Below are 144,179 nucleotides of genomic sequence, written 5' to 3' on the forward strand. Positions count from 1 at the left end.
CAGAGGAGGCTGGTGAGAGGAGCTATAGGAGGATAGGCTCATTGTGATGGCTGGAATGGAATAAAATGGCGGTTTCCGTGGAATAAAATGGTTTCCATATGTTTGATGTGTTTATACTATTCCATTTATTCCATTCCAGCCATTACAATGAGCCCATCCTCCTATAGCTCTTCCCACCAGCCTCCGCTGGATTCCATATTTGTGTTGTACATACTGTACTGTACTTCAAATGCATCAAAGACAGTAGCCACTCAATGAACCATTATTATCCAAAGATATTGACAGAGCTGCGGTTCAACAAGGCCATTCAAAACTACAAAAATATAGTCGGTTAACTTCTTATGGCTGCAGGGTCAGTATTGAGTAGCTTGGATGAAAGGTGCACAGAGGTGCCCATAGTAAACTGCCTGCTCCTCAGTCCCAGTTGCTAATATATGCATATTATTATTTGTATTGGATAGAAAACACTATGAAGTTTCTAAAACTGTTTGAATGATGTCTGTGAGTATAACAGAACTCATATGGCAGGCAAAAACCTGAGAAAAAATCCAAACAGGAAGTGGGAATTCTGAGGTTGGTAGATTTTCAACACAGCCCCTATTGAACAAACAGTGGGATATGGATGAGTTTGCACTTCCTACGGCTTCTACTAGATGTCAACAGTCTGTAGAACCTTGTCTGATGCCTCTACTGTGAAGTGGGGCCGAAGGAGACAGGAAATAGTCAGGTTTACCATGACCTGGCCATGATCTGACCATGCGCGTTCACATGAGGGAGCTCTGTTCCATCGCATATCTGAAGTCAATGTAATTCTCAGGTTGGACCGTTACTGAAGATTTATGTTAAAAACATTCTAAAGAGTGATTCAATACATCGTTTGACATGTTTCTACTGACTGTTACGGAACTTTTTGACATTGTCAGCTTTTAGTGAACGCGCTTTCTGACTTTGGACTTGTTTACCAAACACGCTAACAGAAATAGGTATTTGGACATAAATGATGGACATTACCGAAACAAAACAAACATTTCTTGTGGAAGTGGGAGTCCTGGGAGTGCATTCCGATGAAGATTAGCAAAGGTAAGTGAAGATTTATAATGCTTTTTATGAGTTTTGTTGACTGCACAATTTGGCGGGTAACTGTATGGCTTCCTTTTGTGGCTGAACGCTGTTCTCAGATTATTGAATATTGTGCTTTTGCCGTAAAGCTTTTTGAAATCTGACACAGCGGTTGCATTAAGAACAAGTGTATCTTTAATTCTATGTAAAACATGTATCTTTCATCAAAGTTTATGATGAGTATTTATGTTATTTGACGTGGCTCTCTGCAATTTCTCCGGATACTTTGGAGGCATTTCTGAACATGGCGCCAATGTAAACTGAGATTTTTGGATATAAATATGAGCTTTATCGAACAAAACATATATGTATTGTGTAACATGAAGTCCTATAAGTGTCATCTGATGAAGATCATCAAAGGTTAGTGATTCATTTTATCTCTATTTCTGCTTTTTGTGACTCCTGTCTTTGGCTGGAAAAATGACTGTTTTTCTGTGATTTTGCGGTGACCTACCATAATCGTTTGTGGTGCTTTCGCTGTAACGCCTATTTGAAATCGGACACTTTGGTGTGATTAACAACAAGATTACCTTTAAAATGGTATAAGATACATGTATGTTTGAGGAATTTTAATTATGAGATTTCTGTTGTTTGAGTTTGGCGCCCTGCACTTTCACTGGCTGTTGTCATATCATCCCGTTAACGGGATTGCAGCCATAAGATGTTTTAAGGATAAAATGTATTATTACAATAATTGTATGTTCCTGACTCCACTGGAGATCCTTATTTTTTGACCAATTAGGATCACCCATTTCTCTGTCGGTTACAAAGCAGAGCGCTGTTAAAGTGGAGCTTAATTTCATGTGGGGCAGCTGTTGGTTTGTGCTGTGACTCAGGCCTGTGGCGGCCAAGGAGCCGATGACCATCTGGCCAAGAGGGTCCTCATTGGTCATGTTTATTTATCCTCCATATTTTGACCAGTGGAGGCTGCTTTGGGAAGGACAGCTCACAATAATGGCTGGAATGGCGCGAATGGGATGGCATGAAACATGGAAACCATGTGTTTGATACTATTCCACTCCAGCCATTACCACAAACCCATCCTCCCCAATTAAGGTGCCACCAACCTCCTGTGATTTTGACCCATAGCGAACACATTTTTTAAATTATCTTTGACACTTGATCATGCTGTTGCATAAATAATTTCAGCTACACTATGCAGCACAGTGGAATAATATAGGCCTGATCACAAGTGTTTCAATTCACCTGGGACCAGATTGATTCTGGTAACACTGTGGATCAAACAGACAAGGTGACAGTGTAAAACGAGGAAGGAGTCATCATAAAGACATAAAAAGGTTTAACAGAGGAGTGGAGGAATCATAGGAACCTTCCCTCTCATCATCTAATTACATGCTCCATCACAGCTCACAAATCCAACACCAGGGATCATTAACAGTCTCTTTGGCCCTGATTAAAAAAGGAATCACCCTCCCCGCTAACTGCATTAGAGTTCACTAACGATGAGAGACAGATGCCGTGACCATTATAGACAGACCACAGGACTCCTATTGGTACACTGCTCCAGCAATCTGACACACCAACAGGGTAGCTGCTGATAAGCTGCCAGGAGAGACCAGGCTGAGGAGGACTCCATTTGGGCCATACAGGAGGATGTGCTGCTTTGTATGGAGTAAATGACACCTGCAACAAACCCTGCCATTACCTAAGGGTGATTGTTATGTCTGCAACCTCCAATTCACTGTCCTCTTAAAATGGTGCCGTGGTGAGAGCCCATGGACAGCCACGTGGAATATTACAGGTCGCAGTGCAAACGTGATTTTCCTAGAGAAGGATAATGCAGCCAAAGTGGAGGGGCCGCTGGACTGAGTCAGGAGTCCTCACTGTGAGGAAGATGATTTTATTCTGCCGCCACTATTCAATACGTTGCCTCATTGGTGTTGATTACTGATAGCTACTGGTTTCTGGGCTTTGTCATTCCCCACTGTGCCAAAGAATCCTCCTGTCAGTGTGATTTCCTTTAAAGCACCTGACAATTTTGTTATTTTAACAAACGACCAATAAAAAGAGATTGGTAAAAAATAACCCATCTCAATTTATCTATTCCCATGTACGAAAATAAATTGCATTTTTCAAAACTCCAAATTCATAAATGGACTTTGGTGAAGCCTTAACCAACATACTTTTTCCAATAGCCATACTGTGCTTACAAGCTAGAGCACATCTAACCTCAGGCCTGGAGAATTTACTGATGAGGAAAAACTCCTGGCCCCAAATCCTATAGTAATGTCTGTGCCCTGTGTAAATTACATTACAGACTGAGCACAAGTTATTCCTCTAGCTCTGGGACTTCTCAGCCTGTCCAGTATGTTGATCATTATTATATGAGCAGAGTGATGTGGAATTCAGTCCATTCATACAGTCCACTAGGGAGTCGGTGACCTGTCCAGGGTATCTACTCTCCTGAGACGAGACCATACTACCTCAGGTTACTATGTCATCGATCATTATTATATGAGCAGAGTGATGTGGAATTCAGTCCATTCATACAGTCCACTGGGGAGTCGGTGACCGGTCCAGGGTATCTACTCTCCTGAGACGAGACCATACTACCTCAGGTTACTATGTCATCGATCATTATTATATGAGCAGAGTGATGTGGAATTCAGTCCATTCATACAGTCCACTGGGGAGTCGGTGACCGGTCCAGGGTATCTACTCTCCTGAGACGAGACCATACTACCTCAGGTTACTATGTCATCGATCATTATTATATGAGCAGAGTGATGTGGAATTCAGTCCATTCATACAGTCCACTAGGGAGTCGGTGACCGGTCCAGGGTATCTACTCTCCTGAGACGAGACCATACTACCTCAGGTTACTATGTCATCGATCATTATTATATGAGCAGAGTGATGTGGAATTCAGTCCATTCATACAGTCCACTAGGGAGTCGGTGACCGGTCCAGGGTATCTAATCTCCTGAGACGAGACCATACTACCTCAGGTTACTATGTCATCGATCATTATTATATGAGCAGAGTGATGTGGAATTCAGTCCATTCATACAGTCCACTGGGGAGTCGGTGACCGGTCCAGGGTATCTACTCTCCTGAGACGAGACCATACTACCTCAGGTTACTATGTCATCTGACAATGCAGAGGGGTGCATTCTATTACAGGTGAGAATAAAATAGATTATTTTGAGAACAGACTGAGTCAGAGGGTGGATATTTATGGTTGGGTTCAAGGCATTAGCTATGCATTCTCAGGAGGGGGAGGACTTCATAAATACTATTTTAATTTAATATTTTAAAAAAGTCAGCAAAATGCAGCAGAAGCCCCCCCTACAGTAGCTGTGCTCCCCGGCTCCGCTTCAATGTCTGTCTCCTCCCACAGCCCCTGCGTCATTCACAAAAATAATTCAAATGGCTTTGACCTCAAAGCCTTTTTCATTGAGAAATCTTTTTATAGCAGGAGCAGCAGAGACAGGCGGGAGTGAGTGAGAGCAGGAGGGTGGGAGTTGTGTGGGGAGGGGGTTCGCAGACTGTGCTGTCCTTACCTGAGCCACTGCTTCTGCTCCTCTGCATCTCTCAGAGGGGGAGCCATTGGCCGGCACATGTGTCTGTTACATCTCGTGTGACGAGCTATTGGCCAAGATACATATCTCTTCTGGTTTGGATAGTGAAAAATTGTCTGGAGCAAGCATCAGTCAGACCGTGCAACTATTGAACAGTAAACCATTGGCTGGAATAGCCTTCTGGTTAGGGATTGGCTAGAGAAGGCTTTTGGCTTAAGCTACAGCAGTGCAGACAGGTTGAGTGAAACAGTGAGCTTGTCTTGGGAACAGGCAAAAATACTTCAGCTCCTTTGTTCATCTACCAGTTTAGCAAGAATGCACACAGCCTACACACTCATGTACTGTAGAGCTCCGATTCCATTGGTTGGGTCATGGACATGTCTTCAATCATTGACGTTTTCCCAATTTCAAGAGGATGTCATTTTTTCAGCCATACTCATTGAATCTTAACATGATTCTACCCGCTTTTCTCATTAAATGCATATTTCATATATTATCTTTCTTTTATTTTCTTCATTCTATGCTCCCTTTTTCAAAGCTATGGATAGTGTTCCAAGACTTGTTATCATAAATAAAATTTCCCTTTTCCAAGGTGACTCGACAGCGGGGATCCAGCGTGCACGCCCAACCTCCACAAATAGCCCACCCCCCACCACCATACCATCTCCACTCAGCCCACTCAGGATTTCACATAATGGACAAAAGGTGTCTAATTATGGCCAATTAGAATGAATGCAAGCAGGTATCTCATTACTTGCCCAGATATTCTGTTGACTCACATTTTTAATTGGTACATTAAAAGAAACAGCACGCAAAGTCAGGGTGGAGTTAGGCGATGAATGTATTCATTTTGGTCTAGAATGAGCAGCCCAAAGCTAATGCACAGAGCAGGTAACAGCATTCTTTCATTGCCCCTCCCATTGTAAATACAGCCAAATTTGTGGAAACATCTGGAAAAGTGTCAAATCGTTGTTAATGTAGAAAGCAGATCCATTCATAGCCTTATCCTTTGTCTCCTGACAGAAAGGCTTATTCCAATATGGTCAAGGCTGTCAAATCTATTCCTTTTTGAGACATATAATAAACAACCGAAGCATACACAGAGAAAAGGACTGGATTTCATTTTTTATTTGCATTCAGTTACAATTTTCCTCTGTAAATCCTCTCTCAGAAAACTGAGGTGAGTTAAGAAATAGGTTTTGTGAGTTTGTTCCTATGGCAACTGACCCAATACACACCTTTTGTTAGTACATGGGGACGGACGTGTGTAACTCTTGTCTGCACACTGAAAGACTTAGCCAGAAACGGGCTTCTGAGAACTGATTAACATCTTCCTGGTAGGTATTACTTATTACTTGGTAGTAATTCAATCCATGGATTGATACATGGCTGTTAATAATAGAGCAAGTTATCCCAACGACTGTTCACTTAAGCCACTGTTTCCATGGTAATTGAGAACATACAAGCACAGGTCAGTCTCATTTACAACCACTGACATATCTGCTTTATGCTCATCCCCCTCTACACAAGATTAACTCAATTGATGTTCACAATGTACAGTCGTGGCCAAAAGTTGAGAATGACAAATATTAATTTTCAAAGTATGCTGCCTCAGTTTGTATGATGGCAATTTGCATATACTCCAGAATGTTATGAAGAGTGATCAGATGAATTGCAATTAATTGCAAAGTCCCTCTTTGCCATGCAAATTAACTGAATCCCCCAAAACATTTCCACTGCATTTCAGCCCTGCTACAAAAGGACCAGCTGACATGTCAGTGATTCTCTCGTTAACACAGGTGTAAGTGTTGACGAGGACAAAGCTGGAGATCACTCTGTCATGCTGATTGAATTTGAATAACAGACTGGAAGCTTGAAAAGGAGGGTGGTGCTTGGAATCATTGTTCTTCCTCTGTCAACCATGGTTACCTGCAAGGAAACACGTGCCGTCATCCTTGCTTTGCACAAAAAGGGCTTCACAGGCAAGGATATTGTTGCCAGTAAGATTGCACCTAAATCAACCATTTATTGGATCATCAAGAAGTTCAAGGAGAGAGGTTCAATTGTTGTGAAGAAGGCTTCAGGGCGCCCAAGAAAGTCCAGCAAGCGCCAGGACCGTCTCCTAAAGTTGATTCAGCTGCGGGATCGGGGCACCACCAGTACAACAGCTTGCTCAGGAATGGCAGCAGGTAGGTGTGAGTGCATCTGCACGCACAGTGAGCCAAAGACTTTTGGAGGATGGCCTGGTGTCAAGAAGGGCAGCAATGAAGCCACTTCTCTCCAGGAAAAACATCAGGACAGACTGATATTCTGCAAAAGGTACAGGGATTGGACTGCTGAGGACTGGAGTAAAGTTATTTTCTCTGATGAATCCCCTTTCCAATTGTTTGGGGCATCCGGAAAAAAGCTTGTCCGGAGAAGACAAGGTGAGCGCTACCATCAGTCCTGTGTCATGCCAACAGTAAAGCATCCTGAGACCATTCATGTGTGGGGTTGCTTCTCAGCCAAGGGAGTGGGCTCACTCACAATTTTGCCTAAGAACACAGCCATGAATAAAGAATGGTACCAACACATCCTCCGAGAGCAACTTCTCCCAACCATCCAGGAACAGTTTTGTGACGAACAATGCCTTTTCCAGCATGATGGAGCACCTTGCCATAAGGCAAAAGTGATAACTATGTGGCTCGGAGAGCAAAACATCAATATTTTGGGTCCATGGCCAGGAAACTCCCCAGACCTTTAATCCCATTGAGAACGTGTGGTCAATCCTCAAGAGGCGGGTGGACAAACAAAAACCCACAAATTCTGACAAACTCCAAGCATTGATTATGCAAGAATGGGCTGCCATCAGTCAGGATGTGGCCCAGAAGTTAATTGACAGCATGCCAGGGCGGATTGCATAGGTCTTGAAAAAGAAGGGTCAACACTGCAAATATTGACTCCTTGCATCAATTTATGTAATTGTCAATAAAAGCCTTTGACACTTATGAAATGCTTGTAATTATACTTCAGTATTCCATAGTAACATCTGACAAAAATACCTAAAGAGACTGAAGCAGCAAACTTTGTGAAAATTAATATTTGTGTCATTCAACACTTTTGGCCACAACTGTACATTACAAGTCTTAATATTAACAAATCAGGATCCATGAACAAGAGCATGCAGTGTAAAACAGAGAAAACTGACAACAATTTTTGACCGCTTTAGTTAATACAAAATACTTGTTGAAAGATTTGAGTGTAAAGAAGAATGTGGAATTTTCTACGTGTTGAGGGGTCATTCCTTACTAGTAAAAGACAAAAGCTGACACAGGTTACGAGAAGTGGGGAGAAACAAAGCAACGTTTGTTAAATTTGTTAAAGTTAGACAAACTTGGGAGAACTGAAGAAAGCTTTAATTTGGTCAGGTGGCAGGTACAGGAAGGAAAAGGCAGATGATGTGTACAGGTGCTGGCGGATATCTACAGAAGAATTTATGGTTTGAATTGTCACCAGTTGCACGATTATGAGTCATAGTTATATAGTGGTCATCAAAAGGGAGAGAGTCACATTTTTAGTTTTGAATTCAGATTCCACACACCAGGTGTTACATGTCTGAATCATTCCTGATTAGAGGGGAGAAATGGGGGTCTACAGAGTAAGGGGCTTAGAACCCTTGGACCATCCATTAAAGAACAGATCAAACAGGATTACCATTCTTATTTCAAATTGAATTCAAATAACCATGACGACTGTGTGACGTCAAAATTTTACATACGGCATTGTTTCGCAGAAGATTAAAACAGAAAACGCATTTAAACACAGTTAAATGTTACTTGTGCTGTTTAGTTTCCAAGGTAACAAGAAGTGTATATTTAGAGTGTACAGAACGAGGCAGAGGGGAAGAAAAGTGTTGATCCTCTTGATGGAGCAATTACAAATAGACAAAGTCCAATAGTACAGATCAAAACACCTCATCTGTTAACAGTTGGAGGAGAAGGCTCATGAACGAAACAGTCATCCGCTCATTCACCGCCACTTGTGACACTTGAGTCACTTGGTATTTAAAGACATTACTGAATCATGCAGTGCAGTGCAGTACACATTCGGCCAAAACTACCTAGGAAGTTGTCATCTCATTGCTGGAGTATACAGACATCAGTGAGGGAGGTTAGTGCCTACATCCGTTGATCTGGATACTCATCAGTCGGTTGGAGGCAACATTGTTCTGATTAATTAATTAGTCAAAAGAGCAAAGACATTATGGGTTCAGCCAACGGGGAGAACTGAGGAAACTCAGAATTCAAGACAGAACTGTTACTGTATGCAACTGTGTCAGCTCAGCCATAAAGTAATGCAGTACAAATTGAGTGAGTGAGTGAGAGAGAGACTTTTTGTCTTCCATATCTCCGGCTTCAGCCTAGGTTGAACAAACCCGGCTTCAGCCAAGGTTGAAGATACCCAGATTAGAATATTTCGAAAAATAAACAGATTCATGGGACCAGCGCCGTTGCTAACTAGCATAGCTGGCCCCTTTGTTTTCTAATTCTTTCTCATTTATGCAAAGAGTTATGGGATATTAGAATCCTTGTCTTAACCTTTGATATCTTCAACTCAGCACAATTGTGTTTCCTATACTTCAAGTAGTGTACACAAGTCACTTAAACTAAATGAAATAAATACTCAGTGCCAACACACAGTATACTACGAACTAAAGAGCACATGCCTACATGGATTGTTGACTATTAGTGCATGGCAGTTAAATACCAGTCAGCCTCAGAGTTCCACCATTAACAAGGCACTTGTTCTGTATGTCACCCGACCGACACCAGTGCCTGGATATGATCAGTATGCTCGTGTCTGACGAAGACCAGCCTGGTGGTTCTGTAGTCTAGTTAAAAAACAAGGAAGATTTAATTGGTGCAGGTTGAGGCCAAGTTCCAGAGGGTTATTGTTTGAATGCTGCCCTGAGTTTGGCTGAGCGTCCCCGTGGATTCTCCAGTACATCTTCTGCCTGTGGCATCAGCACCCCTCTCTGGAGGTCAACCCAGTGACCACTGTCCTTTTCCCCATCCTTCTCTTCTTCCTCCCATCGCTGGACTCTCTGACGGAGACTCCGACGGGGTGGGGCACCTACATCCTCTCCATGGAGAAAACGCTTTACCAAGCGGTCCTCTAGTGAATGGAAGGTCAGCACACAGAGGCGGCCGCCAGGTTTAAGCATTGTCTGAGCAGTGCAGAGTCCAGCATGCAGTTCATTCAGCTCATCATTGACAAACATACGCAGCGCCTGAAATGTCTTGGTGGCAACGTGTGAGGGCCGCTGAAGCCGATCTTTGCGGGCATAGAGAGCGCTGGCTGCAAAAGATCCTAGAGACAAAGAAATGCTTTTATTTGAAATAAATCAAACAAATGACATGAAGCATTTATATAGCGCAGGAAGCATGTTATTCATCTGGAGAGCAGCATACCTGAAATGTTTCACATTCTATCCAGGAGACACATGGTTCTCAGCAACAGACCAAAAGTCTCACAGCTCTCTAATGACGCTTAGTTTTTAACCTAACTCCCAGTCTGAATAAGCCCCAATCATAGCCACATTTTCCCATATCCTGTCCAGGCTGCAGCTTTAATATGTGATTGACAATGACAGTAAGTAAAACCTGTAAATAAACAGGTGCTTGTGATAATATTGAAAATAAAGTTGTGGTTCTCTTTCAGCCATGTTCAGACAGACTGTGTTCAAGTAAGCTCAGATGGTCATGTTTGCATTTGGTACTGTTTGAAGTGCCACAAAACAATCTGTGCTGGGTGAAGAGCACGACCACTTCTCCCTGCTCCCTGGCACTGATTGACAGTCAAGGGGTCCAGACCGCAGTGCCTTCCTGGCTGCTGAAGCACTGCTCTGTTTCCTATCTGGAGATTTGGTGTCCACTGTCCAGAGTAATGCCAGCATTGACGTAGGACCCAGCCCATGTGTGTACGTGAGAGGAGAAGAGAGGGAGGGCGGGCGGGAGAGAGAGCGCAATAGGGGGAGAGAGAGAAAAAGCGAGAGAGAGAGAGAGAGAGAGAGAGCAGTGTGGCATTTCTCTCGTCCTGCGTTCAACAGCACTGACTGTGAGTCACCCAGCAATCAATAGAAAACCTGCGCTGCCGTGGCCCAGCCTCACCAAGTTGTGCTCTCTCTCTCTAATTCATCTTTCAAGGGTCCCACAGCTAGAGTGCATGAGAGAAAAAAAAGCAAAGATGCCACAAAGCAGCAGACTGGGAAAGCTAACACAAATCTAGCTACATCCAAACAATCTCATTGATCAACTGAACAGGCTGAACAAATAGCATTGCCAAACAGACACCAAATCCTCCAGACCTGTTGGAGGCAGCGGAGTTCTGAAACCCCTCTGGGATGTAGTGGTTATTACCATTTTATAAGACCGATCACTTTCTTCATCGCTAATGGATAAATAATATTCTAAAAATACTTTTGTCTAATGTTATTTGCTACAACCCTGACATAAAATCTGGAAGAATGACAAAAAAGCATAATTATTAACGAAGAATTTAGTCTAAGAAACATAAGAATGCCCATGTTTAAATACATTTCTTCTCCAGGTGATGTTATCCCTGGTGATTGTCTGGTCCGAAGGCTGATGTGATGGACTCTGTCTTGCTATGAAATGAAAGGGTATCGCTGAGCTAGATATGTTCTTTTCCATCTCATTTGTTTCTATAAAGGGGGTCAGGGAAAGGGATTCACTTCACAATCATATTACAGCAATTGCTTCTCAATAAGGACAGTACTGCACTGTGGAACAACACACCACTAAAGATAAGGGATCCTAATTACATGGCTTCAGTTGGAGTCCTGGAAGAACCATTCCTAGGCAGCCATACGCTGCATGTTTATGCACAAGAGTATTTCAGAGTGATGCTTGATTATTAGTTCATAAATCCTGTGTTCTATAAAGCAGTGAGGCACTTGAGGATGTATTACATCATTAATATTGTCAGCGCTTGAGGCATGAGTGCAACGGACTGCTCGTGAACTCTCCATGGAGCTTGGGCTTGTGCCGTGGTGATTATTTGTTTCTGTGAGCTGAAACCACCGCCTCATTCACACTCTGTGGTTATTGAAACACCACCGCCAAATGTCACCAAGTTGCAGACACCATGGCGAGGATAGAAAACATTATCTCAACTTGACTTAGAATTCACATTAGAATGTTATTCTTTTGAGGTTGTTTAACACTGGAAAGTGTGATTTAGAAATCAACACAGCGTTGCAATTCTAAGGGCTGTTCATTTGTAATTGAAGAAAACTAGGGTGTCCATTTAGCTGGGCAAACTTCACACTGACACAATGCATTTATTGCGAGGCAAACAGCCATTACTAACCACATCCGTCACGTGAGTGAATGTTGGGTTGAAAGGCCACACACTCCTACAACAGTCAATCATGTTATCCTCACTAGCTGTGTCCATCACCATATCAAGGATGTGCCTGTTCACTCTGCTGTGTTAACTCTCAACACCTTGAGTCCATTTGAGATGCATTAGTGGTTGGCTGCACCACTCTGACCCAGTGAATAACAGAGCCTATATGGCAGGGGTAGACAACTAGATTCATCCGCGGGCCTATTTTTGTCGGAGCGGATGGTCAGGGGGCCGGAACATAATTAGAATAATTTTACACTGCAAATATGACCACATCTCAGCCTAAAAAGAGATTGTTATTTTCAAATACAATCATTTCATACCTTGATTACATTGAGCCATGACATATATATAAAAAAAAAAATTGTTGAGAATTAAACACATTTTTAGCTGAATTCCTGGATGTTACGGTCTTATTTGACAAAATAACGTGTTGCTGACCCCTGCTATATGGGCTAAATGGATTGCTCTCCAGAATATTATGTTAGGAGTTCTTAAAAAAATATATGTATATATGAAAACATTTTAGAGGCCTCAGCTGTGTGGGTTTACACAAAGGAAGGAAGAGGGAGACAAGGGGATGTATGGAGGGAGGGAGTGAGTGGGGGGAGTAAAAGGCTCTCAAGGCACCTGTCATTATGGTGTCTCAACACCTTCAACAACCCAACCACCACTGCTTAATTTGTAACAAAATAGATGCTGGGGTGCAAGCGAGAGGGGGTAGGGAGGACTCATTAGGCATTACTGTTGACTCTGGCAGGGAAGGGGGAGGGCGACAATCGGCTTAGAATTAATATATTGGAGCCATAACTGAAGCAAAACTGTATGATTGTGTTATGCAAATGTGTGTAAGCTAAACACACAAAATTAATTCTAATAGTCTAATATTTGATCTGTTAGTGGATTGTTGCTTTTGTTCATCACACCCCGAAAATGTTTAGTTGTATTCATATCAATTTATATAACCTATGGGTTGGTTAAGTCATATTTATTTGACTGGTTTGTCTATTTCTGTGGTGTTTTTCTCCTCATGAAATCAGATCCATGTCCTTTAGCTAGCTCTGCTAAAGAGGTTTATAAACAGATTAATCAAATTCAAATTTCGGAATTACGTTCAGTACAATTAACTCTGAATGGCTCTATAGAGGCAGGAACTATTTGATTTAGTACGTCACTACATTTTCATAATACAGGTGAATGGAAAGGAAATGAAGGAGGCAGGGCTACTACTCCTTATAGAAGAGCTGCAGGGCTACTACTCCTTATAGAAGAGCTGCAGGGCTACTACTCCTTATAGAAGAGCTGCAGGGCTACTACTCCTTATAGAAGAGCTGCAGGGCTACTACTCCTTATAGAAGAGCTGCAGGGCTACTACTCCTTATAGAAGAGCTGCAGGGCTACTACTCCTTATAGAAGGGCTGCAGGGCTACTACTCCTTATAGAAGAGCTGCAGGGCTACTACTCCTTATAGAAGAGCTGCAGGGCTACTACTCCTTATGGAAGAGCTGTAGGGCTACTACTCCTTATAGAAGAGCTGCAGGGCTATTACTCCTTATAGAAGAGCTGCAGGGCTACTACTCCTTATAGAAGAGCTGCAGGGCTACTACTCCTTATAGAAGAGCTGCAGGGCTACTACTCCTTATAGAAGAGCTGCAGGGCTACTACTCCTTATAGAAGAGCTGCAGGGCTACTACTCCTTATAGAAGAGCTGCAGGGCTACTACTCCTTATAGAAGAGCTGCAGGGCTATCAGTAGCAAACACTGTGTTGAGCCCTGGCTCAAAACAAGCTCTGCACACCAACATGGCCAAACAGTCTGGAAGCCTTCCTGCCACTGTAGTCTATGGGGCTTAAGAGATCTGCATCCTGATCTAAGTGTGCCTGCAAAAAGGTAGAGAGATGGAGAGAGAAAAAGAAAGACCCGTCCAATAAACCTACAGCACACTATCATTTCGGTCCTGAACACCCCCCAACCATTGCGCTACAAAGTGTGCCCCCTTACACAAATACAACCTCCCCTCCCCTCCACCCACATGGCATTCTTCCCTAGGCAACGGTGTCACCAGCAGCCTAGCTGACCCCCTGGGACCCGCACGAGTCAGGACCTCTTGGATTGATTGGAATAAAGATTGCTGGTGACTCGCTCTGCTCTTCAAGAGATCAAACAACTGTCCTCCCTCACACCTGTTCTCCCTGTGTGACGCACGTAGCGCCTAGCTCCGTAACAGCCATTGAGATTACAAAAATGCATTAGAAAATGATGTTCCATCCTCAATCTGTGCATGAGTGTGTGTGCATGTGTGTGAACGAGACGGGCTGCGGGGATGGGCATAAAATGAGGTAGGGTGGGAAACGAAATCAAAAGCAACAAAGGGGAGGAGGAAGATGGGAATGAGGGAAGGGAGAATGGGGGCTCGTGTGAAAAAGAGAGGTAGTCACACTCTACGCCAGACGCATCTCTCCTCCTTATTAATAGTAATCTCATCAGGAAAGGGGTGTGAGAGGCATCCAAAACCCAGACAGGAGAGGATGATGCTTGAGATTAGAGCCATCGTGATTTTTCCCCAGACAAATAGGTCCCACAGGGAGACAGGGGCTTAATATTTCCCTACCGTTTCTGCCCTGAGCCTCTAAGACGATGTAGGGAATTAATGAGGGTACCTGCCACCACGCTGGCCAGCTGCTGTGTCCGGGTGATGGGGTAGACACTGCGTGCCTCCACCATTGCCGAGGCTATTTTCCTGGCGTGCCTCTCCTCCCCATAGGCAGTGAGGATGGACGCAAGAGCCTGTTGATCTAAGGCGTTCACAACGTCAGCGGCGCAGGGCATGTCGGGGTACCTACGCACAAAGAAGAGCCCAATTAGACTGCTTGACGTCACGTCCTTGCTGACAGAGGCGAAGTCTGACATATCTCAGACACAGCTGAAAACCTCTGTGGCTAACAAGGGAGATGTAGCCAGTGGCAGAGCCATATGTCTATTTTGCCAGTTCATTTGTCTCCATTTACTCATCGACAGGTTCTCGGGTACATCTCATTAGAGAAACATAATTAATATGGATAAAAATACATAAATAGAACTACAACAAAATGTTGGGTGGGAAAGACATTAAACGCTTTAGATAAATAATGTGCCAATGATCATACATATCAAGTGTCGTTTTAGTTGGTGCTGGAGAAAACAAATGCGAAAGGTTATGTCAGAGGAAAAATCAATGCTGACCTCTGCATATTAAAATTCCACAAACGCCTCAGATTTGAATGCATAGAAAAAAAGCAGGCATACAAAAATCACCTGTACAGTAGACCTTGAAATAAACAGTGTAGACTACTATCTACAGTTGAAGTCGGAAGTTTACATACACCTTAGACAAATACATTTAAACTCAGGTTTTCACAATTCCTGACATTTAATCCTAGTAAAAATTCCGTCTTAGGTCAGTTAGGATCACCACTTTATTTTAAGAATGTGAAATGTCAGAATAATAGTAGAGAGAATGATTTCAGCTTTTTTTCTTTCATCACATTCCCAGTGGGTCAGAAGTTTACATACACTCAACTAGAATTTGGTAGCATTGCCTTTAAATTGGGTCAAACGTTTCAGGTAGCATTCCACAAGCTTCCCACAATAAGTTGGGTGAATTTTGGCCCATTCCTCCTGACAAAGCTGGTGTACCTGAGTTAGGTTTATAGGTCTCCTTGCTCGCACAAGCTTTTTCAGTTCTGCACACAAATTTTCTATAGGATTGAAGTCAGGGCTTTGTGATGGCCACTCCAATACCTTGACTTTGTTGTCCTTCAGCCATTTTGCCACAACTTCGGAAGTATGCTTGGGGTCATTGTCCATTTGGAAGACCCATTTGCGACCAAGCTTGAACTTCCTGACTGATGTTTTGAGATGTTGCTTCAATATATCCACATCATTTTCCTACCTCATGATACCTCATGATGCCATCTATTTTGGGAAGTGCACCAGTCCCTCCTGCAGCAAAGCACCACCACAACATGATGCTGCCAGCCCCGTGCTTCACAGTTGGAATGGTGTTCTTCGGCTTGCAAGTCTCCCCACCAAACATAACGATGGTCATTATGGCCAAACGGTTCTATTTCGGTTTCATCCGACCAGAGGACATTTCTCCAAAAAGTACAATCTTTGTCCCCATGTGCAGTTGCAAACTGTAGTCTGGCTTTTTCTCCCCAATTTTGTGGTATCAAATTGTTAGTAGTTACTGTCTTGTCTCATCGCTACAAGTCCCGTACGGGCTCGGGAGAGACGAAGGTCGAGAGCCATGCGTCCTCCGAAACACAACCCAACCAAGCCGCACTGCTTCTTAACACAGCGCGCATCCAACCCGGAAGCCAGCCACACCAATGTGTCGGAGGAAACACCTGCGCGATGAGACAAGGATATCCCTACCGGCCAAACCCTCCCTAACCCGGACGACGCTAGGCCAATTGTGCGTCGCCCCATGGACCTCTCGGTTCGCGGCCGGCTGCGACAGAGCCTGGGCTCGAACCCAGTGTCTCTGGTAGCACATGACTACATCGCAGTGCTAGCTGTGCCACCAGAGACTCTGGGTTAGACCAAAGCGCCACCCGGGAGGCCTAGTCTGGCTTTTTAATGGCGGTTTTGGAGCAGTGGCTTCTTCCTTGCTGAGGTTATGTCCATATAGGACTAATTTTACTGTGGATATAGATACTTTTGTACCTGTTTCCTCCAGTATCTTCACAAGGTCCTTCGCTGTTGTTCTGGGATTGATTTGCACTTTTCGCACCAAAGTACGTTCATCTCTAGGAGACAGAACGAGTCTCCTTCCTGAGAGGTATGACGGCTGCGTGGTCCCATGGTGTTTATACTTGCGTACTATTGTTTGTACAGATGAACGTGGTACCTTCAGGCTTTTGGAAATTGCTCCCAAGGATGAACCAGACTTGTGGAGGTCTCCAAGTCTTGGCTGATTTCATTAAATTTTCCCATGATGTCAAGCAGAGGCACTGCGTTTGAAGGTACGCCTTGAAATACATCCACAGATACACCTCCAATTGACTCAAATGTTGTCAATTTGCCAATCAGAAGCTTCTAAAGCCATGACATCATTTTCTGGAATTTTCCAGGCTGTTTAAAGGCACAGTCAACTGAGTTTATGTAAACTTCTGACCCACTAGAATTGTGATACAGTGAATTCTAAGTGAAATAATCTGTCTGTAAACAATTGTTGGAAAAATTACTTGTGTCATGCAAAGTAGATGTCCTAACCGACTTGCCAAAACTATAGTTTGTCAACAAGAAATGTGTGGAGTGGTTGAAAAACTAGTTTTAATGCCTCCAACCTAAGTGTATGTAAACTTCCGACTTCAACTGTATAAACTTGAGATCTGCCATATGAACAATTATTGAACGAGCTTCATTGGTCATTTCAACTAGGGTAACAGAACGAGGGTAATATAATAAATCATTTTTAAAGGAATATGAATTACAATAAAATGCCTCGAGTAGGTGCGTTTAGTACAATTGTCATACCTTATCATAACCTAAAAACAAAGGATATTTTGCTCCATGTCTGTTTATGTTGTCATAAAAGACAAAAATATGTAGCTTCAAACGGTGTTTAAAATACATTGCCTACGAGGTTCCTCAAATGGGGAAAAAATAAACCACATAATTGACCGAGATGGGTTTTTACAGTGTAAATGGGAGGTAAAGATAAAGAACAGATGCAAGCCCTTATATGTTGTCCATCTACAACAGCAAGAGTGACTCATTCCTTCATCGAACACTAACATGATATACTAGTTCATGAACCACTCTGCTTTGCTACTGTGAGATGTATCGATCATTTTCATTTTGCTGCTGTAAGGGTTGGCTGATGCGGCGGAATCCTACTGATTATACAATAACAATTGCCGTTCCTCTCCGCAGAAACATAATACCTGTCCATTTGAAAGCTCATGTCAAATCACTGTCAAAGTCCTCGGAGGCAAGGATAGATTGATAGACTACAAGTTCCAGGCCTTATGAGTGATCAATGCTCATATACATACATACATACATACATACATACATACATACATACATACATGCATACATGCATGCATGCATACATGCATACATGCATACATGCATACATGCATACATACATACATACATACATACATACATACATGGGAATAAATTGTTGACCCAAATGACTTTCCTCTCATGCCAGTGACAGAAGCAGGGAAATAAAATGACCACCACAGATTATAAAATTTCCCAGCATGAAGTAGGAAGGAGATGCCGTATGTGTGTTGAGGAACACATACTATGTTAGAGTAACCTGGGCTGAAGGTAGTTCAATGTATCCTCCAGACACATAGGCCTATATAATTAATAATCACTGATACTACCCTATAATACATAGTGATGGACAGAAAATGACAATAATGCTTTGTGCAACTTGTGGCGAAATCCTGCACGGAGCCTTCACCGTGCGCTGCCACTTTAAGAGCGCATCAGCAGTGTAGGGGTGATTATGCGTGGTCCCACCTTTCTGCATCCATCCTCATGTCCAGAGGGCCATCCTTACTGAGGGAGAAGCCTCTCTCGGGACAGTCCATCTGCATGGAGGAGCAGCCAGCATCCAGAAGAACAGCATCCACACTACCTGACTGCAACCTCAGTCTAGACAGCAGGGCTCCCAGCTCACTGAAACGCCCCAGTAACGGGTGCACCCGGCCACTGGGGGAGGCAGGGAAGGAGGGAGGGGGGGGGGGGAAGAAAACCTTTCATCAGATAATTAAATGTCAGGAAAGAGACATGGAGAAATGGGTACAAATTATGTAAACACATTCAACACAGGTCAGAAATACTGTACAAGAAATTGTACAAAAACTCCTGTTGACACTTCCTGTTTATTATGAATGCTAATGAGACAAATTAAAAGCACTATAAAAACCTTTAAAGCAAAAGTGGTTGACAGAAAAAGTCAGCCTTTCCTTGCTGTTCAACACCTGTCTCCTCTGGACCCCATCCCCATGCAAATCCTTCCTGTACAACACACAGCCCTGTACAAGACACAGCCTCCTGCCTCAACACACAGACAGCCTTGTACAAGACACAGCCTCCTGCCGCACACACAGGTAGTGGGATGCATTTTTCATGTGACCTTTTCAGATAGTCAGCAGAGATGATGGCTGGTGTGAGCTAGAGGGGCAGCCATAAATCAGCCTGAGGGGTCACCCAACACTGGCAGACAGAAAGGGAGAGACAGAGGCAGGGTCTTAGACACCACACCAACCTGACATATAACGTCTTCCACATCTCAGCACCGCAGACAATTGCGATTCCTCCTCATCTAACCTCCTCTAGTCTCCTCTCAATAGTCTTGTTGAAATGAAATAAAAGACCCCCATTGCTGTAATAAAGATATAATAGCAGTGGCCATCTCGATAAGGTCTCTCCCACTAACGGCTTAGCAAGCAGGCCTTGGGGTCCTTGTGTATATACACCCACTGACGCTTGAGAGACCAAGGGTTGAGTGGAGCATCTCGCCCGCGCTGTCAGGCCAGGGCTTTTCCTTATCATGCTCTAGAAGTTTTTCATTCTTCGCTGCAGTCATTAATATGCTGTAAAATCTATAGCAAGGCATTCTCCACACCCACGTGCTTCACAGACCCGTCCACCCTCTCCCGGTCCCATCTCAACAGAGCAGTGCCCCCAGACAGAGCAACCATGCCTACTGTGTACCAATGCAGTATACAGTAAGACCTTATGTCAATATGCTGAGAATTTATGGCTTCTGCAGCTCATTGGTTTAAGGCCATTTTCATCAATCAGGACTCTTGATGCATTTCACTCCCTTCAGAGACTGAAGACCCTTAAAAAGTTACATTGGGTATAAAATGTAATAAAGTGTAGGAAAACTGAAGGGATATCATATTATCCATACATTGTTTCATGGACATAACATCTAAAATTGACATACCTTTGTTATCCCCCTAATTCAATTAAACTTGGATACCATGGTAAACAACACAGTGTGTGGAGATACATTTAATTTCATCCAGGTAGTTGACTTGTTTAAATGCATCGTAAGGTTTAATCATAAACTTGGTTTGGTACAGATGGTGTCGTGTCAACTCTTCTAGCCTCCTCCACAAATCTTACATTGTCTTCAGCAATAAGGCAGGCAGGCTAGGAGAGGAGGTGGATTAAGCATTGAAGAGACAAAGACCCTAACAAACTGTTCTTATAGTAGTTGTGGCTAAAACGTGTTGAACTACAAAAGATTATAATGGAGCTTTCTTAGTAAGGGATTTTAATCTATGGACTTTATTAATTGATAATTGCAAGAGATGAGACACTGGCCAAGTGGGCAATTTCCTTATCATACCATTTTCAGTTACTATATTTAAGATCCTGGTACTTTTTTTCTACACACCCTCAGCTATGCCGGTTGAACTCCCCAACACGCCGAGGAGGCTCCGATGCTCTGTTTCTGTGAGCCACAGAAGGATTTAAGAATATGCAAAACAGTCACAACGTTTTTTATTGATTAACTTCTTTATGTGGCTTAGACACATGGTTGGATATATAAATGCCTTATGTAAGGTGTTATATTATTAAACACGACCAGTTTCGGTAGTGTGTGTGTGTGTGTGTGTGTGTGTGTGTGTGTGTGTGTGTGTGTGTGTGTGTGTGTGTGTGTGTGTGTGGTCCAAGTATAGGCTTATAATTGCTTTAGTGTCACGTTCTGACCATAGTTCTTTTGTGTTTTCTTTGTTTTAGTGTTGGTCAGGACGTGAGCTGAGTGGGCATTCTATGTTGTGTGTCTAGTTTTCCGTTTCTATGTTTGGCCTGATATGGTTCTCAATCAGAGGCAGGTGTTAGTCATTGTCTCTGATTGGGAACCATATTTAGGTAGCCTGTTTTGTGTTGGGTTTTGTGGGTGGTTGTCTTCATGTCTTCGTGTGTCTGCACCAGACAGAACTGTTTCGGTTTTTTCACATTTTGTTGTTTTGTAGTGTTCACGTTTATTGGCTTTAATTAAAAATGATGAACACTAACCACGCTGCGCTTTGGTCCGATCCTTCGTCCACAGAAGAAAGCCGTTACATTTAGAGAACTGATCTATATGTAATTGTGCAACCCACAACATTGACATCATTCTTAACTTATAACTGAATAAAAGGTTGTTGTTGTTTTAAATGCCATCTCCCCTGGTCCACCTACAACATGTTAAATGATTGAAGAGAAGGCCACATTGGGGCATATGGTGGATTGAATGACCTTAAGTAATGCTGGACAATGCCCTGCCCTGCTGAGTGAGGTAACAGGGCTCCAGGCAGGGCAACCTTGTTTAAAAAATAATGATGAACTGGTTATTGTTACAACCACTCTCCTTCACGTGCATGTGTCAAACTATGGCCAGTAGGGACACTCTTCCCTCTGGACAAGGTAGACCCCAATGCCCCAGGGTGGTGACTGGGGTTACTGTCCTGCAAAGAGCGCCATTCGTCAGAGGAGATGTTAACACTGAGGCTCTGACTGTCTGTAGTCACTACAACTTCCATGTCACATATCACATTAAAAGGGGTTTTGGGAACTGCTTCCATTTAAGTTCCATTAGGGTCTTCAGGAAGTGTGAAGATTGGCCATTAAATGGCGAAACTTACGTCTTTCTTAATCAACACCCTGTCCCAATTTCTGTCAAGGTTCTCCACAAGTGCTCAGCCTGCATCTATTTTTGCTACTTGCCCCAGAAAATGTCCCCAGTTGTCCACAAATGTGATAAAGAAAGCCCTTCCCCTGTCTGTGTACTGTAGGCCAATCCTGGGAGTAAGTATTGGTGGTAGTATTGGTGCCCTGGAGCAGGACCTTAATAAAGGAACAGAGCTTTGAGCTGCTGCAGTCTTCTTCATATGAACGTCTGTCACCTGTTTATCTGGGTTTGAAGTAGAGCAGATAAGGGTTTGCCTACACATATTCTGTCATTGTAAATAAGAATTAGTTCTTTACTGACTTGCCTAGTTAAATAAAGGTTCAATTAAAAAATAATTAAAAATACAATTCCTCTGTTGGTTTGTTTAATCTTTTAAGCGCTTCCTCTGACGGATGACACAAATGCACAGTACGGATGTACTGTGTAAAGATCGTGTCCTTTGTTTCCATTTTCATGACTGTAACCTGAACACATTACACAAAAATGCACTATTTTCAGCAGCACTTGAAAACACACATCCGCAGATGCCATTCCCCTCCCAACGCCCCATCTTGAGGTAAAAGTGCCAGGAGTCCTCACCGTTGAGTGCTGTGTGTGTGTGTGTGTGTGTGTGTGTGTGTGTGTGTGTGTGTCCAACGTGACGCGCTGCTTCTCCACAAATCAAGTCTGAAATATTCCCCAGTGCTGACCTGCTCAGCTCCTCTACCTGCGTCACTAAGGCCTAAGACAAGATGCTGATTGATTGCTTTCAGCAGGGGAGCAGTGATGAAAATATCTACAGGACATGAAAAAAGAACACACATAAAGTACCACCGGCGAAAGATGCTTGTGTTTGGTTTGGAATGTGAACTTAAGCAACCTCAACTCTAGAAGTTTAAACTAAACTTAAAAATAAACAAATTTAGCATGAAGTGTTTAAGATGTAAGCCTAAGACTAAAGAGAGTTCGAGCTACGTAGAGTCTCAGTAGAGTGCCACAACTAATGTCGTTTCCTCTTTCTTCTCCCTGGTAGGCCTATTCACTAGATTTCTTATGGATTGTCGCCCTAGGAGAGTGGATCGGTGTCTATAGTAAACATGATACATCAGGTTATTTGCTAAATGCTAATCACCCCATGCAAATCAATGACATACAGACACATAGTAATTTACTTTCTCTTTTTCCCCCCAGATGTGGCTTTAGTTAATTTTCTACCTAAAAGTTGCACACACATAAAGCCCCCTGTACGTAAGTAATAGCAATAACAAAGATATCTCTGGTAATAGACTAGTGCATAGAATCTCCACAATATTGACACACCCAGAATAGAGAATTAAGTCTCAACATTAGGGCCTGGACAATAACAGTATCGCAATACTCAGTGTCGTGGCAAGGAAACAAAACACAAAGCGGATTTACCTTCTTTAGGAAAACAGCCCTAATATTGGAAACAAACAACAACATGATGTCATTCAGAGTTACATGTATTGATTTTTCAAGCTCAAGCACACACTATTTCACATACAGCAGGTTTATAAAGGACCAAAGACTTTGATCTGCTTCGCGTTTCCATTTTTGGCAAGGAAATATTGCGATATATATTGCGATACTGGTATCGTCCCAGGCCTTCTTTCATTTTGATTTTGGCACAAATGAAAATGTGCAACTGATTTGCCCATTGCTTGATGTTTCAGCATTGTCTCAATGAAGAGTTCAGTGTTCGACTAGCCATGTGTGACATGTACGCGCAGTTACAAGCCTGATAGAGTTTGCGGCAGGCTTCATACCGTAGTAGTACGGATGAAGCCTGAGTTGGAATCTGAAGCTAATTGAAGCTGGTTAGCTTTAGAAAACACTGAGTAGATCCAGCTTCCTTCGTAGGATACCCCTCAGACCACTGCAACCAATGTGAAAGTTGTCAGGGCGTCTACTACGCTAGAAAATCTAACTCTTCCTCTGGGCACTAATCTAAGCAATTACATAAGTGCAGATTCACATCGCTCTTCAATAGTTTGCATCAAGGCTGTACTTTTTGCAAGGCAAAAGAGAAGTGAAATCAGTGAGGATAGAAATACGAGCGAGAGAGAAGAGAACGCTCTCCAGCCCTGTTGTGTGGAGGCATTGCGTGGGCTGCAAGGGTCTTTTATACAGGCTTCCAATAATATTAGCTAATTGCTAGATTTCTCTCTTCTCTCAACTCAAATCGTGAGTGGGTGTGGAAGGGTTTATAGCTGGGGTATATTGCTGCTGACAGAATGGCGTACTCTGATTTTCTCTCTTCCGTCTCATCCCCCTCTCATAGGCGCGTTGGTGTAGCAGACATTCCCCCCCGAGAGAGGTTTCCCCGGAATCTACGTAAAAGGATTCCTACCCACGCCATGGTCTTAGGAACATCTCATTTTCATCCTCCCTCATGCGCTCTCGCTCGCTCTCGCACACACTCTCTCCCTCATTATTAAACACAGTGGCCCGGTGTCTCCCTCCTCTCTCTTCGAAGTTTGCTGGGCTCTCCTCTCTCTTTACCTCCCACTCACCACTGACGGAACCTCAGTGGGAGGCAGCATCTCCCTCACACTGGGGCCGTGGGCCCCTGTTCTGACAAATGAGACGCCAGGCCCACCAGCTAAGCGTGGGGGGACTGGGTTTAAGTCTCCCTGACACAATGGATGTGGATGGATTGTGAAACGAGGGGCTTTAGCAGCAGTTACTCAGTGATTCATTTTTTTTCAGGGTTTGAGGGTTGGCAAGGAGGTGGAGAGGGTTGGGAGGTGGGATGCATGCAAAAGGCTGTATTGTGATCTAGTTAACCTTCAATCTAAACTATGATCCATAAATTGTTGACTGTATAACTTTGAGGGGAAATAACCCACATAACAGCATTAACAATGCAAGCACATACCAATCACATTCGGCCGTAGAGATATTGTGAATCAGACTTCATTAGAGTGTCTATTCTGTTTTGTAGTGTCACTTCAAATAACTGTCTCTAAAGCATGTATATATTAATCATAATGTAAGCAGGTACAGTGCAATTAATTGCATTGTAGGTAGCCTACACAATTTACAATAACTTTTGTTACTGCATATTAAGATGTGTTAAAGGGATCCTTTGGGATTTTGCCAATGAGAACCTTGATCTACTTTCCCAGAGTCAGATGAACTCGTGTGTACCATTTTTATGTATTTGTAACTAGTTAACAACTTCCTTCATACTGCACGCAGAGACAGAAAAATGGTATCCATAAGTTCATCTGACTCTGGGGAAGAAGAAAAGGCTTCATTGCCAAAATCCCAAAGGATCCCTTGATGTTCATTGACATTTCTACATGCAGATTACATTTGCAAACAAATGTATTTTGACTTGCAAATCTGTGAAATATGTGACTTAAGTACAATTTGTTCCAATATTATACATACCACTGTAATTATTATAAAAAAGGCAATCACCTGTGTTCCTTGGCCAGCTGTTGAGCTAAGCTGAATGCTGTGGGGTCTCGGTCTAGGGCCACTACTGTCACCTCAGGAGATGCCCTCAGGATGGCTTTGGTGTGACCTCCACCTCCAAAGGTCATGTCCAGAACAACCTATGGACACAGACAATAGGTAGTCTGATGTCAAGGACAGTGCTTTCAGAGGCCTTACAATGACAACCGTCTATCAATTAGCCTATACATAGTCCTCATTTCTAAGGTGATTGCTCAGAGAATGATTAGTTAGCATACCTCAATTCATAATGCACTAGTACACTATGAAAGACTAAATAATCATGAAATGTCCAATCATATAATTGCAATTATATATTATTGCCATTGTATTAATTGCTATCATGCACTTAAACATAGTTGTAAACATTTGAAGAACCTTTTAACCAACCGTACTGTTTGAGTCTCTTTTAGTTGTCACAAAACACACAACAGCTATCTAGCTAGACAGTTCTCCATTCGCATCCAAAAGTCAATTTTTTTGTCGTCCTTGCCCCTCTTGAAAGATCTTTCTCAACTCAGCCTGCCGTCCAAGCTACACCCCAGCCCCAAATTCCCTGGACGATCTAAGCTACACCCACACATCACACAATATGTGTCCTGATAAATAAAAACGCCACTGAAAAATAAAGACTTATCCCCAATAGTACCTTGTGCAAAAATGTACAATTAGTTTGACTGCCAATCTCTTTCTGGAGTTAAGCTCAGCCCCTGCACATACTTTATCACGAGCCTTCTCTGGTCTCTACTCCTCCCGTTACGGGGTCTGAGACGCCGAAGCCTCTCACCATTAGCTCTGACAAATTTAAAACCCTATTCATTGGCGACTCCATTACCCACAGTATTAGACTTAAAATGAATCATCCAGCGATCATACACTGTTTACCAGGGGGCAGGGCTACTGACATTAAGGTAATCTGAAGATGGTGCTGGCTAAAGCTAAAACTGTCGAGTGGAGAGAGTATAGGGATATTGTTATCCACGTCGGCACCAACGATGTTAGGATGAAACAGTCAGAGGTCACCAAGCGCAACATAGCTTCAGCATGTAAATCAGCTAGAAAGATGTGTCGGCATCGAGTAATTGTCTCTGGCCCCCTCCCAGTTAGGGGGAGTGATGAGATCTACAGCAGAGTCTCACAACTCAATCGCTGTTTTTTTTTTAAACTGCCCCTCCCAAAAGATAGAATTTGTAGATAATTGGCCCTCTTTCTGGGACTCACCCACAAACAGGACCAAGCCTGGCCTGTTGAGGAGTGACGGACTCCATCCTAGCTGGAGGGGTGCTCTCATCTAATCTACAAACATAGACAGGGCTCAAACTCCCCTAGCTCCACAATGAGATAGGGTGCAGGCCAGGCAGCAGGCTGTTAGCCAGCCTGCCGGCTTAGTGGAGTCTGCCACTAGCACAGTCATTGTAGTCAGCTCAGCTATCCCCATTGAGACTGTGTCTGTGCCTCGACCAAGGTTGGGCAAAACTGAACATGGCAGTGTTCGCTTTAGCAATCTCACTGGAATAAAGACCTCCTCCATTCCTGCCATTATTGAAAGAGATTGTGATACCTCACATCTCAAAATAGGGCTCCTTAATGTTAGATCCCTCACTTCCAAGGCAGTTATAGTCAATAAACTAATCACTGATCATTATCTTGATGTGATTGGCCTGACTGAAACATGGCTTAAGCCTGATGAATGTACTGTGTTAAATGAGGCCTCACCTCCTGGTTACACTAGTGACCATATCCCCCGCGCATCCCGCAAAGGCAGAGGTGTTGCTAACATTTACGATAGCAAATTTCAATTTACAAAAAAAAAAAAGTTTTCATCTTTTGAGTTTATAGTCATGAAATCTATGCAGCCTACTCAATCACTTTTTATAGCTACTGTTTACAGTAGGCTTTCAGAGCCATCATCGACTCAATGGGTTTTGTCCAACATGTCTCCGGATCAACTCACTGCCGCAGTCATACTCTGGACCTAGTTTTGTCCCGTGGAATAAATGTTGTGGATCTTAATGTTATCCCTCATAATCCTAGATTATCGGACCACCATTTTATTACGTTTGCAATCGCAACAAATAATCTGCTCAGACCCCAACCAAGGATCATCAAAAGTCGTGCTATAAATTCTCAGACAACCCAAAGAGTTCTAGATGCCCTTCCAGACTCCCTCCACCTACCCAAGGATGTCTGAGTACAAAACTCAGTTAACCACCTAACTGAGGAACTCAATTTAACCTTGCGCAATACCCTAGATGCAGTCGCACCCCTAAAAACAAAAAACATTTGTCATAAGAAACTAGCTCCCTGGTAAACAGAAAATTACCCGAGCACTAAAGCAAGCTTCAAGAAAATTGGAACGGAAACGGCGCTACACCAAACTGGAAGTCTTCTGACTAGCTTGGAAAGACAGTACCGTGCAGTATCGAAGAGCCCTCACTGCTGCTCGATCATCCTATTTTTCCAACTTAATTGAGGAAATTAAGAACAATCCAACATTTATTTTTGATGCTGTCGCAAAGCTAACTAAAAAGCAGCATTCCCCAAGAGAGGATGGCTTTCACTTAAGCAGTGATAAATTCATGAAATTCTTTGAAGAAAATATAATGATCATTAGAAAGCAAATTTCGGACTCCTCTTTAAATCTGCGTATTCCTCTAAAGCTCAGTTGTCCTGAGTCTGCACAACTCTGCCAGGACCTAGGATCAAGGGAGACACACGTTTTTTAGTACTATATCTCTTGACACATTAATGGAAATAATCATGGCCTCTAAACCCACAAGCTGGATACTGGACCCTATTCCAACTAAACTACTGAAAGAGCTGCTTCCTGTGCTTGGCCCTCCTATGTTGAACATAATAAACGGCTCTCTATCCACCGGATGTGTACCAAACTCACTAAACGTGGCAGTAATAAAGCCTCTATTGAAAAAGCCAAACCTTGACCCAGAAAATATAAAAAACTATTGGCCTATATCGAATCTCCCATTCCTCTCAACATTTTTAGAAAAAGCTGTTGCGCAGCAACTCACTGCCTTCCAGAAGACAAACAATGTATACAAAACGTTTCAGTCTGGTTTTAGACCCCATCATAGCACTGAGACTACACTTGTGATGGTGGTAATTGACCTTTTAATGGCGTCAGACCGAGGCTCTGCATCTGTCCTCGTGCTCCTAGACCTTAGTGCTGCTTTTGATACCATCGATCACCACATTCTTTTGGAGAGATTGGAAACCCAAATTGGTCTACATGGACAAGTTCTGGCCTGGTTTAGATCTTCTCTGTCGGAAAGATATCAGTTTGTCTCTGTGAATGGTTTGTCCTCTGACAAATCAACTGTACATTTCGGTGTTCCTCAAGGCTCCGTTTTAGGACCACCATTGTTTTCACTATATATTTTACCTCTTGGTGATGTCATTCGGAAACATAATGTTAACTTTCACTGCTATGCGGATGACACACAGCTGTACATTTCGATGAAACATGGTGAAGCCCCAAAATTGCCCTCCCTGGAAGCCTGTGTTTCAGACAAAAGGAAGTGGATGGCGGCAAATGTTCTACTTTTAAACTCGAACAAAACAGAGATGCTTGTTCTAGATCCCAAGAAACAAAGAGATCTTCTGTTGAATCTGACAATTAATCTTGATGGTTGTACAGTCGTCTCAAATAAACCTTGGCGTTACTCTGGACCCTGATCTCTCTTTTGACGAACATATCAAGACTGTTTCAAGGACAGCTTTTTTCCATCTACGTAACATTGCAAAAACCTGAAACTTTCTGTCCAAAAATTATGCAGAAAAATGAATCCATTCTTTTGTCACTTCTAGGTTACACTACTGCAACGCTCTACTTTCCGGCTAAAGCACTAAATAAACTTCAGTTAGTGCTAAACACGGCTGCTAGAATCTTGACAAAAAACAAAAAATTTGATCATATTACTCCAGTGCTAGCCTCTCTACAGTGGCTTCCTGTTAAGGCAAGGGCTGATTTCAAGGTTTTACTGCTAACCTACAAAGCATTACATGGGCTTGCTCCTACCTATCTTTCTGATTTGGTCCTGCCGTACATACCTACACGTACGCTACGGTCACAAGACACAGGCCTCCTTACTGTCCCTAGAATTTCTAATCAAAAAGCTGGAGGCAGGGCTTTCTCCTATAGAGCTCCATTTTTATGGAATGGTCTGCCTATCCATGTGAGAGACGCAGACACGGTCTCAACATTTAAGTCTTTATTGAAGACTCATCTCTTCAGTAGGTCCTATGATTAAGTGTAGTCTGGTCCAGGAGTGTGAAGGGGAACAGAAAGGCACTGGAGCAACGAACCGCCCTTGCTGTCTCTGCCTGGCCGGTTCCCCTCTCTCCACTGGGATTCTCTGCCTCTAACCCTATTACTAGGGCTGAGTCACTGGCTTACTGGGGCTGAGTCACTGGCTTACTGGTGCTCTTCCATGCTGTCCCTAGGAGGGGTGCGTCACTTGAGTGGGTTGAGTCAATGACGTGATCTTCCTGTCCGGGTTGGCACCCCCCCTTGGGTTGTGCCGTGGCGGATATCTTTGTGGGCTATACTCGGCCTTGTCTCAGGATGGTAAGTTGGTGGTTGAAGATATCCCTCTAGTGGTGTGGGGGCTGTGCTTTGGCAAAGTCGGTGGGGTTATATCCTGCCTGTGTGGCCCTGTCCGGGGGTATCGTTGGACGGGGGCCACAGTGTCTCTCGACCCCTCCTGTCTCAGCCTCCAGTATTTATGCTGCAGAAGTTTGTGTATCTGGGGCCTAGGTCAGTCTGGAGTATTTATCCTGTCTTATCTGGTGTCCTGTGTGAATTTAAGTATGCTCTCTCTAATTCTAATTCTCTTTTTCTCTCTTTCTTTCTTTCTCTCTCGGAGGACCTGAGCCCTAGGACCATGCCTCAGGACTACCTGGCATGATGACTCCTTGCTGTCCCCAGTCCAGCTGGCTGTGCTGCTGCTCCAGTTTCAACTGTTCTGCCTGCGGCTATGGAACCCTGATCTGTTCACCGGACGTGCTTCCTGTCCCAGACCTGCTGTTTCCAACTCTCTAGAGACAGCAGGAGCGGTAGAGATATTCTGAATGATCGGCTATGAAAAGCCAACTGACATTTACTCCTGAGGTGCTGACCTGTTGCACCCTCGACAACCACTGTGATAATTATTATTTAACCCTGCTGGTCATCTATGAACATTTGAACATCTTGGCCATGTTCTGTTATAATCTCCACCCGGCACAGCCAGAAGAGGACTGGCCACTCCTCATAGCCTGATTCCTCTCTAGGTTTCTTCCTAGGTTTGGCCTTTCTGGGAGTTTTTCTTAGCCCCCGTGCTTCTATACACCTGCATTGCTTGCTGTTTGGGGTTTTCGGCTGGGTTTCTGTACAGAACTTTGTGACATCAGCTGATGTAAGAAGGGCTTTATAAATACATTTGATTGATTGATTGATCACTCTGCGTCATCACTGTGAATGGGGATTGTGGAAAATGGCTGTCTGTGAATGAGCATTCAAATCAACAAATGGTAAAATGGTTTAACTGAGTAAATAAAATGTATGACCTTTTTCAAAAGTATTTGTCTGTGAAAATCACTACATAGTTTTGTAGAAATTACCCTTGATTATTTTCTGAGAAAATCACTACATAGCTGTTTCTCTACTACCTAGCCGTCTCTCTCTTTTACTTCAGTGGTTTGTAAAATAATTGAGTCATCCAGACATCTTTTTAAAACACCTACAGAGTTGTTCTCTTCCAGTGAACAAAACACAATGAGCATAAACCAGTAAAGATACAACTTGTTTATCAAGGTAATTTGCTTATAGATCAGTCTATGTAAAGTCTATTCACTTCCCGACTATTTTGGCTGACAGCTACGGTTTCCAGTTTGAATTGAATACTCTCGGGTATCGGGTTACATATCCACAACATTAGAGGCTGGGAAGTCCCGCCTAAACTTTCATTCGCTGGTCGGAGTGTCCGTACATTTTTGGTGGAAGGATAGGTCGCACCCTCACATGCAGCACAGAGTTGGAAAACTAAGAACCTTCCATTTGGATAGCAGCTAGTTGTTCTATGATAAACAAATGGTTTTATAAACTATATTTAAAAAAATGAACAATTTGTAGACAGTCATAATTCGTACTTCATTACAGCAGGACAACATTTATAGGAGACGAAAGCTGAGATCTTACTAACCAACTCTGTGAGATGTACAGGAGGGGAGGAAAGAATGAATCAAGGCAGTGCTGCAAGAAATAAGGATACTTTTCCAACCCACTAGTTATATGATGAATTATTACAGTAAAAAGGCAGCTGTACTCTTATTGGATGTAATTTACGAAGTTTATAGTAAATATACAGTACAAGTCAAAAGTTTGGACACCTACTCATTCAAGAGTTTTTCTTTATTTTTACAATTTTCTACATTTTACAATAATAGTGGCGACATCAAAACTATGAAATAACGCAATGGAATCATGTAGTAACCACAAAAGTGTTACACAAATCAAAATATATTTTAGATTCTTCAAAGTAGCCACCCTTTGCCTTGATGACAGCTTTGCACACTCTTGGCATTCTCTCAACCAGCTTCATGAAGTAGTCACCTGGAATGCATTTCAATTAACAGGTGTGCCTTGTTAAAAGTTCATTTGTGGAATTTCTTTCTTTCTTAATGCTTTTGAGCCAATCAGTTGTGTTGTAACAAGGTAGGGTTGGTATACAGTGAAAGGACCGACGCTGGAGTCAAGAAGCAGGTATGGGGAGTAGAACATTTAAATGAGGAACTGACAAAGAACAAGACAGGAACAGCGTCAGCACACGGGTACACAATTACAATCATCAATCAATGCAGCAGCAGGTAACAGAGATGGGGAACTGACAAATATATAAGGGAGGTAATAAAACAGGTGATTGAGTCCAGGTGAGTCCAATAATACGCTGATGCGAGTGACGGGGAAAGGCAGGTGTGTGTACTGATGATGGCAGGAGTGCGTAATGCTGGGGAGCCTGGCATCTTCGAGCTCCAGGGAGGGGGAGCAGGCGCAGGCGTGACAGTACCCCCCCCCCCCTCTTGGGGCACCACCCGGCGTCCCACCTGGGCAAGCCTGACGGGCCGGCCGAGGAACGGGCACTGGACAAGCCAGCTGGGTATGAAATCCCGACAAACCGGCAGAGGCGTGAGAGCCTGACGATCCGGCTGAGGCATGAAGGCCTGTCGATCCCGCTGAGGCGTGGGAGCCCAATGATCCGGCGGAGGCGTAGCAGCCTGACGATCTGGCTGAGGCATGACATGGGATGGGCGGCTTCCTGCGCCAACCGGGGCAAGAAAGCCTTCATACGAAGCACTCCCCGATGATTCGTATGAAGGCTTCTGTATTGATTGTCTTATGTCCTTGTATACCCGTGTGCTGATGCTGTTCCTGTCTGGTTTTATATCTGTTCCTGATTGAATGTTTGACTCCCCGTACCTGCTTCTCATCCCCGGCGTTGGTCCTTACAGAATGCAGACGGCTTCATACAAAGCATCGGGGAGTGCTGACGTTCCGGTTGTTGGTGACATTTAAATTTGAGAATTTTGGTTCCAACCGCCGTGTCTTTGTCAGACGCAGAGTAGGTGAACGGAGGATCTCCGCAAGTGCGATTCCCACCGTGAAGCATGAAGGAGGAGGTGTAATGGTGCTTTGCTGGTGACACTGTCTGATTTATTTAGAATTTAAGGCACACTTAACCAGCATGGCTACCACAGCATTCTGCAGTGATATGCCATCCCATCCCATCTGGTTTGTGCTTAGTGGGACTATCATTTGTTTTTCAACAGGACAATGACCCAACACACCTCCAGGCTGTGTAAGGGCTATTTGACCAAGGAGAGTGATGGAGTGCTGCATCTGATGACCTGGCCTCCAAAATCACCCGACCTCAACCCAATTGAGATGGTTTGGGATGAGTTGGACCGCAGAGTGAAGGAAAAGCAGCCAACAAAAGTAGGCAAAAATGTAGAAAATAACAAAAATAAAGAAATACCCTGGACATTTTATTGATAATGACCTATAGCCACAAAGTTATAATTATGGCTAAACCCCACCTATTTCTACAATTAAGCCTCTTAAAATGTTATTTGAAACATCACCCTAACCACACTGCTAACCTTATGCCTAACCCTTGCCTCTGCCGAGTGGAAAGAATGGAAAGAGAGCCTGTGACACAACTTCCGTTTTTGGACGTTAAGTTCTTATGGCTGGGGGCAGTATTGAGTAGCTTGGATGAATAAAGTGCCCAGAGTAAACTGCCTGCTACTCAGGCCCAGAAGCTAAGATATGCATATTAGTATTAGTAGATTTGGATAGAAAACACTCTGAAGTTTCTAAAACTGTTTGAATGATGTCTGTGAGTATAACAGAACTCATATGGCAGGCAAAAACCTGAGAAGAAAATCCAACCAGGAAGTGGGAAATCTGAGGTTTGTAGTGTTTCAACTCTTTGCCTATCCAAGATACAGTGACAATGGGGTCATGTTGCACTTCCTAAGGCTTCCACTAGATGTCAACAGTATTAAGAACCTTGTTTGATGCTTCTACTATAAAGGAGGGGGGAATGAGAGGGGATTGAGTCAGAGGTCTGGCAGAGTGCCACGAGCTGGCCACGCGCATTCACATGAGAGGTAGCTGTTAGGTACTGACCTAATATAATTAGATGGTGTGCTTTCGTCGTAAAGCCTTTTTGAAATCGGACACTGTGGTGGGATTAACAAGTTTATCTTTAAAATGGTGTAAAATACTTGTATGTTTGAGGAATTTTAATTATGAGATTTCTGTTGTTTGAATTTGGCACCCTGCACTTTCACTGGCTGTTGTCAAGTCGATCCCGTTAACGGGATCTCAGCAGTAAGAAGTTAACAAGGTGACACTCCATCTTAACTCCTCCTCCACATTTACTGGATTGGTTGAACAGTGTAGAAGAGAACCTCCCAACAAATGTTTTTCTTCTCCTCAAGACCAGTATGTAGGGGATCTAATTTGAGGTGTTTATTTTACGCCTGCTATGTTAGGTTTTCATACATTTTTATGATATAAACAATTTTGACCTCGTGGCTATATAATCTAGTGGAAACCACTATGCCTGCTAACAATTCCATCTGAAATAACACTGTGCCGCCATAAGAATTTCATTATGTTCACATTGCTGTCCAAATCCCTGATTGTATTTATCGCCACTTGCACATTATTTCCCCTTGCTTCCAGCCTAGCATTGCGTTTGGTACAGCTGGGGTTAATATAAGCCCAGAAGTCTGCCTGTCCGGCCTCTGAAAATTTGTTTCACTTTTGAATTGCAAACTCCCTTGGAGCCTACATAGAGAGTCGACGGGTGTCTACACGGAACTCAACTTTATTTGAGCCAGGCGATATCATGCATCAACGTCATTATTATGGATATAGCCAAGTAAATTCCAATAGAAAAGAAGCTTAAACAAATGAAAACGCAGCTAGTCATTCCAGGTGCAATGTTTGACGTGACTGAGTTAGCTGAAGTTGGCTAGCTAGCTAGAAATGGTCAGAAACATTAGTCAGCCTGCATAGAAACCATTTTTGTTAGAATGTACGACCAGTACTTTTACATAGCAACGATGCAAAATAATTAACGACTGGAGCGCATCTGTAGCAACATGACGAAAATAACTAAAAGACCAGATTTCTGTCTGGACTACTTCCTCTGGTAGAATAATTAAATTGTATCAATTTACTTTACTTATATATTTTTTATGAATTGTATAATTTATTGCTGTTTTAATATTTGGTAAACGTTTTATAAAAGCAATAAGACATGCGAGGCAGTGTCTTATTGCTTTCGTGTAGGGCGGAACAATGCCATTTACCTGTGACTGTGCCTTATTGCTTAAATAAAGATCAGAGGATCAGAACTTTCTAACAGTACACAGCATTACTAGGTACTGTTCATGGCCCTCACATGAAGAAGAATAATTACTCGGGCATACTAATAAAGGTACGAGAATTAGTCCTGAACAGGTTTTAAGGCCGAAGCTTGGCATCCTTTTCCATGCGACTGATTTAAAGTTCTGCAAATGTGCTCCAAAAAAACCTTACGCAAAATGTGCCGTAGAATTGGAAAGTCGACCGGCAGAAACTGAATGGCTGCAGATAAATATACACTTACTTCCAGTCTATATCATTAGCCAAATGCTTATTGGTTTCATTCTCAAGCTAATTTAGAACACAAAACAACTAATAAAGTTATCTTGTAAACAACTACCACATACAGTGCTGTGAAAAAGTATTTGCTTATTTTCTCTATTTTTGCATATTTTTTTAACATTCAGATCTCAACCAAAACTTAATATTAGATAAAGAGAACCTGAGTTTACAAATAAAAAAATGGGATACTTATTTTATTAACAAAGTTATGCAACAAAAGTAATTGCCCTCTTACACTCAATAACTGGTTGAGCCACCTTTAGCTGCAATGACTGAAACCAAACTCTTCCTGTAGTTGTTGATAAGTTTCTCACATCGCTGTGGAGGAATTTTAGCACACTCTTGCATGCAGAACTGCTTTAACTCAGCGACATTTGTGGGTTTTCAATCATGAACTGCTCGTTTCAAGTTCGGCCATAATATCTCAATTGGGATTAGGTCTGGACTTTGACTTGAACATCCAAAACTTAAATTTGTTAAATTTCAGACATTTTCATATAGACTTGATTGTGTGTTTTGGATCATTGTCTTGCTGCATGACCCAGCTGCGCTTCAGCTCACATACGGACAGCCAAACAATCTCTTGTAGAATTCTCTGATACAGAGCAGAATTCATGGAGCAGAATTCATGGTTCCTTCTATTAAGGCAAGTCGTCCAGGTCCTGAGGCAGCAAAGCATCCCCAAACCATCTCACTACCACCACCATGCTTCACCGTTGGAATGAGGTTCTTACTGTGGAATGCAGTGTTTTGTTTTAGCTAGACATGATGGGACCAATCTCATCCAAAAAGTTGACTCAAGCACCTGGAAGCACCTGGATGAACATCAAGACTCTGGACAAGACTCTGGACAGATTATTCAAAAGTATTACTTTTTGGACGACATGGGTTCCATTATGTCTGGCGAAAACCAAACACTGCATTCCACAGTAAGAACCTTGTAGTCGTTGCAGCTAAAGGTGGCACAACCAGTTATTGCGTGTAACATCAATTTGATGTTATTTTAATGGACAACATTTTTTGCTTTTCTTTCAAAAACAAGGACATTTCTAAGTGACCCCAAACCTTTGAACGGGAGTGTATACAGTACCAGTCAAAAGTTGACACACCTACTCATTCCAGTTTTTCTTTATTTTTACTATTTTCCACGTTGTAGAATAATAGTGAAGACATCAAAACTATGAAATAACACATATGGAATCATGTAGCAACACAAAAAGTGTTACACAAATCAACATATATTTTAGATTCTTCAAAGTAGCCACCCTTTGCCTTGATGACAGCTTTGCACACTATTGGCATTCTCTCAACCAGCTTCATGAGGTCGTCACCTGAAATGCATTTCAATTAACAGGTGTGCCAAGTTAATTTGTGGAATTTATTTCCTTCTTAAAGCATTTGAGCCAATCAGTTGTGTTGTGACAAGGTAGGGGTGTTATACAGAAGATAGCCTTATTTGGTAATAGACCAAGCCCATATTATGGCAAGAACAGCTCAAATAAGAAAAGAGAAACCACAGTCCATCATTACTTGAAGACATAAAGGTCAGTCAATCCAGAAAATGTCAAGAACTTTTAAAGTTTCTTCAAGTGCAGATGCAAAAACCATCAAGCGCTATGATGAAACGGTCTCTCATGAGGACCACCATAGGAAAGGACGACCCAGAGTTACCTCTGCTGCAGATGATAAGTTCATTAGAGTTACCAGCCTCAGAAAACGGCAATTAACTGCACCTCAGATTGCAGCCCAAATAAAATGCTTCACAGAGTTCAATTAACCGACATCTCAACATCAACTGTTCAGAGGAGACTGCATGAATCAGGCCTTCATGGTCAAATTGCTGCAAAGAAACCACTACTAAAGGACACCGATATAAAGAAGAGACTTGCTTGGGCCAAGAAACACGAGCAATGGACATTAGACCGGTGGAAATCTGTCCTTTGGCCATGGACATTAGACAGGTGGAATGAGTCCAAATTGGTCTGATGAGTCCAAATTTGAGATTTTTGGTTCCAACCGCCTAGAGCCGCAGAGTAGGTGAACGGATGATCTTCGCATGTGTGGTTCCCACCGTGAAGCATGGAGGAGGAGGATGTGAGATGGTGTGGGGGTGCTTTGCTGGTGACACTGTCAGTGTTTTATTTAGAATCCAAGGCCCACTTAACCAGCATGGCTACCACAGCATTCTGCAGCAATACACCATCCCACCTGGTTTGCACTTAGTGTAACTATCATTTGTTTTTCAACAGGACAATGACCCAAAACACACCTCCAGATTGTGTAAGGGCTATTTGGTCAAGGAGAGTGATGGATTGCTGCATCAGATGACCTGGCCTCCACAATCCCCCGACCTCAACCCAATTGAGATGGTTTGGGATGAGTTGGACCGCAGAGTGAAGGAGAGAATGCCAAGAGTGTGCAAAGCTGTCATCAAGGCAATGGGTGGCTACTTTGAAAAATATATTTTGATTTGTTTAACACTTGTTTGGTTACTACATGATTCCATGTGTTATTTCATAGTTTTGATGTCTTCACTATTATTTTACAATGTAGAAAATAGTAAAAATAAAGAATAAGTAGGAGTGAGTAGGTGTCCAAACTTTTGACTGGTACTGTATATATGTTTTACACCCCCCAAAAATATATCTCTACATTTTGGAAAGGAAACAAGTTGCCAACTTTTGTGTCTTATTTGGGACAGAAGACTAAGGTTGTCTGCAAAGTCTGGGTGAGCGACCATAAAATTCTAGTCTTGTCACCTCTAACTGTTTCAGACATGATCCACTATTGCCATAAGGAAGAACAGGGAGGCAGGGGTTTACCAGGGGGTTAAATGTCACTAGGTATGTTTTTTTATTTGATTCTGTCACAGAGACAGAGCTTTCCCTGTCAGGACTTGCTTGCCTTTTTTGTGTGACTGTCAAACAGAAGGTGGGGGCCAAGTTATCCACACAAACTGTGACTTTACTGCCTTTCCATTCATTTTCTTTTTCTACTATAAAGAATGTTATGTAAAAATGATTGATGTAGTGAACAAATGCCCAATTACAGAGCGGCCTACAGTACAATTATCTACATTGCACTTGCATCCAATTACAGCAGCTGTGGTCATATTGTTAAGCTCCCAGTGAAATGGGGCATGGCTTTGGAAAACATTTATGACGGAAGAAAGAAAACGGCAAGCATCACATTTTTTGATTAGACCACAAATCATTTTGAATAGAATTTGTTTTGATAACAGTTTGTGTAGATTCCTACCAACATATTCAGCTCATCTGAATGAGGTGGTTCGTGGTGGTTGTGTGAAGAGTAACTTTGCCTGAAGACTTGTGTTAGCTCCCAGAGTGTATGTCTAGGCTTTAGCTCAGCGGGATAACCGTCTTGTGGCATATGAGACAGCCGGGTTTGAACCCATTTGTTGACATTAGTGCCATGCCTCAGATCGGTCTTTGCAAGAAGATCCTCAAAAGGGGGTAAAGTTGAATAAAGATGGTTTGGTAAGACATGCTTGTGCATTGCCTGAGAGTTGAGGACTTGTGATACATCCCGAGCTAATGCCTACGATTCAGCTCAGTGAGCTAACACAGTCTTGTGGTGTGCAGGAAACCCGGGTTCGAACTCAGTCAGTCACATGTACATAACCATAAGTATTCAGTAACCACAAAGTTTAGCCATACTGTACTTTCAATATCTTTTTTTGCTTTCTGTGCCTTTACAACCATATGCCTATTTATTTTGGGTTCGAAGGAAAATTGTTCTCAGCGTCTCTCAACAGTGGATGCTCCCTAACCATTGCATTTTTTAAGAAAGTGAAAGGCAGTCAAGTTGTCTGTGGCTTATAACTTCTGCCTTTTGTCACATTGCATCAACAAAAATGGCTTTTTGGTGGGCAACAGATGGAAAATGATAATGGGAAATGTCTTCCGTTCCCCACAAAAACATTAAACATGCCGATCGATAGTGACGTCGGAGGTGGGGTGTGTGCGTGCATGTGAGAGAAGAGGTGATCAATGGCGTTTCCCTCTCCCATCTCCCATCTCCCCATTTAAAGCACAGCAGCAGATGGGGAGGTGGTGTGGGCTAGTGGGATGAGTCACACGCATAATGAACTCGCCTGTTGTGCCATTCAATACAAAAAAAAGAAAAACAACAAAAATACAAACTGCAAAGACTGCTGGCCTTTAACCATCATGTTTTATAAGACAACATCGTATGGCACAATAGGAACTGTGAAATGACACACAGACACACAAACACTATCATACACAATCTACTCACGCCTTCTTTTGTTGTATTATTTGTATATTGTCGTATTTAACATTTTTGTGACTGTTCATGTCGTGTTTTGGTTTGTTTTTGTGTGGACACCAGGAAGAATATTTGCTGCTTCGGCAAAAGCTAAATGGGGATCCGAATAAACCAAACGTTTCAAAACCAAAAGGGTAAGCATATGCTACTAAAAGGCAAACTAGTTATTAGACTAAACAAAAATTGACAAATTCTACAGCACAACGGCAGAGTCATGTCTTAAGTGTATAACTAACATTATAAACTGTGGTTCGAGCCCTGAATGCTGATTGGCTGACAGCCGTGGTATATCAAACCGTATACCACGGGTATGACAAAACATTTATTTTCACTGCTCTAATTACATTGGTAACCAGTTTATAATAGCAGTAAGGCACCTCAGGGATTTGTGGTATATGGACAATATACCACAGCTAAGTGCTGTATCCAGGCACTCTGCGTTGCGTCGTGCTTAAGAACAGCCCTTGGCCGTGGTATATTGGTCATATACCACACCCCCTCAGGCCTTATTGCTTAAATGACACAGGGAATGCTCTAAAATCCAAAAGTTATGGGCGGAGTTAGAAAGTTGGCTGTCAGAAGTATTATAATGTAAATGTACTTTTAATCTGTTTGTCTGCATATGTCAAGACATGGCATTTGAGGGTGCAGTAAGATACCCAATGGGTTGGGCAATACTTTCCTCATCAATCATCTTGAAAAAACATGTACTTAAAAACTGGAAATCAGCCAATCCTGCATCATTAACACAATGGAAAGGTCAAATGCTCTATTATCTACATTTTTTAAGTGTGTGGGCGATGGAGAGAAACAAAATGGTGCCGTTTGAGGCCATGTGGTGGAGAGTGATACGAGCGAGTGAGCAGGTGGGTCTGGGCAGGGTGATGTTGTGGATGTTTGTGTGAGTCTGTATGTTGTCGTTTGTAAATTTATGTTTTGTATTGTTAAAAATAAAATCGTACACAAAAAAAGGAAAACTAGTCTTCTATTGGGGCAAGCAGGGGATCCAATCTCATCAACTCTACCTCAGCTCAGCTCAAGCCTCCTAAATCGTTAGAACTGTGGCCATAGAAGCAACAATGCTGATCATGCCTAGGTGATGTGGATTGATCAAGTCAAATATGATAATAAACAGTGTACTAGGCTATGTGGCAGTATTGGAATCAGAGTTAGATAAGGAGGAATCTACCTATGAGCATCAACTAATATTATTTTAAAATGCCTTCTAATACAGTACTAACCTGAAGCTAGTAAACCTGTTAATGTAATCCCAGCACAACCCACTCCAGTCTAGACACCAATACTCATGATGTCTCCTAGCCCAGTCTAGGATAACAAGGACTGCCTCTGGGCATGAACAGATAATCTATTACATTTTTAATCCATGCTTTAGATGTATGATGGGAAGATCACCACCATGACTGCTCATTGTGGATTAGGCGTGTGAACATATGGGTTAAAGCTTCGGGCACCGAATACACCGCACAGTCCAATTTTGGGGGGAATGGTAAAACGTTTTCAGTGTACACTACATCAACTAACACCAGATATACACTACATAGAAAAGAAAATTGACTTATATATTTTTTAATAAGATCATCTTTGAGAACTATCAATCACCAACACCAAAAAAGGCACAGTCAAGGAGAATCAAAAATTCATACATTCAGGAGTATTTTTGTCATGGCAGGATTTGGTTATGTTTGAGTCACTCAGATAGCATAAGCCATGCCAAAATGTGTAGAATTTCAGGAAACTGGATTAGGACTTTAAAACTGCAATTGTTTCTCCATGCTCCATTGCAAAATGTGTAGAATTTCAAGAAATTGCCTTTAAAAAAGCAACATTTTGTCTCTGTGGCCAAGAGAAGTGCCGCAAAAAAATCTGGTCGGCGGCTGCACCAATGGCCAAGCCTATTGTCACCACCCACATACCTAAGCCCCATTTTGATACAGAAAAAAACCCTGCCTATGTGTTAAACCTCATGTGACAAATGGAAATATATCCTACTACGCAGGGAGCATGCAATGCAACAAGTCTACCAGATCCAGCAGTGTCATTGGAGGGTATTTTCATTTGTTTACCCACAACTCTCCTCCTGTGATGTATTTTTAGAGCATGACGTCTGTTTTGAAAAAGAAAACGAGAAAAAGCCTCAAATATGAATGCCTTGTGTAACATCTACAGAGGCCATCATTTTATGTGATCCTTCCCCTTTAAGCAACCTGCCATCTCGGCAACCAGACGGACCAAACAACTCTCTGAAGGATTTGGCTATAATGGGCTTGGCATTTGCAATGACGATTGACACTGAAGTTGGAGCAAATCATTCGCATACATACAGAGGGGTGTCTGTAGTGCTCTAGCCAAGTCTGCCTGGACCAAGACATCCTGGATCAGGCAGGGGGAAATATATAAAGAAGGTGATTAAACTGCATGATCATTACACAGCTGCACCTAGTGATGGGGCCAATAAAAGGCCACTCTAAAATGTGCAGTTTTGTCACACAAAACAATGCCACAGATGTCTCAAGTTGAGGGAGCGTGCAATTGGCATGCTGACTGCAGGAATGTCTACCAGAGCTGTTGCCAGAGAATTTTATGTTCATTTCTCTACCATAAGCTGCTTTCAATGTCGTTTTAGGGAAATTGGCAGTCTGTCCAACCGGCCTCACAAACACAGACCACGTGCGTGGCATAATGTGAGTGAACGGTTTGCTGATGTCAACATGGTGAACAGAGTGCACCATGGTGGTGGTGGGGTTATAGTATAGGCAGGCATAAGCTACGGACAACTAATACAATTGCATTTTATTGATGGCAATTTGAATGCACAGAGATACCGTGACAAGATCCTGAGGCCCATTGTCATGCCATTCATTCAGCATGATAATGCACAACCCCATGTTGCAAGGATCTGTACACAATTCCGTGAAGCTGAAAATGTCCCAATTCTTCCATGGCCTGCATCCTCACCAGACATGTCCCCCTTTGAGCATGTTTGGGATGCTCTGGATCGACCGGTACGACAACGTGTTCCAGTTCCCGCCAATATCCAACAACTTCGCACAGCCATTGAAGAGGAGTGGGACAACGTTCCACAGGCCACAATCAACAGCCTGATCAATTCTATGCGAAGGAGACGTGTCGAACTGCATGAGGCAAATGGTGGTCACACCAGATACTGACTGGTTTTCTGATCCACGCCCCTAACTTTTTTTAAGGTATCTGTGACCAACAGATACATATCTGTATTTCCAGTCATGTGAAATCCATAGATAAAGGCCTAATGAATTTAATTAAATTGACTGATTTCCTTATATGAACTGTAACTCAGTATACTTTAAAATTACTAAAACCAAATCAAACTGTGTAGAAATGATAATGGACCTACATTTATACAGCTTCTTGACTGTGTCCAGCTCACTAATAATCACCGGAATTAAAGCTACATAGTCGAAGAGTATAGAAATTTTCAAAAACTACGCAAGTTTTGACAGCGCGGAAATATAACCAATATTCAGTGCGGCCCCTCCCAGACCCTGTTGAAGATCGAAGGCGGCCACCGAGACAAAATTAGTTTGACACCCCTGTCTTAGATTAACATATGTTAATGATGAGGTTGTAATCTGATTTGACAAGGCAGGAGGAAAGGTAAAGCAATCATAACAGGTGAGACATACATCTTGAACCTTAGCCTTGTGAATGAATGATCGTCAATATACAGTTGCATGTCCACTTATTAAGGGATGTAATATCTGCCTTTTCCAGCAGAGGGAACAGGAGAGTCAGGAGCGCCCCAAGTGTTGCAGTTGGGCATTGAAACTACAAGGCAGTGGTACTGTAGCTTGCAGGGCAGTTGGGCATTGAAACTACAAGGCAGTGGTACTGTAGCTTGCAGGGCAGTTGGGCACAGTCACCTCACTGCATTCCTCTAAACACCTTCTATGCTCAACATCCTAACAGAAACAGAGGAGAAGAGTTAGATACTGCTAAAGGGTAAAGATACACAATAGCCTATATGAAAATCCTTCAGGGATGCCCTTGCATTTTATAAAATGGTTTTACATATTGAGTTCATTAGTGATTTAGTTCATGAAGACATATGACAGTCTGGCTATATGGAAAGAAAGGCCACATCTCGATAATCTCCCTCTTCAGTTCATTAGGAAAAGGGGACAGGAACCTGAGAGATGGCAGAGGACTCACGAAAATCCTACTTGTGACTCCCCAGCCCGGGTCAGTTACAGTGAGGGATCTAAAATGTCATTGAGGGGAGTTTTTAAATATCTTGTTACACTAACAGACAGACCATTAGGGAGACCGATCCACTGGTACAGGATCGCTTTCCTTGTCGCATCTGTTGCCATGACAGGGATGGGGGAGTGGGTTTGCATTTCCCCCGTCACTCAAAGTTCAGAGCAAGATTAAGTAAACATAAATTTGTCAATCTTGTGATGGAGTGTGTGTATTTTATGTAGGGCACTCAGTGTCTTCAATGGCTAATAAAGGTGCAGAATGTTATGGGGGTGAGGGCAGTTGTCCTCGACTGGATGACTTTATGGTTGAGAAGCAGAAGTGTCTCCTGTATAGCCGTTGCCCATGGATTCACTCAATTGCACGGAAGGCAGGCAGCCAACTGGCACTTACTGGTTAAGGCTATTAAGAAGCTGTAAAGAACTGTTAAACATCTACATTTACACTGAATCTTGAAGACTGGAGATAAAATCTTGGAATATGGTCAATGTGCTTTACAGAAGAAGATGTTTTGTTTATTAGGGTCAACATTTACCTCTCATCACAGACACGTGCAGATCTCACAAAGAAAACACATCTTAGTGCTAAATCAGTATTTCTCGCTGCACACCTGTTCAGGAATTATAATAAGTCTGGGCCGAACACAGGGAGGGAATAAAACATAATACTGAAACAAAGATGTACAGTATCTGGACAAGCCAATTGGCAGGTAGCCTGGCGGGTATGGGCCAGTAACCAAAAGGTTTCTGGATCGAATCCCAGAACCAACAAGGTAAGAAGCGGTTGTTATGCCCCTGAGCAAGGCAGTTAACCCACAACAACAACTGCTCCCTGGGCAGCAACGATGTGGATGTCGATTAAGGCAGCACCCCGTACCTCTCTGATACAGGAGGGATGGGTTAAATGCAGAAGACACATTTCAGTTGAATGCATTCAGTTGTACAACTGACTAGGTATCCCACTTTCCCTTTACATTAAACCAAGTTCTGTTGCTCCAAGTGCACATATAATTTACAACCCAGCACACTGAAACAGAGTTCACACTTAATTTAAAATAGGTCTGCTTCAGAACAGGCAAGCCAGAGCCACGCTGAAGAACTTGCACTAATATACAGTATGGACCTTTGTAGCACAAGATGTTGCATCTGCATTTCACATTATTAATCAAGGTCAGACTCATTCCCACTAGGATAACTTACTATCTTCAAACGTGTCACAGAAACTCTTAACGGAATCCAATACAAACCAAGTGGAAGTTTAAAATGTTACAGAAAAGAAATAGCAAGCTACATCAGAAAACAAATAATTGTCTAGGCATCAACTCCATACACCAAGGCTTGAACAGCAGCAACGCAGAAGGCAAATGAGAGGTGAATATCTCACAGACAAGAAAACTTCTAGCAATTACTCTGTCAAGACTGAGGTTATTATGTTGATCGGCTTCATTGCTGTTCGTGGCCAAGACACATGTGGTCTCTTGCCTCAACTGTCTCTACAGGCTTTGAATAGACCTACCTGAAAAACTTCCCTCTGTGTGTGTGTGTGTGTGTGTGTGTCACCTGACAAAAAATGAGATGGCAAAAGGGCCGTCTTCGACTACCTTGCTGTATGTATAGGTAATCTCCCTTTTGTTAATGGAATGCAGTAGAGTTACAACAAATACAAATATTCTTTGTCTATTCAAACCTCTAGAGATTTTAAGTAAAGATTTATTTTGGAGAAAGCTTTTAAGCTAGCGAGGACAAGACAGAACTGCATGAGCCAAAACATTTGTTACTATAACCACCCTGTCTGAGTAGGTTTAGGGAATATTTCCCAAAGAAATGAAAACATTAGCAGCTGAATTCCATCAGGAAAAATAGTCAGAGGCCCAGAGTACACAGTCTTTAGGACCCTACCATAACCCCTCTGTGGAGAGTCCGGCCAATGGCTGCCATACTAGAGATCTGACCCATCCTAACCTCAGAACCCATTAGCACATCTCTCGCCAGGTAGCTAGCTAACTCTATCTTCATATTTATATGAATGTCTGTTACGAGAGATTAGACCCATCACGATGTTCACAAAATCGTAACTGCCTTTTGTAGACCAAGACAGATTTTTCAGTCCAAAAAGTCAGCATGTAAAAAACCAATTGCATGCAAATCAATTGCATGCAAATCAATTGCAAAACTACAATATAATTCTTTTTAAATAAAAACATTTTTGAATGATTTTTCAGAAATTTACTTAAACCAATTACCACTTAGGCTTCTACCTTCAGTTTATATATCTTATACACATTTTACAGACACAATCTATTTGACAATAGTTATATTTTGTTTGTTTTTACTCCTTCCTCTATTTCTGATGTCCGTCCAGTTTGATTTCTATTTGTAACTGTGCTATTTCACAAAAGTTCAGAACCTATATACATTTTACAGACCCCGTATGTTTTACATTGGTTATCTTATTGGTCCCACCCTTCAGCTCCATTCAACCCCTCCCATCTATCTCTCAACATCATCCATTTTGGATTTCTATTTGCCATATATTTTTCAACTATGCTGTGATGCTTCACAAAAGTATTGAACCTTTCTATTCGCAGAGCTTCTACAGATTGTAAATTAAAAATATAAATTTTTGCTAAAACAATGATTATATTATTGATTGATTGACTATGGCTTTTCAAATCACCCAGTATTGCTATCTGCAGCGTTTGTTCTAGGCAAATGTTGCAATTCTTCAGCCATTCCTGGACCTGTGACCAAAAACGAGCTACATATGGACAACACCAAAATAAATGATCTAATGACTCTGCCTCCTCACAGCAGAATCTGCTGAGCTGGGAAGATTGTATCCCCCATATACATGACATTCTATTGGTAGCAAGAATTTTGTATAGTAATTTAAATGGAAAAATTTGAGGTTTTGAATCCGGCGTTGTTTTGCGTATGAATTGATAAACAATGTGCCATGGAATGGGTACATCGAAAATCTCTTCCCAACTACTTTGCAATCTATATGGCACAGCTGTCAGTTTTTTGGTCCTTAAATGAAATTGGTATATGTTTTTATTTATCACACTTTTCTTTCACCATTTATGGTCTTTAATACAGGGCCGACATACAAGTTCCTTACTTGTTTCCCCTTCTACTTGCCTCTTCCATGTTTGTGGTAATGCTGCAATTAATTGGAAGAAAGAAATGGACTTAGTGTGCAAGAGGAACTGTCCCCGGGACTCAGAGGTGAAATTAGCTATCCAATGTTTCAGTCAGTTCTACCTAGCACACAGTCAGTGGACGAACTCCATCTTCTTTCGCCCTTTGCTAGCAAGGAAAATAGCTACATTTTACTACACCATATAGGCTATTCAAGCTGCATTAAAAATATATATTTGCACTTAATACTTTTCTCATTATTAGATGGACTCAACATAATCAAATGAATCCATATTAATTCCTTTAGGGCTTAGGGTGAGGGATCTAGTGTATTTTAAACTAATTTGATTGCCCTTAAATCTAGCCTAACATCAAACCACATAGGCCTACGTCATCTTTCTCAGAATCACAGGACATGGGGTGAGAACAAACAAACAAAGGATTTAGTTTTTTTATGGCAACCAATTCTGTCATAAATTCATGGCTTATTAATTGTCTCATTCAGGTGATCAACTCTTTAATGATCCTACAATCACTTGCTGTTTTACAGATCATGAGGCTACCACGTCGTGTCCCCAAGCCACACTGAGTGGAGGAGGACAGAGGGAATTGGGAGATAAATCTTCTCTCTCCATCAACGCCCCCAAAGATGTTTCTAGATGTTACAAATGTCATCGACAACTCCTGTCCGAGCCTCCTCTTCATAAAGCCCCTGTCAACCCTACCTCCCACGGCAGGTGCCCTGAGACTGCCTTAACAGATACAGTGGTGGATGGAAAAGTAAGGAGGAGCCTGTATATGAAGCACTTAATTCTACCGTTAAAATAGACTGCAATGAATCACATACTGAACTTGTCAGCAAAATACATTGCTAGACAAATGTCTGAGCTATATCTGATGTGAAGAGTATTTTTTTCCTCTGTCAAATACAAGCCAAAATGTTTCACAGGTAAAAGTCCAATATGGTGGCAATCTAGTCTGGAGGCAATGAATGGCAGCAGGTAATGAGTTATTTGAATGTTCCAGGTTAAGGAGAAGGAGCAAACTCTTCTAAGTGTGTGCATGAGTCATCACCCCATACCCAGAATTCTAGACAGATTTTGCCCTGTAGTTATTCACCAGCACCACTTATTTCCAAATAAATTTGGACTTACTCATTTATATCATCACCATCAAATAATATGCAGATAGATAAAACATTTAAAATAAAAAGGCTTGTGAAAAAGTGTGTCGACAGATGTACGCAGACATCACTCGACTGAAGGAAGTGTTGATTTGAAGAAGAAAAAAGAAAGTCTAACGAGAGTGAAATTTGGTGAGTAGGCTGAATCCAAGCCATAGCTTTGAGGTACGGAAAGGATGTTAGTCATGCCTGCTGTCTCTGGGAGGGGGTGGAACTGACAATATCAAATCATTTATTATAAAGCTTGAACTAGGGGCGTAGCTTAATATTGCACCAAGATATTTTGATTGCCATTAATTTGAAATATTTCTTGAGACTATAGAGATGAGAAAAGCTCCAGAGGTTGGGGGATGAGGGGAAGGATTTAAAAGAAATGGCAATGCCAAAAAGCTCTTCTTAATTCATTTTAACAAGAACAAAACAAAAACAGGGTCAAACATGATACAGCGGATCCTTTCAAAATGACTATGCGGTCGGTTGGTGCCCATTTTAAAAGACTCCACTTTGTCAAATGGATGAGAGAGTGTAACAGTATTGTCAACACGGCGTGCAAAGGAAACAACGCAAACTATTTATAGCCCAAATTGAAAGGAGGGGGTTCGGGGGTAGAATCCTCTAACTACTGTATATTCACAAAATGTAAAGAAGCAGAAGGAGAAATGGCTTCCCTCCTGAAGGTGAATTTTATGCTACTAAAGGAAGACAAAAGAAGAACGGGGTCATGTCCATTAGTATGTGTCAAGTGTGGCATCAAGCTAAATGAAGACCTCCCAGTGAAAGAGTACTAAAAAAAAAAAAAATCTAGAGGCATATGAAGAGATGCTTCTGGTAGTTGAAGGCTGCTTTCACAATAACCGATGAAAGAAATAGAATTGGGGGCAGGGAGTGTTGGATAGGTTGAGAGACTGTGCCATCCTTCATCATGTACTGCAACGGTTTAAAGATTTCCTGATAAAGTGGATGCCCCAGGCAGTTTGAAGACAGGAATTATCATCAGTCCAAAGCTAGCTATTTTGTATACATCTAGCTGTTAGAAAGGGGGTGGGGTGTAGCCTACTAAGTGCACAGCTTTTCTAGTTCAACCTCTCAAACACAAGAGAATTTTCACTTTTTAAGCCTTAGAAACCCCTGAAAGTCATTAAGGCACCAAAACTTCCTCAGATTTTAATCTATTATCTTTGTTTTGTGTTTTATTTGTTTTGTATGGTACAGTTGTATCATGTTGTATCGTCTAGCAATATGCTAAATGACACATAATCCAATGTTGGCAATAATATGCAGAGGTTGGCATTCCTGGATGTGCTATGGGACTGGGCAGAATAAGCAAGGATGAGGAGTAGGACGGAAAAGAGTGTTGTGGGCCTGATCTGTTAAAGCCACAAAGCAAGCATTGATCCACAGTAAACAGCCTTCGTAGTGAAGCTCCTTTCAACAATAGATGGGCCGTTGAGCTTGACAATTTTCATCAGCGCACTTATACTGAAAAAATATATAAAACGCAACAATCAACAACTTCAAAGATTTTACTGAGTTAGAGTTTATATAAGGAAATCTCACAGATACCTGTGTTGTCCCACTCACTTCATCGGCTGTTTGAAGTTTCTGGATATTGGCACGAACTGGAACATGCTGTTGTACATGTCGATCCAGAGCACCCCAAACATGCTCAATGTGTGACATGTCTGGTGAGTATGCAGGCCATGGAAGAACTGGGACACTTTCAGCTTCCAGAAATTGTGTACACATCCTTGCGACATGGAGCCGTGCATTATTATGTTGATGGCGGTGGATTAATGGCCTGGAAATGGGCCTCAGGATCTCATTGCGGTATCTCTGAGCGTTCAAATTGCCATAGATAAAATGCAATTGCGTTCGTTGTCTGTAGTTTATGCCTGCCCATACCATAACCCCACCACCACCATGGAGCACCCTGTTCACAACATTGACATCAGCAAACCGCTCGCCCACACAACGCCATACCAGTGGTCTGTGGTTGTGAGGTTGGTTGGACAGACTGCCAAATTCTCTAAACCGACTTTGGAGGCTATGGTAGCTGGCTGTTGCCACCCCCCACCTGCCAACCTCCTCTTTTACGCTGCTGCTACTCTCTGTTTATCATCTATGCATAGTCACTTTAACTATACCTATATGTACATATTAACTCTGTACCGGTACCACCTGTATATAGCCTCGCTACTGTTATTTTCACTGTCATTTTACGGTTTTATTTTTATTTTGTATTTCTTTACTTATCTTCTGCTTACCTAATACCTATTTTTTACTTAAAAATTGCCCTGTTGGTTAGGCCTTGTAAGAAAGCATTTCACTGTAAGGTCTACCTACACCTGTTGTATTCGGAGCACGTGACAAATAAACTTTGATTTGAAATAAGCTTTTTGTGCGTCTGGGATCTTTTATTCCAGCTCATGAAACATGGGACCAACAGTTTACATGTTGCGTTTATATTTCTGTTCAGTATAGTTTCTGGAGCAAGCACTATCCCCAATATAACTGTAGTATAATTAGTTTGCAAGGAAAACAAGCTGTAGTCTAGGTGTTGTACTAAATACGCTTTCCAAAGTTGTACCAAAGAAAACCATTGGAAAAGCTGAGTAATCTAATGAGTAAACAAATATTAATGTGGCTGTTTATATCGGAGTTTGATAAATTACAAACAAAATATATGCCCATGCTGCCATAAAAATAGAAATGGTGTAAAATTATGAATGAAAGTTAAAAAAATATATATATTAAAAAAGAGTAGGCTACTTATCATCAACATTATACTACTTAGTATCAGTATTATTAAGGGAGAAAATGTTCAAGACCCAATCAAGAGGCAGGTTTAGGTCTATGCTATGTGCACAGGGTAGGAGTTGAACAGTGGGGGAGACTGCATGTGTTCAGAGACCTGGTCTTCCCCTCCAAGGCTCTTATTTGTTTGTTTGTGTGGGAGCAGTAGATTGGTCTAGCTCCAATTAGGGAAACGGAAAGGGGGATACCTAGTCAGTTGCACAACCGAATGCATTCAACCGAAATGTGTCTTTCACATTAAACCCAACCCCTTTGAATCAGAGAGGTGCGGGGGGTTGCCTTAATTGACATCCACATTATTGGCGCCCGGGGAGCAGTTGGTTACTAGCCTTAACCGCTAGGCTACCTGCCGCCCTTGAAGGCTAGTGCTTTAAGGGTTATTGGACAACTAAAAATACAAAAACGTCTCAGAAAATATTATTGTGACAGATTCTGGGTATTCCAGCTTACTGGCATGTTTGAATATGAACTTCCTGTGAAACAGACTTTTGAAGTTGTCAAAACATATCAAACCATATTACAATTATAGTACAAATGTAGATTTCTAATACTTAGCTGGCAGGCACATCAAATCAAATGTTATTTGTCACATGCTCCGAATACAACAGGTAGACCTTACCGTGAAATGCTTACTTACAACCTTAACCAATAATGCAGTTCAAGAAATAGAGTTAAGAAAATATTTACTAAATAAACTCAAGTAAAGAATTTAATAAAAAGTAACAATAAAATAATGAGGCTATATACAGGGGGTACAGGTTAGTCAAGGTAATTTGTACATGTAGGTAGGGGTAAAGTGACTATGCATGAAATCAGACTGAAGACTGCTTGTTGACATTGTGTTAAAAGCCCTGCTGCACCTGCCCTTCACTACCCCATACCAATGTTTCCCCAATAACAATAACAGCAGCATCATCCTGGGAATGACAGAGCCAACTCAACCCTACCTACAAGCCAAATATGTGGCACTTCACTAGCAGAGTGTTTATTCTGGGGCTGTTTGAGCCGCATTGAGTGTGATACAATGCAAACAGATGACCTACCCAACTAACAATAAGCAATGATCACAGTGCATACAGGGAGCTCTATGAGCCTGTTTCGTACAAGCTAAGGCAATGTGTGTGTAGAGTAGACCATTCATAACTGGTACTAGTCCGGTTGCCCCAATTTCTGTTAGACAACAATATATGCTAACTGAGAGATTACTCGTTTGTCACTTTGAGCCTTGAACATTTACAATGTTGGAAACCCAAAATGTTCTACTTTGGCTTGGGCAGTCCTAGATTTTGTTTTGGTGGCCTTGCAGCTTAATCTGCATATCAAATCTCACGTCTTTCATGATACAACCATTTGGGTTTGTGAGACATCATTTATGAGGACTAACTTCTGCTGGTGAAGACTGCTAACCACATATCCTTTCATTCTGGTTTTGCCAGAGTGAGAAAATATATATATATATATATTTGATTTTTTCCACAGCTGACTAGTTGCAGGTGTAATTCAGCACCACAAGGAGTAATGCATCCTACCCCACCTGAACCCTGGGCCACTAAGCAGCCTGAGCAGGAACAAGGCCAAAACCGCAGTATAATCCTACTTTCAATGGGCTCAGTGTAGAACATTTAAAGCACTACAAAACCATTATTTAACTTTGTACAATCATGTGCATAGTGAATGCATATGATCGTATGAGTTAGTAGATAAATCCAACATATGGTATTGTTGCCGTTAGTATCGATACTGTATCGTTGTGTGGCCATGAGGTTTAAAAGCCTTGGATTGAGCTCCTATTGGATATTGAATTTGTATCACAAACATTGTGTTTGTATTGCAGATAAAATATTGTTAACATATTGGTATATTAAAGCCCAATGCAGATTGACCAAATCCCTGCTATAATCTTTTCAGGGGTTTTAATGAATGTGAAACATTCATGTTTATAAAAATTCACCTTCAGCAGTACTTTTTAACATTGCTAAGTGAAACGTCTTTTCTCTCAGGATATGATCTCCCTGATCATTATGAAAGTTACTATTTTTTTCTTATATCACTAACAGTGAAGTGATTCCTTATTTTTCCCGGACCCTATTTTTAGCTATATTTTACATAAATAAATTAGTCATGTATTCAAATAATCAATTAGTTCATTCCCATGAGATAGTGAGCTGTGTGGATGCTGATGGCTGATGCTTAGAGAACTAACAAGACACAAGTACAGGAAAATTCTGATAAATAGGCAAAAGTGATGTACGTTTACCAAACACTCAACCATCATTCAAGTACTATCCATTAACTCAATAGACAGTCACGTAGAGAAGTGTTTCCCAACTCCAGTACCCATAACAGCACACATTTTTATTGTAGCCCCGGACAAGTACACCCGATACAACTTGTCAACTAATCATCAAGCCCCAGATGAGCTGAAAGAGGTGCGTTTGTCCGGGCTAAAACAAAAATGTGTACTGTTCAGGTACTTGAGGACCGGAGTTCGCAAACACTGATTTAGATGACATGGGCTGCGTTTAGACAGGTAGCTCAATTGTGATATTTTGTTTCACTAAATTGGTCTTTGAACCAATCAAATCAGCTCTGAAAAGGATCTGATGTGAAAAGATCTGATGTGATTGGTCAAAGGAACAAAATAAAATATTTGAATTGGGCTACCTGTGTAAATGAGACAAAGTCAGTCTGGTCTGAAGTAGGCTAGACATAACACTGTAGACTGAAGGTCATGCCAAAATGACTACATTATGTCAACAATCAGTTAAACTGGGTTTGCTGGCAAATTCATGAAATGTTTTACATCAGTGATGAGTTTAAAATGTTGAATTGTACATCAATAACCAATGATGATTACAGTGCCACAATGTTTGACATGTTCTGTATGATCGGAAAATGACAGCACAGTGTTAGGATCACAAAATTAAACAAGACAAAATGACAGGCTTCTCAACTCGCCCCCTCTGAACTTGCCTCAGACAAGAGAGCTAGTTTAATTTCCAGCGCTGTATTACAAAGCACTACAATTGTTCCATATGCCTACCCAAATCTCTGTGACCTGTGTATGCACTATACACAGGCCCCATTACATATGAATGCATTTATTGGATCGATGCATTGTTAGCTGCCCCCCACGACTGTCAAAAACCACTAGGGGGATCCATGATGGCATGAGCATACCTGCAACAAGAAATAAATAAATAGAGGTTCATACTTTGAGGACTTGTCAAATCAGGTGATGGGCTAACAACTGCACTTCAATTAAATCTGAGGCTGTTTCCCATTAGTTCAAATTAATATATACACTGATTGTTTAAAGCAAAACCTGAACAATCAAAATAAAATCTATTGTAAGCCCCGTTCAGCAGGTATAGCCAAGATGAAAGTTCTGTCTCGGCTACTGATATTGCCTGGGGTTGTTTGACATGCAAAAATACTTGAAGCTCAATGACTGTTAACACAGTTACATGCAGTTCGACACTGAATTTTGACGCATCAGTTGTCACAAAAGATAAGAGGTATTTTCGGAAGGTAGAAAGAAAACATTTTTGTGAACCGGCAATTCGTAACGTTTAAATAGATGGTCTGACTGATGCATGCTACATTTAGATCGGTTTGGGGTCCGCAGACCGATGCACTTCTATCTTAAACATTTGAATTAGGGACCGATGCGTATCAGTAAATTGTTACATCCCTAATATTAACCCCAAAAAATAATGTATCTGCCATAACTTTACTGTATCATAGCTAACAATTATTACATACATCTATTCATAGGGTTGGCTCAGAGATAGATAGAGGACGAAACATTGTATCTGTCCCATTATGGCATCTGTGAGAGCATGGTCAGATGAATTGAGGCCATCACCATTTTGATGTAGTACATTTTCTTCTTCTACTACTACTTTATGGGTCCATACGGCCACCTGCAGCGTGTTATTTGTACAGGTATGAAGCCATGGTTGGCAATTTACTGCCACCTGCAGTTATGGAATGTTTGCTCACGTGTATAATTCATTGGCTGATCCCTCCTGGTGACCTGGATGGAATTATGTGATCCTTCCTTAACCCATAGGAAGTCCCACCCAGTTGACTACTTCAGAATGGTGCAAGTCCTGAATGCTATTGGGTACTAGAGTCCTCTATCCATCTCTATGGGTTGGCTACACTTCCAGGATTACAAGCTAGCTAGGTACCTACCTTGGAGGTTTCTCAGACGATCTGATGAGAATATGAGGAAGATATGTAACTTCTTGTAACTTGTCAATCTGATCTTAAAAGCACATCTCGGCAGAATTTTTTTATTATAACAAATACATTTATATATGTTTTTTAATGTGCAGTTGGGCAATGATTTGGCAGCGGTCGTGCGTCGCTGCTAAATAAATATAGGGGAACACTGAGCCCCATACTCCCCCTCACCCCAAAGATAAAACTAATAAAGGAAATATTAGTGGACATAATGATAACATTAAATTCACAAACATAGTTGGAGATGTACTTTTTCAGGAAAAGGTTTCATTATGGAGATCTACTGTAATACATTTAAGAGAAATCCTCATTCAAATAATGCCGTTTTTGAGCCCTCATTCAAACCCCAATCAAGGACATGTTGCAGGGATGAGTCATCATCTCAATCCAGCTGTCCACGGGGCATACATCTGATTAGCATACCCACGCTCACACACCAGGCGCAAATGTAAATATTGTAATAAAACCCTCCATAATAGCATTGCTCCCGTGTCTTGGAAAGGCTTTGCTTTGTATATTTTTCCCACTTTCAGCAATATTGTATGACTGTGAGCAAGTACGCAAATAACAGTTATTAAAACTGGATTTCAGGTGCAGATTTCTGAGATCCTTCTACAGGCACCCTCCTCTCTATTCTGTGCCTTATGCTCTCTCTCCTGCCATTTTCATCATTAGTATAAATATCATCCTCATTATTGACAACATGAGTAACCATCAAGGCAGATATTCAACTGTACATTTTGATCTCAAGATATCAATAACTGAAGTCAAATTCATGGAACCTGTTGACAAAACAAGCACATTCTGCACACATTAATGTTCTCATTTGTAATGTAAGCAACTAAAACTGGCACAAGGATACGTTTGGGTGTGATATGATAAAAACGGCTATATTCACACATTATGGACCTATGCCACTAATAGTTTGCATGTACAGTACATTGATGTACATGTATCTAAATTAAACTAAAGCCGCAGACTGTGTAAGATGAAAGGGTTAAAGTAGCTCAACATGACAGTCCGGTGGAGCACCCACGAGGGGGTTGTCTGCTCAGCAATGCTGAACCACCTGCTGCTCTATAGACTCAGGCACCCCATTTCACTAATGAAGTCCCAGACTCTCTTTCACACCACGCCCCCATCACCACTATGAAATGGTCTACTCATGAAAGTAATGAGCCAGGGAGGGAGAGAGACTCTGCTGGCCACTGATAACCTCAGACTAAACTTGCAACCTTACGAGACAAGGGCTTAATATCTGGCCGTCAATCAGCCCCGGCGTCCCTAGCTGGAGTGTTTAATTACAAGGATCAATTATTCACCAGCCTCCTCTTTCACTACACTGTGCGCCGAAAAACAATGGATGAGTGAGAAAAAAAAACAGTGGCCGTGGCCCACAGGGGGGCCCAATTTTACCCTTGGGGGACAGTTAACCCCCTGCTCTTGGACATACACAGAGTGTACAGAACATTATGAACACCTGCTCTTTCCATGACATTGACTAACTGACCAGGGGAATCCAGCTGAAAGCTATGATCCCTTATTGATGTCACCTGTTAAAGCCACTTCAAATCGGTGTAGATGAAGGGGAGGAGACAGGTTAAAGAAGGATTTTTAATCCTTGAGACAATTGAGAAATGGATTGGGTGTGTGCGCCATACAGAGGGTGAATGAGCAAGACAAAATATTGAAGTACTTTTGAACGGGGTATGGTAGTAGATGCCAGGCGCACTGGTTTGTGTCAAGAACTGCAACGCTGCTGGATTTTTCACACTCAACAGTTTCCCGTGTGTCAAGAATGGTCCACCACCCAAAGGACATCCTTTGTCTATGGGAAGCATTGGAACGCTTTTGACACCTTGTAGAGTCCATGCCTCAACAAATTGAGGCTGTTCTGAGGGAAAAGGGAAGGTGCTCCTAATATTGAGGTCCTTCTACTTCAAAAAGCACAAGAAAGAGGATTTCGACACCCACCATCTCAGATTGTTCTGAAATTGTTTCTGTTGTTAGAAACTGATAAGATTCTGTATACTGGTTGTTAGGGTGGGATTGGCGTGGGGTGCAGGGGGTCCATGGGTGGCTTTTGACTATTTATTTGGATTCCTCGTGTCTTACTCCCTGTTAGAAAAAAGTTTGGTCCAAATCAGATGTTAGGTATTTATTGAATAGTATATGAATTCTATAAAAACAAAATTGCCAATTTGGGAGCAATTTAATTAGCTTAATTTATCAGAGATCAAATTATATTTCAACAAAATAATGTTGCAGGAATGCTAGTCTTATCTGTTTCTAACTACGGAAACTATTTCAGAACAATCCGAGATGGTAGGTGTCATGTCATGAAATGACCCACTTCCAAAATACACTTTGAAAAACATCCTAGGGAAAAACAGAAAACCATGCCAAGGTTTTCTGTTTTTCCCTAGGATGTTTTTCCAAGTCAGTGGGAGAACATCATGCGAAGAGAATTTTACAGTTTTAAAGCTAGTTTCCTGCAATTTTACATATTTTGCCATAGCATGAAAACACAGCATAAGCCATCTGAGTGACTCAAACATTATAACAAAATCAATGTTGGCCTCATGCCATGACATTTTTTGATTCTCCCTGACTGTCTAGTATTTATATTAGAGGTCGACCGATTAATTGGAATGGCCGATTAATTAGGGCCGATTTCAAGTATTCATAACAATCGGAAATCGGTATTTTTGGACACCGATTTTTGGCCGATTTTTTTTACACCTTTATTTAATCTTTATTTAACTAGGCAAGTCAGTTAAGAACACATTCTTATTTTCAATGACGGCCTAGGAACGGTGGGTTAACTGCCTCATTCAGGGGCAGAACGACAGATTTTTTCCTTGTCAGCTCGGGGGATTCAATCTTGCAACCTTACAGTTAACTAGTCCAACGCTCTAACCACCTGATTACATTGCACTCCACGAGGAGCCTGCCTGTTATGCGAATGCAGTAGAAGCCAAGGTAAGTTGCTAGCTAGCATTAAACTTAGCTTATAAAAAAACAATCAATCAATCATAATCACTAGTTAACTACACATGGTTGATGATATTACTAGTTTATCTAGCGTGTCCTGCGTTGCATATAATCGATGCGGTGCGTATCGTTGCTCCAATGTGTACCTAACCATAAACATCAATGCCTTTCTTAAAATCAATACACAGAAGTATATATTTTTAAACCTGCATATTTAGCTAAAAGAAATCCAGGTTAGCTATACTGTTACACTGGCAATACTAAAGTGCCTATAAGAACATCCAATAGTCAAAGGTTAATGAAATACAAATGGTATAGAGAGAAATAGTCCTATAATTCCTATAATAACTACAACCTAAAACTTCTTACCTGGGAATATTGAAGACTCATGTTAAAAGGAACCACCAGCTTTCATATGTTCTCATGTTCTGAGCAAGGAACTTAAACGTTAGCTTTCTTACATGGCACATATTGCACTTTTACTTTCTTCTCCAACACTTTGTTTTTGCATTATTTAAACCAAATTGAACATGTTTCATTATTTATTTGAGGCTAAATTGATATAATTGATGTATTATATTAAGTTAAAATAAGTGTTCATTCAGTATTGTCGTAATTGTCATTATTACAACAACAAAAAATTTAATTAAAAAAAACATCGGCCTATTGATCGGTATCGGCTTTTTTTGGTCCTCCAATAATCGGTATCGGCGGTGAAAAATCATAATCGGTCGACCTCTAATTTATATAGTGATAGATCATGATCTTATTAAAAAATTAATTTAAAATAAAAATATATGCCTCCCGAGTGGCGCAGCGGTCTAAGGCAATGCATCACTACAGACCCGGGTTCGATCCCAGGCTGTGTCACAACCGGCCGTGACCGTGAGTCCCATAGGGCGGCGCACAATTGGCCCAGTGTTATCCGGGGAAGTGGAGAGTTTGGCCGGGACGGCTTTACTTGGCTCATCGCACTCTAGCGACTCATTGTGGCGGGCCGGGCGCCTGAAGGCTGACTTCGGTCGTCAGTTGAATGGTGTTTCCGCCGACACATTGGTGCAGCTGGCTTGCAGGTTAAGTGGGCGGGTGTTAAGGAGCGCGGTTTGGCGGGTCATATTTCGGAGGACGCATCACTCAACCTTCGCATATTTGAGATTCTTGAAAGTAGCCACCCGTTGCCTTGATGACAGCTTTGCACAGTCTTGGTGTTCTCTCAACCAGCTTCATGAGGTAGTCAACTGGAATGCATTTCAATTAAACAGGTGTGCCTTGTTAAAAGTGAATTTGCGGAATTTCTTTCCTTCTTAATGCATTTGAGCCAATCAGTTGTGTTGTGACAAGGTAGGTGTGGTATACCGAAGATAACCCTATTTGGTAAAAGACCAAGTGCATATTATGGCAAGAACAGCTCAAATAAGCAAAGAGAAACGACAGTCCATCATTACTTGAAGACATGAAGGTCAGTCAATACATAACATTTCAAGAACTTTGAAAGTTTCTTCAAGTGCAGTCTCAAAAACCATCAAGCGCTATGATGAAACTGGCTCTTATGAGGACCGCCACAGGAAAGGAAGATCCAGAGTTACCTCTGCTGCAGAGGATAAGTTAATTAGAGTTACAAGCCTCAGAAATTCCAGCCCAAATAAATTCTTCAGAGTTCAAGTAACAGACACGTCTCAAAATAAACTGTTGAGAGGGGACTGCGTGAATCAGGCCTTCATGGTCGAAATGTTGCAAACAAACCACTACTAAAGGACACCAATAAGAAGTCCAAATGTGAGATTCTTGGTTCCAACCGACGCAAAGTAGGTGAACGAATGATTTCCGCATGTGTGGTTCCCACCGTCAAGCATGGAGAAGGTGGTGTGATGGTGCTTTGCTGGTGACACTGTCAGTGATATATTTAGAATTCAAGGCACACTTAACCAGCATGGTTACCACAGCATTCTGCAGCGATATGCCATCCCATCTTGTTTGCGCTTAGTGGGACTGTCATTTGTTTTTCATCAGGACAATGACCCAACACACCTTCAGGCTGTGTAAGGACTATTTGGCCAAAAAGGAGAGTGATGGAGTGCTGCATCAGATGACCTGGCCTCCACAATCACCTGACATCAACCCAATTGAGATGGTTTGGGATGAGTTGGACCGCAGAGTGAAGGAAAAGCAGCCAACAAGTGCTCAGCATATGAAGGAAAATCCTTCAAGACTGTTGGAAAAGCATTCCAGGTGAAGCTGGTTGAGAGAATGCCAAGAGTGTGCAAAGCAGTCATCAAGGCAAAGGGTGGCTACTTTGAAGAATCTAAAATCTAAAATATATTTTAATTTGTTCAACACTTTTTTGGTTACTACATGATTCCATGTGTTATTTCATAGTTTTGATGTCTTCACGATTATTCTACAATGTAGAAAATAGTACAACTAAAGAAAAACCCTTGAATGAGTAGGTGTGTCCAAACTTTTGACTGGTACTGTAGATATAGCGCCATTATCTTTTCTACGTACTTTATATATGGTTTAGTCGTTTAAGTTTACACTGAAACATGTAAACAAATATGTATGTTTTATCATATTTTTTGGAGTGGAGGCAACGATTTAGCAGCGGTAGCCTTTATGTAAATGGAGCTATTTATGTAAATGCATAGGCAACCACAAACAGTTGCAAAAGTCTCTGGATAATAGCCAGTTCTTCACTTATTTATTTTTTTATTTAACAGATTGAACTATAGAATTAAAAAACTATTTATGCTGAGTAAGTTGAATCTCCGCAGTTCAGCACATACACTTTCCTGTCTCCCTGCTTTTCAGACAGCAGAAAGTATAAAGGTGCTTTGATTTCCTAAAAGTTACTTCATTATTTGGCTAACAAATATAATTGGAACTAAAACACTCTTGTAAAAGGACATTGTACTTGTTATGTATTTAAATTCAGGTAAGGAGAAGGTGTAACGCGGGAGGCCATTTTAATTCCACAAGGGGGAGTGTTGTGAGACTGCAGTGGCCACCTCGTTTTCCCTGCTAAAGCAGTAGTGGATCTTTCCCTGGACACCCAGTTGACGGCTCATTAATCTGCCCTGGCGGAGCTCCCCAATCCTGGCACCAGAGAAAAGGATTCCCCACACCTTGTCCTCACTCTCACCTGCCTGCGCAAACCACTGAGGTGAGGAGGGGACGAGGGCCACAACAACAAGACGGGGGATTCCTGGCAGCATAAAAACAAAGAAATCACTTCCTGCCCGTGGAGCCACCGGGATGTCCTCTGTGAGTGGGCGTGTGAAAGCAGGGGGACACACACACACACACACACACACACACACACACACACACACACACTCACCCACTATCATCTGTGGGCTGGTAATGAGGGATGCTGGAGGAGAAAATCTATTGCAGTGGTTGTGGGTGGACCTGACAAAGACAAAATCCTCAACAATATTGAGTTCCGGGGCTGGGCAACAGGCTTTTAGTCCATACATTTTGAAAAGATGTCTCTTTTCCTTAGAGTGATTGGGGAGGTTGTGAATGGGGGCTGGATAAATGGTTCAACTTGCTGAGAAAAGTTAAAACGTATTATTTATTTTTAAACATTGTATAAATGCTATGTTCTACACTTGCAGAGAACATTTGTGCAAGACAGTTTTCTTCATTGTTTCATTCAAACAATTAGGTTACAACAAAGGGAGTGTCAGGGATGATGCAGGGGGTTTCATCAAGGCTATTAACTTAGCCTGAGTAATAAAGCCTAATTGTATCATCAGCCAGGGTGTACCACAGTGATTTATGATTACTGACTGATGGGCTAGGAACACAGAGATACTCTCTGTATGTTCCTAGCTGACGGGGCAGCCCTAACATTATGTGGTGATGCTGACTGACACTACCTTCTCTAGTGTATTATGATCAGTCATTAAACTAATGACTTGCAAGTATCAAAAGGAGTGACAGAGTAGGGGATACCGTACATCATGTGGACTTTTAAAATATGGCCATCCTATTCATCCATTTAAAAATCTTAGTGGCACTTTGTTAGTGTTAGTCATCTTCTCACACCTTCTTACTTTGATTCAATTGGATTTATTTTAGTCATTTTCATAGCAATAAGCAGCCAGAAATCCTGTTCCTCCATGTAAATAAAATACCCTATCCTTCAGCTCCTCCTGTCTTGAGTAAAGTAATAACCTCCAGGTCAGGAAAAGCCTGATTCTGCCCTGAGAAAGGATATCCTTCTCCAAGCCCCCGACCGCCGTCTCCCACATCACGGTTTATAACCACCTTTAGGCCTCACACTAACCATTATTCAATTAGCCAAATGCTACAATTGCATCAAGATGGTGAAGATAATTAGGTTAAAATGGTTATCCGGCTGGCTAAGCGCATTCACGTTCAAGGTGAATAGAAAAATATTAAATTGTACAAACTGTAATCTTTTAAGAGCTAATTTGGTGGTTAATGAGGCCAATCTAGTTTGGGTAATTTATGGTTGATGGGAAGGGAAGGAAGGCCAGGAGAGCAACACTGTGGCTGCTTGAGATAAAGCAAATTTCTGGAGTATAAAAAGGTTTTACAAGGTCCATCTCTAGACTTATCAACTATCTCTAGACTGATCAGCACAATTAAGACCTAAGCCCACAACCGTATCGTCATTTCTGTAAGTAGTAGAATCACTTGTTATTTTAAGGGCTGTGCATCACTACTAGCCCTGACAGTGTGAGATAAATGTGGGGAAATATCACAGTCCACCTGTGTAGATATCTGTGCTGGACTTCATGCGTGGGAGGCAGCGGGGCGTGAAAGGCTACATTGCCATTTACCCACTTTGGTGTAATTACAGCGTTTGCTCTCAGATACCCATCATCTCCCTAAGTGCTCCATTCATACACACTATGCTTAGCCAGACAAGAGCAACTACGCAGGGTTGATTGCTTTACAATAGCGGATCAAAATATTAATCTGACTCAGTTCAGTGACTTAAGTGAGTATTTGGCTAACATGGAGCGTGGGTTTCCTCCCAGTCATTGACTTGTCAGTGAAACCCCCACTTAAACAAACAGGGTCTGTGATTACACTACCTAGCTGCTCTACAGGACAGCTGATGAAAACAGAGTGCAGACACCTGATTGCCTTACTGGTTCATTAACAGAAATGGTGGGGGGATTTCACATAGAGAATCTCTACCATAAGAATTTCTACTGTAAGACTGCTTAAGTGTTTACATGTGCTGGTAGCTGTTTATTAACATGTATACCTTGACCAAGGCTGCTATTACATATAGCCTAATAGACCACATGAATGAATAAACATTTTATTTATTAAGCGCATGTTTGTGAGACCTAATATTACAGTTTATAAATAGTTGCCATTGTCGTTGCAATGTTTCAGCGAGCAGTCTGAACATGACGCATTTGAATTCTCCATCAAAGAGAAATTACAGTAAGAGCTGGATTCAATCAAACATGCCAAAGTAGGCTTAGTGTTTATGTAGTTTCTATTTACACAACTAGCCTTCTTCCTGCACACACAAGTGTCTCAGTCTGAAAGTTGAAGAAGGTAAGATGGATGTGCAGTACCCAAAACATTCTGCTAATGTATTTGAGTATGGGGGAGGGGACTGAGTATTCCAATGTGTATATACTGGAAGGCTGGTTTGACAATGTTGCTACGAGTGTAATTACAGCATCATACACAAGTAAGCACAACTTAAAGGGGCAATCTGTGACTACTACATCCCACATGGCCTTTTAAATGAATGATGTATACCCACTGATTCTTGAAGAATACCTTATAAATTCCTCAAGAGCTTAGTTCAACTGTCGTACCCCATCAGAACCCAAAATATTGGCTAAACTAAAATAATGTAATTATAAAACACTATGGCCTCAAAACATGGTTAAAACTCAAAATGTTGCATCATGGATAGTCAGTTCATACATAGCTCTGTCTATGAATTTGAAAGTGGTTACATTTCTCAAGCCCCATCCCTCAGCATTTTACCAAAACAGTGGCAGGGTGTCCTTTATTATTGTTTAAACAGCAGATTGCTGCTTTAATGTAAAGTATTACAGCTTTTAATTACTGTGCTACGTTGCCGGTCTTCCAGCTTTTAATATGTTTTATTTCAGCATTTGGGGTTGAAGCACAAACTGTATAAAGCAATACCGTAATATATATGCAAGTAGGCTACACCCTAGATAGAGCCTGTCAATGTGCAGTGACTAGAATTACATAAAAAATCCATGTAACACTTGTTTTTAATGGCAAGCTCTTGGCAAGCTTTATTGGGACAGTTGGCCAATGGGCGGACATTTAAGGAGTTACAGTAAGAGGCGCTAAAGTTCAGGCAGGAGTGTTGCAGACAGCACTCTATGTCCTGCCAACAGCCTTAAGGTGGCACAATGCCTGACTAAGATGTTGACCCATGGCCCCCACCTGCCCTGTCCGTGCAGTATCTCTCGGCCACCCAGGGGGCCCATAAAGTCTCCCTCGGCACTGCCCACCAGAAACAGAAGGCCTTTGACTCATGTCCATCTGTCCTGGTAGTATGTAAGGGAAAGCCAAGGTAGTGGGATCCTGGTGACTTAATGTGCCCTCTCAATAGAAGTAACCCATCTTATGAACTGAGAAGCGAAGTTAGGCCACAACCAATCTTTCAAAGAAAGCAGATTTACATATGATTCTTCATTGGGGTAAAACAGGCAAAATGCACAACAAACCTTACCTGCTGTTCCATAGAATATTTAACCATCAAGGGCTCACTAAGAAAAGGTGGGTTGACACATACTTACAGCGTGTTAGAGAAGAAAGACCTACCTGGCCAGGTTGAATATCTAAACATCGGAGCACTTCTTTAAGCATGACAGGTGTGTGCAGTGTCTGTTCAGCCAAGATGGTGGAGTCATCTTTACGTCTGTCCTGGTGACCTGGCTCCATGGGAGCAAAGCCAGAGTAGGACAACCTACTCCCCTTCCATGGCTGGCTGACTCTACAAGCAGCATCAAGAGCCACTCTCCATGATGATCTCAAGGTGGGACAAGCAGACACATGCTGGCATGCCATGGTCTGAAGAGAATTGGAAGGGGACAGACATATGATGAAAGTGACATGACAAACACACAGCAACTTTGTAAGATAATATTCTAGCTAGTGGCTAATGCAATAAATGCCACTAATTGTGGATGGCATAAAGAATGCTATTGGAGAGCTACAATATGTAGCTAACATTTCTAGCTAAGCTAGCTAGGTATCAGAAAATATAAAGCATTGATCCGTTATTTCTATCTAGTTATCCAACTACAGTAAATAGCTAGCTACTTAGCCAACTACACAGTAAGCCAAATCAAAGTGGGCTCCAGGGCACCTTTTTACAGTAGAGTACAGTACTCAGTAGAAGAAACCACGTTGAAGAGTTAACAAATTCCAAAGTGGAGTACTGAGAAACAATGATGTGTGTAGCTAACTTGGTAGCTACTAGCGTTAGACAGCTAATAGCTAGCTATTCTCAGGTGCATCTTCATAAAAAACTCTCGGAGAAAAGTGTTCGGATATGTGAGTTCCGTTCAGCTGTAGTAGCTAGGGTTACAACACCTTGAATAGCTTGCAACTGGACGATGCAAATCGTACTTAGGACATTGGTCTTGACGCAATATTATACTTACTTTGTTATGTTAGCTATGTGTCATAATTGTTTCAATTACATTATAAAAAATGCTAGAAAATAGCTGGCATATGAAAATAGTTTTTAAACCACTTCCTCCACCAGCACTGCAATCAAATGACTGCAACACCAAGCTCATCGACGTCACTCAAAGTGCATAGCCAATCAGCTGTTGCGAAGGAAGAGGGGGCTTGTTTTTGAAAAGACGCGCTGGTCTTGGGAGAAAAAGTAGCGGTGGCTGTAACGTTACTTGCTAGCAAGCCACAATTGCAAATGTGAAACAATTATAGTCAAAGGTAAGCTGTGGGTGTATTATCCTTCGCTCCAGAGCAAAAGTAATGTTTACGATGTATTTTACAACTCGCAGCACTTACTGTTTTCGCTCGGAGGTGAGCTTATATGGCTCTTTGTTGACTGCTAATGTTAGCTAGCCACAACAAGGCACTACGGGCGACGAATACACGAGACATTCAAGTCTCCCTGTTCTTTATGTAACAACATATTTGTATATGTTCACTGCTTAAAATGTAAGGTTGTCGAATGTAAGTAGCTAGCTATGTTATTACATCTGGCCACGCCCAATTCCACAAAGCCTGGCCTCTGCGCCACTCCATTGGAGTATATCAGAAACATCTTTCACCTTGGAGTTTAGTCAGCTAAAGCATCTTCCTTGTGATCTCTCAACTAGATCAATACACAACAAGAAGAGTCATGGACGTGTGCAGCCATGTCAAAGTGGTTGTTCGTGTGCGGCCAACTAACGACAATGAGAAGTCCGAGAACTTCAGGAATGTAGTCCAAGTTGTGGACAACCACATGCTAATATTTGACCCCAAGGAACAGCAAATTACATCTTTCGGGGGACCAAGAGTTCGAAACAGAGATGTCAACAAGAGAGCTAATAAGGACCTGAAATTTGTCTTTGATCATGTTTTTGGGGAGGATTCTTCTCAGGTGGATATCTTTGAGAACACCACTAAAAGGATACTTGATGGAGTGTTGAATGGCTTTAACTGTACAGGTAATAAAATAGGCCTAAGCCTGCTAATCTTTACAGGACTATACTGTCTGATTAGTAGGCCTATGGCTATATGCACATTGAGACAGACTTTGTGAAAACAGCTTATTGATTGCAAATAGCTTAATTTAAATGAATGTCATAGTACAGAGGCCCATTTTAGAAATAGTAATTAGTATGCTACAGTAGCCTACATCTTTGTACCCCATTTAGCAGTTAAATTCCAATACATTTGGTGTCACATTTAAACCTACCAAATCAGATTTTTTTTTATTTGAAGTGGAAGTTTTGATCATGTTTAATTACTAATCCTTCTCTGAAACGTTGCAGTCTTTGCTTATGGCGCGACAGGAGCAGGCAAGACACACACCATGTTGGGCTCAAGCAATGACCCGGGTGTGATGTATCGCACCATGACGGAGCTCTTCAACCGTATGGATCAAGTCAAGGAAGAGAAAATATTTGATGTAGCATTTTCTTATCTTGAGGTGACTCTTTGGTTTTGTCTGTCTGATTTTTCAATTAATAGATTTACTCAGAAATCAAGGAAAAATCTTCCTCCATCATACCTGGGAATTAAAGAAACACCTTTTATTAATGAACAATCAGAATTTTAATTGTCAATAGAAATCAGTCAAGTTTTTGTCATAACTGGTTTGCAGGTCTATAATGAGCAGATCCGGGACCTCTTGGCTAATGTGGGACCTCTTGCAGTGAGGGAGGACCCCTCGAAAGGAGTGGTAATCCAAGGCCTTACTCTGCACCAGGTTAGTGAGCAACAGGTTATTTGTTGTCTCTGTCAGGTGTGTTGTTAAAAAAAAAAAAGTACATCTCTTTTTGATTGATGTGTTCTGATTTTATTTGTTTAAAAGTATTAATGTGACCTCTTTTGTAGCCTAAGTCTGCTGAGCACATCCTTGAAGCTTTGGATTATGGCAATCGGAATAGAACGCAGCACCCCACTGACATGAATGCGACCTCGTCACGGTCCCATGCTGTATTTCAGGTAGGCTATTTCAATGGAGTGGCGTCATCTACCTTTCCTCCTTTACCAGACGGCAAGCAGGTTTACCCACTGCAGTCACTGGACAGGTGAAGATGAAATTGTTGGTGTTCTTGTAACCCACTAGATTTACTTGAAGCAACAGGACAGGACGGCCAGCCTTAATCCAAATGTCCGTGTGGCCAAAATGAGCCTGATTGACCTCGCTGGCTCAGAGCGAGCAAGTGCCACTAACGCAAAGGGAGCACGTCAACGGGAAGGCGCTAACATCAACCGTTCACTCCTTGCCCTGGGAAATGTCATCAACGCTCTGGCTGACCCTAAGGTATGTGTAAAGCATCTTGATACATGTTTCTGATTGAATAGGACCTTAAATTATTCAAAGGAAATGTTTCTGCTCACAGAATTCAATATAATTCAAAATGCTGGTTGATCTTTTGACAATAACACCCAGAGGCATTTCTCTGTGACTCGTAAACAATGTTGAGCATACACAAACTTATGTCTAGATTTAACGCTATGACAGGTGTGTCAAACTAATTTTGCCCTGGGACCTGCATTCGGTCTTCAAAGTCCAGAGGGATGCACTGAAACTTATATTTCCTTGCCATCAAAATTTGCTAAAAATAGTGCTCTATCTATCATTTTTGGAATTTTCAATGCTCCCGGACTGTCTGGCTTTCATTTTTTTTTTATATATATTTCATTCCAGTTGCATACATTAACCTGTCACTGAGTCATCTCGGGTTACCACTATCCCTGGGGATTCCACAAGCAGGCCACTTGCATTTAGGAAATGCTGCACAAACATGCCACCGCTTTACCGAAATTATTTTTTAAATTTTGTTTATTTTTATAGCACCGTTGTTCGCTTTAGGGAATGATACCTTGATGTCCCAGCTAGGACTGGTTCCATGGCCATGAATTGCAGTTGCACATTTAGCCTTTGTGGTTTTCTCCATTGGCCTATTTCCTCTCTCTCAGGCTGTTTCTCTGTACATTGTAAATCCTGCTCTGGCGAAAGAGTCGCTCTGCTTAATTGGGACAACCTCCTTTTAGCTGCAAACTTTGAGCTCCCATAGGATCAGCTGGAAATATAAGGGTTTCCTGATTCCAGATGTAGGTTTTGGCCAGGGAGAACAGCTGGGCAGCCCCCAGCCCATTGCAGATCACTTTTCCTCGGCAAGTTCCTGGTAATTCCTGCCATTTGAATCTCCATGTGACTGTGACTCACCTAAACAGATGTAATGTACTCAAGACGCATCTGTGCCATTAGTGAAGCCAGGCTGAATTCAGACCTAGCACATTCACACCAGCAGAAGATAATGTGCTTGGGTGTTTTCATATTCTATAGAAATGAAAGGTATCTGTCTGCCAGAAACCTGTTTATGGAAACAAATAGTTACCGTCTGCCAATAAGAATGTGTATATACAAAACATTAAGAATACCGTCCTAATATTGAGTTGCCCCCCCCTTTTGCCCTCAGAACAGCCTCAATTTGTCAGGGCATGGACTCTACAAGGTGTCGAAAGCGGTCCACAGGGATGCTGGCCCATGTTGACTCCAATGCTTCCCACAGTTGCTGTATTTTCTTTGGGTGGTGGACCATTCTTGAAACACACTGGAAACTGTTGAGCATGTAAAACCCAGCTGTGTTGCAGTTCTTGACACAAACTGGTGTGCCTGGCACCTACTACCATACCTCGTTCAAAGGCACCTAAATATTTTGCCTTGCCCAGTCACCCTTTTGAATGGCACACATACACAATCCATCTCTCAATTGTCTCAAAGCTTTAAAATAATTATTTAACCTGTCTCCTCACCTTCATCTACTCTGATTGAAGTAGATTTAACAAGTGACATCAATAAGGGATCATAGTTTTCACCTAGATTCACCTGGCCAGTCTATGTCATGGAAAGAGCAGGTGTTGTTAATGTTTTGTACATTCAGTGTATTTGACTATTCTAAAACACCCCCCTATACAGCCTTATTTGTGTGTTCCATTGTCACTGGGCATTTACTGTATGCTTTGAGTCCCTAAGGGTCATAGGACTGTGGTCAATTCCATTTTAACGCAAGCAAGTTGGAATTAATTGATATAAATAAAAAAGCATTAATGTCCAGTGAGGTTTTTCAGACCTTTCCCCACCTCAAACCTGAATGTGTAGGCCTAACCTTTTCCTGTTTTGCACTTTTACTCTTTCTCAGGCTGTTGTTTTTGCTTTCTTTATTTTAGCAGAGTAAGAAAGCCCACATACCATACAGGGACAGCAAGCTAACACGACTCCTTAAAGATTCTCTTGGTGGGAACTGCAGGACGGTCATGATCGCCAACATTAGCCCCACCTCCAAATCTTATGACGACACCCACAACACACTGAAATACGCCAACAGGGCCAAAGAGATCAAATCATCGGTCAGTAAACTACTCACCCATCCCAACAATGTTATAGGATTTACTTAGGCCTCTTTGGCTGTGCTCTCCTTAGTGTACCTTCATTTGTAATAAACTCTGTTTTTAAAAGCCAAACATGATTTCAGAGGTGGTTTTGATAGTGAAACTTGTACTACATGGCATTTCTTACAATATTTCTGTTTGTAATGCCTCTCTTTCTCCCTCCATACATTATTACATGCATCTACCTGTCCTTTAGCTCAAGAGGAATGTTGTCAGCTTGGACAGTCACATCGGCCAGTATGCAGTGATATGTGAGAGGCAGCGAGAAGAGGTAATATAAGACGAAGCACCCATCTCTACTACACAGACTGGAGGCCTTTATGGTCAGAAAAGGTGTGGACATACATTTCACAATTTATCAATGGTTTATGCCATTTCAGATCGTTCAATTGAAGCAGAAGTTGAAAGAATATGAGGAGAGGAAGATGGGCCCTCTTGTTCCTGGAGGCTCTAATACCATCTCCAGTCAGATCCAAACAGAGATTCACAAGTAAGCACTTATTTCTTGTGCCAATGTGCATGCAACAACCAAAAGGCAAAACTTGTATTTATATAGTAATACAAGTTCTGTTATGCATAATATGCACCACACTTGAGTGTTGTCCTTTAAACTTGTACACTTTAATTGAAATCCATAGATAATTTATAATGTTGAGGGGAAAAGTACAAAGCCCAAGGACCTGGTGGGTGGAGAGTTGGCTCTGCATTTTTGATAGGGGCAGCTGTGAGCCACGTAACAAATGTAAATAAAACTACACAATATATCGATATTAGCTATATTTAAAAAAAAAAATGTCCTTCCTTCAGTCCCCTCTAAGGGCTGCAGTGGCATCTTTTTAAAAAGGGAGAGAGGGAAGGGGGGGTGGAAAGCTGAATGAGTCTCATTCCCACGCATTTCATTCACCGGCATCAGAATTCACAACTTGCACAATGTGAGGCTCTGAAGAGAGGCAGCATGCTTCTCACACAATAAAAAATTCATCAGTCTGGCAAGGCCACGGCGGCTCCAACGTCATAGGGGTTACATTGGAGAGTGCAGTCACATCTCAGCGGCTGTTCTCCACTGTCTATTTATTTATTTACCTGCATACCCCTCTTCCTTTACTAGAATGAGACATTGTTGCAAGGCCTCTGCCTTATGGGTAAAAGCTGCTGGGGGTGATCCAGGGCAGCTGCCTGATTTGAACACTGTTCAACCTGTTGAGTCGTACAATAACATGACATAGGATTTTTACTTGAGGAAGGGCAAACACTGAAACGTTTTTTTATTTTTATAAACATTTGCCCTCCATTATTAAGCAAAGACTCCATTTAATGATAACTGTCTGGTTGCTCCTTTTTTCTGGATAGGGTGTCAGAGTCCCTACAGAGCATTTTCTCCAGCCGTACTCAGATCAGGAGGGAGCACCTTGTTCTGGAGCGTCAGCTCAAGGAGAACGAGTTACGTCAGCGCCACAGCGAGGAGTGCAACCAGCAGGCCCAGCTCTTCGGTGCCAAAGACAAGACTGAGAAGGTCTGTTAAAGGCCCTGCTTATCACCATGACGTTTTAGCCAGAAAATGGTCCCAGAAGGAGCATGTCTTTTATGATTTACCAGTGATAGATGGATGTTTTAAAGTGCATACACTCCTTTGTCGTACCCCAATCTGACAGGCTCTGTTGTTGAATAGGCCACCTGCAAGCACGAGCGCAAGCTGGCTTCCCTGCTCACACAGCAGCAGCACATCCGCAAGAGGCTGGAGGAGGCTGAGTTGCGCTTCCTTGAGAACAATGGCTGGCTGCACCGTGTGGAGAATGACATGAAGCTACTGGGACAGGACTCCCAGCCACCAGTGGTGAGGCAACTGCTGGAGGGGTCAGGAGATATGGTATCTCTTGACCCAGGGGTGGTGTTAGTGGTGTGGTATATGGGTTATTTTGTTCATGTACTGGTAGAGGAAGATAGTTCTTCCAGGATTCTGTGATCTTATTTTTTTTGTTGCTAAATCAACAATTCCCTGCATATTATGTGAGGGCTTGCAAATTTGACCAATCACTGCACTATTTCTGCATAAAACAGTAAAAATGTTGCAATATTATCACAAAGCTGACCCATCACCGCAGTACAAAAAGAGGGCTCGCTGTTCAAATCAAATTTTATTTGTCATATGCGCCGAATACAACAGGTGTAGTCCTTACTGTGAAGTGCTTACTTACAAGCCCTTAACCAACAATGCGGTTCAAGAAAGAGTTCTTGAATAAAGTTTTTTTTAATTAAATAAAAAAGTAACACAGCGCCTTCGGTCGGATGCCATGCAGCTCTCGATGGTGCAGCTGTAGAACTTTTTGAGGATCTGGGGACCCATGCCAACTCTTTCAGTCTCCTGAGGGGGAAAAGGCATTGTCGTGCCCTCTTTATGGGCGTGTTTGGACCATTTCTTGGTGTGTTTGGACCATGATAGTTTGTTGGGTATGTGGACACCAAGGAACTTGAAACTCTTGACCAGATCCACTATAGCCCCGTCGATGTGAATGGGGGCCTGTTCGCCCCTCCTTTTCCTGTAGTCCACGATCAGCTACTTTGTCTTGCTCACGTTGAGGGAGAGGTGATTGTCCTGGCACCACACTGCCATGTCTCTGACCTCCCTATAGACTGGCCATCGTTGTCGTGATCTACCACTGTTGTGTCGTCGGAAAACTTAATGATGGTGTTGGAGTCATGCTTGGCCACGCAGTCGGAGGTGAACAGCTAGTACAGGAGGGGACTAAGCACGCACCCCTGAGGGGCCTCCGTGTTGAGGATCAGCTTGGCAGATGTGTTGTTGCCTACCCTTACCACCTGGGGGCGGCCCATCAGGAAGTCCAGGATCCAGTTGCAGAGGGAGGTGTTTAGTCCCAGGGTCTTTTGGGTGAATTTTGGCCCATTCCTCCTGACAAAGCTGGTCTAACTGAGTCAGGTGTGTAGGCCTCCTTGCTCGCACATGCTTTTTCAGTTCTGCCCAGAAATGTTCTATAGGATTGAGGTCAGGGCTTTGTGATGGCCACTCCAATACCTTGACTTTGTTGTCCTTAAGCTATTTTGCCACAACTTTGGAAGTATGCTTGGGGTCATTGTCCATTTGGAAGACCCATTTACGACCAAGCTTTAACTTCCTGACTGATGTTTTGAGATGTTGCTTCAATGTATCCACATAATTTTCCTACCTCATGATGCCATCTATTTTGTGAAGTGCACCAGTCCCTCCTGCAGCAAAGCACCCCCACAACATGATGCTGCCACCCCCGTGCTTCACAGTTGGGATGGTGTTCTTCGGCTTGCAAGCGTCACCTTTTTCCTCCAAACATAATGATGGTCATTATTATTTGTTTCATCAGACCAGAGGACATTTCTCCAAAAAGTATGATCTTTGTCCCCATGTGCAGTTGCAAACCGTAGTCTGGCTTTTTTATGGCAGTTTTGGAGCAGTGCTCCTTGCTGAGCAGCCTTTCAGGTTATGTCGATATAGGACTCTTTTTACTGTGGATATAGATACTTTTGTACCTGTTTCCTCCAGCATCTTCACAAGGTCCTTTGCTGTTCTGGGATTGATTTGCACTTTTCGCACCAAAGTATGTTCATCTCTAGGAGACAGAACGCGTCTCCTTCCTGAGTGGTATGATGGCTGCGTGGTCCCATGGTGTTTATACTTGCGTACTATTGTTTGTACAGATGAACGTGGTACCTTCAGGCGTTTGGAAATTCCTCCCAAGGATGAACCAGACTTGTGGAGGTTTACAATTTCTTTTCTGGGGTCTTGGCTGATTTCTTTTGATTTTCCCATGATGTCAAGCAAAGAGGCACTGAGTTTGAAAGTAGGCCTTGAAATACATCCACAGGTACCCCTCCAATTGACTCAAATGATGTCAAATAGCCCATCAGAAGCTTCTAAAGCCATGACATCATTTTCTGAAGTTTTCCAAGCTGTTTAAAGGCACAGTCAACTTAGTGTATGTAAACTTCTGACCCACTGGAATTGTGATACAGTGAAATAATCTGTCTGTAAACAATTGTTGGAAAAATGACTTGTGTCATGCACAAAGTAGATGTCCTAACCGACTTGCCAAAACTATAGTTTGTTAACAAGAAATTTGTGGAGTGGTTGAAAAACGAGTTTTAATGACTCTAACCTAAGTGTATGTAAACTTCCCACTTCAGCTGTAGGTGTTCCTTTTGAGTCAGCAAAGAATTTCAATTTTTAACAATCATTGCACATTTACAGCATAATATGGTTCAATCAAGCCACACGTTAACACACATTTCTTTCCTCGTCAGTGCATTGTTGCCCGCGAATATCACACAAAATCCTCACAAAATCCAAGAGGGACTGTGAAGATTTATTGACAATGCTGCTTAATTGTAAGCTACCTAAAGCCTTCTTTTTGGTTGCTGACTCGCTGGATAAGATCCATATAATAAACTAATGGCTAATTATACGTAGAAATGGTTCTACTTATAGTTAAGGTGAACTATCCCTTTTAAATATGTCATTTTTCATCTCCCAGAGAGAATTATAGAAGGGATGGGAACGCCTCACAGGAAGTTAACTCTATGCTATAAATATACATTTATATATTTTTTTACTTTTAGTTTGTTTGTTTATGCAAATTGGTCCCAACTTGTTGTGACAGTTTCTTCCATCTGTTCTCCAGGTAATTAGAACTGTGCTTATTTTATTGCTCTTGTTCACTGGTGGATGACTGAGGTGAATGGATCAATGATCTTTACGCATCCCTCACACAGCCAGTTACCTAAAACCATGTAGATGTTTTTTTCCTCTTTCTCATCCCTCTTCTAGGAAGTGGCACAGAACAATGATTCATCCGCTTGTCAAATGTTCTCTCTGCTGTCGTTTCGTATACTCTTTTACGTCAGAGTTGGATGACAGCTAATTTTTTTTTACCCAGAAGACAGGTTCTCAGAGATGAAGCATGGCACAAAATAAACCCCTCAAGACTCATTGTCTTGTGCGTCACTGATGACTCCCTGCCAGCTTGTTCTCTAGCTGTGGTCAGGGTTATTCAATATGTTCCCTCGTGGTCATTTCACCAGCTCTTCCACTTTCCCCCTCAGGTACTCCAGAAGGACCTTCGCTGCCACAGGCTCCAGCTACAGGTAGAGGACCTCAAGCAGCACATTGAGCAAATGACCCACCTCATCGGCATCCAGGACCAGGAGAACAAACAGACTAAAAAGTAGGTCATTTTTCTTTTTCAGTATTGAACGCGTAATGTTGTCGCCATACCAAAATTTGGACTTCTATACCGATATTCATTGTTGTATTTGATACTCTTTACCCCAGTGATACCACAGTGGAAAAATACCTCACTTACTGTGTTAAACATGTGGCCAAGCCAACGTTCCAGCTGGAAGCTAATGGGTGTGCAGGCTTTTGTTCCTGTTGAGCAGCTGATTGCTGGAGTCTGGTATGCTACAGCAGGGCTGGAACAAAAGCCTGGCATTGCGTATCAGAGTTGAATCATCCACCTGTATCCACTGAAGACAGAGAGTGGAAATGCAGTGATATTACCATAAGATGGCCTTATGTCTTAAAGGGGTTTGTCAGACTTTTCAGACCTGTCAAGTAGACTTAAGTCAATCTGAGCCAATACTCCACAACATCTGTTGTACAGATATTGCTACATGTTTTAGAAGGAATCTTCAGGCCTCAATCCTACATGAATGGGTAAATATGGTCAGGTAGATACAGACATATTAAGATGGGAATGATATGAAATAATATTTATGAAAAATGGAGTATCAGTCATGTGACTCACACTGTACTATGTGAGTATGAATGACTGTGTGCCATCCATACCTGTCATACATTACCTCCAGAGAATGTACAGTGTCGTTATCGCTTACTTATATGAATTAGTGAATAGAGATTATTAGTCTTATGAATTATACTATACTAGGTGTTGCATACATATGCAACAAAATTCACTTTGGCAACTTTATACTATAAATTGTGATACTGACTCAACAGAACATCTTTTAAACCTGAGTTTCATGCTTTCTTCTGTTCAGAATGGTGCACATGCTGCTGCCTGCCTACAGCAGACAGTACTGGACGCTGAGGGGATCGGGCCTGGTCACAGCTACCGACGAGGCTGAGAACCAGGACCTGGAGCACCTGGTCCTCAGGGAGAGGGGTGTGGTGTGGGCCGATCAGGAGAAGGCAGGGGAGCAGAAGGACGAGGAGACCCAGGCTGAGGGTTCCAGGCTTAGGCCAGAGCTCGCACCCATCCTGTCATTTTCACACCTCATCTGTCCCCATCAAAACAGTCCCTGCAGTAGTAAGTCATGACCTTATGTTGTCTTAAAAAAACGCAGACTTAGCTTCAACTCCCCGTGACAACGATGACATGTAATTTCCCCCTGAGGGGTATACTACAAAGCTATTGATTTTCTGCTTAATTAAGAAAGCTGAAGTTCAATATTTGTTTTTGGTTGTTGATTTAATTAGACCATGCCCATTCTTTCTAGAAAATCAAAATATATTTTGGCAAGTTAGCTGGCATTGATCTTGCTTTGTAGTATAACATACAGCAATATCTGGTGGCCCTGGGCTATTGGGCTCTATTTACTGTTGATCATGGGAGCCTACACACACTGGAGCCACCATTCTCCAGGTCCTGTATAACCCAGCACCAGTGCGCCATCAGGCCTCCTTTCATGACATTCAGCCCCTAGGAGACAATGGAGCGTGAACCAAAGCTGGCCAGCAATACTTAATTACCATGTTGCTGTCCATCATATGTCAGCAGGTGCACCCCGCACCTGTCCCCCTGCACCCGTCACATGCTTGTTTCCCTGTGTCTTTTATTTAGTATTTTTGGCCCTGTCCACTTGTGCTTGTAGTTGAGTGATATCCTGTAATTTGACCCTCCTTTCACAAGCCATGAGCACAAATGTATGATACCAGATCTCAATAGGTCCCGTCTGTTTGTTCTATTCCCCCCGTTTTCACCTTGCAATGACTATCCTGAAGACTACTGTTATTATATATTTAAAGCTTAATTTAGTTAAAGGCCCAGTGCAATCAAAACTTGATTTCTGTCATTTTATATATATATATATATACACTCTATGAAATTGTAAAAAATTATGATGCTGTCCATTTTAGTTTAAGAAAAGACCGCCTAAAATGTCTGCCTGTTTTGGTTGGATGGCATTTTGGCCTGCCTGGTGACATCACCAAGTGGTAAATTAGTTAATAAGAAAGAGTTCCAAATCTCTTTGCCAATAACAGCTAGTTTTCCCTTCCCCATTCAGACCACTCCCAGTCCTAGAAAACATCTTGCTTGAGAAATTGCGCTTTGCTAAGAAGCAATATTTGTTTATTTTTGACAATTTTTAATTGAAAACAATCACAGTAAGGAACTTAATTTCTGGGTAACAATTATTTCATATTTTGATTAAAAATGGCTGCATTGAACATTTAACCCCTTACACTTGTGGGAATTGGATAGGGATAGAGCTAAATTGAAATGTTTCTTACAGAAAAAATATGAAAATGCATAACCATGGTAGAAATTAGAAGGGAACAGTTTGGAGATTATGGGGAAATTATTAGACTAAAGGTGAGGCCAACCGTTCAGCTGACACAAGATTGAATCCAAACATTACACTGTTGATTTTATGTGCATTTTTAAATTTACAGTAATTTTCGCTGCATTTGTTTTTTTGTTTTTTACAATCTGGGTCAGGTGGGTGAAATTTGAGCGCTTGTTCTATTGCCAACATGACTATCAAAATGATAAAATAGGATCTTAGTGTTAGGCTTTCACAAAGCAATTCAGAGAAACAGATTGTTATTTTGGTGCGTACGGACTGGATTCATGAGTAAATCCAAATGCATAGTTTGCGGCAAATTTTCTTCACAATACAACAAACAGTCTCATTCTGTTCAGGACAACCCAGGGTATAACGCCATGTTATCTTGTAACTGTACATCAAACATAGTAATCGTAAATGTTGACAATGTATATTACATGAGTTTTATGATATGGAAATGTGAAGTGCACATTGGGACTCATGGGTGTTAGGCTTGCTTGTATGACATCAAAGCAGTATTTATTATAATCCTTAGCATCTCATCTTTCAAAATACATAGTCCTTGTAATTTACAGCATTTCCCTCACTCAGAAAAAAACATTTTCTAAAGTTGCCCAATTAGCAGGAGGGATTGGGGCAACTTCTTGTCATGAGCAGTGCTCAAGTTCAGAACGGCTGTCAGTCAAAACCCATACAGAGCTGTGAAGTGCAGAGCCTGAGTTCTGACGTCATGTATAGCATGTTACTGTACTGTTCCAATTTTTAAGAGCTTATCAATGTCCAAAGCTGACATTTTCAACCCATATACGTATACAAGTGTAAAGGGTTACCCATTTTTTAACCAGACAAGTGTACAATAGCAGACGTTGCTACACAGCTCGTGATGATTATTCACATTTACCACAGCCAAATGCTGAGGCACGATTGTGTCTGTTCTATTGATAACTGTGCAGGCTGAGCTGTGATGCTAGTCATGCTGTGTGTTGTGCTGATAACTGGGGGGGTGGCATGGTATTCATGAAGGAGGCTGTGTTGTTGAACATACTGTTGTCTGTCACTCAGGTGCTGAGAAACATAAGAGGAGAGTCTCGCTGCGCCTTCAACCCAATCCATCATCGAAAGGTAAACCTGTTTTTACTCTCCCTCAGGCCTGCTAACCTGGTCATTAATCTAACAGCTTGCCACATGGAATCCTTCATAGTGACAGTCAGAGGGGATCAAATATGTCCATCAAAGTCATCACTCCTGTGGTAAAAGCTCTGTTTCAGCTGTTAATTGTTCATCAGCAATTTCAGTTGTGATAACTGGTTTCAGGATTCACTAGTATAAACTTGGGATGTTAACAGAGAAGGCTTTTTTCAGAAGACCACAAGGACTGAAATGGTTAAAATAATGAACTGACAATATTAAACATCCCCTCTGTAGTGCTCAAACTGAAGTGAGAAATTAGTAATATTGATCTGTGGATTAACAGTGTTTTTTGTTTTATTCCCACTGATCACTGGTGTTTAGTGTAACAACTTAATTTCCCTTCTGCCATCCTCGAGATGATGGGATATCAATTGGCACTTCAACTGATTCTTAAACGAGGAAAAATAAAATAGGCAAACTGTTACAGAAACTACAAAAAGTATTCCGACATGAAGTAGAATTTGATTTCCAGTTGTGCAGCACTGCGGACTTTCTGGTCTGGAACTAAAGATATTTTGTGAAAATGAAATGACACTTGAGACCCCTTTAAAGAAAGAAAAGGACTGGGAAACCTTTAGGGAAGTACAATAAGGAAGTATGTGAAATATGGCCGTCCAAATTGTCTGTAATGATATTTTCTGCTGAACAGATGGTCTACATTTGATTGAAACACATTGTGGGAAACGTCAGCTACATTTTTAAAGAAAACAACACCGGACGACCACAGCGCAACAGGAAATGGCTTTAAAAACACTTTTTACTAGGGCTGGCACAATTACTGTTTAACCGTCATGAAAATATAATAACCCTCATAACAGTTAACTTTTTTTTTGTGGAACGGCTGACTGAAGACGGGACGGCCAGGAATTTGTATGGTTGAGTCTGTTTCTACGGTAACATGGACTGTTAACAATGTGATAACTTTACTCCTTGCTGAAATAAGCAAGGTGTTGTAGCAAACAGGCAGCAGCACATGCGGTCAGGAACAGAGCAGAGGAGATGTGTGTTTTTTATTTTGCTATTCGAGCAGTAATAACGGTGACCACGGTCATTTGGCTGACCAATAACCTTCATCCAAAATTCCATGACCGTCACAGCCCTATTTTTTTGCATGTCTTATCTACTTCAGAATGGCTTTTTGTGATCGTCCATTACATGAATGGCCTTAAGGGTTTATCATAGTCCAAAACCAGTACACATTCGCACTGCAGTGTTAGAATATTGGACCGTTGGCTTTCATACTTTTCTCATTATGAGCGCACCTCAAGCAGTTTCTCCAACTGTCAACACTTTCAAATGAGTAGAGGACGCGTACCAGACCAGAAAGTTGGTTGGGAATTGTGGGGCGGTGCGCGTTCGGGCTTTGTGTCCCCCGCAGATGGTGATCTCAGAGCCAGGTAGCTATGGCACAATGGGACACTGGACTATCGTGTCTGTGGACTATGATTTACGCTTTAGATATGAAATAAGATCTTGTCCAAGTCATGTTACCTGTTTAGTGTGAAATCCTTGATTTATTCTGTGTTTGTGTAACTAGCATCAGAGCTTGATAACGATTGAGTATGGAGATCCTCCCTCTTCCAACCTTTTCATTACCGCACCATCTCGAAGTGGATACGAGTGCAGGTCACCACACATGACCCTCTCAATAGGGTTCTGCACCCCGCCAGTCCAATGCCTTGTACCCATCCCCTTATCTCCCTTCAGCACAGGATGGCCCACACAATTTCAATCACTCTTCTCTCTCTCCAACCTCGTTCTGTGCCAGTCTTACTTTTTCCTGCTCGATCACACTCTCCCTCCTTGCCCCCCTCCCCCTTTCCTCCATATCTTGTACTCAGTCAATCCAGCATCCAGCCCTCCCAACCCAGGCTGCTCAAACCTCATTCATGAAAATGCAAATTCTCTGCAGGGAAAAGAAGGTAGGCAAGGCCAGCGTAAACGCCCCTGTCCCGTCAGCGATAACAGCAGCAGCACTATAAAGAGGGAGGCAGCAGCCAAGCGACCCTAATATGGTGCGGTCTCCACCAGAAATAGCACCTCATGCATGTATTAATCCTACAAGCCAAAAATATGTGATTGAAAGAACTTGGATGCCATTTATTGCCGTGCCAGATCTCCATCAGAAACGGTACCATTTATCACTGTCCCCTCATCCTGCCTTGCTATCTGAGCTGTGACTCAAATTTCCTAAATATTGCTTTCTGCTCTTCGTATGAATAAATAGGTCCATTAATCTTCCATATCCCCCCTCCGTTTTATGATACACAAGTATGTTGTTAAAAAATGTGAGCATTGTCACTTAAAAGCTTCTACATTAAACAATTTAGTTGGTTGTTCTATTTTGTCTGTGCGGGGGTGGGTAGGCAAATTGATATGTCAAATCCACCACCACACAGTTCACATTTCTGGGAATTGCCTCCTCCTCAGTAAAATGTATTAGGTAGGAAGCGGCGTCACAGGGCTGTGGTCAGCAGCATGTAAATGATGCAGCCGCAGTGTCTCACTGCAACAAGTGAGTCTGCCTCCTTGTGCTCTGATGCAACGTGCTCTCCACTTTACTCTTACACACCACCTTTTAAACTCTAACAACCCTGCTTACGTATGTTCTTTAGGTGACATAATCATCAATCTCAGACAGGTTTTATCATAGTCTACCTATTCTCGTAAAACATATTTATTCATGTTAATACGTTTAAGCTCTTATTACAGAATGAAATCCCAAAGTTCTATTCATAACATTTAGGCCGGTTAATGGAAGACACGTTTTCTATTAAAACGACTTTGGTGTATATTAAAAATGTATTGTGTAGCCTATATCAATTATTCCCATTTAATCAGTTGTATGTAAAGTTAGTTGTATCTAAGTTAGTCTTGATCAAATGACCAAAAATTAACAGTATGTAGTGTGTATGACTCATCCTCACTGATGACTAATATGGTGATCCATTCAGTGTAGCTGTATCCTTTATTCGACAGGTTGTTAAGCGTGTGAGTCATCCATTATGGCTAGTGATTGTGAACCACTTATACCATGAAATAACTTATCCTATGTTAGGCCTATGTCCACTCCTGCTTTGTCAGCCATAAGTTGTTTTCCCTCATTCCTTGCTTTGTGTTCCATAAGGATTTTATGTGGCCTTGTTATGTTTGCTTGATTGGTTAAAGGTCCAATGCAGCAGATTTTCTCAGTATCAAATCATTTCTGGATAACAATTAAGTCATCTTACTATGATTGTATTCCATAAAAAATGTCAAAAAGAAGCAAAAATAGCTTCTTAGCCAAGAGTAATTTCTCAAGCAAGAATTGTTCTAGGACTGTCTGGGAGTGGTCTGAGTGGGGAGGGGAAAACTGAAAACTAGCTGTTATTGGCAGAGTGGTTTGGAACTCTCTTATTGGTCTATTAACTAGTTTACCGCCTGGCGACGTCACAGGGCAGGCCAAAACTCCATCCCACCAAAACAGGCTTACATTTTTGTCTTTTCAAACAGCTGTTATTAAACAGTTATTCCAACCTCATGGTGTGGAAATATACACTGAGTGTACAAAACTTAATGAACACTGACCAGACTGACTAGGTGAAAGCTATAGTCCCTTATTGAATACACTTTAATCACTGTAGATGAATGGGATTAGACCGGTTAAAGAAAGATTTATGAGACAATTGAGACATGGCTTGTGTATCTGTGCCATTGGGGGTGAATAGGCAAGATAAAATAGTTAAGTGCCTTTGAACAGGGTACGTTAGTAGGTGCCAGGCACACCGGTTTGTGTCAAGAACTGCAACGCTGCTGGGTTTTTCACGCTCAACAGTTTCCCGTGTGTATCAAGAATGGTCCACCACCCAAAGGACATCAAGCCAACTTGACACAACTGTGGGAAGCATTGGAGTCAACATGGGCCAGCATCCCTGTGGAACGCTTTCAAAACCTTGTGGAGTGCGTGCCCTGACTAATTGAGGCAGTTCTGAGGGCTTTAAGTCTTGGTTTCTTTGTAACATCGAATTATATTTTGATTTTGATCGATTTGATTCATTTTCTTCTTTCCCCTACTTAGCCATCTTCCATGTCACAGTAGCTGGGCTTGTCGGGACTGGTGAAACTCAATTTGTGAGCATGAATGTGTCCCGGCCCTTACTCCCTTACACCTCTGATTAATGTCTGCACTGTGTATAGGTCACCAGGTTCACTTTCTTTGGCTACCTCTACACTTCTCCAACTGCCAAAAGATGAGAACCCATATTAGGCCTACTGCAGATGTGGACTTCTCCTTTCAGTATTTTACAGAAATGTTATTCCTTCATCTTTCAATGGTGGTGATACTGTGTCTAATTTTTATACCGGTGCCACCTAAGATCTATTCAGATGTGATTTATTTTCTTAAAATATGAGTATGGTGCTTCAACACAGATGGTAAGGCCATGCAGGGGTTAAAGTTCTCCAGGAGGGTGATTATTTGGGGTATTAAAATAAAGACACTCCAGACCACACTTGAATGTCTAAGACTAGATAGAATGTATGTAGAAATTGTAATGGACATATCTATTTTCAAATAACTGCCCTTTTTCATGACCGCAAATCGATTTTTGACAAACATATCGGTCATAAAAAAATCTGTGCAGCCCTCCGTTGAATTTCGACATCCCGATGTGGACCTCGAGGCAAAATGTTTTCCCCCCGATCTGAGATCGACTCCAGTTCCAGTCATGGGATAAAAAATGTAATTAAAAAATAAACTTTCATCCCTGGGCCATGTATGACATTGCTATGGCAAACTACTGCCATGTTGTTAGTGAATACCCACATGCTGAAGCCGACAGCCTACTGTGATTTAGACTGGATAATGCATTCTTATCTTGCACTTGAGCTCAAACTAGTAAACCAAGTAGCAAGGCCTCACCAACCACTAACAGGAAGTGTTCTGGCTGAACAGGATGAACCCTGGACCCTGTTCAGGAAGAAGCTTATAGAACGCTCCCATATAAATGTATGTAGAACAGATGTGACTGTCAAGTAAAATATGGAACCCTTTACGTTTTTATATCCGCAACATTCCAAAGGTCTTAACACTGTGAATACATCCAAGGTGTATACACTTCCATGTAAGTGCTTGTTGGAGGATGTTTATGATTTCTTTTTTCAATTCCATTTGACCTCTCAATTCATTAAGTGATTTGTAGAGCTAGGCCAAAATTGAAAAAATCCTCTAATTGTCAATTCGCAGTGAATGGATTGGACTGTATTGAAATGGAATTGACCTTGATGAAGTGTGTTGTGTAACTTGATAGCAATTTATTTGATCATGTATAGGCTTAAATTTGTTAGGTTCTTTGTGGCTTCTTCATAAAAAATAAATCCTATTGATGTTGTTTTCTAGGCCCAGTGGCCCAGGTGACAGTGATGGAACCAATTCCCAAGAAACCTACCAGGAGGAAGCTGGCAGTGTCTCCACCAAACCCTGGGAGTGTCGTCTCCGCCTCAGCGCAGGTTCCCATGGTCCTTCAGGATGTGTTGAGACAGGAGGGGATGTTTCCACTGCTCTACACTCCAGAGGCCAGCAGTATACTCAACAGGCCTTCACTCCTGCCTCTCCAGCACTCTGCAGTCAATGACCCCAACATGACATTTGACATTGAAAATGGAGACAATGAAGCAGCTCTTGCCAACGCTACCGTCATCCTTTACCAATGTAGCCCCAATCATCAGGCTGAGACTTCGTGCCCCTTGAATCCAAGCCAACAGCAGGCTCCCCGAGCCAATGACATGAGCAAACCCCCCAAAAGGTGGGTGTGGTATTGTCAAAGATGGTCATCATACTCCAGCATTTCAACAGTCCAGTTTAATATTAGCTGCTGAACAATGTAAAACAGTGCATACATTCATAGATTAAGACTTTCTCTGTATAATTTTTTTTTAAATGCCTCTCTTATTATCGCAACGATTCACATTTTTATTTGACACATTTTGTTTCAGGTGACAGACTGGCAGAAATTGTATTCGGGTTCGAGCCCCTCCAAGTACTTATTTCTAAACGTTGAGCTGCCTTGTCTCTTAAGTTTTAGGTACGAGCAAGTGGCAGTGAGAGAGCTCAGAAATGTCTAACGTAACAGAGTGCTGTACTCATTCCAGTCTGTTTATATGTTTTGGTCACATGTCAGAGACTGATCAAATATTGAGAAGGAAAGTGACATTGCCTGACTTGTTGTTTCCCGCAGACTGGAGATACCATCTCTGTTAGACATCCGACGTGGCAAGACCTACATGGCCATGACTTCGGCTGCGCAGGGCAAACGCAAAATAAACTGGTAAGTGTGGTTGTGATGTACTCTAAATACATTTTTCTAGTGAAGGATCAGGGAAGGAAGTGTTGTGCTGCTCAGATATTAACACATTTCATCTCTTGTTTCCATTTCCCCCTGTAGCAGCAGCAGAGAGCAGGAAATCCTTTCAGCACCCAAGCGCATAAAGCAGGACCCCACAGTAGTAGCAAGCAGACCACTAAGAGTGCGTCGTTTTGCTGGTGAGTGCAACAATACCAGTATTTCTCCCCTGAAGTGACCCAGGGAAAGAGTGTAGTTTGCTTTCATTCACTATTTTTAAAATATATTAAATGTGTGGCTTTTTCCCCCTCAAATCCCCATGTTCATTTCAATTAGTGGTGCTTACACGCAGAGCTTATGCCTACATCTGTCAGCTGCAACACAAAGTTCAGGGCAGGGCCAGAATATGCTTCTTTTTTTTTATATGTCTGTTATGAAGGACACAAGCTTTTAGAAAACCAAGCTGTTTTTAATCAACAATGAAGGCGCTTGTCTGCCTGTTACGTATGACATGTATTTTATTTTGAAGGGTTTTGTTTGGCTTTTGGACAACTGCAGAATTTGGTTTCTCATCAGATTGCATACTTTTGATGTGATTTGTTTTAGACAGCAATTTGTTTTATTGTTCAATTTATGTAATCTAAAATAACCAACTTTTTTTTTTTTATGCTGGGATTTTTCACACTGCAAAGGAAAAACATTTAATTTGAAGCTCTCCATACAGACGGGGGCTCTTCTAAACATTGTGTTTCTCCTTAGGGTCAGAGGAGAACGAGCCCAGAAGAGTTATGAGGAGTGTTTCTGAGGGGAATCTTCACCTCATGGATGTTCAGAGGAAAAAGTCCATATTCTATAAAACCTCCCAGAAATTCAAGAGTGTGACAAAGAGGATGTGAGACCTGCTTTTGGCCAGATGTTGCTGATGTCGTGTAGATATTGGGGAATCGTGTGTAGCTATGGAGAGAGAAATTAAGTCCTATGGATTTCTTGAATAGTTTTTGCTTGAATTGTGTATGATTCTGAACTTGTTCTTAGTTTTATTTTTGGTTGTAGAATTAATGTTTTTACATTATTTCCTACATTAACATTTGTTGTACCAATAATTTGCTATTGTTATTTAGTAATAAAATGTTTAACTACTAATGTATGTGGTTGGTTTTTACCATGAATAATTCAACTCGTTCAATCTTTTTTTTCTCGAATGGTTCATTTCTGAGCTTTTCCCTGTTTACTGTACATATATTTCCTTTCAATATAAAATTGAACGGAAGGTGTAGATTGAGTTATCAGACATGCTGTTTTACTGTCAAGTCATATGGCCATGCATGTGAATGCTGTTGACATGGAGACTTGTGATGTTCGTTCATTCCGCTTGTAACCCATCTGTATAGGGAAACTCATTCACCTGTGGAGCTTTTTTCAATGTTCAATATCAGGCTACACATAAACAGAAATGAAGGCTCATAAAATATTGTTAAAATGTTGAACAGTTTTAAGAATTCCTACTCACTGAGAGCTGTATTGAGCCCCATCTAGTTGCCGCTCTTAAGTAAATACATTTGTTTTCTACCAGCTCTAACAATAGGTGTTGTACATGCACTTTGATACCAGCTCCCTTTTTGTAATGGCTGTATATATCTTCAGAGAAAAAAATCAGACTTACATTATGTCTGGAAAGAAGCCAACTCATCACTTTGAATTAGGTCTTTCCGTTGCACAGCATCCAATGTTGATCTTTATTTTTAGCCAGGAAGCTCAATGCCAGGTGCATAGAAGGGGGTCTACCTGTGCTGAGCACCCCCCCCCACACACACACACAGTTTTCTGTAACTGGTCTACACACAATTCCCCATAATATCAAAAAGGAATTATGTTTACAAATTAATTAATGAAAAGCTCATGTCTTGTTATGGCAACCCTAAATAAGTTCAGGAGTGAAAATGTGCTTAATAAGTTGCAGGGACTCACTCTGTGCAATAAGTGTTTTTACAATTTTTAATTGAGTACCCCATCTCTGTAACCCACACATAATTCTCTGTAAGATCCCTCAGTCGAGCATTGAATTTCAAGCACAAAAAACGAGGGAGGTTTTCCAATGGTTCACAAAGAAGGGCACCTAGTGGTAGATAGGTAAAAAATAAAACTGACATGAATATCCATTTGAGCATGTTGAAGTTATTAATTACACTTTGGATGGTATATCAATACACCCAATCACTATAAAGATGCATGCACCCTTCCTAACTCAAATGCCGGAGAGGAAGGAAACCGCTGAGAGATTTCACCATGAGGCCAATGGTGATTTTAAAACAGTTTAATTGCTGAAGAAGATGACAGGGTGGCGCAACAACATTGCAGTTACCCCACAATACTAACATAAATGAGAATGAATAGAATACAAATATTCCAAAACTTGCAGCCTGTTTGCAATAAGCCAATAAAATACTGCAAAGTAATTAACTCATCCTGAATAGAAAGTGTTATGTTTGGGTTAAATCCATCACCTCACTGAGTACCACTTCATATTTTCAATCATGATGGTGGCTGCATCATGTTCGGCAAGGACTGGGGAGTTTTTTGGGATATAAGAAATAGAATAGAGCTAAGCACAGGCAAAATCCTAGAGTAAAACTTGGTTCAATCTGCTTTCCAACAGACACTGGGAGAAAAATGTACCTTTCAGCAGGACAATTACCTAAAACAGAAGGTCAAATATACACAAGTTGCTGACCAAAACAACATTGAATGTTCCTTAGTGGCCTAGTTAGTGTTGACTTAAATTGGCTTGAAAATATCTGTCTAGCAAATATCAACAACCAACTTGACAGAGCTTGAATAATTTTTTAAAGAATAATGGGCAAATATTGTACAATGCAGGTGTGATTCTAACATGTACTTTGGAAAAAGTCAAGGGATGTGAATACTTTCTGAAGACACTGTATACATATTGTTTTGTAAAGTTGTTCTGAACCCACTGCCCGCAAGTCGTCATGACGTGGTTTGCCCTGTACAGAGCTCGGCGCGCCCGGGTTGCGCCTGTTTTCCAGTCTGCGCTGTATGGAGATTGCGCACGCCCGGTATCCAAACTTGCATTGCTTAAGATGCGGTCACTGGTCAAGTGTGTGTAGCAAGCTACCACAGCAGCATAACATTTCATTTACACACGATAATACTTGATTTACGTCATCAATACTCGGTCTGGTTGGCTGATACGCGCAGCACAGAGGCAGGAAGACATAAAGCCTGAATCAACGACCCTCTGACTCGACTCCATCAGCAACACAGGTAGTCTAGACTCTAGCTAACCACCACTCAAATATCTACACGAGCCACTAGCCTGCCAGCCATATATCATGAGTTGGAAGATCATAAATATTATATTATTAAGTTATTATTTTAAAACGTTTAATTTTGATCACCCCTGAAATGTCTGTGCACGGTGCTGCTCAATGCAAATATCCGCACTCTTCTGCGCAAGTACTGACCTCTCTCATTCACAAGAAACTCTTCATTTTGCTTTTTTCTCCAAGAGAGGCAGGTCTTGACTAAAGTTTATTAACTTCCTCTGAGCCAATGAGGAGACGACTGCGTTTTACCCACTGACCAATGGGACAGATTGAGAGATTGTAGGTGGATGTTGCTTAGCAACTGCAGGTAGAATCTAGGATCATGTTGGTATCATTGTCTTATCTTGCCTCCAAGAGAGACATTACATGTTATGTGTTGTGACTTTTGAAGATGACATCTGTTTAAATGCGTAAAATAATTTGAAGTTGTTAAGTCTGTTTTTTTATACTTATACTTCATACTTTTTTATACTTATACTTGTTAAGTCTGTTTTTTTATACTTTTATACTTTTTTAAGCCTTGAGACAATTGAGACATGAATTGTGTATGTGTGCCATTCAGAGGGTGAATGGGCAAGACAAAATATTGAAGTACTTTTGAACGGGGTATGGTACAGTGGAGGCTGCTGAGGGGAGAATGTCTCATAATAATGGCTGGAACGGAGAAAATGGAATGGCACCCAACACCTGGAAACCATGTGTTTGATGTACTTGATACCATTCCACTGATTCCGCTCCAGTCATTACTGTTCTCCCCAATTAAGGTGCCACCAACCTCCTGTGGTGTGGAAGTAGGTGCTAGGCGCACCGGTTTGTGTCAAGAACTGCATCGCTGCTGTTTTTTTTTAAGATCAACAGTTTCCCGTGTGTATCAAGAATGGTCCACCACCCAAAGGACATCCATCCAACTTGACATATAACTGTGGGAAGCATTGGAGTCAACATGGGCCGGCATCCCTGTGGAACCTTGTAGTCCATGCCCCAACGAATTGAGGCTGTTCTGAGAGCTGAAGGTGTTCCTAATGTTTGGTATTCTGAGTGTATACTGCCAACCCATTGGAAAATGCCTTCCTTAATTGTGACGTAAATGTGTTATAGTACTTAATCAACGGCCATATTTTCTACTGCAGAATAATGGGGCAGGCCTACTATTATCAAATGAATACTGCTAACTGCTATAGTTACAGTTGTGCTATTAAAGAACATTGATATGACAAAATGAAACATTTATTCCCATACTTTCCTAGATCCTATGTTCTTTATTGTCAGGTTGCATCTTGTAAAATTTTATGATTTTCCAGCTGAGGGGAGTTTGGCTGGACTTTTAAGGAAGGCTACTATTGATAAAGCTGAGTGCGAGAGAGAACATGGTTTGGGCGGTAGATGCTGAAGTTTAAGACAGATTGCAGCTTGCTGTTTCCATGACTGGTAAGCAGGAAAACAAGCACAGACTCCCACACAAACATACGCACTCCCCTCCTACAATGCTGCCGTCTCCCACAAGGCAGCGCGTCACAGCTGTGATCCTTTAGTCTCCTGACTAATTAGAGAAACTGAAGACTTAAGACTTCTTCCTGAGTGAAGAGTTGCTTTTTATTGTTTCAGTCACCCCCCTTCTTTCTTCCAGTAGTTTTTCAGCTTTTACTTAACTACACTTTTCTCTGTGGAGTATCTTGGTTCGGTTTATCTTTGTAGGTGGCTGTGTTTCTGTAAGTCTGTTTCTCAACCTAAGTCCAAAAAGGATATATTAAACGTAGAGATCAGTAAAGGTGACATAATACTACGTGTATGAAAGACATTATCACCCAAAAATATTACCAAAAAGAAGGGTGGCGAAAACCTCTCAAGATTCACCACTTCATCCTCAGGAGGGTCCAGTACAAGTATAAAAAAAATCCTCTTACACAAGTAGTATCACAGTAATGACAATCATTATAAACCACAAAACAAGAGCATGTAAACAGAACACAAACTCACCTACAGACAAATAGAAGTCAAGTACTTCAATGCACCTTGTGGAAACATAATCTAGTCATAAATGTTACTACATAATACTAATTTACTCTTTGCTTGCATACACTTAAATACATTAAGACTTTGGCTACCATTCAAGCTACTGTAAATCACTCTGCAGAATATCATTGTATCGGCAGTATAGAAATGAACAATGCTATTTTTCTAAAGTGATTGTAGGGAGGGAAAACAGACAACATAGTATCAAGCTTTTCTCTTGCAAGCTTAAAATCTATTTTGACCAGGGTTTTTTATCAGTAAACTTATTTTCTCCTGAGCCTAAATAAATGTTTTACACTGAATCCTGTCTGCTGGCATTAGCTCTATCCCAGCATCAGCATCAGCACCAAGCAAACAGCTTTGAGCCATCCCTGCCAAGTAGTACCATCCTCCCTTACGATCTCAAAAACCCCACACAACTGTGATGCAGGGTTTTTGTTAATCTCTTCAACTGTAGAGAGATTGGAACTGTTCACATTTGAAATTCAATTGCCTGCACTTAACTCTGGCTTCTCTATTTCCTACTGAGTTGGCATTTGGTCTCTGATGCTTATTAACCCTGTGTGACCCAACATTGTAAAAATACCAGCCAAGTCACCCGTGATACAAGTCAGTATTTGACGTCCATCCATGTCTGAGGATGTCGGGAGATGACGTGGAAACCGGACACTAGGGGCAACAGTGAGCGCCGTTACCTTCAAGAAGGTATTGGGGACGGGGATAGTGGATGGGTGTAAGCAACTGCCTCTGATTCCAAAGGTTGCAAGTTTGAATCCAGCTATAGAAAGTTAACCCTTACCATAACCATTCGGAATGAATGCCTAACCTTAAGAATTTGGAGTTAATGCCTGAACTTAACCCTAAACTTAAGAATGTGGAGTTAATGCCAAAACTTAACCTTTAACAAATTTGTCGTTTTGAACAACTTTGAAATTTGACATTTGAGAAACATGGATGAACATCTAATTCTGACGTGAGTCTGTGAGAGCTGGTAGCAGCATAAAGTGTTTTCTTAATTGCATCCTGCAATCATGTCAAACACTGCATAGTGCATCTCCGTAGACCCAGATGTATCTTACAATAATGTTTGTTCAGTGTCAGTATGATTACTATAGCATCAGTAGCCTCTGGAAAATTTTAAAACTGTCCACTCATCTAACACCACACTGGCCCCTACACAGGCATATGTTGTAGGCCATCCATGCATGTACATGACATGAAATATGATTTCCTGTCTTTTCTAAGATGTAGTGATTATGTACAAAAAATGTAAATCTAGAAACAAACATTCTGAATCAGAGCGAGAGGTAGTTTTGTAAGTGTTGCAAAAAAACTAAATTGGGTTTGAAGGGTTGACACACTGATAGAAACACTCTAAGAGAAAAGGTGCTCTCTAGAGCTTAAAGGGGTTTTTCGGCTGATCCATAGGAGAACCCTTTGAAGAACCCAAAAGGGTTCTACTTGGAACCCAAAAGGGCTCTACCCGGAACTAAAAAAGGTTCTACATGGAACCAAAACGAGTTCTCCTATGGGGACAGCTGAAGAACACTTTTAGAACCCTTTTTTCTAAGAGTGTAGGGCCACAATCATATTTTGATAGACAAGTTAGACAAGTTTCCTTTCCAAATTCTGCAAATATGGACAACCAAATACTTCAAGAGTAACTTTGATGCCCTCTCTACACATCTAAATAACAAAACTGAATATCTTTTTTTAATGTGGTTTATGAGGTCAGAATACTGCTGTTGACGACTATTCATTTTATGGTAGAGAAGTTAGATTGAAAGTTCTCTACAATTTAAGATAGGAAGGACAATAATATATTACTCAAAGTAAGTTATATGTTCTCCATACACAGAAAACTAAAAAAAAAATAGTGTGTACTTTAAAACATATAAACATTTGGATTGTTCAAGTTGATCAATTTGGCTATTTCAGACAAAATATAACTTCATTTTAAATGTATATACCATTAGACAATATTTTTCATCACATGTAAATGCTTATGAACCATTTTGATGTGATTTTAATATAATTTATGACCACAAATTGTTGCTACCATTGAAGCCCAATGTTGCATTTTTGCAACATTGGAAACTGTATGACATAAAGAAATGCATTTGAAAGGATGATGAGGAAGCTGCGGGTGTAAACCAAAGTCAAAAGTTGGAGTAAGTCAGTTGGAGGAGAGTAATACAGTATGATGATGTTTTATTACCATGTTTTAATTATCATTATCAATCCAGTGAAACTGGCTTTTTATAAAGTGTAGCTTTGGTCTCTGTCCCATGTTGCTTAATTTAAATATTTAAAAAGGGTTTATGTAAATTTCTGTCATGCACCCTGGATTTGAAATGTAAAGCAGGGCAGTAGAAGATGGTTGCTGGGACCCACTCCCTACCAACAGAACAGGACAGAACCCTGGCATTACATTGATTTGGGGTTCTGATATATTATTTTCTGGATCTGGGCCTGCACTAGGAGATATTGCAGTCCATAGGCAGTTGCCTGACAAGTGACACCTACTTTAGCTACAGAATAAGGTAAGCTTTGCTGCACAGATTCCTTTATGCTTGGATTGCACAGGTAGAATAGCACCACAGGATCTTGTTTCACCATATTTTATGACTCAAATCTTTCCATGGTTTCCTGTCAAACTTGATAACCTCAATGGAGATGTTAGTGTCTCATTTTCAACTGGCCTCATAAGTACAGTACATGTGGATGAACTTAGATCGGCTTTATCAAACAAGGTGAGTGATCTAAAGCAAGCTATACAGGTAACTGCCAAGATAAATACCAAGATAAATACCAATATAAAGTGTCCTGATAGAGTATTGGGCCACTATGAGCCAGAACAGATTCAATGTACCTTGGCATGGATTCTACAAGTGTCCAGAACTATATTGGAGGGATGTGACACCATTATTCCACAAGAAATTTCAGAATTTTGTGTTTTATTGATGGTGGTGGAAAACACTGTATCAGGCACCACTCCAGAATCTCCCATAATTGTTCAATTGGGTTTAGATCTGGTGACTGAGATGGACATGGCATATGGTTTACATAATTTTCATGCTCATCAAACCATTCAGTGACCACTCGTGCCCTGTGGATGGAGGGATTGTCATCCTATTGGACCATAGCCATGGTAGCCAAAAGAATGGCCTGCCCAGCATTTTTATACATGACCCTAAGCCCGTGCTTAATGTTAATTGCTTAATTAACTCAGGAACCACACCTGTGTTTAAGCACCTGCTTTCAATATACTATCCCTCATTTATGCAAGTGAAGTGTTCCCATTATTTTGGCAGTTTCCTGTAGCTAACAGTAACATTATTGTTCTGATAGGTCATATACGATATTACACAAATGTATAGACAGCTGTACATTAGCTTGTTAGTCCTTGTCAGTTTCTACTCTATATATTTATGTTATGGTGCATGATTTCATTAGAATGGATTCATTTCATTAGATTGAATTCATTTAATTTTGATTTTGATTTGAAACTCCTATTTGGTATCATCAGGTACCATGAATCTGCCTTGATTTATTGGTGGTTAATTTGCAGAGATCTTAGCAGGGTGTCTAGCTAGGAGATTGACTACACCAGTATTCAAATATAATATATTGGCTCAATGGTTGGTTGGTTTGTTAGAATGGTTATAAGAAGGATATTCCTAATGCATATATTCAGTGTTTTGCCCACATACTGTATCCTGGTCCTGGACCATTGCTTAAAGGAATAATCCACTCAAAGTATACATTTTTTTCATTAGTCCACTGTTGATAGAGTCCCAAAATGTGTTGCATGTCAGCAATCAAGTTTTCAAGATATAGAACTTTTCAAAAAGCAAGTTGTTTCCACATCATCATGATTCATGAAGAATGGGGGGTGGGGGGGTACAAATAATCTCTTTACCAGGTAATGTCTGCTGTTGTGAAATAAAGTGACATAAAATCATTATATAGCTGTGATGGCTCAGCAGTATGCTCAGCCCTGCTACCTCTACTCAAGAACTCAGCCAAAACACACCCAAAATGTATAGAGCTTGTGATGACTCACCCTCAGGGGAATGTGTTGTATTGTGCATGTAGCCTTGCATTTCAGCACTACAGCTTTACCCCGGCTTTGCCATGATGTTGTTCACCATCTGAAAAATTTCACACAATGCAAATAGTCCGGGTAGCCATTTGATTACCTGTTCAGGAGTCTTATGGATTTGGGGTAAAAACTGTTGAGAAGCCTTTTTGTCCTAGACTTGGCACTCCGGTACCACTTGCCATGCGGTAGTAGAGAGAACAGTCTATGACTGGGGTGGCTGATGTTGGCCAGCACAAGCCAGAGGTTTCTCTCAAAGACATGGCGCAGTGCCAACACTGTGTATTAACTCTTCGTGTTAAGGTCATGATTGGAGTAGAGAAAGCTGATCCGAGAACAACGCTTCCAGTCCTATCAGTCATTCCATGACATGTTCTTCTGTGCTCCAATTATGCCCTTAGTGTTATACTTCCTTTTATACTTTCCTGTTTATTGAGACCCCTCACACATAGAAAAAAGCAACTGTTCCTAACATTCCCTTTAGTAGGAATGATAATTTGTCATTATAGAAGTTGGATTGAGGTAGCCTATCTGTACGATTTTAGTAATGAAGCTAATGTTAGCCATCTTGGACTTTTGTTATGGAAACTTATGGTCTCATCCCTCCTAAAGACAACTTCTAGGGTAAGAAAATACTTCATGCAATTACAAATTTGAGTGAACTATCACTTTAAGTCTCATCGATGTCGGGTGATGAACGTAGAGTTACCTATTGTGTTGCCATGGCAGCCTTATCAAATCATGGCTACACTAGTATTATTGGTGTGAAGAGGTCCTTATGTTGACAGAACAACAAGAGAAGAATCCTTTGTCCAGTACTTTTTGTCCTTGCGGTGGCAAGGCTTTTTATGTGTACTTAGAATTGTGAGGGGAGAAGATGTCAGTTGGAGTTCCTTTGGTTACATAGACATCTGGGTAGCTCATGTCTTCATCAGGAGAAGCAGACATTTGTAATAGTTGACATTCAACTGCATTTGCAACGTCTTACTGGCGTTGCAAATCCCCAAATCCCATATAGCTCTCAAATAATAAAAACAATATCCAGCTTATTAGTGAGTTAGTGAGACACCCACACTCATTTACAGCGATAGGCAAATGACCTTAACGATGACTCATACCATTCACTTAAAGACTTTTTAAAGCACATTAAAAATCCTTTCATTCCAAGCCCAGGCGCCCCTGAGAAAGAAGAATGGTGTAAAGCTTTGCTGTGAAGAGTGACCATGGGGCCATGGTTATTGTCAAAAATGCCCTCCCAAGTAAAATCCCCTGGAAACTCCCCTCATGTTCTAGTGCACAACAAACATATCAGTCATGTTTATAGAAGTGCAAATCATAAAGCCTGCATAAATAATGAGTCATTTCACAAACATGACATAACAGCTTTGTAAATCATTCATAACCTTGTGTCATACTTTGGGTGACATAGCTCATACTGGGGTGGCTACAATGGCATTATCACATGGCAAAACACATGCTCTACACAGCATATTACATGTTACAGTTCTACAGTATGTCATTCTTTAAAATAGTAAATCATGTCAAATTACCTGTATGTTATATCACGGTTAATTATGGTGTGCTATAGCATAATAATACTAATTCGACCAAGAAGTACATGCTGGAAATCATTTTATAATTACATTTTAAATGTAACCTTTATTTAACTAGGCAAGTCATTTACAATGATGGCCTATCATAAATATGTTGTGTATGGAATAGAAAAAATAGCGAGTTTATCTGTAAAACCTCTGAAGTAAAATCATTTTCTTATCATAGTGAATTAGGTAATTGGTGTGGCGCTGGAGGTCAGTTTACTGTGGGTAAGCATGCATCTAACATAGGTTTTCAGAATGGGACAACAAAAAAGAGGACTTAGCTTCCCTGCCAGCTGCCACAACAATGTCCAATCCGATCAGATCTGAGAGTACCTCATTGCTAAAACCAGTAAGAACATGACACTCATTTTAGGCCTCAGGCCTTAGAGGTGCAAGTGTTAACAGTCCTTGTCTTATCTGGCTGCATCAAGTTTACTTTGTTGTAAAAAAAAAGTTGTGTAATTGGAGGCTTTAACAGGTCGTAAAAGGGACTGAAAGGATTCTGATGCAGTGATATTATATATCTGTCCTGGTCAGGGCAGACAAAAGCACACAGCAAACTGCCAGAGCAAAGCATGTCATCTGAATGGTAAGTCTTCTTTGCAGTGTATTACATCCAAAGGCTTTGTGTCCCTGAATTTGGCTGGTAGAATGCACAAAGGAAGCAGTTTGTTCGCCCCTGACAAGTGTGCTTTTATTTGCCGCGGCCCTTTGATGTATAGAGAAACTTTGGCTGTGATATCCCTCGTAGACAAATGCAGGAGAAATCCCACTCCTTCGTATCATCCTTAACAATTCCTCACCATTCACTGGAGTGCCTTTATTCACTTTAAGACCTTAACTTTGAACCTTTGTGCCTACCGTCTGTTTCTCAAGTGTAATGAGGAATTTTGTATGACTTTATTGTTGGGGGTGGATAGTCGGTTGAAGTGAGGGACATGTTAGGAATCGTTGAGTAATGCTACAGAAGCATCACATCACAAACACATTAGCCCTGTGTTGATGCTTCATTAGCTATCCTATAGTGGTATTCATCTTTGCACCTGCTGGATTTGAAAGGATTTCAAGTTTTGAGACAAATATTCTTCCTCAATTATATTCAACATCAGTAGCAAATTGGTGAAACAAAGAAAACATGTTGACAGGTTAAAAAATATTTGTTTGTAAATCCAATGGATTTAAACACAGCAGCTGCATGGGTCTGGTCATTTTCTTAGGTATAAGTTGATAATATAAAAATGCTAAGTATCTGCATGGAGCCAGAGAAGTTTGAGATTTACACAAGGCCCCAACACTGTAATTGTGTGTTGACTTTCTGTGTTGACTGACAGCTTTGTTCTGACTGTATGCTTGAATAAAAGTTTTTCTCTCATCTCAGCTGCCTTCTGTGAACAATATCATGAATAGAGCCCAACCGATCATGACCCCTAAACTGCTTTTCCCATAGCATAGACAAAAGTATACTTATGAGTCCTACTCCAGTGAATAGAGTGAGGGCTTAAGATTGCGTAACAGATAGCTTTTAGGGGTGTGAAAGTTGGGTGCTGAAAAGGGTATGACCAGTACTTCTCTCTCACTTATTTGTAATGGGAGTAGTTAGCTTTGAACTTGGCCCCCAGCAGAAACTTCCATAAGTATGGAAGACAGTGTCTCTGACTACTGGACTAATATCATTATATTGTAAGAATTGAGGGTCAATCTACTACACTTCAGATAGTTATTTTTTTCTATTAGTGTAATGGACTGTGTGGGTTGCCAGGCTAGTCATAAATGCAAATGATCAGGTCAGCACTCCTCGGAAGCCTGCAATGCCTTTGGCCTGGCTAAGGAACAGTATGCAAATGTACTTATTCAAATGTACACCTATCTCTTTGTACACATACAATGGCCAATGAACTACTGCTTTTGGACTGAGCAATACCATCACTGTATCTGTCTGTATATGTTGTTTATTAAGAGGAGCAATTCTGACCCTAGTGAAATGGGTGTGTTCATTCTTACCCTCAGCTCAGGGAGAGGGCAAGCAGCTCTACAGACCTGCAAAAGCCCCAAAAGTAATAGCAACATGCATATTTACTTTCTTTTGAAATGTACATGGTTGGTTCTGAAATGCTGCTATTTAGTGATGAGCTCAGGCAAACCTGACAGGGTATGATTTATGACAAGCTCAGAGCTGTCAACATGCAACAGGCCCTAGCAGAGCCATAAACAATCACACATCACCCCACTGGGCAAAAACTGGTTGAATCAACGTTGTTTACACATAATTTCAACAACAACAACAACAAAAATATGATGACGTTGAATCAATGTTGAAAACTGATTGGATTTACAAAAAGTACTTTTTTCACCCAACTTTTTACCTAAATCCAACATCATGGTGACATTTTTTGTTGATTTCACATTGAGGTAATGTTAGTTGAACTGACGTCTGTGCCCTATGGGATGTGACAACAACAAGGAAGCGAGTTAAGAAAGAGTAAAAACATACATTGTTATGAAGGAAATGACTGATAATCTGTGATGACTATCCTGTAATGACATTCCTTTTCCTCATCTAGATAGATTTTATTTTACCCCATATCATTGTGGTTACGTCAGAGTTTTGGCCATGAAGGCCAGTCACTTTATGTCACAAGTTGGGCCAACAGAATATGACTCGGGTATGACACTAGCAAGTAGACTGGGGAGGGGACATGTAATCTGATAAACCTATATTGATTCTGATGTTGCAGTGCAGCATGACAGAGAATAACTACAAAGAGTTCAGCACACCGTGATGAGAAGATAAATAGGTTTTGCTAGTGTTCTCTTCCTAAAGGGCAGTCGAAATACGAGAGGGGTGTCTGTGTTACAAAAGCATAATTTAAAACAATTCTCTCTTTTCTTTATGTCCTTTTGTGACAGAAAAATACTTACTCTTTCTGCATATAGGATTCTTAATGGTAAATAAAAAGGGAGTGAAACAGTTTCACTGTCATGCTATTAATTGTGCAATCCATGTGCTCAGTCTGCGCTCATCTGTAGAGCCTAACATCCTGTAAACAGAGACATGGGGAGAGAAGTTGAAAAGATGGACTGGGATCTGAGGGTTAGAGATATCCCACCATCAGTGTGTACACTATTTTTAGCGCAGGTACTAGTAACTCGTGACGTGAGGCACTCATTATCAATATTTATGGAACAAAGATTAAGACAGAGTAATGATACGCAGTCCTCTTAGGACCCATCCACCCATAATAGTTGTCGTTACAGGCAACGAAGGAAAATGCTGATGGACAAAAGAAATGTAGGTGGGCACTTTACATTTAGTAATGATTTCAGAGACCAGGCTATGCCCAAATGTAATTAACAGACATAAACAAGAAAGCCGGATGACCTAAAACACATGTTAAACTATAAAGAAACACGCATTCTAAATAAATAGCTACAGGTAAACAAGCTAAGGATTGTATTTTGGCCTAGCATTTTCCAAGCTAGCCCTGCAATACTAACACTATTTCACCTGTTGGAGCATACTGAGAGAAACCCAATGTAATCACACATCTCTAAGGACTGCACTACATGCATAAGTAATAATGCATGAGGAATCTATTGAGGAAATGATCTTACAAACCCACAAACAATTTTTAAAACATGATTGAATTCTACCAGACTGTGGATCTATTGATTTGATTTTGATTATCAAATCAGGGTAAAAATTATATTGCAACTCAAAACTATGTACTGTTGCTATAAAATGAACAAAAAACTAAAGCCTTAGTGACTATTGTATGATACGAGAGAATCCTGGATAGAGATCCTACAGGTAGTTAGTTGATGATGCTGCAGGTGAAGAGTTGCTCACCCCCTGCAGAAACAGAGTGGCCATAGGGCAGTTAGGGCAAATGCCATATGGTCTGGTCCAGCTTTAGCAGTGGGTAGGTCTAAATAGGGGGTTTTGTACAGAATTATAATTATTTGGCTAATAATGCGCCTCAATGGAAAAAATGGGCCGGTGTATTAGAAATTCCTGGGCCAATTTCAGGTCCCAGTCCGTCCCTGACCCTGTGAAGAATGCATAATGGTGGGACCTGTGAGCAGTTATCACAGGAGTAGGTCTAGTTTCTGTTCGTTGAGGATTCAGGAACTGGAAATGTATCATATCAATGTGTTGACTCGGAGTAACAAGTTATCATTTGTTTGTTACAATGTTTTTTGCTCATACTGAGTTTTTGTGCTGACTGAAACTGAGTTCCCTTTTGTGTGCATAGTGAATATGCTGTAATGAAACATTGCCTGATCTGTTTTAATTGCTTTGGGACTTTTGTTTCAAGATTGCTAAATGTACGGTCCCTGCTGTTCACTGACCTGTTTTGCTTTAAACATGAAGTTCTTGGTACATGGCCCCATTGTAGGAATCACTTCCTGGAATGGTCTTGGTGTTGATCAGTCTTGGATCTGTTCAATCACAGCTTGAAAAGATAAGAAGAGAATAATCCTAACAAACCAGTTCATCTACAACACTTAAAGTCATGTGCATGTTTTGTAGACAAGGGGTGACTGATATTGTAGGGTAGGGCATATGGCATAGGGGAGAATTCCATGCCAACTAACATGCAGTCCAGGAATCAAGTGATCAATTGGTGACCTCGGAGTCAGCCATAAGATATTGTGGTGCAGAGTGCGGGGGAGGGCATGGATAGTGGAAAAGGGGCGAGCATGAGTCAGTGGCAGAGTGTGTGAAAGCTGTGGGAGCAGAAGAAGCGTTAACAACATAACAAGTAGATGTAAGTCAAGTTGCCATGTTATGAGGAGGACTATGGAGGACTGAGAGTAGGATGACGGTAGAAGACGGAGAGGTGACGGGTGAAGTACATTCTAGTGTACCACCTTCTAGAGAGCTATGCTATGTGCTTGTGGGAGGGCTACTGCTAATCAAACGTAGTGATCTAATAATGTGTGGTTCATCCACAGTTTGCCTTAATTTAGCACAGAGCTGATCGGCGTCTAAATTAAGTGAGAATTAAACTAAAGAAATGTAGTATCCATTGCCATGGAGGGAGACTGATTTATTTTTGGGTGCTGTTATTTTTGCCAAACAAAAACAGTCTTCGGGAATAGCCTTGCTGTAGAACAGGTATGGAAACTACATCAACTTTTAGTTGATATGTGATGAGCTATGTAAAAAATAAATTTTCTATGAAAAGAATAGGCTATCTGATTGTGCACATGTGATGTTTTTGAGGGTATCAAGTTGATTTCAGGGACTTCATAGTCTTGCACAGCCCTCTTGACTTCCATAACCCACCCAAACACACACACAAATGCACAAATGCACAAATACACACACACACACACACACACACACACAGGAGGTTGATGGAGTTTATGTATGTTTACCTGGGGAATGCTATCTCTCTTTACTCTAGTAGTGGTCTCTTGGACTGGAAGTTAAAATAGACATACAGTATGTACATAATCAGAATTAGGGGAGGGTTACCATGCATGCAAGTGTCAGTGGCACCGTGTTTTCGGGTACAGCCCTCTGATTGAGTTATGTGTTACATTGTTAAACCTAGTTGTCTAATTAGTCCGACGGTCCACGTAGCCTATGTGGTGCGTGCAGTGTGCATATGCTAGAGATCTAATGTAGCCATAGGCTACCATTCCTACAGTATTTGCCATGAGCGACGAATTATTAATACCATTCTGTTTCACTTATTTTACAGCTCCCTAGATAGTTCGAATCCTGGTTCAAAGTTGGGCAAATATCTCCCATTACTCATGTTACTTACCAGTACATTTGTAGCGCATATACGAGTGTCACAGGTGTGACGAATACCCCAAGCATAGCGCTTCGTCACTGCATAACAATTAGATGGCTCAGTGTTCGCGGTGCAACTGATGGAATTTTACTGAAAACAGATATCGCGTTTGAACTTGGAATTAATGGTTGTAAACTGAAACATTTAGGATTTAAACCATTGAGGTGTAGGCTACAACAAAATACCGAAACATATCTAGAAGTTTAGGGCATAGCTTAGGCTACTTGAAGACGTGGATTCACTTCAGATTTGTCTAGGCATTTGAAAACGAAGCAAATAACAGTATATTGCAAATGTAAGTATATGAGTCTGGCTCTGTTTCGTCCTCAACGCTAGTTTTATTTTTTAGCAGCAACAAGTTCTCAAATAACATTATCTCACTAGCGAGAGGGACGATAAAAGGTTGAGAATGTTTTGTCTTATCGGTTATCATCCCACCTCTGATTGTAAAAAATCAAAATGTTAAAAGTTGTGCCGGCTTTGCGTAATATTGCCTGAGTGGTAACAATAGATAGGCAGAAAAAGCTATAACCTAGGCTACTTCGTGCATATGTCTTATATTGTACAACTGTTAGGGGGCTCAACATTATTGTGCAAACATAGCCTAATTTAAATAATTGAGATTGTATTCATTGAGCGGTCAGTTAGGGTCCCTCATAAACTTGACTGCATTCGCTTATTTCAATCACGTAAGACCTCTAATGGCGTTGTCCGGGAGAGGGTATTGCGTATATCTGTCTTTCTATCTATACAGGCTTTTGTGAAAATCGCGGCTGGTTGTTGTTTGTCCTGACTGTAGAGCCACCAAGGTGTTACAGAGTTTAAGCACGCGGAGATTGCAAAGGGTTATTAGATTGATAAGTCACCGAAGTGGTGGGCGATCTACTGAGCACAGCAGAAGTTCTCATATGATGACTTCAAACAAGACACATTACCTACCAGCATCTGTTGGAGTGAGTGGATATTAAGACACTTCTATCTCCAGGACAGCGTTGAGGAAAATGGTAAGTAACATGGAAATACAATCGAAACAGGAATGGTATCCAAGAAATAGCAATGCTTGCGATTTAATCCGGGAATTAATTTAGGCTAGCTGGATGATGGGATGGACTCTGTGGGCTACTTAAGAAACTCTCAACAGAAACCCATGTGTTTGTTAAGAAGGATGATATTGGCAAAGCTTGCGTAAAAATATTGGAAGACATTAATTTCTAAGCTCAAGAAATGCAGGTAAACTATGTATTGGGATATATTGTACCATCTGTGCGCGCAATGAGCGAGTGTGCTGTATTGTCTTTGAGGGCTTTAAGGTTGTGTATATTGCCAACCAGGGTTTTACGGTATGTATTGAATATCTTTTTTTCAAGTGTGGTGCCAATGAAAAGCAACATGTGTGTGTACCTGTCGTCCTGCCCTGTACATGACTCGAAGAGTGCGACAATAACGCCGTAGGATCAGCATTGTTAGATGTACAGCTATTCTGGAGATGCTATTTGATTGAGCCTTTGTGGTGACTAGAGGCTTTTGGTATAGGTGCTGCTTTTCTTAAGGTCCGGCCAACATGTGATCAAATATTAACAGGACGGGCTTGGGGAGAAAAACGTTCACGTGACAAGGCGTTGGGAAGCAGTAGAGTAAAGCAGTATCAAATGGCACTTAACAAAACTATAGATTTTTTTTGCCGCCTTAGTTACCCTCGCTGTGTTATGCTTTCAGCACGTTGGACAGAGGCACCGGAGTCGTTGCATGGACTAAAACACCAAGTGGACATCAACTCTCTTTTGCTGTTCCCTTACCAAAGCGGGGGAATTTTTTTCAACTTTTGGTAAGAGTATGCTGAGGGAGCCCTGTGATCTAAAACGGAAAATAGGAGAAAAGCGCGTATCAATGAAGGGCTTGCGCTTTGAGATTTGTCTCGCCACTTAGAGCATGTGAAAGTTGAAATCTTAGAGCCGCTGTATAGGGCGTGCGTTCTTTTCAAGCTCCAGTCTTGGTATACAGCGTTAACTTTGGGAAATGCAAGTCTTGGTCTTGGAGATCTAACCACTGATAGTGGTTGTCAGCCCTTAAAAAGGTAAGAGTTCCCTCCATTGTGATTCATTGTTATTCATCCGCCATCCTTTTCATTATCGTCTATATTGTTTTGTGGTTTCAAATTGAACTTGGATCCTATCAAATGCACCGTCATGGTATTGTGCATTGATTTGCGTGAAATTATATCCAGCTAATTATTTTCCAATTTGAATTACTATTTTGATTTGATTTGATTGACAGTCAGCATTTATGGATTTATGCAGGGTGCTATTTCACCTCATCAAAGTTTCATTTGAAGGATGTATATTTTTATACAGATTACAATATTTATCATTACTATGAGTTCATGATGGAGCCTTAAATTAAACACGCAAAGCACTCGTTTAGGTTTATGTTGTAGTCATTTAGCAAACGCTCTTGTTCAGAGTGACTTACCAAGGCTATACATGAAGGGAAGCTTAATAAAACTCGTAAACAAAACCTTTAGAATCACTCAAATATATTTTTTTACATTTACTGCAACACAATCTAGGCTACGGGATCCTGTCTCCCAATCGAAATGGAACTTTGGAATGCGCAATTCATGAATCATTCTACCCGGCACTAAGCAGAATAATGGTGCATGTCCTAAATAAAATATTAGCCTCAACCCAGGCTACCTCCTTCTCACTGACTCGCTTCATATTAGGGCATATCTATCTATCTATCTATCTATCTATCTATCTATCTATCTATCTATCTATCTATCTATCTATCTATCTATCTATCTATCTATCTATCTATCTATCTATCTATCTATCTATCTATCTATCTATCTATCTATCTGTCTGTCTGTCTGTCTGTCTGTCTGTCTGTCTGTCTGTCTGTCTGTCTGTCTGTCTGTCTGTCTGTCTGTCTGTCTGTCTGTCTGTCTGTCTGTCTGTCTGTCTATCTATCTATCTATCTATCTATCTATCTATCTATCTATCTATCTATCTATCTATCTATCTATCTATCTAGGCCTATATGTATTTTTCATATCAAACTATTTTATTCCTCTCTCGACCCTAAGCGGCAAAAAATAGCTTACTCTTATCTGCTTAACATCTTACCATCCTCGGTCATCGCGATCAAATCACTTGTGTTTTTACTACGGCCGCTCCTCGGTTTCATTCATACTGCGCTTTCACTCGAGTGCTAGCATCACCTGCTACCCCTCTTTGTCCGCTCGCAAGTCTGTGTAGCCCACATTCGACCTGTCGGAGACAACTTCCACCTTTACAATAAATAGCAAAACCACAAATTTAATGATTTAATGAAATTTGAATAACACAAACATTACCGAGAAATCCTCGCATAGAAATCAGAGCAATTTCAAAGATGCAATCAGAGATATGAAATTACAAGAAAGATAGGCGTGGTCAAACTGCCTATTGACAGATGTTAGGCTATGGCTGGCTAAAGGTGGTGCGAGATAAGATGGCTTGATAAGAAATTGTCTGAAAGCAGTGTGCTTTTAAAACAGTAGAAAATCAGACATGCAAGATTGCGATGATCTTCAAATTGATTAGTCCGCGACAATGTTTTTGCTGACTTAACAGCCAACGGACTTTAGAAATTCGTCTTGCGTGCCAGCGAAGAAACTGTGGATATTGTCTGTATTCAATCTATCTCTTTGTACGGCTTCAGTTCAAATATTCTGATTTCAGGACGATGCTATTGAATGGCAAACAGCTGCGCGAGAAACCCTAAGATATCAACGCCCACAAGCGCTCGCAGCCCTGTTTTAATCAAGAGGCTTCCAGTGGGGTTACATTTCAATGCATTATTGATGCATTATCCTCATTTATAGGCTACGTCTGAATTATTACAGCTTCATTGTGTTTTTAAATTATATGTTTAAGTTCAATTCTAGCTTGCTTTAGAGAACCAAATAAGGCTCTTTAAAACATAGTCCATGCGTGACTCATTATTTAATTAAATAATGTACTTAATAATTTAACGAAATTAGTATACTTATTAGGCTATTGCCTATAGGAAAGCAGGAGACCCGTTAGCTAGGATGACGCTGTGTGTTGTAACATATATCAGCTGTAATAATAAGAACAAGAGGAATCATGTTCATATTATGAATTAAATGTTTTATATAATAGGCCTTATAATAAGATGATAATTACTAGGGCTATGCTTAACGAATCGATCGCCTAAAACGGTTTCGTTTTATTTGTTGCAGTGGGTTTATGAATGAATAGACCAGCGACAATATGACAAATTGGCTGCATACAAAGCAACGTGTATATTGTTATTTATTAGATTTCTAGGTTATCTGTTATATTTCTTAATTTGGTCAGGTTTTTATTTTAATCATTTTCTCAGGAATAACATATTTTCTTTAGGAAAGTCGTAGCAAGAGGAGACGTGGGTTTATGTGTAGGCGTGCGGAGGGAGGGGAGAGCGGAGGCGGGGTAGGGGGGGTCTGTGGGGTGGCACGACACACTTTGTATGTATGAAGTTTTTTTTTAGAACTTTCTGCAATGTACGTCATCGGATCAGTCCATAAATGGGGATGTGTTATCTTACTGAGAATCTCCCTCAACCCGCCCCCCTCTCCGCACTCTTAGCGCTGCAGAGTTGGGGTGGGCGTCAATAACAAATCTGAGGATGGTAGGTTTCATTCCAAATAACATGAAATGCTATTGTGGCATCATATTTGACAGTATATGCGTGTTTCATTCTTTATAGATGACTCACAGGGCGATGAGAGATATTTCTGTTTGCTTTCCTATAAAGGTGTTTAGTTTTCCGAGTCAACCTTTCATGAACTTTAAATGGTGAGGGCTATGAATATGTATAGCTGTAGCTATAGCCTATAGCTCTCGGAAGTATTTTATTATTTTACATGGTAGGATCTGAAGTAGGCTAACAGTTGATAACACTCCAGTTGGAACTCCGAGTCTCAACACAACGTTTTAACAAAAAAATAATACGTTTTCCATCCTTTTCGTGCGTAATTGGATAGGGGATAGTTTAACATTTCCGTAACAGTAAAAATCAAAACCAACAAAAGGCTAATGATTATCATAATATTAATTGGCTAATGATAATAATATTACAATAATCGGATTATAATCGGTAGCGGTGGCGTCATCATTTTCATCATCAGCACCTCCATCCACCTAGTTATCATGTCATCATAATGAGTTATGGCGGGTTGAAACGTTTGAATCCAGCTATTTATCCATTCAACGATGCCGAGACACATCTTGGTTAGTTTAAATCATGGGAATACACGATTACAAAAGATGATCCAACACAATATGTCGAGGTTGTTGTTTCCAAAACCAATACCTTGCTCTGCTGCTTGTCCAGTAATTGTAACCAACGAGACAAGAGTCTGACTGGCTGCTGGCATGACGCCACTGCAGGACAATTCGGTGCGTGTGTGTGTGTGCGTGGGTGTGTTTGTGTGTGTCTATGTGCGTGTGTGTCTTTGTGTGTGTGGAACAATGAGGTCCGATGAATTGCGTCTGTTCAGAAAACAGAAAAGAGGCATAAGGGAATTGTCATATTTACAATCAACTCAATTCCGTTCTTAAATGTAATTGATTAAAGAGAGTGCATTGTACTGAATGTGCTCAGAAAAATAGATGTAATTGTAAAAGCATTTGTTGTGCATGCATATTATGCATATGTGTCTGTACAGTAGCCTAATTAATATCTGTATTCAGCATAACTTTGAGATGTCTTATGTGGTAGAGTTGGACTCAGGATACCTGCCATGAGTGTTTGAATATGGAATGAGTTGCTGAGCTCTACCACTGGTTGGCTTTCCACACTCTTTTGATATTGACATTAAGTTGGATGCCTGTGTTATGGACAGGGGCGAGCGATTCATTTACCTTACCTATTGAAATACTTAGGTGTAGTGCTCAAATAAGAGCTCAGCTTAGATCCTCCAGACTTTCTGGCAAACATTTCTGTTTCTGTACATTTCATTTGTGTGAGTTGGTGCTGCAGTCAATTTGACGAAACAAAGTGTGTGTTTTTGTTTTTTTGTGTTGTGGTGTGTGTGTGTGTGTGTGTGTGTGTGTGTGTGTGTGTGTGTGTGTGTGTGTGTGTGTGTGTGTGTGTGTGTGTGTGTGTGTGTGTGTGTGTGTGTGTGTGTGTGTGTGTGTGTGTGTGTGTCTGTGTGTGTGTGTCTGTGTGTGTGTCTGTGTGTGTGTGTGTGTGTGTGTATGTGTGTGTCTGTGTGTGTGTGTCTGTGTGTGTGTGTGAGAGAGAGAGAGAGAGAGAGAGAGAGAGAGAGAGAGAGAGAGAGAGAGAGAGAGAGAGAGAGAGAGAGAGAGAGAGAACTAGAGAGAGAGAGAGTGAGAGAGAGAGAGAGAGAGAGCGAGAGAGAGAGAGAGAGAGAGAGAGAGAGAGAGAGAGAGAGAGAGAGAGAGAGAGAGAGAGAGAGAGAGAGAGAGAGAGAGAGAGAGAAAGATATATGAGACTTCTTGCAAATTCCCCTGAACTGAGCTTGTTATGCATTATGCATTTTCTCATCCAGGTGTTCCCACAGGGTTTGGGCAGTATATACATAGACAGACGAGAGTTCAAACTTACCACTGGTTCTTAATAACACTATAGCCGGACATTTATTATGTTTCATTGGAAGCAGAGAAAGGGTTAATTGTACCCTGAAGTGTGAATTTTGATATAGAGTAGCTAATTCTCATCAGATATGCTTATGATGCCCATTTTGATGCTGCCACAGAGCCTTGTTATTCTATCGTCTGATTACTTCCAAGAGGTATCTTCTGAAGGTGTCTTAATTGAATGTTCATGTCACAGTGTGGATCTTGGCATCGCTGACTTGTCAGAATTATGTCACAGTTGGCAAGACAAGATGTGAAAAGATGTATGCCTGTGTGTAGTGTCATCAGTGTTGTTTTGGGCATCTGGTCAGTGAAGAGCAGGTATAGGGTGCCACAGTGTGTGCTTCTTGTGTTCGCTAAGTGCAGACTATCATGTTGTATGAACCACACTTTAACGTGAAAACGTTATTCAATATTTCTAAATTATTTGTTTATGGACTTCAGAACCATCTGTTTAAAAGTTGATGTCTGTTTTAGTTTTTAAAGTTTAGTTCACCCAAAATACAAAATTAAGTTCAATGTTCGCTTACATTGAAAATGGTGTAAAAGCTGGAGAGAGTGCATGCTTCAGATTTCTGGTTACTGCCACCAACCCCTAAGAGAACCTATGGGAGTGAACAGGGCTCCATCACCATGCTCTAAATGGCATGCTCAAACCACCTCATAGTACCCTTCAAGTAGCCTAACTTTACCTCTTTATATAAAAAATCAAATTCATCATGCTGCCCTTTTCTGAGTAGAAAATTGTTCAATGGGTAAGAGAAAGACAGTAGGCCGCTTCTGTCCAAGGATTGTAATGTTATGAAAGACGTGAAACAAGGAAATGTTGGCTTGCCACACAATTCATGGTAAAGCACCCATCACTCTTGAGAACTCCTTTTGCATAGCAATGACACTTTTTGACAAAGATAACCCTAGTGGGAGATGTCCCACACTTAACTTCAAGAATGATGTCTATTTTCTGAAAAAGGATTGGTGATTGTCTGAAATCTTTTATTCTGAAAGTGGCATGCTGAAAGCCAGTTTGGTTCACTGCTCAACATAACATAAGGGTCTTATGTTAGCATGTGTGTCTGAGTTTTAGTTTAGGGGCAGCAAGTTCTGATCAGGCACCCAATGTAACCTTCATCAGACACATAGTGTACTGTAGGTGCAAGGGCTGATCATTAGCACTGACACGTATAGTATAGCATAGGATAGCATTGCATAGCATAGCACAGCATGGTACTCGGTATTGGCTAGCTCTTTCTGACTTTGCTTAAACGTGACCCAACTATGCTTTTTAAATTCAGTTGCGATGCACTTTATTTCAGACACGCATTTTGAAGCTCTACACAGAATGCTAAATAATCTCCTCAAACAAACTATCTTAGGTAACAAGTCTCCTGAATTTTCCACTACTTAGAACGCCACCTTGCATTGTGCTGTATTTGCAGATATGAGAGAGACCATGTTGTTGTTCTTCTAATGAGATGCCAAGTGATTTATTTATAAATTACCTTGTTGGAACAGCCCCCGTGCAAGCTTCTTTTTTTTTGGAGTCATGTCGCTCAGCGATTGCTGATGCAACTCTTTGTCATCCAGAGTTTGCCCTCGCCTACTGTGATCCTTCAGGGAGGGCTATATTCATCTTGGCATGTCCCCAGGTGTGTTGGAGGTGGAGTGAATCACAAAGCAGGTGTGAGCATTCAATCCCATACTGCTATATGCCAAGTAAGAACCATCCACCTCATTAACTTGTACAGAGAAGAATCACGATGGCCATATAGCAAACACATCACAATAAATCGTTCATTGGATGAGGTCCAAGCCACAAGGACAATGAGATGTTTCCTTCATTTGACTGAGGTTGAGCCCAGAACCTTTTCTCTTCATCACTTGACTTCTCTAAAGAACACCCACTGTGTGCTTAAGTCAAAGGCTTTATTAATTTAAGTGAGACATTTTTTTTTCCTTTTCCAAGTTTATTGATTCAAGCCTTATTGAACACTGCTGGGATCTTCAGAATAACGTGTACATTTTCTTGAATATATACCTTTAATATTGAGAAGCCTTGCATTTAATGATAAGACTTTTGCTTTCATATGATTAAGTTATGTGTTATGAGAAGTTTACAATTTTATGTTAGGGGAAAAGGGAATGGAGACAATTGCTATCATGGCAAAAAGTGTCTACCAGTAGGCTTTCCGTCTGCATAGATCCTAACAACTAGGACATGGAATCTTCTCATTATATAGGCTGCCTGGAAGCGGCGCTGTTTAGTAGCTCTAGTTCGCAATCAGCGATTAGTCCTTCACTTCGCGCAAATCGTGGTGCTGTCCGCGGTTCTGAATGTTGAGTATGCGGCGCGTTGATAGAGGCGCTGTCCGTGGTGCTGAATGTTTAGTTCGTGGGCGCGCTGACCGCAACACTGTCAATGGTGTTGTTGTTTTTCTCGCGCTGATCGCGGCGCTGTCCATGTTGCTGAATATTTGTGCACTGGTATAATGTCACAACGAGGAATTCCCACAGATAAGTTATATGTGCACGCATGATTATATGTCACGTTGGATAAAGGCGTCTGGTAAATGGCTATTTTGTATTGAATCTGCGGCTTCTTCAATTTAAGTTACAACAATTTCAAGAGCTAGCCTATTCAAATGCTTCTTTGTCTTAACTTTGGACATTCCCTGAGATGGTTATATCTACTTGTAACCCATAGTTTTGTTGGTATAACATACATGGCATAGCCTACCTATGGGATCTGACGATGAACCATTTCAAAGGCTTAGGAAAACGAGGTCTAGCTAGGCAGGCTTACCTTTTGCATTTACAACACATCTCCTGGTCTATACAGGAACATTTCAATGTATCCACTGCTAGACGTAAGTCTTCTGTAGACTTAATCAATCCCATACAGAATATACACTTAGTTATAACACATTAATGAAATAATTATGTAGCAGTGAATGTGTGATTCTGTCCAATTTCACAACTAAAGTAACAGTGCTCTCTAAAGAAATGCCATATTTCTGGTAAAATACATGGAATAAGAATCTCTATTTTTGGGTAGGGTATTGGTTTTCTTATTTTCATGATTTATTAGGGATTTTTTAAGACCAAGTTCTAAGTAGTAGACACATATATATATATATATATATATATATATGCTATAAGCCTCGGACATCTTATCAGATCTAATCACATCTTATCATGACACGCAATGTAGCCACATGGCACAGAATCAAATGCGTTATTATTTTTTTATGTACAGTACAGCTACAAAAATAACACATCTGATGTCAGTGAAACACGGAAGAAAGATACATGGCCAAACCCTTCTTTATCCCACTCCCATCTGTCGACCAAAGGCGTATAAAAAGCATGATGAGAGCTAGGCCTGCTTTGGGACTCTGGTAACCGTGTTTGGTGGCAAGCAACCAGTCAGCCAGCGGAGAGTCACATGTTGCAACGTCATTATGTAGTAAGTTACTGTAGTTGCAAGGGATACAGGCGTCATTTCAAGCTCAAGAGGTCTCTCATCGCGTAGTGCCGTCGCGGTGCGGCGTATAGCATGCAACCCCTTCTGTTTTAAGCGATCTCCAAAGGAGCCGTGCAGCCATGGGAGTCCATTACCTCAACCATGCAATTTCCACCATCAATAATTTAATCTATTTGCTCCAAAGCTGAAGAGATATCCTGAAGCTGTCGGACAGTACAGGGAAAATATAGCTTAAGTAATTACATAGGGGGTTGTCCAAAACATCCCAGATGACACTGTCCTGTTGAATGGTCTCCTTTACGACTGGGCAGTAAAAGGTATGTTTTTCTAAACTTTTTTGATCGTGTTCGCTCTGCTGTGTCGATGCTCGCTCGTTTTGTGAGTGGGGAGATGTTTTAAAAGTATTGTAATCAAGTTGGGGATCATGCAGGCGCACCGACTTTGTCGCAGTTTGAGAGAGGATACGTGTAACTCTATCCTCTTGTTCATTAATAAAAAACGGCGTTATTATGCTGATTGAATTTCTAATAGGGACCACGAAAGGGGTCAGTGGAGGTAATAATTTAGTTTCCTGATGTATTTAGCTAATTAATTAATGCGAAGAGTTGTACATTTAGCCATGTTGGCTATTGCCACTGTAAGAAATAGGCGAGTAGGCTACATTGCCTACCCACATGGGCTGTAGGCCTATTGTAGATTATTCCTTTTAACCCATAATCCATAAATGCAATGCATTGAAATGTTATGTTAAATAATATAGCAGCGTAATTCAGATAACACATTTTTTAACAATCTGTAAATTGACTATCTTTTCTCAAAAAACAGACAGGTTTGTAAGCAAATTATGAAAACAAAAGTTTGATGTAGTCATTAAGACTTTATAGGAAACTTGAGACCTATGCTCAGCTATACCCTGCAGTGTTAGTCTAGCTCTCTCTTAATCCGGATAACCTCACAAGGCAAGGCGAGGATGAATATACGGATTATAAAACGAATCCCTACATGGAGCAGTCGCGCAATTATCAAGGAGCGCGCGGAAAATACCACAAATATGACATTTTATGCGCTCTAGTTCGAGAACAACCCAGCGGCGCCTCGATACTGCTGTTTACCAAGTAAACCTTGTTAATGTTTGGTGTAGAGATTTTTTTTGCTTTCTGTCTGAGATTGTTGCTGTTTTGTAGTGTGGGCTAGTTTGTCTAGGGACATTGCATCAAATAGCTCTGAAAGTAGGCTCCAAATTTGGCACAGACTTGGAAAACTAACTAAATATGAATTAATGCCATACGGTTAACACGATTTTCTTTTTGTTTAGTAACATTTTGCTTTTTCAGTCTACAAGTGTTCATGTTTTCCTTTTTGACTTTGTTATCGCCTTAAAGTAAGTAAGTGTGTGTGTGCGTGCGTGTGTGTGTGCGTGTGCGCGTGCGTGCGTGTGTGTACGTGTGTGTGTGTGTTCGAGAGAGAGAGAGAAAGAGAGTGGATGTCTCTTAAGAACATTTCGTGGTCTAATACGCCATCTAGCGCAAATATATGGAAACATCTTGACACCCGTTTTAAAGTAGGCCTAGGTCAAGGTCTTATGTGCTGCTGTTGCCCCTTTATCTTAATATTGTTCGTATACACCACTTGCAATCAAATTCCAATCAACATCGTCTTAAGATACTGCTGATTTCTTTAAGTATGAATATGTGCAGTAGGCTAATAAGCTAACTTGAGCACTGTTGATGAAAGTCATTATCTTCAAGACATGCCTTTCATCATGTTGCTAAATGTAATTACCCTACGGGTTTATAAGGGCTATTTAATGGTTGTAAAAATCCCAAAGAGAGGACAGAGTACTGGGCTTGTCGACCTATGTAGGGACACTGTCTGACAGGGTCAATAAATTCATTGACATGTAATGTAGACCTTATGTTTATTTATTAATTAAGATGGCCTACACTGGTATTACAGGCTAGCAATTGGCAACTTGTAATTTTGACAGCCAATGTACACATAATAAAATATTGTTAGGCTGTGGTTTTGAAGCAGTTATCATTTTACCTGTGTGACCTGGTTGGCAGTCACGTTGACAGGTTAACATGTTGCACCACTAATTAGTAGTAAGTGCAACTTACGGATAGACATGCAGGAAATGTTGCCCTTATTAGAGTACTACGTTTATCAGGAGGTGGCTTAAGTATGAAGTGGGTAACCTTTGAATATTATGATATTGTTATATATAGGCTATTGGACCTGTCTTTTGTAAACTGGCACATTAATGACATTAATGACATTTCCAGAGGAAGTGGTGGAGGACAACGCCCACATTATCTGTCAATGGAAAAGATGCCACTTGGGCCTTCATGATCTACTGGAACATATTCCAACAGTCTTAACATGTCTTGTTTTAAGTGGTCATTACATTTATTTTATGATTCTTATCCATTTCAAGATGCTATTGTCAGATAGGGAGCAGATCTCTCAAAACAGGCTTCCACGTGGTTTCTTGGTTGCATCTGTTAGCTATTACGGGGAAAAAGGATAATGGCGTTACATTTGTATATTGTGACTGAGTCCTCTAGTATGTTTCCAAAATATATAGTTCATATAAATGAAGCATTATCTTTTAGGTAGGTTTATTTGGAGCACATCCAAAGGTCATATTTTAATGGACTGGATAGGAAAACATGTTGATTGGTGTAGCCATAGCACAAGCTGATGTACAGGGATCTTGGATCATGTGGAGACTGGGTATTTTCCCCCCGTAGTGACTTACTTGACAATGTGTTTTCAAAGTGAAAACATTTTAAAAAGAGAGGCCTGTTAAGACAAGAATCTTGAGAAAATGACTCTTTGAAATAGAAAGTTAGTATGTATTGCCACAGAAAATTAATGACTGTGTATTGCCCACATTCATGACTGTGTAAGTTAAGTGGAAGTGAAATATGAAGTCATATGTTGTCATGTGCTGAGTTTTGTACATGGTTGAAACACCATTGTGTTTGTGAATCCACTCCAGCATCTGTCAAAGGGAGATTTTTCATTATAATCCCCACCTGACACGAAGAGCAAACACTGCAAGGCACCAAGCTATCTCTAAACCGAACCGTATAGCCGTGCCGGCCTCTCTAACAACAATTGAACAGGTGCTCATCTGAATGTGTTATCGCAAAGCCCTGCCACTATGTGGAAATCCGTCAACTTTTATCAATGAACGTTCTGAATGCACCAAATGCAACTGTAAAGGACTGATTTTATTTATGGAATCTTGATATTACGGAATATATGTTATGGCTGGATAGAGTGTGTAAGTTTGCTTGTTCTCTTCCACACCCATACTGTACATATCCAGTACATGATAATTAAATATGACTGCACTGATTACCTGGAGATAAAAAATCTTGACTGTAAAATCCAATTCAGAGCTGAAGATATTCTCAAATCTAATATATTAAATGAAAACATATCAGCCATGGTGAGAATCACTTTTATTTTGGTTTGAATTAGATCGGTCTCAGAGAGTACTGTTATTCTGAGCCAGTCCCACAGCAATGAAGTGATTTATCGGCTAGATTGCATTTTAACAGGATGTTGATTGAGAGCATAAGCCATATTGATTTTCCTGATGGAAACAGGAAATAGCCGAGTTAGAAATAAAATTATTTGTTGTTCCCGGTGTGAGGAGGCCCAGAGGACTGGCAGGCAATTGCACACTGATGAGTGGCACTGCCCCCAAAACACCTCCCCTCCATCCTGTCCCCTATGGAGACCTGGGAGAGACGTCATCTGTGGTTGTTATGCTGCAAAATGACGCCTGCACTGACTCCCCACCCCCTGTTACTGCAATTTAGCCCCAGTGATCCATCAGGGAAGAAGGACTACTACCTCTGCTGCAGCATCTTCTACATGAAGATGGACCCCCAATCAGTTCATGTATCAGTGAGCAGTGTGATGGGATTTCAGTCCATGTATTTGTTTTCCTAGATCATTGGGGCAGCCTAATGACTGGATTTGACAGGTCACAGGAACACTTTATAGGATGATAAAGGATTACCTCATATGAATGATTATTTTCAAATTACAATATTGAGAAAATGTTGGAATGATTTCCTGCTCATCTATGTTTGCTTGGCTGCGTTTTGTCTCCAAGGTTGTTTTTTCGGTAAGAGGAAAGATGCCCCCATCCCCCTGCAAACACGTACAAACCAAACCCTCCCATCCTCTCCTCCTCCATCCCCTCCCTTCCCTCTAACACACACTCACACTCTGGAGAAACACGTCACTGAGCTTGGGGACTCAGCGGCTCATTAAGGAGAAGGATGTGATATTCTCAATCGAGACTGTGAGACTCCCAGCACGCCTATTTATAGATGCAATATCTCTATGGCAGTCACCGTGGCGTTGGCTAATCGCAGCCGTGGCCCCAGACACCAATTAAGAATGAAACAAATGCTTTTTAGGTGGGGTCTGCCCCTCCCTTCTGCTAAGGTCCTTCCGTCCGCCACACTGCCTGGTGGGGGAGCGGATCTGCTTGGAGCGTATTCCTGCATCAGGTCGGGACACAAGGAGGGTGCAGAGTGCAGAGTGCAGTCAAAGCCCTGCCGTGGCTATTTTTAAATGCCCCCCTCTGGAGAGCGATAGCTAGGTTTCTTATATTGTGGTTGTTTTCATATGTTTGACTCTGGGTCTGGGATGTCCGTGGATATGTTGAATTGCTGTGACTCATAGGGCATAAAGGTAAGAGATGCTATTGTGAGCTAGGGGTGAAGGATGAGGGTGTGTGTGTATATTCATATATTTTGGCTCTGTTGGGCCCTTGTGGCATTCTTTCCCTTGCAATGTCTGTTTACCAAATTTATGTGAGCAGCTGTACAGAGTATGCATCTGATAGAAGAGGTACGTGAGCAAGCACATTACCTCTCTTCACTTTTCTAACCAGTACTTTACTGACTCTCTCTCAGTCTCTGCTAGCGCTACTGCTCACTCTCAGCATTCCTTTATTTAAACATCTCTATGTCCCTTAATAAATCCTGCTCCCAATTTGACCCTATCAAGTTTAGCATATTAATGGTAATATTACAACAAATATTGGTTGCCTTTTACAAAATTACATAAAATAAACAGTCACTTATCTGAACCTAGTCAGAAACATTCATGTATTCAACCAATCAATCGATCAATAAGTCTCTATTAACCCTGTGGGAAATGTGGTGTGAAGTCAGGCTAACACATGAAATGTGTTAGGCTACAATACATGACATTGGATTGGAAACATGATATAACTTGAGCCTGCTCTGCTCAATAGCTAAACGGAAAAAAAGTATTCAGGCCACATAGTGTTTATGATACAGTACATGCCATCCAGGGATTACAACATCAAAATATGAGAAAGATAATGATGATGATTATGGTGATGATGATGATTATGATGAAGACATACTGTAGTTTCCTTATCAGTTTAACATAATTGTTAAAAAAATTGTTGTTGTTTGTCGTTGTTGAAGAAGAGAAAATAATGATATATTGGGTTGCACTTCATAATAGGATGGACCATTAGGAGATAATTAGCAATCTAATGCTTTGACACTTAAAGCATGATGCCTAGCCACATCCACTCCCAGTCTGAAAAAACTTGGCCTCAGTTGAAAACGCTGGTGTCAGCAGCCCTTAATGTTGCTTCTGGGGCCTTTGTGGGAAATATTGTATGTGAAATATTGTATGGGAAATATTGTATGGGAAATGAGGAAACAGAAAAAATGGAAATCACAAGAACAGCACAATCGGTTACATGCGCAATTATTTCAACTAGGTCTGGGTTGTTATTTTTAAAGAGATCCAATCCAGAAAAAAACATCCAATCATGTATGGTAATTACTTATACCTTTATTTTCAAGTTGGCCAAATAGTAGTGGGCACTCATGGTGGTGTCAGACTGCTGGCTTTCTTTGCAGCTGGAGGAGAAATGTGATACTCTGGTAGTAATGGGGGGAGATGGTAGGCGTGCATCATCTAATGGTGCTTAGTAATAACTGAAAGGAACACAATTAGATTGTGATCCAACCTTGAGATATGGAATACTGTAATAATGAGTGTATTATGTACAGTATTTTGTATAAGCACACAACTCTGATAACTCAATAGAAGAAAAGTGTTGATATATTATATAATACATAATATAGCTACATAAGATTATATACATATAAGTTGCACTAACATTTCATCCTCTCTCCCCTTTCATCCCTCTCTCTCCACTCTCTCTTTCTCTCTCTCTAGATCCACCAGGTTAGAAGAGTGATGACCATCCTGTTCCTTACTATGGTTATTTCATACTTCAGTTGCATGAGAGCTGCTCCCATGAGAGACGCCCCGGGTATGCGGAGCCACCGAACGGAAGGCTACTTGGGTGCTGCAGTGACAGCCGGCCGGGGCCACGGGACTCCACAGAGCGGGGGTGGGCCGGGCCAGCATGGGGGACTGCCCTCGCTCACAGACACGTTTGAGCAGGTGATTGAGGAGCTCTTGGAGGTGGATGGAGAAGCAGCTCAGCTGGGGCCTGGGGCTGACAAGGGCCAGGGAGGAGGGGGTCCTTCCTCTGTGGTCACCACGGAGACCAAGGATGTCGACCTGTATGCATCGCGGGTGATGATCAGCAACCAAGTGCCTTTAGAGCCACCGCTGCTTTTTCTCCTGGAGGAATACAAAAACTACCTGGATGCCGCTAACATGTCCATGAGGGTACGGCGGCATTCTGACCCGTCGCGGCGTGGAGAGCTGAGTGTGTGTGATAGTATTAGCCAGTGGGTGACAGCTGTGGACAAAAAGACAGCAATAGACATGTCTGGGCAGACCGTTACCGTCCTGGAAAAGGTCCCTGTCCCCAATGGCCAACTGAAGCAATACTTTTATGAGACCAAATGTAACCCTATGGGGTACACAAAGGAGGGCTGCCGTGGAATAGACAAGAGGCATTATAACTCCCAATGCAGGACAACCCAGTCCTACGTGCGAGCGCTCACCATGGATAGCAAAAAGAAGATTGGCTGGCGGTTTATAAGGATAGACACATCATGTGTATGCACATTGACCATTAAAAGAGGAAGATAGTGTATATAATGTATAGATTTTATTGAGAGTTTAAAAAAGAGAGTAAAGAGAAAATATCTATTTGTATATATACATAACAGGGTAAATTATTCCGTCAAATGAAAATTTTATGGACTGCATGTAAAAAAAGATGAAGTTTATACAGTAAAAGTGATACTACAGTCTATTTATTGAACATATTCATGACCTTGTAAACAATTAAAAAAAGATCTGATCAGTCATTTGCGCCCAGTTTAAATTACTATATCACATTCCTCAAGACATTGTGGTTTGTTTACGTTGCCAAGAATTTGAGAAAGAAGGAAAAGAGCGATGAGGATGAGGGAGAGGGTGAGGACGAGTTCCATTAAAAAAAACTTGCATGCTGCTTCAATTGTGAATTGAGAATTTGTCCACCTAAGAAAAAAGGATATGATACCGACCAAAACATTCCGTTTACATACTCAACAGTAAGGGTTTCCTCCTCAGTACTTTATCTGTTTACTGTTCTAAACTTCTCAAGGTAATGTTGGAATTACATACTATGTCAAGGTGCTGTTGTCAAAGCTTTGCTGTTTATTTTTTTATCCCCACCAGAGGACAAAATATAAGAATATATATATATATATATAAAATTTATTCATTGACATATGTTTCTGGATTAATATAATTAATTTTGTATGTTGTGAAGTTGTTTGCAATATTAAATTGAAATATTTGAAGAAATAAAAATGACTATAGGCAACTGAAAAACAAAACCAATGTCAATAAAGTTTGAACCCTACATTTCTAGTTACACTGCATAAACATTAGAGGAAAACATGGACGGATGGACGGCCAGACAGATCAGCAGACAGATACATAAATACCTACCTTCCTACATGCATACCTACCATCCTACCTACCTACGTACCTGCCTGTCTGCCTGCATGCATGCAGACCAGAGGAGGCTGGTGGGAAGAGCTAGAGGAGGACAGGCTTATTGTAATGGCTGGAATGGAATAAATGGAATGGTATCAAAACATATGGAAACCGCATGTTTGGCTATGTTCCATTTATACCATTACAGCCATTTCAATGAGCCCATCCTCCTATAGCAGACAGACAGACAAACAAACAGACAAACAAATAGACCAGATAGATTTTATTTTCATCAGCATTAGCTTGGTTATAAAAGCCTCAATATATACTCAATCAACAACACAAAGAATCAGAACATATAAAAGGCCCATAAGTCTACGTCGTATAGCCTAGGCTACAAGCTGATCCTTGATGACCTCTGAGAGCTTGATGATGAGTACATTCAAAAGTTTTCAATTCTGAAGACAGGATCCTTGACTGGCGAATTCCTTGGATGGGCCATCTCAACCCTGTCCCATCGACACAGGTAGGTGTCCCATGCCTAGAAATGGATGGACAACATTCTCTCACAAAGGATACCAAAACATGCCTAATTGTGATAATAAAATATAACAATAAAAGTGCATTCAAGGTATATTCCGTACAATTTGCACACACAAATAGCACTTAAATTATTGCATATATATCTATAGTACTCGGAAAATTGCATTTTATAATAGAAAAATCACTTTTCTAAACATCATTTGAGGTATCCTTCCAAATTACAGCCCTACATAATGTGTTTACAAGTCTCCTATCACAACAAAAACATAAAAAATGGGTCAATAGTCTATGTCCTCAGTTTTGCCGTTATGATAAGGTAACACAGTTTAATAGATAGTAATGAGTACTAGGCCTATGTAGTGTTTCAGCTTTCAGAAGGCAAATTCCCTATTGCTGTGAGAAGTGGAAATTAGTCAATAGAAATGCATACATTATGCAAGCACTGACAGAGATCAAAATTATGGTTTTAAACATATTGAAGCAACATTGTAGGTTTACAAAGACATTTACAAACAATTCATTTTGGGTTATGAATAGTGATCAGATAAGACATTTTAATAACTATACGTTAAAATCTATAATTTAAATAACCATTGAAAAACTGTAAATATTGCAGGTTATACATTTAGGACACCACATTTTCAAAAATATATATGACTACTCAGTTTTTCCCCCATCGTGGATTGAGCACATTGACCGTATATTGCGCCGTTTGCGTGTCCTTGGCGCAACAACAATCCCCGTCAATACAGCCCAAATCTGTTGTTTATCGCCTAGTGGATATTTTGCTAGTCTGCTCATTTCTCCTGAACAGTGCCGGATTTAGGCTATTATGGCGTCTTTGGGGGAACCTGTTCGACTGGAAAGAGGTAAAACGTCAAACAACACAGATTGCTTGATCAATAATAATGGTTAAAATTATGAAAATACACACTAGCCAAACAGATGGCTAGCTGGTTAACGGTAGCTAATCTGTAATTTAACTTAGTTAGCTAACGTTAGCCATTTCATTTTGAAATAACTAGCCCAAAGTACAATCATCTCTCAAAAGTCGAAAGAAAAATAGATTATTCCAATATAATCGCTTTAGTTTTCAGAAAGACAGATGGGCTGAGTTGCTAATGTTGTAGCCAGCTAATGTTAGCTAAATTTAGATAGCTATCCTCTAAGGCTGGTAGTTTGCAGTGGTGTAAAGTACTTATGAACAAATACTTTAAAGTACTACTTAAATAGTTTTTGGGGGTATCTGTACTTTACTATTTATATTTTTGCCAACTTTTACTTCACTACGTTTCTAAAGAAAATAATGTACTTTTTACTCCATACATTTTCCCTGACACCCAAAAGTACTGATTACATTTTGACAGGAAAATGGTACAATTCACACACTTATCAAGAGAACATACCCTGGTCATCCCTACTGCCTCTAATCTGGCGGACTCACTAAACACAAATGCTTTGTTTTTAAATTAATGTCTGAGTGTTGTATTGTGCTCCTGGCTATCCATACATTTAAAAAATGGTGCCGTATGGTTTGCATAATGTAAGGAATTTGAAATTATTAATACGTTTACTTTTGATACTTAAGTATATTTAAAACCAAATACCAAAACCAATAGACTTTTACTCAAGTAGTATTTTACTGGGTGACTTTTACTTGAGTTGTTTTCTATTAAGGTATCTTTACTTTTAGTCAAGTATGACAAATGGGTACTTTTTCCACCACTGGTACTTTGTAGCTTCCTAGCAATGTTAGCAGTTGCACCCAAACAAAAGTTCAGCGTCCAGTATGTAGCTAGCTGTAGCTCAGTAGCTAGCTAGGTTAGTTTGAAAATGTTGTGCCCGAAAGCCCGGACTATGTTACTTGAAGTCCTGATGATACAAGTCCCTGTCCATTGAATTCTACCATGTGTGATGAAGATTTGGTAATGATCAGCTATGCCTGCATCATAATACCCTGTGCATGGACAGATTTACTTCATCAATCTACAAAATCAAAAACCAACAGACTCCATTACTCTTGTGCTGGAGTGTTAGATCCTCTGCCTCAAGCAATTATTTCCCAAAGCAAAGTCTCTAAATCGATGTTAATTATTGGTAAGATCTCTGAAGGTGGGTGGTCTCCATGTTTTCTCCCCACAGACATTTCTCGGGCCATTGAATTGCTTGACAAGCTCCAGAGGACGGGGGAAGTGCCACCCCAGAAACTGCAGGCACTGCAAAGGGTCTTGCAGAGCGAGTTCTGTAATGCTGTACGAGAGGTGAGCTGAGACTATGCCATTAAATGCCCATCACACCCTTCAAAGTTCAACTCAAATTATGTGGCCAAATCTGGACCTCAAGGCCAGAAGTACTGCTGATTTTCATTCTCCCCCTCCAATCAGTGTGATTGATTCAGACCTGGGGCACCAGGTGAGTGGAAAAAAATAACCAGCAGTACCCTGGACCTCCAGGCTCTGATTTGTGTACTTGTGTGAGATGGGGCTGATACAGACAGGCCTATAAAACATGAATTGTTTGATTGCTGCATATAGACTAGGTATTTGATTTCAGATATAAGATGTGTCATTCCTTTGATGTCAGTGTATAGTGTTGTGATTACGAAATAAGCTATCCAGTTTGAGGATTAATTAATAGCTTGGAACCCTGGACAACAAGAACTACCAGGATCTCCATTTTTAACATGTCAGACTTTTTGAAGGAAGTAATTCAGCTTTGCAGTGTGCATTCGACTAACCTTCTTTCTGCCTTCTCTAAACAACTCTGTAGGTGTATGAACATGTGTATGAGACAGTGGACATTAACAGTAGCCCAGAAGTCAGGGCAAATGCCACAGCCAAGGTATGTCACAACAACAACAACCAATATTAAACAACTCTGTAGGCAACTCTGGGTTAGCAACCTCTCCTCTCTTGTCTTGTAGGCCACTGTTGCAGCGTTTGCGGCCAGTGAGGGGCACTCACACCCTCGCGTGGTGGAGCTACCTAAGACGGAGGAAGGACTTGGCTTCAATATAATGGGAGGGAAGGAACAGAACTCTCCTATTTACATCTCACGCATCATTCCTGGTGGAATCGCCGACCGCCATGGGGGCCTCAAGAGAGGCGACCAGCTTCTTTCTGTCAATGGAGTGGTACGTGTCGTTTATGCAGTCTCTGGTTGTGTCCGAATACCCGTACTTGCGTTCTAAATAGTAGGCATTTTGGGAAGGCGAAAAATAAAGTTTTGTAGAATGTGCAATTTCGAAAATTGAGTATGCTTTAAAAATTCCAGTATGTCATACTCATTTTGGCTTTTTGTTTAGTAGAATTTGCTGCACACTTGAGGAAGAGAATTGTATTTCGAGGCCCACGTGTGTCTGACAACAGCTGAGGGGACAAGCTGTACCAAAATGAATTAATGTAGGGAATCGACACAATTGCGCATTAGATGATGTAGGATGAGCCTAGTATGCTGTTATATTTTGCTTACTGCATTTGTTTTTACTAAACACTACGTTCTAAATAGTACAGTTGAAGTCGGAACTTTACATACACTTAGGTTGGAGTAATTAACTTGTTTTTCAACCACTCCACAAATTTCTTGTTAACAAACTATAGTTTTGGCAAGTCGGTTAGGACATTATTTGTACCCCCCCTCAATTCTCAAAAGCGTATGCTATCATTATGATAAAACACTGGCTTAGTTAAACAGACAACAACAACAAAAGTGTCCCTTGTTTAGTGGTTTTACGCATCATCATGATGATGTGGCAACAACTTGCTTTTTGAAAAGTTCTATATCTTGAAAACTTGATTGCTGACATGCAACACATTTTGGGACTCTATCAACAGTGGACTAATGTATACTTTTGAGTGGATTATTCCTTTAAGCAATGGTCCAGGACCAGGATACAGTTGAAGTCAGAAGTTTACATACACTTAGGTTGGAGTCATTAAAACTTGTTTTTCAACCACTCCACAATTCTTTTGTTAACAAACTATAGTTTTGGCAAGTCTGTTAGGACATCTACTTTGTGCATGACACAAGTCATTTTTCCAACAATTGTTTACAGACAGATTATTTAACTTATAATTCACTGTATCACAATTCCAGTGGGTCAGAAGTTTACATACAGTAAGTTGACTGTGCCTTTTAAACAGCTTGGAAAGTTCCAGAAAATGAAATGATGTCATGGCTTTAGAAGCTTCTGATAGGCTAATTGACATCATTTGAGTCAATTGGAGGTGTACATGTGGGTGTATTTCAAGGCCTACCTTCAAACTCAGTGCCTCTTTGCTTAACATTATGGGAAAATCAAAAGAAATCAGCCAAGACCTCAGAAAAAAATGGTAGACCTCCACAAGTTTGGTTCATCCCTGGGAGCAATTTCCAAACGCCTGAAGGTACCACGTTCATCTGTACAAACAATAGTATGCAAGTATAAACACCATGGGACCACGTAGCCATCATACCGCTCAGGAAGGAGACGCGTTCTGCCTCCTAGAGATGAACATACTTTGGTGCGAAAAGTGCAAATAAATCCCAGAACAACAGCAAAGGACCTTGTGAAGATGCTGGAGGAAACCGGTACAAAATTATCTATATCCACAGTAAAACGAGTCCTATATCGACATAACCTGAAAGGCCGCTCAGCAAGGAAGAAGCCAATGCTCCAAAACTGCCATAAAAAAACCAGACTACGCTTTGCAACTGCACATGGGGACAAAGATCGTACTTTTTGGAGAAATGTCCTCTGGTCTGATGAAACAAAAATAGAACCGTTTGGCCATAATGACCATCGTTACGTTTGGAGGAAAAAGGGGGAAGGCTTGCAAGCCGAAGAACACCATCCCAACCGTGAAGCACGGGGGGTGGCAGCATCATGTTGTGGGGGTGCTTTGCTGCAGGAGGGACTGGTGTGCTTCACAAAATAGATGGCATTAAGAGGCAGGAAAATTATGTGGATATATTGAAGCAACATCTCAAGACATCTGTCAGGAAGTTAAAGCTTGGTCGCAAATGGGTCTTCCAAATGGACAATGACCCCAAGCATCCTTCCAAAGTTGTGGCAAAATGGCTTAAGGACAACAAAGTCAAGGTATTGGAGTGTCCATCACAAAGCCCTGACCTCAATCCTACAGAAAATGTGTGGGCAGAACTGAAAAAGTGTGTGCGAGCAAGGAGGCCTACAAACCTGACTCAGTTACACCAGCTCTGTCAGGATGGAATGGGGCAAAATTCACCCAATTTTTATTGTGGGAAGCTTGTGGAAGGCTACCAAAAACGTTTGACCCAAGTTAAACAATTTAAAGGCAACGCTACCAAATACTAATTGAGTATATGTAAACTTCTGACCCCTGGGAATGTGATGAAATAAATAAAAGCTGAAATAAATCCTTCTCTCTACTATTATTCTGACATTTCACATTCTTAAAATAAAGTGGTGATCCTAACTGACCAAAGACAGGGAATTGTTACTAGGATTAAATGTCAGGAATTGTGAAAAACCTGAGTTTAAATGTATGTAAACTTCGGACTTCAACTGTATGTAGTATGATTAGTACACAGTATGCAGTTTAAGTAAATAGCAGGCAAGCCAGATTTCGGACACGGCTACTATCAATATACATTTATCATATTCAGTCACCTAATTTTGTTTGTTATTTAAATTAATCATCCTTTTATCTCTTTCTTTCCAGAGTGTGGAGGGGGAGCACCATGAGAAAGCTGTGGAGCTTCTCAAAGCTGCCCAGGGCACTGTGAAGCTGGTGGTCAGGTACACTCCTAAAGTCCTTGAGGAAATGGAGTCCCGCTTTGAGAAGATGAGGTCTGCAAAGCGCCGGCAACAGAACAGCTATCCCCAATAGTGTTTTTTTCATCACTGGCACGCAATTCCCTTATCTTTCACCCTCTTCCAGCCATCTGTCCCAGTCACAATTTTAACCTTTTTCTAAAACTTAGGACACTAAGTTGAGTTATGTATCCACATGTATATATTTCTACCTTTTCTACACCCTACCCCTGCGACTTCTGACACTGTCCTCCACACCACGACTCAAGGCAAACACTAGATTTATCATATTTCTACAAGTAGTTGGTCATTCACGCTTTACATGTGCATTACATTTTGGGCTGACATATTGGATGTGGTTTGAGGACCTGTGAGACCCACAACAGAGGTTCATTGATTGAAGAGATGGTATATTTATTTATTTTAGTACAGCCTTTATAATGTGCCTCAGGGCAATACAAATGTATTTAAACTTGTACTGTCATACTGTCATTCAAATTACCCTCGTTTTAATTTGGGTATAAAACTAAGCTCAGATGATTTAACACTTCAATGCCAGGTTTACTAAGCATTTGCAGGAATGCAAACTTCACCGCTGCTATTTTTGAGAGTGAAAAGAACTGGTAGTAATAGAATACATTTGGGATATAAGGGGTATAGAATATATATATTATCGAAGGAATTGTGTGTACATTTATATAGAAATATTGTATTTTGTGTTTACCAGTATATGAAGGCTAAATGGAGACCGTTATGTTTCACCATGGTCTCTGTTTTGTTTTTTTCCCTCCTGAAAATAACATGTGTGAACATTTTGGTAGATCTGTGTTTAGTATTCTAATCTTAAATTGTTAAGGAATTAAATAATACATTCTCTGAATTTATTTTTAACTTCGTGCTGATGTTTTTACTGTCTTACAAGCTTTAAAAAAAGATTTTGCTGTCTCATAAAATATTCAGCAACTTCTAGCTTTTGCATCCCATGAATCATTTAGAGCCTTCAAATGTGTAGGTTTTCAGTGGACTGGGAGAAGGCTTACTAAGCACAGCATCAGTCTTTTAAAATTCAGATAACCTTTTCCCCTTATGACAGTAAGGGGGGACAGTATACAATTTTGAGACCTGAGGCAAACCTGACATTTTAAATATTTCAAAAGAGCAATAAGTCAGAACCTTTCGAAACCAGAGCGGTATTTCATGAACAGGGTCAGTGGATTTTGAGATTTCCAAAGAAAGCTGCTTTCCCATAGCCATTTTTTTTCTCATTTCTTTGAGTTATTTTGCACTATTCACACTTCAAAGGTGTGGCCAACTCACTCAAGGTGGGTTTACAGTAGGTCGGCCAACTTGTCGCAGCGACGACACAAATGCCATTGTTGTCCAACACAAACTGACGTTTCCAAAAAGCATAAACGAGAAAAAGACAATTGCACTACCACCAGCATGGTTGTTTGAAATAGGGTGCTACCTGCTATCTTTCAATGCGAGTAAACCCATTATTGAATGGCATGCATTAAAAAAAATGCATGTTATCTACTGGTATGTGAAACCCACCTTCATTAATACAGTTCAAAATAAAGACCAATAACGTTGCTATGCTGTTGCTAAGCTGTGGTTGAGTTAACAAAGCCATATTTTTGGTTGCTGACTTACAGGTTTGAATGATATACTTGTTGACCTATAAAATTAGGTACATGTCCCATTTGGTGAACTATCCCTTTAAGATGGGAACTTAATTTGGTATCACTGATTTCAATTCCAGATATGTTATTTTTCAACTGAATAGTATAGATTGTATTTTAATTTTATGGTCACTTGTGAATGTACTGTATGTACGTTTTTGCTGAATTTGAATAAAATGTATTCATCTAAATCATGAAACATTTAGTATTTCCTTCACTCTAAAGTTTTCTTCACTTCATAAAGAAAATATTCTATGTTCTATTCATACTTTTAAACAGATGTGTAAAATAAACAAAGGCTTAACAGATTTGGCACCCAATAGCAAGTTGGTTACGTGTCGGCTTGCCCCTCTACCTTGACAATTCCTAGAGCTTTGTGAAACACCCCTCAGGTTTCTACCCTCTTATATTTTGGAAGGGTCAATAAAATATTTTTCTAAGTGTTTTCTTTTGATATTTTTATTTTTTACAAAGGATTTTCATGAGAGAAAAAAAATCCTGAAATTATTTGTATTCCTTTTCTGACTGTTATATTCTTGTTTTGAGTACCAAGACCAAACTTGCAACTTTTATGAGAACTATTTGATATGATGTTGAATGTTTGCTTGTTTTGGACTGTTAGGTCTACTTACAAAATGTGCTGCTCTCAGTTTATTCTGTCCATTTGTATTGTGTTACGTTGATGTGGATGTATATAATTATTTAGATCAAAATTATTTAGATCCAAAAACTGCACAAAATAAATTATACCATGAAAAATGTTTTTATTTGCTTATTTTTTATTCTCAACTTACTATTACCATCACTTTTATTGTGTATTTCCTTTAACAATTGTAGTTTTAACATCCTTTTTGTTTAAGAGGCCCACGTTTTTAGTTTGATACCAAATTTTGATGATGCCATATTATGTCATATTGCCAGAGGCAAGAATGGTACTCTAGTAAGGGCTCTGTGCCGTTTCATAGAGTATGGCACTATGTTGGTACTAATGTAGTCTACATTAGGTGTCTGTTCTAAGGTCACAGCACAGTCCCAGCTCCATCTGTCCCGTTATTGACCACTGAGAGTCAATGGCACTTTGCTGGACTGAACAGTGGCCTAATCACTTACATGCGGCGTATCATTATCACCATGTAGTGATTCCAGTTTCCCTAAATGTGTTTTTTTTCTGACATTTTTCATTGGGTTGACGCCGCCCGGCATCCGGACCATCTCCTCACTTCGCCTTGCAAATCAAGTCCACCCTGTTGGAATTTTCTCCTCCAATCAAAATTAATTTGATTTCCCCGCCCATCACGCGTTTTTCCGTTTACCCCCTGCCTTGGAACTTTCTTTCCGCCTGTGCAAATCTCGTCGTGAACACGCATCTGCCTTCTCAGTGTCAAGTGAGTGTCTTTTAAAGGCAATTTAGCATATACACACCCAGTGAAAATAAGTCCAACACGGCACCATAACGTAGGCATTCCCTTCAAATATTTGTCTTACCCCTAACCTAAAATTGGACAGCAAATAACGTATTGGAGAGGAGCATGCTAGCCAGTTAGCTTGCTATCTAATAGCCATGACATATCACCATGTGTACTCGCTCTCACTATTGCCCCAAAGAAACAAGGCCCAAAACTGTAGCTAGCTCAGTGATTGGTAACATTATTCACTAGGGAGGTTTTCAATGCCACATCTTCATATTCTGATTGAAGAAATAACAGTTATCAGTGACAACCTCACTAACTTGGAACTTAGTGGACAGTGCGCTAGCAAGCTCGGCTAACTGGCTAATTTGCTAACCTCAGTTATCTAGCCAACGTTACCTAGTTAGCTAATCTATCAGATGTTTTGAGTAAGGTAACGAGTCCTAGTGTTTGGTAAAGATGCCCAACAAACGTATTATTTCTCACTTAGATTCTGGAGAAGGTGTATAAATATCACTCTTGAAACAAATGCAAAGTAGGTATTTATAGGCCTAGCTACTTGATGATCTGTGGGTATGACATGGACAATTGTTATAATGTTTTCTGCAGGTTATAGGATTATACTGCGACGTTCCCTTTGAGACGCATGTGTACTACTTGTAATTGTCTAAAGTAACTTAACTGTATTGGATATATATTTTTTAATGCCCTGGTTTTTTTTGTCATATGATGTATAACTGCATCATGACCTGTATTGCAGAATGCGTTACGTTGCTGCATACCTGCTCTCTGCCCTCGGTGGTAATGCCAGCCCACAGGCTGCGGACATCAAGAAGATCCTGGAAAGTGTTGGCATTGAGGCTGACAACACACGCATGCAGAAGGTATGCTTAATAACACATGTTTTACCTTATCTCAGTGTTGAGTAAAAGAAACGCACCACTTGTGTGTTCTGAAAGTTGAGCTCAAACAGAAAACATGCTTGCAATTTCTATGGACCACTAATTTATGACCCCTTTTTTCCCGCCTTCAGGTCGTCACTGAACTCAGTGGCAAAAATGTGGAGGAGGTGATTGCCCAAGGTGAGTTGCAGAACTGTCAATGCATAATGAAAAGTCACTGAAGAGAACATCTACTTAAAATTAGAACCTGAAATGGTCATTCTGGACTAAGCACACTGGTGGTTTAATCTGCTAGAAATTTGCTTTGAAACTCTAGCAAGGCTTATCAGCCACTGTATTAGTGTTATTAGTTATTGGTATATACAACAATATAGTTGTAATTAAATCAGTTAACTGTAATTTCTCTGACAGGCTATGGTAAACTGGCCAGTATGCCAGCTGGTGGTGCTGTGGCAGTGGCCAGCTCAGGTGGAGCCGCTGCTGCTGGAGCAGCTGCCCCCGCTGCAGGTGAGCATACATCAGAGCCCACATGAGTGTTCTAGATCCTTGTCAAGTTGACCTTTTGGATTAACATCATTTTTCATACCAAACTGGGCTCAATGCCTTCTAATGGGGTGTTAAGTTATAGATATTGATGTGTGGGTCAGCTCAATATCTATTGGGCACTTGGTCAGGCAAGCTAAAGCTTATTTGCCTTTACTAAATACATGGGAAATGTTATAGTAATGACCAGAACGGTCTCAATGCAAATAGCATTAAAACAGTTTCATTGCTAAATGCATGGATTTTTTAATTGGCGTGGATCATTATTTTTATTACATCAAGGCTGGTAGAATGGGACCGTTTTAAAAACAGCAGGTCAGTTTCGGATTGATAAATGGCTGATCAGCGCATTACTAGTTCATAAAGGGTAGTTTATTTTGTTTATGAACATGTATTTTGGGAAACTGTTTATTATATTACTTTCACTATAACTAGCTTTGAATATCTCTGTTTTCAGACAATGTATTTGGTGAAGATGGTATTGTTAATTGATTACTGTGATCTCTTTACAGCTGAGGAGAAGAAGGAAGAGAAGGAGGAGTCTGAAGAGGGATCTGATGACGACATGGGATTCGGCCTGTTCGACTAAACTTGTTAAAAATCTGAAATAAACTTTGTGGAAAAGGCTAAATGTACCGTGTATTTTCTGCTTTGGGTATTTTGCTTAATGAAAGGAAACTTTTTTGTTTTTCCATCTGAACACAGTCAGGCGCTGAAGCAGTTGGGTGCTGCATAGCCCTTGATCATGACTGTTCCATTACATTACACAAGTCATTGGATGATGGTTCCCTCTGTACTGGGGAATTTTGTTACGAGCCCTGGATGCTCAGTTTGAACATTACCACACAGCAAAAGGACCTTATCTTTCATATCAGATAGAAATGTAATAAAAAAGGATGTGTTCCCTTACCACCTTCCGGAGACACCTGAAACCCCACCTCTTTAAGGAATACCTAGGATAGGATAAAGTAATCCTTCTAACCCCCCCCCCTTAAAAGAGTTAGATGCACTATTGTAAAGTGGTTGTTCCACTGGATATCATAAGGTGAATGCACCAATTTGTAAGTCGCTCTGGATAAGAGCGTCTGCTAAATGACTTAAATGTAAATGTAAATGTTCCCACACAAACATACAGTATCTCCATGCTACAGTGTGTTACAGAAAACAGATTGAAGTTAGTCTACTCACTACCTGTGCTAATTGGCCATCTGCGTCTCCTAACGTGTGTAAATGGACCCTACAAAAGGGTTGTCACTGGAAAAATACTATTGGCTGCAACTGGTAACTGTACAGCAAGTGTATTTAGCGTTTGTGAAATTATTTTGGGATATGAAAGTAGGGATTTATGTTTATAGAATTGTACCACAATTGAGAATCGATTCAGGTTTAGATGGAGTATTTGGCTGTTTAGGCTTCCAGAGCCACATCGCCTTTAAGCAACATGTAAGGTCCTTGGACTGTAAGGTGTAACGTTAGGTACCTTTAATACATTTTTGGGCTTGGTGCTGCACTGCAGCCATGTGAAGGTGCAATTAGTCATTTGCTTGCTATTGTACAGTTTGAATCTAATTCTATTTTGGGAATTATAGTCAAGGTGTGTGACAGGTATTGATTGTCGACTCATTTGACTGCTACTACACAATGATTTCAGTAGTTGCTAGTGTGGTAAAAGGTTAAATTCATGGATAAAACAGCAGATGGCGCCATTTACCCTTCTGCTACTGGCCCTGTCCAGAAACAACCCGTCTCCCTAGGCACTTGTCTTGAATGGGTACTATAACAAATGTTGAGCTCATGAGCCTGCAGCTACTCTTCCTAAAGTCCACATAAAACATCACAGGCTAATACATACATTAATAGACAAGGACAGAACTACATACACACATTTCAAATTGTATTTGTCACATGCGCCGAATACAACAGGTATTACAGTGAAATGCTTACTTATAAGCCCTTAAACTTGGCGCTCTGGTACCACTTGCCGTGCGGTAGCAGAGAGAACAGTCTATGACTAGGGTGGCTGGAGTCTTTGACAATATTTAGGCCCTTCCTCTGTCACCGCCTGGTATAGTGGTCCTGGATGGCAGGAAGCTTGGCCCCGGTGATGTACTGGGCCGTACTCACTACCCTCTGTAGTGCCTTGCGGTCGGAGGCCGAGCAGTTGCCATACCAGGCACGGATGCAACCCGTCAGGATGATCTCAATGGTGCAGCTGTAAAATGCTTTGAGGATCTGAGGACCCATGCCAAATCTTTTCAGTCTCCTGAGGGGAAATAGGTTTTGTCGTGCCCTCTTCACTACTGTCTTGGTGTGCTTGGACCATGTTAGTTTGTTGGTGATGTGGACGCCAAGGAACTTGAAGCTCTCAACCTGCTCCACTGCAGCCCGGTTGATGAGAATGGTGCATGCTCGGTCCTCCTTTTCCTGTAGTCCACAATCATCTCCTTTGTCTTGATCACGTTGAGGGAGAGGTTGTTGTCGTTGCACCACACAGGTCTCTGACCTCCTCCCTATAGGCTGTCTCATTGTTGTCGGTGATCAGGCCTACCACTGTTGTGTCATCAGCAAACTTAATGATGGTGTTGGAGTCATGCCTGGCCGTGCAGTCATGAGTGAACAGGGAGTACAGGAGGGGACTGAGCATGCACCCCTGAGGGGCCCCCGTGTTGAGGATCAGCGTGGCGGATGTGTTGTTACCTACCCTTACCACCTGGGGGCAGCCCGTCAGGAAGTCCAGGATCCAGTTGCAGAGGGAGGTGTTTAATCCCAGGGTCCTTAGTTTAGTGATGAGCTTTGAGGGCACTATGGTGTTGAACGCTGAGCTGTAGTCAATGAATAGTATTCTCACATAGGTGTTCCTTTTGTCCATTTAATATAAGTATACACATTTATGCCTTCATAACCATGTGATTCATAGACTACTGAATGCAAGTGAAACACATGAAAATCGAAGTACATTAAACAAGATGTGTTGCAAATAGGCTGCTAAATTCCCCTGATGTAAATAATGCTACCATGTTCCTATAGTTACCACCCTTAATGGGTATCCTGGGTATAGACTTTTACAGTTACCACCCTCAAAGGGTTTCCTGAGGTAAGATGTAATCTCTTAAAGGTCCAATGCAGCCGTTATCTCAATATCAAATCATTTCTGGCTAACAATTAAGTACCTTACTGTGATTGTTTTCAATTGAAATGGTCCGAAATAATCATATCTTAATAGCAAAGAGCAATTTCTCAAGAAATGTTGCTATGACTGTCTGGGAATGGTCTGAGTGGGGAGGGGAAAACGGAAAACTAGCTGTTATTGGCAGAGAGGTTTGGAATACTTTCTTCGGCTTCGGGTTTTTTCGGTTGTTCAGGCACACAACATTTTTTCTTGAGGCAAGCCGAAGTCGGTAGCCGACTCGTCGACAATTGGTCAACAGTAGGGATTCTTCAATTAAGTGCCTGTTGTCATTCAAAGGGAGACGACTCCTTCTCATGCACATTTTTTCACTTGAAAAATACTGCACCAAACATCCTAGTCAGATGCAAAATTATGTGGCGAAGATCTCCTCTGCAAAAAAAATTATAAATTAATTACAGATTTCTTATGTTATCTTAGATTAATTCGGACTATTTTGAGGAAGTGTATACTGGCTACAGCGTCTGAAAATTGACAAACAGTACTATTGCCGCTTTTTTCAAAATTTTCAAGCGAAAGTATTTTTTAAGGTAGTATGCAAGCACACTCGTTATGTTCGGCTAGGCGCCAGGCAAATTGAAGCATGCTGACGCCTTAACACAGGGGCCTCAGCCCTCTGCTGTACTCCCTGTTCTCGCACGACACCAACTCCATTATCAAGTTTGCTGACAACACCACAGTTGTAGGCCTGGAAAACAACAACGACGAGTCAGCCTATAGGAAGGAAAGTGAACTGGCATTGGGGTGCCAGGACACCAACCTCCCCCTCAACATCAGCAAAAGAAAGGGTTTGATTGTTGACTTCAGGAAACAGAGGATGGAACGTGCCCCAATCCACATCAATGGGAGTCAGCCGTTTTAAACTCCTCAACGTCCACATCACAGAGGACTTGACATGGACCAACAACACCAAAACTCTTGTCAAGAGGATGCAACAGCGTCTCTACTTCCTAAGGCAGCTAAAGAAATGTGGCATGCCACACCAGGTCCTCTCCAAATACTACCGCTGCACCATCAGAGCGTCCTGACCGGTTGCATCACGACCTGGTGCGGGAATTGCTCCATCCATGACCACAAGGCCCTCCAGCAGGTGGTGAAGACAGCCCAGCACAGGACATCTACTTGAAACGGTGCCTGAGGAAGGCCTGCAGCATCATCACGGACCCCACACATACCAGCTACGAGCTGTTCACTCCTTTACCGTCGGGCAGACAGAATTGGAGCATGAGGTCTGATACCAACAGGCTCAGAGACAGTTTCTATCTACAAGCCATCAGACTGCTGAACACTTGAACTGGACTGACCACCTGCTCTGATTCTCCACACCTTAGCACACATGCACTCACGCACACACCAACACACACAGTCGTGTTTAATTAACTAACCTTGTGGGGACACACAATTAATAACCATTCAAAATCCTATTTTCCCTAACCCTTAAACCAAACCCAGTACATCACTGGGGCCAAGCTTCCAGCCATCCAGGACCTCTATACCAGGCCGTGTCAGAGGAAGGCCCTAAAAATTGTCAAAGACTCCAGCCACCCTAGTCATTCTCTCTGCTACTACATGGCAAGCGGTACCGGAGCGCCATGTCTAGGTCCAAAAGGCTTCTCAACAACTTCTACCCCCAAGCCATAAGACTCCTGTAAAGCTAATCAAATGGCTATCCAGACTATTTACATTGCCTCCCCCCTTCTTTTACGCTGCTGCTATTCTCTGTTTATTATCTATACATAGTCACTTTAAAAACCTCTTAAGGACCCGCCCCTTTTTCCCGAATTTTCTCCTAAAATGACATACCCAAAACTAACTGCCTGTAGCTCAGGACCTGAAGCAAGGATATGCATATTCTTGATACCATTTTAAAGGAAACACTTTGAAGTTTATGGAATTGTTAAATTAATATAATAGAATATAACACATTAGATCTGGTAAAAGATAATGTTTTTTTTTGTACCATCATATTTGAAATGCAAGAGAAAGGCCATAATGTATTATTCCAGCCCAGGTGCAATTTAGATATTGGCCACTAGATGGCAGCAGTGTATGTGCAAAGTTTTATACTGATCCAATGAACCATTGCATTTCTGTTCAACATTTTGTATCAAGACTGCCCAAATATGCCTAATTGGTTTATTAATACATTTTCAAGTTCATAACTGTGCACTCTCCTCAAACAATAGCATGGTATTCTTTCACTGTATTAGCTACTGTAAATTGGACAGTGCAGTTAGATTAACACGAATTTAAGCTTTCTGATATATATCAGATATGTCTATGTCTATGTCCTGATTTATATCAGATATGTCTATGTCCTGGGAAATTTTCTTGTTACTTACAACTTCATGCTAATCACATTAGCCTACGTTAGCTCAACTGTCCCGCGGGGGACCCACCGATCCTGTAGAGGTTTTAACTCTACCTACATGTACATATTACCTCAATTACCTCGACTAACTGGTGCCCCGGCACATTGACTCTGTACCGGTACCCCCTGTACATAGCCTCACTATTGTTATTTTACTGCTGCTTTTTAATTATTTGTTCATTTCTTTTACATTTATTACTTATTTATTTTTCAATTAACACTTTTATTTCTTATTTTTTTGTTCTTAAAACTTCTTAAAGCATTGTTGTTTATGGGCTTGTAAGTAAGCATTTCACTGTAAGGTCTGTTGTATTCGGCACATGTGACAAATAACATTTGATTTGATTTGAAACACGAACCCTTACCCTAAACCAACCCTAACCTTAACCCCAAAACCCAACCTTAACTCCTAACACTAAGTCCTAAACCTAATTCTAACCCTAACATTAATTCTACATTAACCCTAAACCCCATAGAAATAGCATGGGGAATAACAAAATGTCCCCAGTTGGTCAAATTTGGTTTGTTTACTATTCTTGTGGGGTCTTCTGATCCCTATAAGTAGAGTTAAACACGTCCAGACAAACACTACCTGACCAAAAGTATGTGGATACCTGCTCGTCGAACATCTCTTTCCAAAATCATGGGTATTAATATGGAGTTGGTCCGCCCTTTGCTGCTAAAAAGCCTCCACTTTTCTGGGGAGGCTTTCCACTAGATGTTGGAACATTGCTGCAGTGATTTGCTTCCATTCAGCTCCAAGAGTATTAGTGAGGTCGGGCACTGATGTTGGGCGATTAGGCCTGGCTGGCATTTGGCGTTCCAATTCATCTCAAATGGGGTTGAGGTCATTGCCCAGTGATCTCGACAAACCATTTCTGTATGGGCCTCGCTTTGTGCACGGGGGCATTGTCATGCTGAAACAGGAAAGGGTCTTCCCCAAAGTGTTGCCACAAAGTCGGAAGCACAGAATCCTCTAGAATGTCATTGTATGCTGTAGCGTTAAGATTTCCCTTCACTGGAACTAAGGGGCCTAGCCCAAACCATAAAAAACAGCCCCAGACCATTATTCCTCCTCCACCAAACTGTACAATTGGCACTATGCATTTGGCCAGGTAGCGTTCTCCTGGCATCCGCCAAACCCAGATTCGTCCGGCAGACTGCCAGATGGTGAGAACATGCATAACTACAGAGAACGTGTTTCCACTGCTCCAGAGTCCAATGGCGGTGAGCTTTACACCACTCCAGCTGATGCTTGACATTGCACATGGTGATCTTAGGCTTGTGTGCGGCTTTTCGGCCATTGAAACCCATTTTATGAAACTCCCGACGAACACTTCTTGTGTTAACGTTGCTTCCAGAGGCAGTTTGGAACTCAGTAATGAGTGTTGCAGGACAGAAGATTTTTACACGCTACGCGCTTCAGCACTTGGCGGTCCCCTTCTGTGAGCTTGTGTGGCCTATCACTTGCTCCTAGCCATTTCCACATCACAATAACAGCCCTTACAGTTGACCAGGGCAGCTCTAGCAGGGCATAAATTTGACAAACTGACTTGTTGGAATGGTGCCATTGTATGACGGTGCCACGTTGGAAGTCACTGAGCTCTTCAGTAAGGCCATTCTACTGCCAATGTTTGTTTATGGAGATTGCATGACTGTGTACTTGATTTTATACACCTGTCAGCAACGGGTGTGGCTGAAATAGCCAAATCCACTCATTTGAAGGGGTGTCCACATACTTTTGCATATATAGTGTACATACATCCACAAACACATATATATTCATGCTACACACACATCACAACTGCAGCTACCAGACTAGTATTGTTAAATTGTTAAATACTGCACAATTTAAACACTTGCCCCCCTAACCCTCTTCCCCAAAACACGTGTAAATATTAGACTATAAATTGTGCCTTCCTGTATTATACTTGTTTAAAATGTTTATTCTATTTTACTTAGCCATTTACTTTATGTTCATAATCTTATCTTTTAATATTTCTTATTGCAAGTAAGAATTTATTTGGAAGGTGTATACAATGTGTATCCTGTACATATGACTAATAAAACTTGAAACATTCATGAACATGAAATAACCAGGCCTTGAATCTTGAGCCTTGTTACAGTCTATCGCCCTTAATAACGGGTTAGCTGAGATATAGTGTAACATGTTACAGTACCACCCGCTATGGGTTTCATTGGGTAAAATGCAACATTCATGAACATGAAATAACCAGGCCTTGATCTTGAGCCTTGTTATAGTCCATCACCCTTAACAGGTTAGCTGAGATACAGTGTCATGTGTTACAATCTACCACCCATGAAGGGTTAGCTGAGGTATTGTGCTGGGCTTTGGACCTGCTCATAAAATGAACAAGGTCCCTGTGAATCAGTTGTTGTTACGCTCCTGCTCATGTAAAATGAACCAGAATCAGATGGGAGTTTCACCTAAGGTCCTTGGCTCCGCTGAGGCTTTCACCTCAGCCACCGTGATCAGTGTTAACGGACGTGAAAGCAGCAACCTTGAATCATGTGGAGTTTCCTCCCTCTAAAGTTTTAACTTAATGATTTCCACCTTCATTTCCCTACACCACATTCACACCCAGCAGCATCCACAAGTCACACACATACACACATATCAGTACATACTTTGGTATCATGGACAGAACAAGATTTTTTTAAAGAATGCTCACTTTATACACGTATGCCTAACATTCCATACATGAATAATACTTTGCTCTACTGAGGCAGGCCCTGATATCCTAATATCACCGCACCAATGTTCTTTAAATAACTTGAGAGATTCTCACATCAGTCACCCACTGGGCACAGACGTCAATTCAATGTCTATTCAACATTGGTTCAACATAATTTAATCGAAATGACATGGAAACAATGTTTATTCAACCAGTGTGTGCCCAGTGAGTAGTCAGAGAGCTGAACAGAGTATGATATCATATAGAGCATGACTGAAGTCCTTACTCTACTGAGGCTTTGCTTAAAATTGCTTTCTCTAAGCAGGCCCTGATATACCTTTAACCCAAACACCAGACGTGCTCGAGAGGGAGATGCTACAAGCTATTTAGGTCAGAGGCATTGTGATGTGATGTTTTATTCATTTTTTGCCGAAATGTTGCTCTCTGATGGTCCAATTACCCTTTGTGTTGAATGAGTGAGAGTTGCAGATAAGTGAGAACTGGGTTAATGTCAACTTGTGTAAAGTTGTGAGAGTTGGTAAACATAATAAGGATGCAGCTGTCAGCATTGGTGTGCTTTGTCAGCAGTGTCTGGTTGTTGGGCAGGTGGTAAATTGGCTGTGCCAAATAATCATTGAAGTTTTGTGCCTCCACTAGCCCCAGTAAACACGATTTGCTGAGTCTGAACAATGCAATGATTCTATCTAGGACACAGGAAGGAATGAAACATAAGCTGCCCTCCCAAGCAAAAAGGCAGTAACTGCTCATAGAGTGGAACTGAGAAAAATGGCTTCAAAGTTTTTTAATTGTCCAGCCAAATGAATTCTAGGGATATCATTGGAGATGTAATGATCTGTTGCCTTACTATGAGTACATTTTTTATTCATGTTGACCCTGACCTCTGACATGACCTTTGACCCTTAAACGGCAGTTACTGCCTTCTTCCTTGGCATGATATGTTATAAATTGCAGGGTAATACCAAAGCAAAGAGCAGTATCTGCCATTTTCATTTGTTAGTTTACTATACTTGTCATGTATGCTATTAATACAAGAGCAGTGTAATTACTGACAGTGTAACAGAGTTGAAACGGCATCCTTTGTGCGTCTTCCACTGAGATACCAGTTGCATTTACATAGAGATGTAGGTTCTGCATTAGTCACATTACATACTGTGTTTCACAAGTAGTCCATGTCTTGTTATAAGAATAAATGTGAAAAGCAGCACTGCAATTGTTTGAATTACATGAAATTATTACCTGTCTTGTAATATATAATGATGGAACATGATAGAAGTATGACATAGGGTAATACAAATTATAAAAAATGACCATGAGATTGCTAATAAAAACATTTTATTTGTATTTTTTCAAATGACAGTTTTGAATGAATAAATAAATAACAGGTTTAAGAATGCATTTTAAACATATTTACATGTTCATATTCACAAGAGGACCCAAATGACATTTAGCTACAATTGATAAAATGCTGAATAGTTACATAAAGTTTTTAAGTAAAACTTCTTCAGTGCTCTTCCATATCACTCCTCATCCTCAGCAATGCTGTTCACAGCCAAGGCATTCCAGAACTGCCTTCGATTTGCAGGCATCAGAGGACACAGCTTGGTGATTATGTCCATCTTCTTGGACTCTTCTATCCCTCTATCCTGTGTACGTAGTGTCGAGGGTGTCTCTAGAGTGACTTTCTTCATGATAAAGTCAAGCTCTGTGAAGTCCTTTTCTTCATGGGAGACTTTGTAGAAGAGACTCCTGGATCCACTCCTCAACTGGATCTCAGCCATCTCTGCCAGCTTTGGTGCTGCTGCCTTCTTCAGCTTGACGATGGAATGGCTAGCTTTCCATGCCAGGATGTTTTCCTTTTTCATTTCCACCACCTCCACCTTGCCTGCATTGGAAGTGGCGACCACATGGAGGAAGTCCCCGAAGTCGTACACCACACCTGCAGGTCGAGCTTTCATTTCCTGTTCCATGCCATGGTGGAGACTGTCTGCACTCATGAAGGTGTGTCCTGGCTTGAAGAACTTGAGGGTGATGTCCTCCATCAAAGTTGAGTCAGCATTGACAACACTCACTGAGAAGTGCAGTTATCCACCCAATACACTGCATGCTTGACATCTCTCTCCCTCTCCAGTGCTGTTACGTAAGATTAAGTAATCTCCTCTGCCTTCCGACCAGCTGTTCCTTCCTGCCATACCACTGAGATTTTCTTCTTCTTTTGAGACTTCTTTCGAATGGTGGCGAATGTCTCGTGATAGGCAACGATTCTTCTTGTGAACAATGCTGTTTTCACACCTGGCATGTGAGGGAGCAGGCCAATCTTTCTGTGCATCAGCCTGGTAATGGCTTCTGCTCTGCCCTGCAGACTTCTTATGTTCCTCATATTTCCTACATTGCATGCAGTCGGGGTTGGTGATGGTGAATTCAGGTGCTGCATGGCTGTTGTCTTGGCAGGCTTGGGTTTCCATGGCCTCATTCTCCCTGTGCTCCATCTTCAGATGATGACCCTGCACCAAACAGAGCTCGCACTCCTCCTCTCCAAGCTTCACAAAGCTGATGTTCCTTCCCTTTACCGCCTTGCGATAGGTTTCGTAACCGCAGCTGGCATCTTTGTTCTTCTCCTTGTAGTCATTATGCATGAACCGAATATTGATATCACTAGGTAGGTAGAGGCGATGTGGGGCATGCTCTCGTCTGTAGTGGCTGATTTGGGGATGGAAGGACTCAATGTGTTGCAGGATTGGATTCATGTTCAATTTGCTCGCTGAAGCTTTCTTTCCCCTCTGATCCTTTGGTGGAATCAGTTTGGTGGTGATTGACTTGCCCATCATCGTGACAATCAGCCTGTCATTTTTGGGGTGGTAGCCCAATGTTGTCAGAAAAAACACTTTGCACACCTGTTGTGCAGAACCGCTCTGGTTTGGAAGATGGCACAGAAACGACCTGCTGCGTCGACTGTCAGCGCCAACAGTGATATTTTTCTTAGATTGCTGTGCCACCATGTGGAAGATCCATGTCCTCTTCTCCTTATACTTCATCTCCCAATACTTTTCCCATATTTCCTTTTCCCTACCCTCTGAAATATTCTGAGTACATTGTCTCTTGCATTTGGGACCACATGGCTTACCCATTGGTGGAATCTTGGATTTCTTGTTTGATAGGTTGTCTGGATGGACTTTACACCCAATTACATTTTATAACCTATGTTTCAGTGCCCTCATTAACTGTTAGCTCATGACATCAATATACACTGAGTGTACAAAAAATATGTGTGTGTTGACACATGGTCATAAGTGTGTGCTTCAATACCACTGGTGACAGTCGGGAGTGCCACCACATGACATTGTGGCCTCATTGAAAGAGTGTGTGCGTTAGTGGTGCAGGTCTCAGCTGTTGGTTCACGCACCCGCAATTGCTAATAATCCCCCCCGACTGTATGTGATAACGGCCCGCACCCAACCCCTTATGCTTGATCCAAAAATGTGGTCAAAGGTATTCTTCGTATGGAGGGTGTGATGCAATTCCGGAGCCGCAGGAGGCATGCAGAGGCCAAATCAAAATCCATACCGCATTGTCGTGCGTCTCTCAAATTGTGTAACAATGCGCGGGGCTCCGTATAGCTCCGCATTGACATTATTGGTTGACTGTAGGTGGAGGCGGGAGGTCCAGTATAAACACAAACTCACTTCCTTGACAACTTCCTTCACAATAGCTCTGCTCCGCTTAGCGCAAGAAGAATGAAAGTCCTGACGTCTGCGGCAGCTGCATCGCAGTAAATGCTGTATGGCCACTTCAGATGGCGGATTGACCATGCAGAGCCTTTAACCCGCAAATATACACTGAGTGTACAAAACAACACCTGCTCTTTCCATGACATAGACTGACCAGGTGAATCCAGGTGAAATCTATGATCCGTTATTGATGTCACCTTTAAATGTAAAGTCCCTGGTTCTGGTACCGGTTCCGACCGACATTTTCGCAAAAAAATAGTTCTGTGGACACCATAGATCAAAATGGCTTGCATTGAGTGATAGCCCTGGTTCCCACGGACATTGTAGGATATTTATTGAGCCTGTATGACACAGGATGTGAAATCTGAAAACACTTGAAACTCTTCTGACAGTCCAGCAACTCCTTCACTCATGCCGCCAAACATACCCTCGTAAAACTGACTATTCTACCGATCCTCGACTTCGGCGATGTAATTTACAAAATAGCCTCCAACACTCTACTCAGCAAACTGGATGCAGTCTATGACAGTGCTATCCGTTTTGTCCCCAAAGCCCCATATACCACCCACCACTGCGACCAGAATGCTCTCATCGGCTGGCCCTTGCTACATATTCGTCGCCAGACCCACTGGCTCCAGGTCATCTATAAGTCTTTGCTAGGTAAAGCTCTGCCTTATCTCAACTCACTGGTCACGATAACAACACCCACCCGTAGCACGCGCTCCAGCAGGTATATCTCACTGGTCATTCCCAAAGCCAACACCTCCTTTGGCCACCTTTCCTTCC

The 144,179-nt window shown here is 41.2% G+C and overlaps 5 protein-coding genes across 12 annotated transcripts; 4 read left to right on the forward strand and 1 right to left on the reverse strand.

Moving 5' to 3' along the window:
* Positions 1 to 8,028: 8,028 nt before the first annotated feature.
* mettl15 (methyltransferase 15, mitochondrial 12S rRNA N4-cytidine) lies at positions 8,029 to 66,163 on the reverse strand. Of its 2 annotated transcripts, none has more exons than XM_071380756.1 (6): positions 66,049 to 66,163; positions 65,204 to 65,452; positions 25,198 to 25,334; positions 18,597 to 18,788; positions 14,732 to 14,910; positions 8,029 to 10,010 (listed from the first exon to the last, which is right to left on the reverse strand). In XM_071380756.1, the coding sequence occupies exons 2-6, from the start codon at positions 65,447 to 65,449 to the stop codon at positions 9,589 to 9,591; spliced, it is 1,176 nt and encodes a 391-aa protein (XP_071236857.1). In that variant the 5' UTR covers positions 65,450 to 65,452; positions 66,049 to 66,163; the 3' UTR covers positions 8,029 to 9,588. The 2 variants fall into 2 exon arrangements, with proteins under 2 accessions (XP_071236857.1, XP_071236855.1); XM_071380754.1 differs by lacking the exon at positions 66,049 to 66,163 and adding an exon at positions 65,751 to 65,944.
* A 47-nt stretch (positions 66,164 to 66,210) lies between these two features.
* On the forward strand, positions 66,211 to 86,757 carry kif18a (kinesin family member 18A). 2 transcript variants are annotated; one of them, XM_071380752.1, is made up of 18 exons: positions 66,211 to 66,343; positions 66,736 to 67,068; positions 67,396 to 67,553; positions 67,728 to 67,832; positions 67,961 to 68,071; positions 68,196 to 68,393; positions 70,307 to 70,486; positions 70,725 to 70,799; positions 70,909 to 71,018; positions 71,879 to 72,041; positions 72,198 to 72,362; positions 75,617 to 75,738; positions 76,574 to 76,842; positions 79,166 to 79,225; positions 84,672 to 85,077; positions 85,510 to 85,599; positions 85,717 to 85,814; positions 86,374 to 86,757. In XM_071380752.1, the coding sequence occupies exons 2-18, from the start codon at positions 66,759 to 66,761 to the stop codon at positions 86,508 to 86,510; spliced, it is 2,757 nt and encodes a 918-aa protein (XP_071236853.1). In that variant the 5' UTR covers positions 66,211 to 66,343; positions 66,736 to 66,758; the 3' UTR covers positions 86,511 to 86,757. The 2 variants fall into 2 exon arrangements, with proteins under 2 accessions (XP_071236853.1, XP_071236854.1); XM_071380753.1 differs by having other exon boundaries at positions 70,310 to 70,486.
* A 15,791-nt stretch (positions 86,758 to 102,548) lies between these two features.
* On the forward strand, positions 102,549 to 120,066 carry LOC139562800 (neurotrophic factor BDNF precursor form). 6 transcript variants are annotated; one of them, XM_071380854.1, is made up of 3 exons: positions 102,549 to 102,776; positions 103,281 to 103,485; positions 118,871 to 120,066. In XM_071380854.1, the coding sequence occupies exons 2-3, from the start codon at positions 103,483 to 103,485 to the stop codon at positions 119,699 to 119,701; spliced, it is 834 nt and encodes a 277-aa protein (XP_071236955.1). In that variant the 5' UTR covers positions 102,549 to 102,776; positions 103,281 to 103,482; the 3' UTR covers positions 119,702 to 120,066. The 6 variants fall into 6 exon arrangements, with proteins under 6 accessions (XP_071236955.1, XP_071236959.1, XP_071236954.1 ...); XM_071380855.1 differs by lacking the exon at positions 102,549 to 102,776 and adding an exon at positions 104,198 to 104,555 and having other exon boundaries at positions 102,840 to 103,485; XM_071380858.1 differs by lacking the exon at positions 103,281 to 103,485.
* A 1,730-nt stretch (positions 120,067 to 121,796) lies between these two features.
* Positions 121,797 to 127,741, forward strand: lin7c (lin-7 homolog C (C. elegans)). The gene is made up of 5 exons (XM_071381217.1): positions 121,797 to 121,953; positions 123,227 to 123,345; positions 123,854 to 123,925; positions 124,008 to 124,217; positions 126,766 to 127,741. The coding sequence occupies exons 1-5, from the start codon at positions 121,917 to 121,919 to the stop codon at positions 126,931 to 126,933; spliced, it is 606 nt and encodes a 201-aa protein (XP_071237318.1). The 5' UTR covers positions 121,797 to 121,916; the 3' UTR covers positions 126,934 to 127,741.
* A 1,957-nt stretch (positions 127,742 to 129,698) lies between these two features.
* LOC139562801 (large ribosomal subunit protein P2-like) lies at positions 129,699 to 132,024 on the forward strand. Its single transcript, XM_071380859.1, has 5 exons — positions 129,699 to 129,924; positions 130,709 to 130,832; positions 130,982 to 131,030; positions 131,262 to 131,357; positions 131,906 to 132,024. Exons 2-5 carry the CDS (start codon positions 130,710 to 130,712, stop codon positions 131,980 to 131,982), a joined length of 345 nt encoding a protein of 114 aa, XP_071236960.1. The 5' UTR covers positions 129,699 to 129,924; position 130,709; the 3' UTR covers positions 131,983 to 132,024.
* The last annotated feature ends 12,155 nt before the right edge of the window (positions 132,025 to 144,179 follow it).

The sequence above is a fragment of the Salvelinus alpinus genome, chromosome 33 (genome assembly GCF_045679555.1).
Source record: "Salvelinus alpinus chromosome 33, SLU_Salpinus.1, whole genome shotgun sequence".
Lineage (NCBI taxonomy): Eukaryota > Metazoa > Chordata > Actinopteri > Salmoniformes > Salmonidae > Salvelinus > Salvelinus alpinus.

What these genes read in the sequence shown, in the direction of transcription:
- mettl15 (XM_071380756.1), bottom strand. Translation starts at nt 65,449, where the DNA reads ATGGCATGCCAGCATGTGTCTGCTTGTCCCACCTTGAGATCATCATGG. An exon ending in CAGCTGGCCAAGGAACACAG is followed by an intron (nt 18,789 to 25,197) that starts GTGATTGCCTTT and finishes TGCCTCCCCCAG; the next exon opens with TGGCCGGGTGCACCCGTTAC. An exon ending in ATGAGGATGGATGCAGAAAG is followed by an intron (nt 14,911 to 18,596) that starts GTGGGACCACGC and finishes CTTTGTGCGTAG; the next exon opens with GTACCCCGACATGCCCTGCG.
- kif18a (XM_071380752.1), top strand. Translation starts at nt 66,759, where the DNA reads ATGGACGTGTGCAGCCATGTCAAAGTGGTTGTTCGTGTGCGGCCAACT. An exon ending in TAGCATTTTCTTATCTTGAG is followed by an intron (nt 67,554 to 67,727) that starts GTGACTCTTTGG and finishes ACTGGTTTGCAG; the next exon opens with GTCTATAATGAGCAGATCCG. An exon ending in ATCCAAACAGAGATTCACAA is followed by an intron (nt 71,019 to 71,878) that starts GTAAGCACTTAT and finishes TTTTCTGGATAG; the next exon opens with GGTGTCAGAGTCCCTACAGA.
- lin7c (XM_071381217.1), top strand. Translation starts at nt 121,917, where the DNA reads ATGGCGTCTTTGGGGGAACCTGTTCGACTGGAAAGAG. An exon ending in TCTGTAATGCTGTACGAGAG is followed by an intron (nt 123,346 to 123,853) that starts GTGAGCTGAGAC and finishes ACAACTCTGTAG; the next exon opens with GTGTATGAACATGTGTATGA. An exon ending in GGGCAAATGCCACAGCCAAG is followed by an intron (nt 123,926 to 124,007) that starts GTATGTCACAAC and finishes CTTGTCTTGTAG; the next exon opens with GCCACTGTTGCAGCGTTTGC.
- LOC139562801 (XM_071380859.1), top strand. Translation starts at nt 130,710, where the DNA reads ATGCGTTACGTTGCTGCATACCTGCTCTCTGCCCTCGGTGGTAATGCC. An exon ending in ACAACACACGCATGCAGAAG is followed by an intron (nt 130,833 to 130,981) that starts GTATGCTTAATA and finishes TCCCGCCTTCAG; the next exon opens with GTCGTCACTGAACTCAGTGG. An exon ending in GGAGGAGGTGATTGCCCAAG is followed by an intron (nt 131,031 to 131,261) that starts GTGAGTTGCAGA and finishes TTTCTCTGACAG; the next exon opens with GCTATGGTAAACTGGCCAGT.